The 137,047-nt window shown below is 45.3% G+C and overlaps 1 protein-coding gene across 1 annotated transcript; it reads right to left on the bottom strand.

Annotated features, from left to right (window-relative positions):
• Window positions 1-43,977: 43,977 nt before the first annotated feature.
• Window positions 43,978-126,897, bottom strand: LOC120977800 (E3 ubiquitin-protein ligase RNF14-like). Its single transcript, XM_040405924.1, has 8 exons — window positions 126,732-126,897; window positions 98,343-98,504; window positions 95,022-95,173; window positions 92,950-93,435; window positions 84,354-84,582; window positions 75,614-75,780; window positions 52,048-52,172; window positions 43,978-44,106 (listed from the first exon to the last, which is right to left on the bottom strand). The coding sequence occupies exons 2-7, from the start codon at window positions 98,494-98,496 to the stop codon at window positions 52,050-52,052; spliced, it is 1,311 nt and encodes a 436-aa protein (XP_040261858.1). The 5' UTR covers window positions 98,497-98,504; window positions 126,732-126,897; the 3' UTR covers window positions 43,978-44,106; window positions 52,048-52,049.
• Window positions 126,898-137,047: the final 10,150 nt, after the last annotated feature.

Below are 137,047 nucleotides of genomic sequence, written 5' to 3'. Positions count from 1 at the left end.
CGTTGGACTTTCGGCCCCTTTACGCACCTAGGCTGCAAAAAAGTGTCACATATGTGGTATCGCCGTATTCAGAAGTAGGGCAATGTGTTTTGGGGGTGTATTTTTACATATACCCATGCTGGGTGAGAGAATTATCTCTGTAAATTGACAAATTTGTATTAAAAAATTTAAAAAGTTGTCATTTACAGAGATATTTCTCACACACAGTATGGGTATATGTAAAAATACACCCCAAAACACATTGCCCTACTTCTCCTGAGTACGGCGATACCACATGTGTGACACTTTTTTGCAGCCTAGGTGCGCAAAGAGGCCCAAATTCCAATGAGAATCTTTACGATTTCACAGGGCATTTTTTACGCATTTGGATTCCAAACTACTTCTCATGCTTTAGGTCCCCTAAAATGCCAGGGCAGTATAAATACTCCACAAGTGACCCCATTTTGGAAAGAAGACACCCCAAGGTATTCTGTGAGGGGCATGGCGAGTTCCTCGAATTTTTTTTTGGCACAAGTTAGCGGAAAATGAATTATTATTTTTTTTTTTTTTTTCTCTTACAAAGTCTCATATTCCACTAACTTGTGACCAAAAATAAAATTTTACATGAACTCGCCATGCCCCTCACGAAATACTCTTCTTTCCAAAATGGGGTCACATGTGGGGTGAGAAGAAGTCTCGAATATAAATGTCTTAAAAATTTTACGCATTTGGATTCCGTGAGGGGTATGGTGAGTTCATGTGAGATTCTATTTTTTGTCACAAGTTAGTGGAATATGAGACTTTGTAAGAAAAAATAAATAAATAAATAAATAAAATCAATTTCCGCTAATTTGTGACAAAAAAATAAAATCTTCTATGAACTCGCCATGCCCCTCAAAAGTGATCTTTATAGCGCCGCAGCGATTTCACAGTGTTTTTGCAGTGATAAAAAAAATATATAATTCTGTCACTGTGGTGGGGCGGACTGAACGCAAGTGTGCGCACAAGATCAGGCCTGATCGGGCGAACACTGCGTTTTTTGTAGAGCCTATAGAACATGTCCTATTCTTGTCCGCAATTGCACCCCCCTGTAAGGCTCCATTCAGACGTCCGTATGTGTTTTGCGGATCCGTGAATCCGCGGATCCGCAAAACACATACGGACGTCTGAATGGAGTCTTACAGGGGGGTGATCAATGACAGGGGGCTGATCAGGGAGTCTATATGGGGTGATCACCCCCCTGTAAGGCTCCATTCAGACATCCGTATGTGTTTTGCGGATCCGTGGATCCGCAAAACACATACAGACGTCTGAATGGAGCCTTACAGGGGGGTGATCAATGACAGGGGGGTGATCAGGGAGTCTATATGGGGTGATCACCCCCTGTCATTGATCACCCCCATGTAAGGCTCTATTCAGACGTCCGTATGTGTTTTGCGGATCCGCGGATCTGCAAAACACATACGGACGTCTGAATGGAGCCTTACAGGGGGGTGATCAATGACAGGGAGGTGATCAGGGAGTCTATATGGGGTGATCAGGGGTTAATAAGGGGTTAATAAGTGACAGGGGGGGTGTAGTGTAGTGGTGTTTGGTGCTACTTTACAGAGCTGCCAGTGTCCTCTGGTGGTCGATCCAAGCAAAAGGGACCACCAGAGGACCAGGTAGCAGGTATATTAGATGCTGTTATCAAAACAGCGTCTAATATACCTTTTTGATGTTAAAAAAAATCGCATCTACAGCCTGCCAGCGAATGATCGCTGCTGGCAGGCTGTAGATGTACTCGTTTACCTCCGGTTCCTGTGTGCGCGCGTTTACAGGAAATCTCGCCTCTCGCGAGAGGACGCGCCGGCGCATCCAGGAGGAATAACAGGGCCGCCGCCAGGACGCAATCCTGCGTACGGCGGTCCTGAGGTGGTGTCATGCCCCACTCTGACGATGTGCGGAGGTCGGCCAGGATTGCAGCACGAGTTTAGTGTTTGTTTTGGAGCCGTGCTGGATCCGCCTCTCATCAGGTGCACTGGGTGGGGTCATTAGTTTAAAGGGCTCACCAGCCCAGTGCTCTGAGCGGATTATACAAATCATTGTGGTCTTGGAAGCTAGGAAGGAAGGTTCTCTGTCTGTTCCTGCTCAGAGAGATAAGTGTGATTTCTGGTTTAGTTATTTTGTGTCATCTTTTCCATCCTGGTTCTGTGCGAGCAGGCTGCTCCTATTTCCCCTCTTCACCATCTCAGGGAAGTTAGGGTTTTGTCAGCCCAGGCACGGGGACACCTCATACCTACCTTAAAGGTCTGTAGGTGGGCTGAGCAGTGCAGGGAAAGAGGTCACGGATTTGCTAGGAGGTGACCCTTCCCCTGTCTCTCGCCCAGAGCCTGGATGGTAGGTTTTCTGTTATTCTGAGTGCACGCCCGCCGTGACATTATAATCCGCCATACTGAGACTTCCCGAGAAATTTACAGGGGGTACGGATGATTTTTTCCGTTTTAAAGAGTCATGTAAATTGTATTTTCGACTGCGTCCATTTTCGTCAGTTAATGAAGATCAGAGGGTTGGTATCATCATGTCTCTGCTTAAAGGGGACGCGCAATCCTGGGCTTTTTCTCTGCCGCCCGGTTCTCTGGCCCTCCGGTCGGTGGAGGAATTTTTCAAAGCCCTGGGATTGATTTACGATGATCCGGATCGGGTCTCGATGGCAGAATCGATATTGCGTAACTTACTACAGGGTAAACGTACTGCAGAGGTTTACTGTATAGAGTTTAGCAGATGGGCTACTGAGTCGGGGTGGAACGACCCCACATTACGTAGTCAGTTTTGTCAGGGGTTGTCTGAAAGGTTGAAAGATGCCCTGGCTTTTCATGAGTACCTGGATACTCTGGAGAATGCTATGTCTTTGGCTATACGGTTCGATAGACGTATCAGAGAGAGGCGTAAGGGTCCCTCCGTGCAGGGGATCCCTCCTGCGTGTGGTTTTGTCTTACCTGCTGCCCAGGGGGATATTACTTATAACTCTGGGAAAGGGGAGGAACCCATGCAGTTAGGTCAGATATCTTGCCATTCTGATAGTAGAGACTTTAGGAAAGTGCACAATCTATGTTACTACTGTGGAAAGAGGGGTCATTTTATTTTTTCTTGTCCTTATGTTAAACCACAGGTGGAAGAGAAAAAGAAAAAAGAAAAAAAAACTTCCCTCACACTTGGTAGTATGAATAGGGTGGTGGAGCAGACAGGTATGCAAGCTCCCTGCGGTTCCCGTTTTCTCCTTCCAGCTATGGTGGCGCTAGAGTCAAAAGATGTGTTTGTTGATGTATTCCTTGATTGTGGTGGGGTAAACTTAATTGACTTTCTTTTCCTTCAAAACCTAGGACTAAGTACTTGCACTTGGGAGAATGAGATTCGTGTTTTTGCAATTGATTCTTTCCCTCTTTCTCAAAGGAGCCTTACTCACATTGTTCATGGTATTCATTTAAGGATGGGTGATTCACATGCTGAAATTATTTCTTGTTTTGTCATGAAGGATTTTCCAGCTCCTTTAGTTTTGGGGTTGCCATGGTTGACTAGACATAACCCAATTATAGACTGGCAAGCGAGACAAATCATTGGTTGGAGTGAGTTTTGTTCGGATAATTGTCTTGGCACATCTATCTCTGGTGTGTCCATTACGGCTTTACCTCAGTATCTCTCGGATTTTGCGGATGTCTTTTCAGAGGGTGGGGCTCAGGAATTGCCCCCTCATCGAGACTATGATTGTCCAGTTAATCTCATTCCAGGGGCTAAGTTGCCAAAGTCTCGGCTTTACAATCTCTCTCAACCCGAAAGAGAGGTCATGCAAAAGTATGTCGCCGAGAGTTTGGCAAAGGGTCATATTAGAACATCTAAGTCTCCAGTGGCAGTAGGTTTGTTCTTTGTAAAGAAAAAGGATGGATCACTAAGACCGTGTTTGGATTTCCGGGAATTGAACCGTATTACAGTCCGGGATCCATATCCCCTTCCTTTGATCTCTGATCTTTTTGATCAGATTGTTGGAGCCAAGGTGTTCTCCAAGTTGGATTTGAGGGGGGCCTACAATCTGATCAGAATCAAGGAAGGGGATGAGTGGAAAACGGCCTTCAATACGCACGAGGGTCATTTTGAGAACCTGGTGATGCATTTTGGGTTGACGAACGCGCCAGCAGTGTTTCAGCGATTCGTCAATGACATTTTTCATCACTTGGTGGGGAGGTTCGTGGTGGTTTACCTGGATGACATTTTGATTTATTCTCCTGATTTGAAGACCCATCAGGATCATGTGAGACAGGTTTTGACGATCCTTCGGGAGAATAAGTTGTATGCCAAATTAGAGAAATGTTTGTTTGCGGTGCAAGAGCTTCCGTTCTTCGGATACATGCTTTCTGATTCCGGTTTTCGTATGGACCCCGAAAAGGTCCGGGCGGTTCTGGAGTGGGACCGACCTGAGAATCAGAAAGCTTTGATGCGGTTCTTGGGGTTTACGAATTATTATAGAAAATTTATTTTGAATTATTCTACCATAGTAAAACCTCTTACTGATATGACCAAGAAGGGTGCCGACGTCTCTGTCTGGTCGGATGAGGCATTGCAGGCCTTTTCGGCTATTAAGGAGGGTTTTGCGTCTGCTCCCATTCTGGTGCAGCCGGATGTGTCTCAACTAGGGATGAGCGAACCCGAACATTTTCGGAAAAGTCCGGGTTCGGTGTTCGGCGCTTTCTTGGCGCTTTTTGAAAGGCTGCAAAGCAGCCAATCAACAAGCGTCATACTACTTGCCCCAAGAGGCCATCACAGCCATGCCTACTATTGGCATGGCTGTGATTGGCCAGTGCAGCATGTGACCCAGCCTCTATATAAGCTTGGGTCACGTAGCGCTGCACGTCACTCTGCTGTTACAAGTGTAGGGAGAGGTTGCAGCTGCGACGTTAGGGTGAGATTAGGCAGTGATTAACTCCTCCAAAACACTTAAGTCAGTGATCGATCTACAGCTGTGGATCATTGAACTGCTGCTATTCAATTGCTCACTGTTTTTAGGCTGCCCAGAGCGTTTTTCAGTCACTTTTTTCTGCGGTGATCGGTGGCCATTTTGTGGCTTGTGGTGCGCCAGCACAAGCTGCCACCAAGTCCATTTAACCATCAATAGTGTGGTTATTTTTTTGCTATATCCTACATCAGGGGCAAGCTGTCACCAAGTCCATTTAACCATCAATAGTGTGGTTATTTTTTGGCTATATCCTACATCTGGGGCAAGCTGCCACCAAGTCCATTTAACCATCAATAGTGTGGTTATTTTTTTGGCTATATCCTACATCAGGGGCAAGCTGCCACCAAGTCCATTTAACCAACAATAGTGTGGTTATTTTTTTGCTATATCCTACATCAGGGGCAAGCTGCCACCAAGTCCATTTAACCATCAATAGTGTGGTTATTTTTTGGCTATATCCTACATCAGGGGCAAGCTGCCACCAAGTCCATTTAACCATCAATAGTGTGGTTATTTTTTGGCTATATCCTACATCAGGGGCAAGCTGCCACCAAGTCCATTTAACCATCAATAGTGTGGTTATTTTTTTGCTATATCCTACATCAGGAGCAAGCTGCCACCAAGTCCATTTAACCATCAATAGTGTGGTTATTTTTTTGCTATATCCTACATCAGGGGAAAGCTGTCACCAAGTCCATTTAACCATCAATAGTATGGTTATTTTTTGGCTATATCCTACATCAGGGGCAAGATGGCCACCAAGTCCATTTAACCATCAATAGTGTGGTTATTTTTTCGCTATATCCTACATCAGGGGCTTGGCTGTGCTTGCTATTTTATTGAGGGGTGAAATACAATTGCCAAAATAGCAGTACCCTAAATCTGGTGTTTCAGCTGTGGCCAGCCAATTGTAATACTGTCTGCTGTCTGGCAAAGGATAAATTTTTGTTCTGGGTTGAAATACAATTCCCAACTTAGCAATTTCCTAAATTAGTGGTTTCTGCTGTATCAGGGCTACTTTAAATCTATTCATTAAAAGGGTATATTAGATTCAAGGTGCTGATAGGGTCATTCTCAATAACTTCACACACACGCTACTGTGCATATCCAAGTCTAATTCTGTCCGTAAACGTATACCTGTCACCCAGCGCCTAAATAATAGGCCTCAAATTTATATTCAGCTAAATCTGTGGTTATTGCTGTAGCTGGTCAAGTTATATTGTGTCCGTCAAAGCACAGTTTTTGTTCTGGGTTGAAATACAATTCCCAACCTAGCAATTTCCTAAATTAGTGGTTTCTGCTGTATCAGGCTTACTTTAAATCTATCCATAAAAGGGTATATTAGATTCAAGGTGCTGATAGGGTCATTCTCAATAACTTCACACACACGCTACTGTGCATATCCAAGTCTAATTCTGTCCGTAAACGTATACCTGTCACCCAGCGCCTAAATAATAGGCCTCAAATATATATTCAGCTAAATCTGTGGTTATTGCTGTAGCTGGTCAAGTTATTTTGTGTCCGTCAAAGCACAGTTTTTGTTCTGGGTTAAAATACAATTCCCAACCTAGCAATTTCCTAAATTAATGGTTTCTGCTGTATCAGGCCTACTTTAAATCTATCCCTAAAAGGGTATATTAGATTCAAGGTGCTGATAGGGTCATTCTCAATAACTTCACACACACGCTACTGTGCATATCCAAGTCTAATTCTGTCCGTAAACGTATACCTGTCACCCAGCGCCTAAATAATAGGCCTCAAATTTAGCTAAATCTGTCATTACTGCTGTGCCTGTATTAGTGTAATACGGTACCTAAATAGATAGCCAGATAGTGTTAGGTGTCTGTAAAAAAAGGCCTCAATTTAAATTCAATACATTGGGCCAAATAATATTTTTCTTATTGTGGTGAACGGTAACAATGAGGAAAACATCTAGTAAGGGACGCGGACATGGTCGTCGTGGTGTTAGTGGACCCTCTGGTGCTGGGAGAGGACGTGGCCGTTCTGCCACAGCCACAGCCACACGTCCTAGTGTACCAACTACCTCAGGTCCCAGTAGCCGCCATAATTTACAGGGATATTTGGTGGGGCCCAATGCCGTTCTAAGGATGGTAAGGCCTGAGCAGGTACAGGCATTAGTCAATTGGGTGGCCGACAGTGGATCCAGCACGTTCACATTATCTCCCACCCAGTCTTCTGCAGAAAGCGCACAGATGGCGCATGAAAACCAAGCCCATCAGTCTGTCACATCACCCCCATGCATACCAGGGAAACTGTCTGAGCCTCAAGTTATGCAGCAGTCTCTTATGCCAGCAGTCTCTTCTGGCAGGGTTTCCCAAGGGCATCCACCTAACCCTTCCCCAGCGGTGGAAGACATAGAATGCACTAACGCACAACCACTTATGTTTCCTGATGATGAGGACATGGGAATACCACCTCAGCACGTCTCTGATGATGACGAAACACAGGTGCCAACTGCTGCGTCTTTCTGCAGTGTGCAGACTGAACAGGAGGTCATGGATGAAGACGATGCAGGGGACGATGAGGTCCTAGACCCCACATGGAATGAAGGTCGTGCCACTGACTTTCACAGTTCGGAGGAAGAGGCAGTGGTGAGACCGAGCCAACAGCGTAGCAAAAGAGGGAGCAGTGGGCAAGAGCAGAACACCCGCCGCCAAGAGACTCCCCCAGCTACTGACCGCCGCCATCTGGGACCGAGCACCCCAAAGGCAGCTTCAAGGAGTTCCCTGGCATGGCACTTCTTCAAACAATGTGCTGACGACAAGACCCGAGTGGTTTGCACGCTGTGCCATCAGAGCCTAAAGCGAGGCATTAACGTTCTGAACCTTAGCACAACCTGCATGACCAGGCACCTGCATGCAAAGCATGAACTGCAGTGGAGTAAACACCTTAAAAACAAGGAAGTCACTCAGGCTCCCCCTGCTACCTCTTCTGCTGCTGCCGCCTCGGCCTCTTCCTCCGCCTCTGGAGGAACGTTGGCACCTGCCGCCCAGCAAACATGGGATGTACCACCAACACCACCACCTGCGTCACCAAGCATCTCAACCATGTCACACGGCAGTGTTCAGCTCTCCATCTCACAAACATTTGAGAGAAAGCGTAAATTCCCACCTAGCCACCCTCGATCCCTGGCCCTGAATGCCAGCATTTCTAAACTACTGGCCTATGAAATGCTGTCATTTAGGCTGGTGGACACAGACAGCTTCAAACAGCTCATGTCGCTTGCTGTATGTTGTTCCCAGCCGGCACTACTTCTCCAAGAGAGCCGTGCCTTCCCTGCACAACCAAGTATCCGATAAAATCAAGTGTGCACTGCGCAACGCCATCTGTGGCAAGGTCCACCTAACCACAGATACGTGGACCAGTAAGCACGGCCAGGGACGCTATATCTCCCTAACTGCACACTGGGTAAATGTAGTGGCGGCTGGGCCCCAGGCGGAGAGCTGTCTGGCGCACGTCCTTCCGCCGACAAGGATCGCAGGGCAACATTCTTTGCCTCCTGTCTCCTCCTCCTCCTACTCAGCTTCCTCCTCCTCTTCTTCCACCTGCTCATCCAGTCAGCCACACACCTTCACCACCAACTTCAGCACAGCCCGGGGTAAACGTCAGCAGGCCATTCTGAAACTTATATTGTTATGGACTATTAATACAAAATGGATACTTGCTTGTTGAGGACTATGTTTAGCTAAGATGGCGGCCAGGCATTCAGCCAACACCTATAAACTAGAATCTTACTTTGTGTTTTATCATGTGTTTCTTTGTGGTTTCCGTTCAGCTCAAGCAAGCAGTTACAAAGAGGTTTCCGTTCAGCTCAAGCAAGCAGTTACAAAGAATAAGAAGTAACGGTATCTCCCACGAGCAAGGGGGGAGGGTGGAGGAATTTCTTCTTCTGGCCGTCAAGGTTACAGAAAAGCATAGAGTGTTCGTAGCCAATAGAAAAGATATACTTTATCTTTCACCCCCCCTCCCTGTCGTAAAACCTATGTATTGTGTGTTGTTTTCAGAAAATAAAGCAGAGATCCTGTTTAACTCCTTGCTGTGGGTTGTCTCAGTCTGATCTCTCCGTGCACGTACATTAATTAATTTGGAGCAGTACATCAACCGAACTGGCAGCTTGGCCAGAACCAGAACAATTTTGGTGCCCAAACGTGGGGCTCGAGGATTGGACCCTCTGTTCCCGTACCCCCGGAGACCAGACGAGGAGAGGCGCACTAACGGACACCGGGATCGCAACCCGTGATATGAGGTGAGAAAATTGAGTCATCTTGCCCATAAAGTGTCCCCTGGTGTAGCCTCTTGGAGTTCGTCTGAGGGAGGGGAGCGGAAGCAGTCTGGGACGTCCTCGAGGGCATGAAAGTAAGAACCCCATATGTTTTTTAAAGTCTTGATGTACTGTGTTGTGCCTATAAGTTGTGAAGACCCTGTTGACAAGTATCACTGACTGAGACACGGAGTTCTCCTGTGTGCCTGTATCGGAGTTCAGCCCGGCGTCTGACTCAAATCTCCATAAAGGGGACGATCACAGATGGGTGGAGAGCGGTTCGGGGTAGCCCAGAGTGTGCTGCCGGGACTCAAAGGTCTTCACGTCCAGTGATTACTTTATACAGAGGTCTTTAGGCGGCTCCAGTAGGTGCGAGAGACGATTAGACAGTACGCAAGGGTTCTTCCTTGATGTATTGTGGTTTATTGTTTTTAATGTGCGACCCTTTGTAACGGAAACACAGACTGATAGAAACCCAAAGGTCTCCTAAAGTGCCTGTGTCAATCGGTCACCCTGGTGTTGTGACCGAGAGGCGACAGAAGGGAGGAGACCGGCCAGTGTCTACCCAGAGTGTGTGGGACATTAGGCTCAACGTGTTATATCGGGTTTCTGTGTTGTCAAGAACAAGGTGAAGGATCCAGAAGATGGGAAATGAGGAAAGTGTCCCGAAGGGCTACTGTTCACCCGAACAGTACGTGGCGGATCGGAGAAGCAAACACCTTAAATTGCTTTTCAATGGCTTTTGTTTCAAGATAACATGATGATTTAAGAAATTTGAGTTAAGAGTTTAAGTGCTAACCCTGCTACATCTATATAACATACCAAAAGGTGGCACACTGCACTGTTATGCGGCAGACGTTGTTGAATGAGAAAAGAGAGAAGTTAGAGGATGATAAATTGACAGACATGGTCCGTGTGTGGTTGGACTGTAGTAAAGAATTTGAACAGACAGGGGGGAGAACAACATTTTGATGAGAAAAGACAGAGATATTTCTGTAAACCTGGTGTTGCATTGATACATGACTTGCCAACACCCTATAATGGTGCCGGGAAGAAGGCAGGTGGGTGGACCTGCAAAACATGTGGTCAACAGAATCCCTCCTCCCGTGATACGTGCCTTGCCTGTGGGGCTCCCCACCCACAAAACCACACCTTGGTAACTACTCCCCGGCACGTCCCATCACTTCCCGTGTTAGCTACAGCGCCATCTTGTCCCCAGGCAACGCCCATGAACGGACCTTTAATATCATTCGGTCCGGACCCCCCCGTCACTCCTATGTCACCCTTGCCCCTTCCTACTACCTTGTACCCCATGGTTAACCCGGACGGTACATTCATGCTACCACACTCACCTGCCACCCTTACTCCTATAATGGTAGGAGGGCAACCTGATGAAGCAGAACAGGGGGATGCAGACGGTGCTGCAGAATCCACAATGGGCATACAAAATGCACCGTGTAATATGCAGACTCCTTCGCGGGGTACCCCGACAGACTACGGTGATCCGCCAACTTTATCCCTGGCACCACAGTGGACTGTGCCCATGGTCGTGCGCCCATCACGACGCTCACAAGATCAAATACTGCAGGGTCAGATTACAGAGTTACAAAAGAACTTACAGAAAATTGAGCAGGGAAACCTTGAGACACTGAAAGAAGCCCTAGCACTTAACCGGCCACAGGGACCACCAAAATATGTGTCTTTCACCCCACAACAGTTATTCACCATAGTGAATTTACTGCCTGACCCTGAGACCCATCCCATGCCCTTTTTCAGGAAACTGTCCCAAGTGCATCAAACCTATGGGTGCACATGGTCGGACCTGCAAAGTATAGTGGAAAACAAGACAGGTGAATACTCCACACTGATAATGGATCAAATCCACATCCCTGAACTTAAAGGTGCTGACTTTGACCCCCGGGATCATGAGTCTGGAGAATTCTTTATAGAACAATTACAGACAAATGGACAAAAGCTAAATTAGCAGATCATTCCACCACATTGCAGGACAGCTACGGGGGATCAGTTGACACCCACCTTTTTTCTTTTCACAGAACTGTTAGTTTCTGCTGTGTTAGTTTAAGATCCTCTTTCTGATAAGAAACTGTCTTGCTTCTTGGTCTTTGTGGTTTTCACTCAAATTATGTGACACCCACGGCTGCTGGATGTCTGACAATAAAATTCTGCACTGATTCATATGAACAAGGGGATTCGCTGCAAACCATTTTGCACCTCATCCCCGATACTCTCTGGACCAAAGGACCCCAGGATATCGGACGCCTCAATGTCCCACCGGTCACTGTGACCCTGAAGGATCCCAAGGTTCTGCCATACAAAGCGCAATATCCGCTTTCTATCTCACAACAGGATGCTATTACCCTCCAGGTGCAGGCCCTCCTGCAGAATGGGGCAATCAAGATCACTACTTCTCCCTGTAACTCACCCCTTTACCCAGTACGGAAGAAAAGGGAGAAAGGACAGCCTCCAACGTACCGCATGGTGCAGGACCTCCGAGCTGTCAATGAGGCTACTGTTCTTGAGACACCTATTGTCCCCAATCCGCACACACTCCTTGCTGGCATTCCACCCACTGCCACTACTTTCACTGTCATTGATCTGGCCAATGCATTCTTTTCTGTTCCCTTACATGAGAAATGTCAGTTTCTTTTTGCTTTCACACATGCAGGCAAACAGTACACCTGGACTGTTATGCCTCAAGGGGCTCAAAACAGCCCTTCCTGCTTCAGCAAGGCTATGTCCTCTGTTCTGCAACCCTGGCAAGCAGATCACCCGGATGTGAAACGCCTCCAGTATGTGGATGACCTTCTCCTCTGTGCGGTCTCTCCCCAAATCTGCATGACAAAATCTGTCTCACTTCTCCAGTTTTTAGCCTCTGCTGGATGTCGAGTCTCACAAGCCAAACTACAACTGTGTCTCCCCAAAGTTGTCTTCCTAGGTCATTGCATCTCTCAAGGTCACAAGCACCTAACTGAGGCAAGGAAGAAGGCTATCTCTGACATCCAACTCCCGGACACTCCCCATCAGCTGCAAACCTTTCTGGGACTCATCTCCTACTGCAGGCCTTGGATATCTGATGCTTCTGTCCTCATGCAGCCCTTATATGACTGTATACCTCGCAATGCTGCTACTCCTTTCCAGATGACAATGGAGGCCGGAGAAGCTTTTCAGTCATTGAAGGCCGCCATTGCATCTGCCCCTGCTCTTGGCATCCCCAACTACAACCTTCCTTTCCGGCTGTATGTCATGGAACGCCAAGGTCACGCCACTGGAGTCCTCACTCAAACTCATGGTGGCCGCAATCGACCCTTGGGTTACTATTCTAAGCGTCTTGACCCGGTAGCCAGAGCTGCCCCTTCCTGTGTCAGAGCTATCCATGCTGCCAGCTCTCTTCTAAACGTCACATCTGACGTTGTGCTGGGTCATCCCCTCACTATTCTGGCTCCCCATGACATTTCTGCCATCCTCCAGCAGACTCAACCTAAACACCTCACTGCACAGCGCCACCTCCGGCTTCAGTGTAGTTTGCTTCTGCCAGATAATATCACCATTCAGAGGTGCCACATCCTCAATCCTGCTGCACTCCTTCCTCTTCCAAGGGGGGAGTATAATGGAGATTCTGAAGATTTTATTGATCTACATGCTGAAGAGGATCTTCAGGAAGAAGAACTATGGGCCTCAACCGACTCTCTTTACAAGGAACAAGACCATGATTGCATCACAATGATGGAAGCTGAAGTAGGGACACCACCATCAGTCCAAGACACTCCTCTGACAAACCCTCATTGGATTCTCTTTGTGGACGGCTCAAGGTACGCCGATGACAAGGGGAAGTTCCATACAGGCATGGCAGTCACAAGTGAACATGAAGTGCTGTGTGCAAGACAATTGCGCCCAGACCCGTCAGCACAAGAAGCTGAACTCATTGCCCTCACTGAAGCCTGCCTCATGGCAAAAGACTCTACCGCCAATATCTACACAGATTCTAGATATGCCTTTGGAGTGTTTCATGACTTTGGACTAATATGGAAGGCCCGGGATTACATCACAGCTGCAGGAACCCCGATTAAGAATGCTGCAGCAGTAGCAGCCCTAATGGCAGCAGTACTCCTGCCCAACCAAGTGGCAGTGATCAAAGTAAAGGCCCATACTCGAGCTGACACCCCTGAGGCCAGAGGAAACGCCCTAGCTGACCAAGCGGCCAAGGAAGCAGCAGTGAAAGAGGAAAGAGTCCAGTCAGACCAGATTATGATAACACAGGAGGACCTGGAACAAGAAGAAATCACATGGGACCTACTGAAACAAATGCAGAAACAGGCCACTCCCAGGGAAAAGGAAATCTGGCTGAAAGAATCAGCCCTCGAAGAAGAATCTGGACTCTGGACACAAGGAAAGAGAGTCTGCCTACCCAGAGCTCTTTATCCCCTAATAGCCTCAGTGGCCCATGGGCCCACCCACCAATCCAAAACCATCATGAAAGAACTAATTGACAAAATATGGGTGGCCCCAGGGATAACCCCTGTCCTGGTGAGACATACCCAAGCGTGTCTCATCTGTGCAGAGTGTAACCCCGGCAGAACCGAGCCCACTCCCAGAAAATGTCTCCCGAAAGCCTTATATCCCTTTCAGAGGATACAAATCAATCATATCCAGATGCCTATGTGCCAAGGGTTTCAATATGTGCTAGTAGTGATAGACTTGTTCTCTGGGTGGCCAGAAGCCTACCCCGTCCGAAACCAGACAGCAACCACTACTGCAAAAAAACTGATGCAGGAGCTTGTCTGTAGGTTCGGAGTACCTGAGGTCATTGAGAGTGATCAGGGCCCAGCATTCACTGCTAGTCTAACCCAAGAGGTCTGGAAGATGGTAGGGTCACACCTGGCGTATCATACCCCATACAGGCCCCAAAGCAGCGGCAAAGTCGAAAGATTGAACGGGGTGTTAAAATCTAAAATGCTGAAGATGACCAGGGAGACAGGGCTTAATTGGGTTCAGTGTTTGCCTATAACCCTCTTTTCAGTTAGGCATACACCAAGGCCCCCACACAAACTAACCCCATATGAGATCTTATTTGGAACAGGGCCAAGAATGGGACAGTATTTCCCACAACAGTTACAAATGCATTATGAATCTGTTGCAAAATATGTGATAGCCTTGAGCAAGCAATTGTCTAATATACATGCACAAGTTTTCTCTTCCATTCCAGATCCTAACTCCCTGGAGGGAAGCCACACTCTCAAACCTGGAGAGTGGGTGGTGGTCAAGAAACACGTCAGAAGCACCCTCGAACCACGATACGAGGGACCTTACCAGGTGTTGCTGACCACCCCAACCTCTGTGAAACTCGAAGGGAGACCCACCTGGATCCACGCTTCACATTGTAAAAGAGTGAAGGCTGTCCCACCGTCCCAGGAACCATAAGCCATGAGGATTCACATACTGATCATGACTTTGACAGTGGGCATATCTGCAGTATTCACGCCACTGGGTGATGAATGGGACAATTCACTGATACGGCACCATCAAATTTTAGTCCAGGGGTTGAAGTAGACTGAAACTCTGAGAGATTGTTGGATCTGTACCCACAGTCCCGTGAGTTCAACCAGTATGCCTTATTTTGCAATACCCCTGGACCTTTCTGAACTGATTGACCTGTCTAATTCTACCATCTTTCTCACTAGTATACACCAAGTTAAATCCAGTACAAACAAGGACAGGGAAGTAGCAGATGCCCCATGGCTCATGATAAACAGATCAGGACCCTCGGTAGATCATAGCTCTACTCCTTGGCAAGAGGGACACTGGGCTAATGTCACATGTTTTCCTAGCTGGACACACTGTTATTGTCTCCAAGTACAAACCAAAGGTATGACATTTAGTCCACACATACACTCAGGTTGCAATGATTCAAAAACAGACAGCCACGTGCAGTGTATTGGTGTAGATGCTGTGAACGGAAAGGATCTGCCCTGTAACAACCGTACTGTACAGGATCTCCGGACAGGTATATTAGCTAACGACACCGAAAGTCAGTCAAAAGGATATGAGTTGGCGAAAGGGACACAATTAGCCAAACTAATTACCCGATTATTCAATGGCACAGCAGTAGCAGTTCCAGACGACATATACTTAGTGTGTGGACACAAAGCATACAAATGGTTATCCGAGAATGTCACAGGACTGTGCACCATCGCCAGGCTTACTCCTGCTACCTTTATAGTACCACATTCTGAAATTGACATAAATGCAGTACCTAAACACACCTTGTACCGTAGGGCCAAAGATAACACACCCAGACCAAATGGCAAGCCACATGTAGTAGAGATGAGCATTACCAACAAAATTGTTAGTTCCATCTTCATATATCCCATGATAATGCAGATGTGGGATCATCTGGTAGTAGCAACAGACTACCTGGATGACCAAATATGGGAAGTGATGAGACTTATGAATACCTCAAACATTGTGCAAAACCAGTTAATCATTGTCACCAACCAACACACATTAGTTCTAGATTATGTTACAGCTAAAGATGGAGGTATGTGCCAGATTGTGGGACCCTCTTGTTGCCATTACATAGACCCGCAGGGTAATTTGCACGTTAAGGTGGATATAGAGAAGATGGCGGATTTAAGAGATAAAGATACATGGGGGTCTGATACCTTCTCTTCCCTTAACCAAAATAACTGGTTCAAAGGTATTGGGGGTTGGTTCATGGGAATTGTCCAAGTAATATTGCAGGTAGCCCTAATAATATTGGTGATATATGTAGTGATTAAGCTCGTTCTTATTTGTGTGACCCGCTTTTCAAAAAGAATGAAGAAAACTGATGAACGACCTATTATGCTCCTCTACGATGAGGAAGGACAGGAAACATCGTTCAACACAGCTCCCCCTCCTCACAATGATGCCTGGCTGAGATAGGGTGAGATGAATCCCAGGGTATTACCACAAGTCCGAGCAACCGGGAGCCTACCTATAAGGGGTAGGTTGTCGCCACTGCGGGTGAAGAGGATACGAATGGTATGCCCAGGGGATTCGCTAGGCGAAGGGAAAGTCTACAATCAAGTTTCCAAGGGGGGACTTTTATGGACTATTAATACAAAATGGATACTTGCTTGTTGAGGACTATGTTTAGCTAAGATGGCGGCCAGGCATTCAGCCAACACCTATAAACTAGAATCTTACTTTGTGTTTTATCATGTGTTTCTTTGTGGTTTCCGTTCAGCTCAAGCAAGCAGTTACAAAGAGGTTTCCGTTCAGCTCAAGCAAGCAGTTACAAAGAATAAGAAGTAACGGTATCTCCCACGAGCAAGGGGGGAGGGTGGAGGAATTTCTTCTTCTGGCCGTCAAGGTTACAGAAAAGCATAGAGTGTTCGTAGCCAATAGAAAAGATATACTTTATCTTTCACCCCCCCTCCCTGTCGTAAAACCTATGTATTGTGTGTTGTTTTCAGAAAATAAAGCAGAGATCCTGTTTAACTCCTTGCTGTGGGTTGTCTCAGTCTGATCTCTCCGTGCACGTACATTAATTAATTTGGAGCAGTACATCAACCGAACTGGCAGCTTGGCCAGAACCAGAACAATTTGTTTGGGGGACAGGCCCCACACCGCACAGGAGTTGTGGCGGGGTATAGAACAACAGACCGACGAGTGGTTGCTGCCGGTGAGCCTCAAGCCCGGCCTGGTGGTGTGCGATAATGGGCGAAATCTCGTTGCAGCTCTGGGACTAGCCGGTTTGACGCACATCCCTTGCCTGGCGCATGTGCTGAATTTGGTGGTGCAGAAGTTCATTCGCAACTACCCCGACATGTCAGAGCTGCTGCATAAAGTGCGAGCCGTCTGTTCGCGCTTCCGGCGTTCACATCCTGCCGCTGCTCGCCTGTCTGCGCTACAGCGTAACTTCGGCCTTCCCGCTCACCGCCTCATATGCAACGTGCCCACCAGGTGAAACTCCACCTTGCACATGCTGGACAGACTGTGCGAGCAGCAGCAGGCCATAGTGGAGTTTCAGCTGCAGCACGCACGGGTCAGTCGCACCGCGGAACAGCACCACTTCACCACCAATGACTGGGCCTCCATGCGAGACCTGTGTGCCCTGTTGCGCTGTTTCGAGTACTCCACCAACATGGCCAGTGGCGATGACGCCGTTATCAGCGTTACAATACCACTTTTATGTCTCCTTGAGAAAACACTTAGGGCGATGATGAAAGAGGAGGTGGCCCAGGAGGAGGAAGAGGGGTCATTTTTAGCACTTTCAGGCCAGTCTCTTCGAAGTGACTCAGAGGGAGGTTTTTTGCAACAGCAGAGGCCAGGTACAAATGTGGCCAGACAGGGCCCACAACTGGAGGACGAGGAGGAGGTGGAGGATGAGGATGAAGCATGTTCACAGCGGGGTGGCACCCAACGCAGCTCGGACCCATCACTGGTGCGTGGCTGGGGGGAAACGCAGGACCATGACGATACGCCTCCCACAGAGGACAGCTTGTCCTTACCTCTGGGCAGCCTGGCACACATGAGCGACTACATGCTGCAGTGCCTGCGCAACGACAGCAGAGTTGCCCATATTTTAACGTGTGCGGACTACTGGGTTGCCACCCTGCTGGATCCACGGTACAAAGACAATGTGCCCACCTTACTTCCTGCACTGGAGCGTGATAGGAAGATGCGCGAGTACAAGCGCACATTGGTAGACGCGCTACTGAGAGCATTCCTAAATGTCACAGGGGAACAAGTGGAAGCCCAAGGCGAAGGCAGAGGAGGAGCAAGAGGTCGCCAACGCAGCTGTGTCACGGCCAGCTCCTCTGAGGGCAGGGTTAGCATGGCAGAGATGTGGAAAAGTTTTGTCACCACGCCACAGCTAACTGCACCACCACCTGATACGGAACGTGTTAGCAGGAGGCAACATTTCACTAACATGGTGGAACAGTACCTGTGCACACCCCTCCACGTACTGACTGATGGTTCGGCCCCATTCAACTTCTGGGTCTCCAAATTGTCCACGTGGCCAGAGCTAGCCTTTTATGCCTTGGAGGTGCTGGCCTGCCCGGCAGCCAACGTTTTGTCTGAACGTGTATTCAGCACGGCAGGGGGGGTCATTACAGACAAACGCAGCCGCCTGTCTACAGCCAATGTGGACAAGCTGACGTTCATAAAAATTAACCAGGCATGAATCCCACAGGACCTGTCCATCCCTTGTGCAGATTAGACATTAACTACCTCCCCTTAACCATATATTAAACCATATATTATTGTACTCCAGGGCACTTCCTCATTCAATCCTATTTTTATTTTCATTTTACCATTATATTGCGGGGCAACCCAAAGTTGAATGAACCTCTCCTCTGTCTGGGTGCCGGGGCCTAAAAATATCTGACAGTGGCCTGTTCCAGTGTTGGGTGACATGAAGCATGATTCTCTGCTATGACATGAAGACTGATTCTCTGCTGAGTCGCTGACAAGAAGCCTGAATCTCTGTTATGGGACCTCTCTCCTCTGTCTGGGTGCCGGAACCTAAATATCTGACAATGGACTGTTACAGTGGTGGGTGACGTGAAGGCTGATTCTCTGCTATGACATGAAGACTGATTCTCTGCTGACATGAAGCCAGATTCTCTGCTATGGGACCTCTCTCCTCTGCCTGGGTGCCTGGGCCTAAATATCTGACAATGGACTGTTACAGTGGTGGGTGACATGAAGCCTGATTCTCTGCTATGACATGAAGACTGATTCTCTGCTGACATGAAGCCAGATTCTCTGCTATGGGACCTCTCTCCTCTGCCTGGACCTAAATATCTGACAATGGACTGTTCCAGTGGTGGGTGACGTGAAGCATGATTCTCTGCTATGACATGAAGACTGATTCTCTGCTGACATGAAGCCAGATTCTATGTTATGGGACCTCTCTCCTCTGCCTGGGTGCCGGGGCCTAAATATCTCACAATGGACTGTTACAGTGGTGGGTGACGTGAAGCCTGATTCTCTGCTATGACATGAAGACTGATTCTCTGCTATGGGACCTCTCATCAATTGATATTGGTTAATTTTTATTTATTTTATTTTTATTTTAATTCATTTCCCTATCCACATTTGTTTGCAGGGGATTTAACTACATTTTGCTGCCTTTTGCAGCCCTCTAGCCCTTTCCTGGGCTGTTTTACAGCCTTTTTAGTGCCGGAAAGTTCGGGTCCCCATTGACTTCAATGGGATTCGGGTTCGGGACGAAGTTCGGGTCGGGTTCGGATCCCGAACCCGAACATTTCCGGGAAGTTCGGCCAAACTTCTCGAACCCGAACATCCAGGTGTTCGCTCAACTCTAGTCTCAACCATTCGTAGTGGAGGTTGATGCATCAGAGGTGGGGGTCAGGGCGGTGCTGTCTCAGGGTTCATCTCCTGGCAAGTGGGTCCCGTGTGCCTTCTTCTCCAAGAAGCTCTCGGTCGCCGAGAGGAATTATGATGTTGGAGATAGAGAGTTGTTGGCTATCAAGTTGGCCTTTGAGGAATGGCGTCACTGGTTAGAGGGGGCGTCTCACCCCGTTATGGTGTATACTGACCATAAGAATTTGGCTTACCTGCAATTTGCCAAGCGTCTGAACCCTAGGCAGGCCAGATGGTCACTGTTTTTTACCAGGTTCAATTTTGTGGTTACCTTTCGCCCAGGGGTCAAGAATGTCAAGGCAGATGCCTTGTCTCGCAGCTTTCCTGGGGGAGGTGATTCAGAAGATCCTGCTTTGATTTTGGCGGATGGGGTGGTGATCTCTGCTCTGTACCCTGAATTGGAGATGGAGGTGTTGGGAGCCCAGGAGGGGGCTCCTGTTTCTTGTCCTCCAGGGAGGTTGTTTGTTCCTGAGGGCCTACGATACAAGGTGTTCAAGGAACATCACGATACTGTTCTCGCTGGACATCCTGGTGGTAAGTCCACCTGTGATCTAGTATCCCGGAGGTTCTGGTGGCCAGGGTTACGTAAGAGAATTGAGAATTACGTGACAGCTTGTGAAACCTGCGCTCGGTCAAAGGTTGCTCATACTCGACCGCCTGGTTCGCTTCTTCCATTGTCTATTCCGTCTCGTCCTTGGACGCATTTGTCTATGGACTTTTTTACGGATCTGCCGAGTTCCTCCGGGAGAACAGTGATTTTGGTGGTAGTTGACCGTTTCAGTAAAATGGTGTCACGACTGTGACTGATCCAGACAGGTCTGGGAGGAGAAGGTCGCAGCGACTTGCTACTCGCGATAGCTTGTGAGTTTGCTCCGTGGTTCAGGGTATGTCATCTGGGTTTTGCCTTGTGAACCTTTTTGTCCTGACTGGGAGTTTGTAGGCATCCTTCTCAGGTGAGTCCTGTCTGCCACTCCCAGCTACTATATTAGTTTCACTTTCACTTGCAGTCATTGCCAGATATAGTCCTTACTTCCAGTGCTACTCTGACCTTGGAAGGAGATCGTTTGATGGTGTTGCTGTGGAGCTCTTGTCCGGCGTGGACTGTCGTGTTTGGGATCGCCTTCTCTGCTCGTGACTGGATAAGTCTATCTCTGCTGTTGTTTGTTTGTTGCTGTCTTCCCCTGTTGTTTTCCTAGACGTGAGTGATGGTGACTAGCGCTCCCATCGGCCTTTCCCCAGTCCAGTCTTGTTAGAGCGACTGAGGGTTTAGGCATCCAGCTCGCCGCACGGGTTCACACCCCGTCTAGGGTATCAGGGCAGACAGGTGCCAGCTTAGGGTTAGTCAGGGGTGGCCATTCTATTTCCCATCCGTAGATAAGGGTCCCCCTTCCCCTCCGTCTGGTGCGACACGACTGCTGCTGGGATAGCGGTCGTGACAGTATATCTGGCCTTTTTAAAAATAAAAAAATGACATTTCTTTTTTTTTTTTTTTTTCTTTTTTGCTTGCTGTTTTGCTTTGTATTTTGTCTGTTCCACTATGGATCCGGTTTCGGTTTTGGCGAAACAATTACAGAGGTTATCCCTTGAAGTGGCAGGATTAAAAGCAACAGTGCTGCAGCAGCAATCCTTGGGTTCCACCGTTGCTACGGGAAACCAAGGTACTCCTGAGCCAAAAGTGGCTTTACCTGATAGGTTCTCTGGAGGGAGAGACCAATTTGTAACCTTCAGAGAAGCTTGCAAATTGTTGTTCAGGTTACGCCCTAGATCCTCCGGCGGTGAGGAACAACGGGTGGGCATTGTAATTTCTCTCCTGCAAGGAGATCCGCAAGCTTGGGCTTTCTCCCTACCATCAGACTCTCCGGCCTTACAATCAGTGGAGGAGTTTTTTGAAGCCCAGGGTCTCGTATATGATGACCCGGACAGGGTCTCACTGGCTGAGTCTAAGCTACGTAGACTTCGGCAAGAGAACCGGTCTGCTGAACTATATTGTTCCGAATTCCGTAGGTGGGCTACTGATACGTTATGGAACGACTCGGCCCTTAGGAGTCAGTTCTGCCAGGGGTTGTCTGAAAAATTAAAAGACGTGCTGGCGGTATACGAGGTCCCTGGGTCTCTTGAGGCTGCTATGTCTCTGTCCATAAGATTCGACAGACGACTCAGGGAGAGACTATTAAATTTTACGGAGGCCTCTATAGGGCAGGGATCGGTCTGTTATGGTCCAGTCGAACCAATGCAAATAGGGGGCGCCACTAGACGGGTGAATCCTCCTAAAGTTCCGCCGTAGGTCAGAGGTTTGTTTTCGTTGTGGGGGGAGGGGTCATTTTGTAAAGGTTTGTCCCTCAGAACCCAAGAGACCACAAACAAAGGAGCCCCTGGAAAACTAGAGTCCCCAGATTGTGCAGAGGAGAACAGTCTGGCCGTATTCATTTCCTCCATACGCATGTCTCAGTTTTTGTTGTCCGCTACCGTTGAGGCGGGCAATAAAACTGAGATCTGTTCCGTCTTTTTGGACAGTGGGGCGGGGGTCAACTTGGTGGATTCACGGTTTGCTCAGGCTCTGGGTTTTACTCCGGAACCGGTATGCAGAACTATTCCTGTGTTTGCCATCGACTCCTCCCCTCTTACTCAGAGAGAGTTAACTCAGATCATCCATAATATCCATCTGCAGGTAGGGGACCTCCATAAAGAGCATATCTCTTGTTATGTCCTGGACGATCTTCTGGCTCCTATGGTATTGGGGCTTCCCTGGCTGGTGACTCACAATCCAGTGGTGGATTGGCAGGCCGGGGAGATTGTGGAGTGGAGTGAACATTGTAAGGACAACTGCTTGAGTAGTAGGTGCTCTACACTCTCTGTAACATCTTTACCTGCCTTTCTGTCAGATTTTATGGATGTGTTCTCTGAGAAGGGTTGTCAGGGGTTACCACCTCATCGTCCATATGATTGCCCGATTAATCTATTACCTGGGGCAAAACTACCTAAAACCCGGTTATACAATCTTTCCGGCCTGGAGAGGAAGGCTATGAAAGATTATATTTCGGAGAGTTTGGCTAAGGGACACATCAGACCCTCTTCTTCACCTGTGGCTGCAGGGTTCTTTTTCGTTAAAAAGAAAGATGGGGGCCTACGTCCTTGCCTGGATTTCCGGGAATTAAACCGGATAACTATCCGAGATCCCTATCCTCTTCCTCTCATTCCCGACCTCTTTAATCAGATTGCTGGTGCTAAATGGTTCTCCAAAATGGATCTCAGAGGAGCCTATAACCTGGTTCGCATCAAAGAGGGGGATGAGTGGAAGACGGCTTTTAATACTCCAGAAGGGCATTATGAAAATCTGGTCATGCCATTTGGTCTTACTAATGCGCCTGCGGTATTCCAACATTTTGTCAACGATATTTTTAGTCACCTTATCGGGAGATTTGTTGTGATATATCTTGATGACATCCTGGTCTATTCCCCGGATCTGGATACACATAAGATCCATGTGAGACAAGTGCTGCAGATATTAAGGGCCAACAAATTGTTTGCTAAGTTAGAAAAATGTGTGTTCGCCGTAAAAGAACTGCCATTTCTGGGGTATGTGTTGTCAGATTCAGGTTTCCGCATGGATCCAGAGAAAGTCCGTGCGATTATAGACTGGGATCTGCCTGAGAACCTGAAGGCATTGCAACGCTTCCTGGGGTTTGCCAATTTTTATAGAAAGTTTATAAAGAACTATTCCTTGGTGGTCAAACCACTGACGGACATGACCCGAAAGGGATCCGATTTTTCCAAATGGTCACATGCAGCCAAAACTGCCTTTGCATCTCTGAAGGAGAGATTCACCTCGGCCCCTATTCTCGTACAGCCAGATGTCTCGCTTCCTTTTATTGTAGAGGTTGACGCATCAGAGGTGGGGGTGGGAGCGGTACTATCTCAGGGCCCGTCCCCTGGTGAATGGCGTCCGTGTGCTTTCTTTTCGAAGAAATTGTCTACTGCAGAAAGGAACTATGATATTGGCAACAGGGAACTTTTGGCTATTAAGTTGGCTTGTGAGGAGTGGCGTCATTTTTTGGAGGGGGCGGTTCATCCCGTCACAGTGATTACTAATCACAAAAACTTATTATATCTGGAGTCTGCTAAACGTCTCACCCCTAGACAGGCTCGGTGGTCGTTATTTTTTACTAGGTTTAATTTTGTAATAACCTATCGCCCGGGGGCAAAAAATACTAAAGCGGATGCATTGTCTCGAAGTTTTCCTGAATGGGGTGATGTTGAGGTACCAGAGCCCATTTTGCAAAAGGGGGTGGTGGTCTCTGCATTACACTCAGGTTTGAAGGGGAGGGTGTTGGAAGCTCAGGGGGACGCCCCGGCCTCCTGCCCCTCGGGTAAACTGTTTGTGCCAGAAAATTTACGACTGGAGATACTAAAAGAACACCATAACTCCACACTGGCAGGACACCCAGGTAGTAGGGCAACCTCTGAGTTAGTGTCTCGTCGGTTCTGGTGGCCTAAATGGCGCCAGGAGGTGTTGAATTTTGTGTCTGCATGTGCTACCTGTGCTCATTCTAAGGTAGATCATACTCGTCCGGCAGGGCGTCTTTTACCTCTGGCCATCCCCAACAGGCCTTGGACGCACCTGTCAATGGATTTCATTACGGATCTACCAGTATCAGCGGGGAAGACTGTTATTCTTGTAGTTGTTGACAGATTCAGTAAAATGGTGCACTTTATTGCTCTTGCCGCATTGCCTAATGCTAACACACTGGCTCAGGTTTTTATTGACCACATCGTGAAGCTTCATGGGGTCCCTTCCGATATTGTTTCGGATCGTGGTACCCAATTCGTTTCTAAATTTTGGAAAGCTTTTTGTTCTCGTTTAGGGGTTCATCTGTCGTTTTCTTCATCTTTCCATCCACAGTCCAACGGTCAGACTGAACGTACCAATCAAAACCTAGAGACATATTTGAGATGCTTTGTTTCCGAAAATCAGGAGGAATGGTCATCTTATTTACCATTAGCCGAGTTTGCCATTAATAATCGTCGTCAAGAATCCACCGATAAGTCAACATTTTTTGGTGCGTATGGTTTCCATCCTCAGTTTTGTACGTTTAGTGAGGGGGGGCCGTCTGGGATTCCCGAGGAGGAACGATTTGCGTCTTCACTTTCTTCAGTGTGGCAGAGTGTGCAAGAAAGTTTGAAGAGAATTGGTGGTAGATACAAACGTGCGGCTGATAGGAAGCGCTCTGAAGGTCCGGACCTTGGGGTGAATGACTTGGTGTGGTTGTCTACCAGAAATATCAAGTTGAAGGTTCCCTCGTGGAAATTAGGTCCGAGATTTATTGGTCCTTATAGGGTAATTAAGATCATTAACCCGGTGGCTTTTCGTCTGGAGCTACCTCAGACTCTAAGGATCCATAATGTCTTCCACAGATCTCTGCTTAAAAGATATGTAGAACCTCCTGAACCATTGCCACTACCGCCTCCACCGGTGGTTGTTGATGGCAGTCTTGAGTTTCAGGTAGAAAAGATTGTTGATTCACGATATGTTCGCCGCTCTCTTCAGTACCTGGTGCACTGGAAAGGTTATGGTTCCGAAGAGAGAATGTGGGTTCCAGCATCAGAGATAAAAGCGGACAGACTCATTCAGGCTTTTCATAGCTCCCATCCGGAGAGGCCTGGTCTTGAGGGTCCAGGGGCCCCTCGTAGAAAGGGGTGTACTGTCACGACTGTGACTGATCCAGACAGGTCTGGGAGGAGAAGGTCGCAGCGACTTGCTACTCGCGATAGCTTGTGAGTTTGCTCCGTGGTTCAGGGTATGTCATCTGGGTTTTGCCTTGTGAACCTTTTTGTCCTGACTGGGAGTTTGTAGGCATCCTTCTCAGGTGAGTCCTGTCTGCCACTCCCAGCTACTATATTAGTTTCACTTTCACTTGCAGTCATTGCCAGATATAGTCCTTACTTCCAGTGCTACTCTGACCTTGGAAGGAGATCGTTTGATGGTGTTGCTGTGGAGCTCTTGTCCGGCGTGGACTGTCGTGTTTGGGATCGCCTTCTCTGCTCGTGACTGGATAAGTCTATCTCTGCTGTTGTTTGTTTGTTGCTGTCTTCCCCTGTTGTTTTCCTAGACGTGAGTGATGGTGACTAGCGCTCCCATCGGCCTTTCCCCAGTCCAGTCTTGTTAGGGCGACTGAGGGTTTAGGCATCCTGTATTGGGGGTTGGTTCATGGGAATTGTCCAAGTAATATTGCAGGTAGCCCTAATAATATTGGTGATATATGTAGTGATTAAGCTCGTTCTTATTTGTGTGACCCGCTTTTCAAAAAGAATGAAGAAAACTGATGAACGACCTATTATGCTCCTCTACGATGAGGAAGGACAGGAAACATCGTTCAACACAGCTCCCCCTCCTCACAATGATGCCTGGCTGAGATAGGGTGAGATGAATCCCAGGGTATTACCACAAGTCCGAGCAACCGGGAGCCTACCTATAAGGGGTAGGTTGTCGCCACTGCGGGTGAAGAGGATACGAATGGTATGCCCAGGGGATTCGCTAGGCGAAGGGAAAGTCTACAATCAAGTTTCCAAGGGGGGACTTTTATGGACTATTAATACAAAATGGATACTTGCTTGTTGAGGACTATGTTTAGCTAAGATGGCGGCCAGGCATTCAGCCAACACCTATAAACTAGAATCTTACTTTGTGTTTTATCATGTGTTTCTTTGTGGTTTCCGTTCAGCTCAAGCAAGCAGTTACAAAGAGGTTTCCGTTCAGCTCAAGCAAGCAGTTACAAAGAATAAGAAGTAACGGTATCTCCCACGAGCAAGGGGGGAGGGTGGAGGAATTTCTTCTTCTGGCCGTCAAGGTTACAGAAAAGCATAGTGTTCGTAGCCAATAGAAAAGATATACTTTATCTTTCACCCCCCCCTCCCTGTCGTAAAACCTATGTATTGTGTGTTGTTTTCAGAAAATAAAGCAGAGATCCTGTTTAACTCCTTGCTGTGGGTTGTCTCAGTCTGATCTCTCCGTGCACGTACATTAATTAATTTGGAGCAGTACATCAACCGAACTGGCAGCTTGGCCAGAACCAGAACAATTTGTTTGGGGGACAGGCCCCACACCGCACAGGAGTTGTGGCGGGGTATAGAACAACAGACCGACGAGTGGTTGCTGCCGGTGAGCCTCAAGCCCGGCCTGGTGGTGTGCGATAATGGGCGAAATCTCGTTGCAGCTCTGGGACTAGCCGGTTTGACGCACATCCCTTGCCTGGCGCATGTGCTGAATTTGGTGGTGCAGAAGTTCATTCGCAACTACCCCGACATGTCAGAGCTGCTGCATAAAGTGCGGGCCGTCTGTTCGCGCTTCCGGCGTTCACATCCTGCCGCTGCTCGCCTGTCTGCGCTACAGCGTAACTTCGGCCTTCCCGCTCACCGCCTCATATGCAACGTGCCCACCAGGTGAAACTCCACCTTGCACATGCTGGACAGACTGTGCGAGCAGCAGCAGGCCATAGTGGAGTTTCAGCTGCAGCACGCACGGGTCAGTCGCACTGCGGAACAGCACCACTTCACCACCAATGACTGGGCCTCCATGCGAGACCTGTGTGCCCTGTTGCGCTGTTTCGAGTACTCCACCAACATGGCCAGTGGCGATGACGCCGTTATCAGCGTTACAATACCACTTTTATGTCTCCTTGAGAAAACACTTAGGGCGATGATTAAAGAGGAGGTGGCCCAGGAGGAGGAAGAGGGGTCCTTTTTAGCACTTTCAGGCCAGTCTCTTCGAAGTGACTCAGAGGGAGGTTTTTTGCAACAGCAGAGGCCAGGTACAAATGTGGCCAGACAGGGCCCACAACTGGAGGACGAGGAGGAGGTGGAGGATGAGGATGAAGCATGTTCACAGCGGGGTGGCACCCAACGCAGCTCGGACCCATCACTGGTGCGTGGCTGGGGGGAAACGCAGGACCATGACGATACGCCTCCCACAGAGGACAGCTTGTCCTTACCTCTGGGCAGCCTGGCACACATGAGCGACTACATGCTGCAGTGCCTGCGCAACGACAGCAGAGTTGCCCATATTTTAACGTGTGCGGACTACTGGGTTGCCACCCTGCTGGATCCACGGTACAAAGACAATGTGCCCACCTTACTTCCTGCACTGGAGCGTGATAGGAAGATGTGCGAGTACAAGCGCACATTGGTAGACGCGCTACTGAGAGCATTCCTAAATGTCACAGGGGAACAAGTGGAAGCCCAAGGCGAAGGCAGAGGAGGAGCAAGAGGTCGCCAACGCAGCTGTGTCACGGCCAGCTCCTCTGAGGGCAGGGTTAGCATGGCAGAGATGTGGAAAAGTTTTGTCACCACGCCACAGCTAACTGCACCACCACCTGATACGGAACGTGTTAGCAGGAGGCAACATTTCACTAACATGGTGGAACAGTACCTGTGCACACCCCTCCACGTACTGACTGATGGTTCGGCCCCATTCAACTTCTGGGTCTCCAAATTGTCCACGTGGCCAGAGCTAGCCTTTTATGCCTTGGAGGTGCTGGCCTGCCCGGCAGCCAACGTTTTGTCTGAACGTGTATTCAGCACGGCAGGGGGGGTCATTACAGACAAACGCAGCCGCCTGTCTACAGCCAATGTGGACAAGCTGACGTTCATAAAAATGAACCAGGCATGAATCCCACAGGACCTGTCCATCCCTTGTGCAGATTAGACATTAACTACCTCCCCTTAACCATATATTAAACCATATATTATTGTACTCCAGGGCACTTCCTCATTCAATCCTATTTTTATTTTCATTTTACCATTATATTGCGGGGCAACCCAAAGTTGAATGAACCTCTCCTCTGTCTGGGTGCCGGGGCCTAAAAATATCTGACAGTGGCCTGTTCCAGTGTTGGGTGACATGAAGCATGATTCTCTGCTATGACATGAAGACTGATTCTCTGCTGAGTCGCTGACAAGAAGCCTGAATCTCTGTTATGGGACCTCTCTCCTCTGTCTGGGTGCCGGAACCTAAATATCTGACAATGGACTGTTACAGTGGTGGGTGACGTGAAGGCTGATTCTCTGCTATGACATGAAGACTGATTCTCTGCTGACATGAAGCCAGATTCTCTGCTATGGGACCTCTCTCCTCTGCCTGGGTGCCTGGGCCTAAATATTTGACAATGGACTGTTACAGTGGTGGGTGACGTGAAGCCTGATTCTCTGCTATGACATGAAGACTGATTCTCTGCTGACATGAAGCCAGATTCTCTGCTATGGGACCTCTCTCCTCTGCCTGGACCTAAATATCTGACAATGGACTGTTCCAGTGGTGGGTGACGTGAAGCATGATTCTCTGCTATGGCATGAAGACTGATTCTCTGCTGACATGAAGCCAGATTCTATGTTATGGGACCTCTCTCCTCTGCCTGGGTGCCGGGGCCTAAATATCTCACAATGGACTGTTACAGTGGTGGGTGACGTGAAGCCTGATTCTCTGCTATGACATGAAGACTGATTCTCTGCTATGGGACCTCTCTCCAATTGATATTGGTTAATTTTTATTTATTTTATTTTTATTTTAATTCATTTCCTTATCCACATTTGTTTGCAGGGGATTTAACTACATTTTGCTGCCTTTTGCAGCCCTCTAGCCCTTTCCTGGGCTGTTTTACAGCCTTTTTAGTGCCGGAAAGTTCGGGTCCCCATTGACTTCAATGGGATTCGGGTTCGGGACGAAGTTCGGGTCGGGTTCGGATCCCGAACCCGAACATTTCCGGGAAGTTCGGCCAAACTTCTCGAACCCGAACATCCAGGTGTTCGCTCAACTCTAGTCTCAACCATTCGTAGTGGAGGTTGATGCATCAGAGGTGGGGGTCAGGGCGGTGCTGTCTCAGGGTTCATCTCCTGGCAAGTGGGTCCCGTGTGCCTTCTTCTCCAAGAAGCTCTCGGTCACCGAGAGGAATTATGATGTTGGAGATAGAGAGTTGTTGGCTATCAAGTTGGCCTTTGAGGAATGGCGTCACTGGTTAGAGGGGGCGTCTCACCCCGTTATGGTGTATACTGACCATAAGAATTTGGCTTACCTGCAATTTGCCAAGCGTCTGAACCCTAGGCAGGCCAGATGGTCACTGTTTTTTACCAGGTTCAATTTTGTGGTTACCTTTCGCCCAGGGGTCAAGAATGTCAAGGCAGATGCCTTGTCTCGCAGCTTTCCTGGGGGAGGTGATTCAGAAGATCCTGCTTTGATTTTGGCGGATGGGGTGGTGATCTCTGCTCTGTACCCTGAATTGGAGATGGAGGTGTTGGGAGCCCAGGAGGGGGCTCCTGTTTCTTGTCCTCCAGGGAGGTTGTTTGTTCCTGAGGGCCTACGATACAAGGTGTTCAAGGAACATCACGATACTGTTCTCGCTGGACATCCTGGTGGTAAGTCCACCTGTGATCTAGTATCCCGGAGGTTCTGGTGGCCAGGGTTACGTAAGAGAATTGAGAATTACGTGACAGCTTGTGAAACCTGCGCTCGGTCAAAGGTTGCTCATACTCGACCGCCTGGTTCGCTTCTTCCATTGTCTATTCCGTCTCGTCCTTGGACGCATTTGTCTATGGACTTTTTTACGGATCTGCCGAGTTCCTCCGGGAGAACAGTGATTTTGGTGGTAGTTGACCGTTTCAGTAAAATGGTGTCACGACTGTGACTGATCCAGACAGGTCTGGGAGGAGAAGGTCGCAGCGACTTGCTACTCGCGATAGCTTGTGAGTTTGCTCCGTGGTTCAGGGTATGTCATCTGGGTTTTGCCTTGTGAACCTTTTTGTCCTGACTGGGAGTTTGTAGGCATCCTTCTCAGGTGAGTCCTGTCTGCCACTCCCAGCTACTATATTAGTTTCACTTTCACTTGCAGTCATTGCCAGATATAGTCCTTACTTCCAGTGCTACTCTGACCTTGGAAGGAGATCGTTTGATGGTGTTGCTGTGGAGCTCTTGTCCGGCGTGGACTGTCGTGTTTGGGATCGCCTTCTCTGCTCGTGACTGGATAAGTCTATCTCTGCTGTTGTTTGTTTGTTGCTGTCTTCCCCTGTTGTTTTCCTAGACGTGAGTGATGGTGACTAGCGCTCCCATCGGCCTTTCCCCAGTCCAGTCTTGTTAGGGCGACTGAGGGTTTAGGCATCCAGCTTGCCGCACGGGTTCACACCCCGTCTAGGGTATCAGGGCAGACAGGTGCCAGCTTAGGGTTAGTCAGGGGTGGCCATTCTATTTCCCATCCGTAGATAAGGGTCCCCCTTCCCCTCCGTCTGGTGCGACACGACTGCTGCTGGGATAGCGGTCGTGACAGTATATCTGGCCTTTTTAAAAATAAAAAAATGACATTTCTTTTTTTTTTTTTTTTCTTTTTTGCTTGCTGTTTTGCTTTGTATTTTGTCTGTTCCACTATGGATCCGGTTTCGGTTTTGGCGAAACAATTACAGAGGTTATCCCTTGAAGTGGCAGGATTAAAAGCAACAGTGCTGCAGCAGCAATCCTTGGGTTCCACCGTTGCTACGGGAAACCAAGGTACTCCTGAGCCAAAAGTGGCTTTACCTGATAGGTTCTCTGGAGGGAGAGACCAATTTGTAACCTTCAGAGAAGCTTGCAAATTGTTGTTCAGGTTACGCCCTAGATCCTCCGGCGGTGAGGAACAACGGGTGGGCATTGTAATTTCTCTCCTGCAAGGAGATCCGCAAGCTTGGGCTTTCTCCCTACCATCAGACTCTCCGGCCTTACAATCAGTGGAGGAGTTTTTTGAAGCCCAGGGTCTCATATATGATGACCCGGACAGGGTCTCACTGGCTGAGTCTAAGCTACGTAGACTTCGGCAAGAGAACCGGTCTGCTGAACTATATTGTTCCGAATTCCGTAGGTGGGCTACTGATACTTTATGGAACGACTCGGCCCTTAGGAGTCAGTTCTGCCAGGGGTTGTCTGAAAAATTAAAAGACGTGCTGGCGGTATACGAGGTCCCTGGGTCTCTTGAGGCTGCTATGTCTCTGTCCATAAGATTCGACAGACGACTCAGGGAGAGACTATTAAATTTTACGGAGGCCTCTATAGGGCAGGGATCGGTCTGTTATGGTCCAGTCGAACCAATGCAAATAGGGGGCGCCACTAGACGGGTGAATCCTCCTAAAGTTCCGCCGTAGGTCAGAGGTTTGTTTTCGTTGTGGGGGGAGGGGTCATTTTGTAAAGGTTTGTCCCTCAGAACCCAAGAGACCACAAACAAAGGAGCCCCTGGAAAACTAGAGTCCCCAGATTGTGCAGAGGAGAACAGTCTGGCCGTATTCATTTCCTCCATACGCATGTCTCAGTTTTTGTTGTCCGCTACCGTTGAGGCGGGCAATAAAACTGAGATCTGTTCCGTCTTTTTGGACAGTGGGGCGGGGGTCAACTTGGTGGATTCACGGTTTGCTCAGGCTCTGGGTTTTACTCCGGAACCGGTATGCAGAACTATTCCTGTGTTTGCCATCGACTCCTCCCCTCTTACTCAGAGAGAGTTAACTCAGATCATCCATAATATCCATCTGCAGGTAGGGGACCTCCATAAAGAGCATATCTCTTGTTATGTCCTGGACGATCTTCTGGCTCCTATGGTATTGGGGCTTCCCTGGCTGGTGACTCACAATCCAGTGGTGGATTGGCAGGCCGGGGAGATTGTGGAGTGGAGTGAACATTGTAAGGACAACTGCTTGAGTAGTAGGTGCTCTACACTCTCTGTAACATCTTTACCTGCCTTTCTGTCAGATTTTATGGATGTGTTCTCTGAGAAGGGTTGTCAGGGGTTACCACCTCATCGTCCATATGATTGCCCGATTAATCTATTACCTGGGGCAAAACTACCTAAAACCCGGTTATACAATCTTTCCGGCCCGGAGAGGAAGGCTATGAAAGATTATATTTCGGAGAGTTTGGCTAAGGGACACATCAGACCCTCTTCTTCACCTGTGGCTGCAGGGTTCTTTTTCGTTAAAAAGAAAGATGGGGGCCTACGTCCTTGCCTGGATTTCCGGGAATTAAACCGGATAACTATCCGAGATCCCTATCCTCTTCCTCTCATTCCCGACCTCTTTAATCAGATTGCTGGTGCTAAATGGTTCTCCAAAATGGATCTCAGAGGAGCCTATAACCTGGTTCGCATCAAAGAGGGGGATGAGTGGAAGACGGCTTTTAATACTCCAGAAGGGCATTATGAAAATCTGGTCATGCCATTTGGTCTTACTAATGCGCCTGCGGTATTCCAACATTTTGTCAACGATATTTTTAGTCACCTTATCGGGAGATTTGTTGTGATATATCTTGATGACATCCTGGTCTATTCCCCGGATCTGGATACACATAAGATCCATGTGAGACAAGTGCTGCAGATATTAAGGGCCAACAAATTGTTTGCTAAGTTAGAAAAATGTGTGTTCGCCGTAAAAGAACTGCCATTTCTGGGGTATGTGTTGTCAGATTCAGGTTTCCGCATGGATCCAGAGAAAGTCCGTGCGATTATAGACTGGGATCTGCCTGAGAACCTGAAGGCATTGCAACGCTTCCTGGGGTTTGCCAATTTTTATAGAAAGTTTATAAAGAACTATTCCTTGGTGGTCAAACCACTGACGGACATGACCCGAAAGGGATCCGATTTTTCCAAATGGTCACATGCAGCCAAAACTGCCTTTGCATCTCTGAAGGAGAGATTCACCTCGGCCCCTATTCTCGTACAGCCAGATGTCTCGCTTCCTTTTATTGTAGAGGTTGACGCATCAGAGGTGGGGGTGGGAGCGGTACTATCTCAGGGCCCGTCCCCTGGTGAATGGCGTCCGTGTGCTTTCTTTTCGAAGAAATTGTCTACTGCAGAAAGGAACTATGATATTGGCAACAGGGAACTTTTGGCTATTAAGTTGGCTTGTGAGGAGTGGCGTCATTTTTTGGAGGGGGCGGTTCATCCCGTCACAGTGATTACTAATCACAAAAACTTATTATATCTGGAGTCTGCTAAACGTCTCACCCCTAGACAGGCTCGGTGGTCGTTATTTTTTACTAGGTTTAATTTTGTAATAACCTATCGCCCGGGGGCAAAAAATACTAAAGCGGATGCATTGTCTCGAAGTTTTCCTGGATGGGGTGATGTTGAGGTACCAGAGCCCATTTTGCAAAAGGGGGTGGTGGTCTCTGCATTACACTCAGGTTTGAAGGGGAGGGTGTTGGAAGCTCAGGGGGACGCCCCGGCCTCCTGCCCCTCGGGTAAACTGTTTGTGCCAGAAAATTTACGACTGGAGATACTAAAAGAACACCATAACTCCACACTGGCAGGACACCCAGGTAGTAGGGCAACCTCTGAGTTAGTGTCTCGTCGGTTCTGGTGGCCTAAATGGCGCCAGGAGGTGTTGAATTTTGTGTCTGCATGTGCTACCTGTGCTCATTCTAAGGTAGATCATACTCGTCCGGCAGGGCGTCTTTTACCTCTGGCCATCCCCAACAGGCCTTGGACGCACCTGTCAATGGATTTCATTACGGATCTACCAGTATCAGCGGGGAAGACTGTTATTCTTGTAGTTGTTGACAGATTCAGTAAAATGGTGCACTTTATTGCTCTTGCCGCATTGCCTAATGCTAACACACTGGCTCAGGTTTTTATTGACCACATCGTGAAGCTTCATGGGGTCCCTTCCGATATTGTTTCGGATCGTGGTACCCAATTCGTTTCTAAATTTTGGAAAGCTTTTTGTTCTCGTTTAGGGGTTCATCTGTCGTTTTCTTCATCTTTCCATCCACAGTCCAACGGTCAGACTGAACGTACCAATCAAAACCTAGAGACATATTTGAGATGCTTTGTTTCCGAAAATCAGGAGGAATGGTCATCTTATTTACCATTAGCCGAGTTTGCCATTAATAATCGTCGTCAAGAATCCACCGATAAGTCAACATTTTTTGGTGCGTATGGTTTCCATCCTCAGTTTTGTACGTTTAGTGAGGGGGGGGCCGTCTGGGATTCCCGAGGAGGAACGATTTGCGTCTTCACTTTCTTCAGTGTGGCAGAGTGTGCAAGAAAGTTTGAAGAGAATTGGTGGTAGATACAAACGTGCGGCTGATAGGAAGCGCTCTGAAGGTCCGGACCTTGGGGTGAATGACTTGGTGTGGTTGTCTACCAGAAATATCAAGTTGAAGGTTCCCTCGTGGAAATTAGGTCCGAGATTTATTGGTCCTTATAGGGTAATTAAGATCATTAACCCGGTGGCTTTTCGTCTGGAGCTACCTCAGACTCTAAGGATCCATAATGTCTTCCACAGATCTCTGCTTAAAAGATATGTAGAACCTCCTGAACCATTGCCACTACCGCCTCCACCGGTGGTTGTTGATGGCAGTCTTGAGTTTCAGGTAGAAAAGATTGTTGATTCACGATATGTTCGCCGCTCTCTTCAGTACCTGGTGCACTGGAAAGGTTATGGTTCCGAAGAGAGAATGTGGGTTCCAGCATCAGAGATAAAAGCGGACAGACTCATTCAGGCTTTTCATAGCTCCCATCCGGAGAGGCCTGGTCTTGAGGGTCCAGGGGCCCCTCGTAGAAAGGGGTGTACTGTCACGACTGTGACTGATCCAGACAGGTCTGGGAGGAGAAGGTCGCAGCGACTTGCTACTCGCGATAGCTTGTGAGTTTGCTCCGTGGTTCAGGGTATGTCATCTGGGTTTTGCCTTGTGAACCTTTTTGTCCTGACTGGGAGTTTGTAGGCATCCTTCTCAGGTGAGTCCTGTCTGCCACTCCCAGCTACTATATTAGTTTCACTTTCACTTGCAGTCATTGCCAGATATAGTCCTTACTTCCAGTGCTACTCTGACCTTGGAAGGAGATCGTTTGATGGTGTTGCTGTGGAGCTCTTGTCCGGCGTGGACTGTCGTGTTTGGGATCGCCTTCTCTGCTCGTGACTGGATAAGTCTATCTCTGCTGTTGTTTGTTTGTTGCTGTCTTCCCCTGTTGTTTTCCTAGACGTGAGTGATGGTGACTAGCGCTCCCATCGGCCTTTCCCCAGTCCAGTCTTGTTAGGGCGACTGAGGGTTTAGGCATCCTGCTCGCCGCACGGGTTCACACCCCGTCTAGGGTATCAGGGCAGACAGGTGCCAGCTTAGGGTTAGTCAGGGGTGGCCATTCTATTTCCCATCCGTAGATAAGGGTCCCCCTTCCCCTCCGTCTGGTGTGACACGACTGCTGCTGGGATAGCGGTCGTGACAAATGGCTCACTTTATACCACTAACGAATCTGCCTAACGCTAAGATTCTTGCGCAGATTTTTGTGGATAATATTGTGAATTTGCATGGTATTCCTTCAGACGTGGTCTCTGATAGAGGCACGCAGTTTGTCTCCAGGTTTTGAAAGGCGTTCTGCTCTCGGCTTGGCATTCAACTTTCATTCTCTTCGGCTTTTCATCCGCAGTCGAATGGTCAGACGGAGCGTACTAATCAAAACCTGGAGACCTACTTGAGGTGCTTTGTGGCTGAGAATCAGGAGGACTGGTCCTCATTCTTGTCCTTAGCAGAATTTGCGTTGAATAACCGTTGGCAGGAGTCCACGGGTAAGTCGCCATTTTTTGGCGCATACGGTTTCCATCCTCCGTTTGGTACCTTTTCTGGGTCTGGTTCCTCTGGGATGCCAGAGGAGGAGAGATTCTCTTCTGCCTTATCCTCCATCTGGCGGAGGATTCAAGGGAATTTGGAGAGGATGGGTGAAAGGTATAAACGAATGGCTGACAGGAGACGTGTGACTGGTCCGGACCTGTGTGTGGGTGTTCTGGTGTGGTTGTCCACTAAGAATATCAAATTGCGAGTGCCATCTTGGAAACTGGGTCCTAGATTTATTGGTCCGTATAAAATTTCTGCGGTAATCAATCCTGTGGCGTTTCGGCTGGATCTTCCGCAGACTTGGAGGATCCATGATGTGTTCCACAGGTCTTTACTAAAAAAATACGTGAGACCGGTGGAACCATCGCCATTGCCTCCTCCTCCTGTTCTGGTCGAGGGAAACTTGGTGTTTGAGATCTCCAGGATTCTCGACTCGAGAGTTCTTCGTACCTGATGCACTGGAGGGGATACGGTCCTGAGGAGAGGATGTGGGTTTCGGCGGTGGATGTCAACGCCAGCCGCCTGGTGAGGGCTTTTCATAGGTCCCATCCGGATAAGGTTGGTCCGGGGTGTACGGAGGTCACCCGTAGAAGGGGGGGTACTGTCATGCCCCACTCTGACGATGTGCGGAGGTCGGCCAGGATTGCAGCACGAGTTTAGTGTTTGTTTTGGAGCCGTGCTGGATCCGCCTCTCATCAGGTGCACTGGGTGGGGTCATTAGTTTAAAGGGCTCACCAGCCCAGTGCTCTGAGCAGATTATACAAATCATTGTGGTCTTGGAAGCTAGGAAGGAAGGTTCTCTGTCTGTTCCTGCTCAGAGAGATAAGTGTGATTTCTGGTTTAGTTATTTTGTGTCTTCTTTTCCATCCTGGTTCTGTGCGAGCAGGCTGCTCCTATTTCCCCTCTTCACCATCTCAGGGAAGTTAGGGTTTTGTCAGCCCAGGCACGGGGACACCTCATACCTACCTTAAAGGTCTGTAGGTGGGCTGAGCAGTGCAGGGAAAGAGGTCAGGGATTTGCTAGGAGGTGACCCTTCCCCTATCTCTCGCCCAGAGCCTGGTTGGTAGGTTTTCTGTTATTCTGAGTGCACACCCGCCGTGACAGGTGGTTAATATCACCTTGGTGGTCCTATTTCAACTTTTCACTGTGTATTTAATTACCCCTTAATTCCACATTTTTGTCCCCTGTACTGCCTACTTTTACCTGTGCTTAAAATAGGGTTGCTAGGCATGGTCCGTCTATTTGTTGAAGGACAGAGCGCGCAGAAGCAGGCTGCGTGCAAGGTCACATTACTGACAGCCAGGGGCTGTAAGTAAATGATTAAAGCCAGGTCCTCCCCAGCAGCTGATAACAGTGCCTGGGCTGTGTGCACTTCTCCCTGTCCCTGCGCTTGGCAGACGCTCCCTCACTCAGCAGAGCTGGAGAATGCAGAGTTGAATCAGCGCAGACCAGGGAAGGGAGATCTGCCATCTGCTCAGTGTATAAATGAAAGCAACATGTGGTAAGAGGACCCCTTTGTGCTGCAGGAGATTAACCCTTTAGGGGGGAAGGCTCTAGTTACTGATACTTTGGGGGGCTATTGTTACTGGCTAGTGAGGGCAAGTGGGATTAGTCTCAGGGTGAGGGCAGTGGCGGCCATCTTAACTGAATAGTGAAATTGCAATTTTATGCAGACTGGTTGCTAAGGGCTGAATCTTATTAAATATGGGGTAAGTCAGTCTAATAGTAACTGATTCTGGAATATCATGTTATTAGTAACTACAGTCGTGGCCAAAACTTTTGAGAATTACATAAATATTGGAAATTGGAAAAGTTGCTGCTTAAGTTTTTATAATAGCAATTTGCATATACTCCAGAATGTTATGAAGAGTGATCAGATGAATTGCATAGTCCTTCTTTGCCATGAAAATTAACTTAATCCCCAAAAAACCTTTCCACTGCATTTCATTGCTGTCATTAAAGGACCTGCTGAGATAATTTCAGTAATCGTCTTGTTAACTCAGGTGAGAATGTTGACGAGCACAAGGCTGGAGAGATCATTATGTCAGGCTGATTGGGTTAAAATGGCAGACTCGACATGTTAAAAGGAGGGTAACGCTTGAAATCATTGTTCTTCCATTGTTAACCATGGTGACCTGCAAAGAAACGCGTGCAGCCATCATTGCGTTGCATAAAAATGGCTTCACAGGCAAGGATATTGTGGCTACTAAGATTGCACCTCAATCAACAATATATAGGATCATCAAGAACTTCAAGGAAAGAGGTTAAATTCTTGTTAAAGGGGTTATCCGAGTTAATAAAAAAAAAAAAAAAACTCTTAAAACCCATCAGAATATACATATAATTTGGTTAAGCTAGATTTCATGAAGTTAAAACCCATATTTACACCTTTTCATGGTTCTGTCATTGCTTTGTTTACATGCTGAGGAGGTGGCGTATAACAACAAAGCCTGAGCTCTGCCTCATGAATATTTGTGGGCGTGAACAATCTGACCTTCCCCTCACCCTGCTCTGCACATCCTAACTTTGCATAAACCAGTCACATGATCATCTCCTAGCTCACACAGACAGATCATCCTGTCACATTGCAGAAACACAGGCTCTATGTATCTAAGCTCTATGGCAGCTCTGTGTATCTAAGCTCTATGGCAGCTCTGTGTATCTAAGCTCTATGGCAACTCTGTGTACCTAAGCTCTATGGCATCTCTGTGTATCTAAGCTCTGAGGCAGCTCTGTGTATCTAAGCTCTGAGGCAGCTCTGTGTATGTATCTAATATAGCTTAGATAGATATAGGGGTCATATATGACACCTATATCTATCTAAGCTATATTACAGCCATATCTATGTTGACTATATACTATGTAGTCACTGTCCCCCCCCCCCCCCCATACACAATGCAGTGTCCCCCACCCCTCCATACACACAATATACACAATGCAGTGTCCCCCACCCCTCCATACACACAATATACACAATGCAGTGTCCCCCACCCCTCCATACACACACAATATACACAATGCAGTGTCCCCCACCCCTCCATACACACTATACACCCAATGCAGTGTCCCCCTCCCCCACCCCATACACCCAATGCAGTATCCCACACCCCTCCATATACACAATGCAGTGTCCCCCACCCCTCCATATACACAATGCAGTGTCCCCCACCCCTCCATACACACAATGCAGTGTCCTCCACCCCTCCATACACACAATACACACAATGCAGTGTCCCCTCCCCCACCCCTCCATACACACAATGCAGTGTCCCCCACCCCTCCATACACACAATGCAGTGTCCCCCACCCCTCCATACACACAATGCAGTGTCCCCCATCCCTCTATACACACAATGCAGTGTTCCCCATCCCTCCATACACACAATGCAGTGTCCCCCATCCCTCCATACACACAATGCAGTGTCCCCCACCTTCCTCTCCCCGGGAAATCTAAGAGCCCAGGCAGAAACACATGTCTACTCTCCAGTGTAAACAGCAGGGAGGGCGGGTCTTTCATCTGATTGGCTGTCCTGACTTGCCTTCTCCCTTTTATTGGCTGAGCTGCTTGTCCTTTATTCCTGCTCCTGGATCACAGCAATACAGCGACTGGCAGCACCTGGGTAACCCTTTCCTTATCAGAGCTCTCCTTTACACTCTTTCAGTGCAACACAGGAGCTTCTGTTTTGCACAGTAATGACAGCCCTGCTGCTCTATTGATATGCTAATGAGATCGCGGCAGAGAGGGGGCGCGCACCAAAAGCTCTGACGTTTCGTTTACAGAGCTGGGCCACTCCCTCAAGCAGGGAGAAGCTTGTAAACGAGACGTCAGCACCAGAGAAGGGTTGATGACGTCGGGGGTCACATGACCCAAATCAGCAGTGTGGAAACAGTGCAAAATCAATAAAGTGAGTACATTAGAAATGTATCTTCAATGATGTATTTAATAAGGCTTCAGGGCGTCCAAGAAAGTCCTGCATGCGCCAGGATCATCTCCTAAAGAGGATTCAGCTGCGGGATCGGAGTGCCACCAGTGCAGAGCTTGCTCAGGAATGGCAGCAGGCAGGTGTGAGCGCATCTGCACGCACAGTGAGGCGAAGACTTTTGGAAGATGGCCTGGTGTCAAGAAGGGCAGCAAAGAAGCCACTTCTCTCCAAAAAAAAACATCAGGGACAGATTGATCTTCTGCAGAGAGTATGGTGAATGGACTGCTGAGGACTGGGGCAAAGTCATATTCTCCGATGAAGCCTCTTTCCGATTGTTTGGGGCATCTGGAAAAAGGCTTGTCCGGAGAAGAAAAGGTGAGCGCTACCATCAGTCCTGTGTCATGCCAACAGTAAAGCATCCTGACACCATTCATGTGTGGGGTTGCTTCTCATCCAAGGGAGTGGGCTCACTCACAATTTTGCCCAAAAACACAGCCATGAATAAAGAATGGTACCAAAACACCCTCCAACAGCAACTTCTTCCAACAATCCAACAACAGTTTGGTGAAGAACAATGCATCTTCCAGCACGATGGAGCACCGTGCCATAAGTCAAAAGTGGTAACTAAGTGGCTCGGGGACCAAAACGTTGACATTTTGGGTCCATGGCCTGGAAACTCCCCAGATCTTAATCCCATTGAGAACTTGTGGTCAATCCTCAAGAGGCGGGTGGACAAACAAAAACCCACTAATTCTGACAAACTCCAAGAATTGATTATGAAAGAATGGGTTGCTATCAGTCAGGAATTGGCCCAGAAGTTGATTGAGAGCATGCTCAGTCGAATTGCAGAGTTCCTGAAAAAGAAGGGCCAACACTGCAAATACTGACTCTTTGCATAAATGTCATGTAATTGTCGATAAAAGCCTTTGAAACGTATGAAGTGCGTGTAATTATATTTCACTACATCACAGAAACAACTGAAACAAAGATCTAAAAGCAGTTTAGCAGCAAACTTTGTGAAAACTAATATTTGTGTCATTCTCAAAACTTTTGGCCACGACTGTACATATATGAAAATTTAAATTAGGATTGGATACTGGGTGTGTGCATTCCACATTATGCGGAACAGAACAGCAGGCCTCTAATAGAACAGTCCTATCCTTGTCTGTAATACCGACAATAATAGGACATGTTCTATCATTTTGCGTAACGGCCATGCGGACGTACAGACACGGAATGCACATGGAGTCATTTCCGTTTTTTGCAGCCCCATTGACGTAAATGGTTTCACATACAGGCCAAAAAATATATAATGGTACGGACACAGAAAAAAAATACGTTTGTGTGCAGGAGCCCTAAGGTGGGCCCCCAGAATCAGTTACACTGGTGGGCCCTAGGTACCCCAGTCTGGCATTGATTCTGGTCCAGGTTTTCCTGCTTAGGTTTGCAATCCTTTTTGTCCCATTTGGGAATCGGTAGCTTTTCCTTTTAGCTGTTCTCTGTCAGCCACTCCCAACTACTATATATTCTCCCTTTCTGCTTCCCTTGTTGCCAGATATAGACCTTCCTTCCAGATCTTCTAGTCTGACCTCTGGTGGAGTTGTTGGAACTGGAGCTGTTGGATCTCCGGTTCACTTCTGTTGTTTTCTCCTGTTTGTTGTCTCTCTTTGGAGATTGTTTGTCCTTTCCCTGTTGTTACCCTAGGAGTCAGTGGTGAGGACTAGTGCTCCATCGCCCTACTCACTACCTAGGGCTTATTTCAGGGTAAGCCAGGACGAGGCACATGATCGACGTACGGGTTAGCAGCCCGTCTAGGAACGTGAGGGCAGCCAGGTTCCAGTGCTAGGTGAGTTAGGAGTCACCACTCCTCCCTCTCCCTAGTGAAGGGTACTCCTCTTCCCTCCCCTCTGCGCCTCTCGTCTGTTACCTGCCATCTCAGACGTGATACCCCTATAAGCTGTCAGTCTCCTGGGACGGCTATGTACTTACAAGTGCAATAGCAGGGACAGAAGCATACATTCATAATATGATCTACTTTACCTGAAAGAGTGTGACAGCTGGGTGAGAAGCACAAAAGTGCTATGTATTTTTACTACTACATTCACTGTTATTTACCCACAAGAGTAATGCATGTTGGGAAAGTCAAGGACCATATGTTAAACTTCCAGCACACCATTGTTTTTCTGTATTTTTTCCAGTGGTAAAAAGTACCACACATTTTTACCAATTTGTTATGCCACAAACAAATGTGGAAACCACAAAAAAAAATAAAAAAATGGCACCTACTAAAAAAAACTTGTGTCCTGCGTTTCATATACTTTCATAGACTTTCAGCTAGCATCTGCAGCTAGCATTTTTACAGCAAACAACAACCACAACCAACATCAATGTATGTATTGTATACATGCAGCACCAATTGTGCAATATCTATTATAATATCTGGATAAGGGCTCATTCAGATGGCCATAAGTTTTTAGCGGTTTGCTAAAATTTGGATCTGTGTTTTTGTCTGCAAGAAAGTGGATTGCATTCCACATTTTTCTGGACCCATAGACTTCAATGGTGCCACGTCCTGATTTTGACTGGCAAGTTTAGGACATTTTTTATTTGTTTTGCGGGGCCGTGGAACAGAAGAAAAAAAACGGACAGCATAAAAGTGAATGGGACCTCATCTAATCCGCAAAATTGCGGATCAGATGTTGAAAGCAACATACGGACGTCTGAATTAACACTAACATTTATTGTGCAGTAATTTGTGTCCAAACATTTCTTTATGGGATAAAGTTTGAAATGCACTAGCATCTCATTAAAGTTTCTAAGTGGATTGACTAGTATTACCACAAGGGTCATGCGGGTACCAGAGACATTTTCTGGACTGGATGTTGACAATTTCTAAGATAATTAATTGCAGAGATGCAGTAGCAGTGTTTTTTATTTTTTTATTTATTTTACTTTTCATTGTTGTTTTTATTAAATCAGGTTAACTATAATAAGAATAGGTGGAATAATTGTGTCTACTTGATAAGATTTAGTAAGGCCTCTTTCACACTTGCGTTGTCCGGATCCGGCGTGTACTCCCCTTCCGTAATTACACGCCGGATCCGGAAAAACGCAAGTGTACTGAAAGCATTTGAAGACGGAACCGTCTTCCAAATGCTTTCAGTGTTACTATGGCACCCAGGACGCTATTAAAGTCCTGGCTGCCATAGTAGGAGCGGGGAGCGGGGGAGCAGCATACTTACCGTCCGTGCGGCTCCCCGGGCGCTCCAGAGTGACGTCAGAGCGCCCCATGCGCATGGATGACGTGATCCATGTGATCACATGATCCATGCGCTTGGGGCGCCCTGACGTCACTCTGGAGCGCCCGGGGAGCCGCACGGACGGTAAGTACACTGCTCCCCCGCTCCCCGCTACACTTTACCATGGCTGCCAGGACTTTAGCGTCCCGGCAGCCATGGTAACCACTCTGAAAAAGCTAAATGTCGGCTCCGGCAATGCGCCGAAACGACGTTTAGCTTAAGGCCGGATCCGGATCAATGCCTTTCAATGGGCATTAATTCCGGATCCGGCCTTGCGGCAAGTGTTCCGGATTTTTGGCCGGAGCAAAAAGCGCAGCATGCTGCGGTATTTTCTCCGGCCAAAAAACGTTCCGTTCCGGAACTGAAGACATCCTGATGCATCCTGAACGGATTTCTCTCCATTCAGAATGCATTAGGATAATCCTGATCAGGATTCTTCCGGCATAGAGCCCCGACGACGGAACTCTATGCCGGAAGACAAGAACGCAAGTGTGAAAGAGCCCTTAGCCAATTCTTCTTCATCTTCTGTTAGGTAACACTCTTGTGATGGTAAGAAATATTAGTGCAAGAACCCCAGGCGCAAAACTACAAATGAATCTTCTTCTTTAAAAAGATGTCGACCATTATTACAAACTCATCTGTGAATAAATAAACAAAGAAAATTATATTCATATTACAGTTTCAAGTGGAGCACCCCTTTGGCAGAGGGCATCATTGCTTACAAATATATAGTCCATTATATGGCACCATATCTATAACAGAAAGCACACTAGAAGGATAATGAGAGAGGGTGAGTAGGATATCAGAACATATAGGGTCATTTATCAAACTGGTGTAAAGTAGAACTGGCTTAGTTGCCCACAGCAACCAATCAGATTCCACCTTTCATTTAGGACAGCTCCTTTGAACTTGACTTATGTCTTTTTTCAACTGTATTAACTATGTAACTACGTGACCCTTCTAGTATTGACAAGGGAAATTGAATCGATGAAGGAGATTAATCAAAAATGATGCAAAAGAAAAGTGAAGTAATTAACCCTCTACTTAATTGATGGGCAACCACGTTTCCTTTGCATGAGTACTGATAAATCTCCCCCAATGAACCGCATGAATATGCAGAATTTACCTTACCCACAAATCAAATACAATCCAAGAGTAGTGCCTATGATTAAAAGAAAATCTCTCATATAAGCTCCTATAAGGGGATGGAGGGACAGCTGACATATTTCTACTTCATGAGAACAAGAAAGAGTATTAAGAGCCAAGGTTCTCCTGGCACTGTGTATGAGAGCACTCTATGGCCGCTGCACTGTGTATGGGAGCTATCTGACAGCTGTACTTTATAATAGGGCACTCTTTGAGGGCTACATGGCATATAGAGATGCACTCTGGCTGCACTGTATATAGGACCATACAGAAGGGCACCATTTACAGGGGCACTGTCGGGTGGTGACACTGTATAAGGGCTCATTCACACGACCGTATTTATGTGTCCGCTTCCGTTCTGCAATTTTGCGCATGGATGCGGACCAATTCATTTCAATGGGGCCGCAAAAGATGCAGACAACACACGTGTGCTGTCCGCATCCGTACTTCCGTTCCGCAGCCCAGCAAAAAAGATAGAGCATGTCCTATTCTCGCCCGCAAATTGTGGACAAGAATAGCCATTTCTATGATAGGGCTGTCCGTGTGCATTCCACAAATGCAGGACGCACATGGCCGGTATCTGTGTTTTGCGTAACCGCAATTTGCGGACCGCAAAAAACATACGGTCATCTGAATGAGCCCTGAAAACACTATTTATTGCTGCACTGTCTTGACACTCTGGAAGGCACTATGTACTGTATGGAAAAACATCTTTAACCACTTCCCGCCACGCTAACGCCGAAAGGCGTCATTTCTGCGGCGCTCCCAGGTCACACTAACGCCAATAGGCGTCATCTCGCGTGAGCCGAGATTTCCTGTGAACGCGCGCACACAGGCGCGCGCGCTCACAGGAACGGAAGGTAAGAGAGTTGATCTCCAGCCTGCCAGCGGCGATCGTTCGCTGGCAGGCTGGAGATGTGTTTTTTTTAACCCCTAACAGGTATATTAGACGCTGTTTTGATAACAGCGTCTAATATACCTGCTACCTGGTCCTCTGGTGGTCCCCTTTGTTTGGATCGACCACCAGAGGACACAGGTAGCTCAGTAAAGTAGCACCAAGCACCACTACACTACACTACACCCCCCCCCCCCGTCACTTATTAACCCCTTATTAGCCCCTGATCACCCCATATAGACTCCCTGATTACCCCCCTGTCATTGATTACCCCCCTGTCATTGATTACCCCCCTGTAAAGCTCCATTCAGACGTCCGCATGATTTTTACGGATCCACTGATAGATGGATCGGATCCGCAAAACGCATCCGGACGTCTGAATGAAGCCTTACAGGGGCGTGATCAATGACTGTGGTGATCACCCCATATAGACTCCCTGATCACCCCCCTGTCATTGATTACACCCCTGTCATTGATCACCCCCCTGTAAAGCTCCATTCAGACGTCCGCATGATTTTTACGGATGCACTGATAGATGGATCCGATCCGCAAAACGCATCCGGACGTCTGAATGAAGCCTTACAGGGGCATGATCAATGACTGTGGTGATCACCCCATATAGACTCCCTGATCACCCCCCTGTAAAGCTCCATTCAGATGTCCGCATGATTTTTACGGATGCACTGATAGATGGATCCGATCCGCAAAACGCATCCGGACGTCTGAATGAAGCCTTACAGGGGCATGATCAATGACTGTGGTGATCACCCCATATAGACTCCCTGATCACCCCCCTGTAAAGCTCCATTCAGATGTCCGCATGATTTTTACGGATGCACTGATAGATGGATCGGATCCGCAAAACGCATCCGGACGTCTGAATGAAGCCTTACAGGGGCATGATCAATGACTGTGGTGATTACCCCCCTGTAAAGCTCCATTCAGATGTCCGCATGATTTTTACGGATGCACTGATAGATGGATCGGATCCGCAAAACGCATCCGGACGTCTGAATGAAGCCTTACAGGGGCGTGATCAATGACTGTGGTGATCACCCCATATAGACTCCCTGATCACCCCCCCTGTCATTGATTACCCCCCTGTCATTGATTACCCCCCTGTAAAGCTCCATTCAGACGTCCGCATGATTTGTACGGATGCACTGATAGATGGATCGGATCCGCAAAACGCATCCGGACGTCTGAATGAAGCCTTACAGGGGCGTGATCAATGACTGTGGTGATCACCCCATATAGACTCCCTGATCACCCCCCTGTAAAGCTCCATTCAGATGTCCGCATGATTTTTACGGATGCACTGATAGATGGATCCGATCCGCAAAACGCATCCGGACGTCTGAATGAAGCCTTACAGGGGCATGATCAATGACTGTGGTGATCACCCCATATAGACTCCCTGATCACCCCCCTGTAAAGCTCCATTCAGATGTCCGCATGATTTTTACGGATGCACTGATAGATGGATCGGATCCGCAAAACGCATCCGGACGTCTGAATGAAGCCTTACAGGGGCATGATCAATGACTGTGGTGATTACCCCCCTGTAAAGCTCCATTCAGATGTCCGCATGATTTTTACGGATGCACTGATAGATGGATCGGATCCGCAAAACGCATCCGGACGTCTGAATGAAGCCTTACAGGGGCGTGATCAATGACTGTGGTGATCACCCCATATAGACTCCCTGATCACCCCCCCTGTCATTGATTACCCCCCTGTCATTGATTACCCCCCTGTAAAGCTCCATTCAGACGTCCGCATGATTTTTACGGATGCACTGATAGATGGATCGGATCCGCAAAACGCATCCGGACGTCTGAATGAAGCCTTACAGGGGCGTGATCAATGACTGTGGTGATCACCCCATATAGACTCCCTGATCACCCCCCTGTCATTGATCACCCCCCCTGTCATTGATCACCCCCCTGTCATTGATCACCCCCCTGTCATTGATCACCCCCCTGTAAGGCTCCATTCAGACATTTTTTTGGCCCAAGTTAGCGGAATTATTATTATTTTTTTCTTACAAAGTCTCATATTCCACTAACTTGTGTCAAAAAATAAAATCTCACATGAACTCACCATACCCCTCACGGAAACCAAATGCGTAAAATTTTTTAGACATTTATATTCCAGACTTCTTCTCACGCTTTAGGGCCCCTAGAATGCCAGGGCAGTATAAATACCCCACATGTGACCCCATTTCGGAAAGAAGACACCCCCAGGTATTCCGTGAGGGGCATATTGAGTCCATGAAAGATTGAAATTTTTGTCCCAAGTTAGCGGAACGGGAGACTTTGTGAGAAAAAAATTAAAAATATCAATTTCCGCTAACTTGTGCCAAAAAAAAAAAATTTCTATGAACTCGCCATGCCCCTCATTGAATACCTTGGGGTGTCTTCTTTCCAAAATGGGGTCACATGTGGGGTATTTATACTGCCCTGGCATTCTAGGGGCCCCAAAGCGTGAGAAGAAGTCTGGTATCCAAATGTCTAAAAATGCCCTCCTAAAAGGAATTTGGGCACCTTTGCGCATCTAGGCTGCAAAAAAGTGTCACACATCTGGTATCGCCGTACTCAGGAGAAGTTGGGGAATGTGTTTTGGGGTGTCATTTTACATATACCCATGCTGGGTGAGAGAAATATCTTGGTCAAATGCCAACTTTGTATAAAAAAATGGGAAAAGTTGTCTTTTGCCAAGATATTTCTCTCACCCAGCATGGGTATATGTAAAATGACACCCCAAAACACATTCCCCAACTTCTCCTGAATACGGCGATACCACATGTGTGACACTTTTTTGCAGCCTAGGTGGGCAAAGGGGCCCACATTCCAAAGAGCACCTTTAGGATTTCACAGGTCATTTACCTACTTACCACACATTAGTGCCCCTGGAAAATGCCAGGGCAGTATAACTACCCAACAAGTGACCCCATTTTGGAAAGAAGACACCCCAAGGTATTCCGTGAGGGGCATGGCGAGTTCCTAGAATTTTTTATTTTTTGTCACAAGTTAGTGGAAAATGATGATTTTTTTTTTTTTTTTTTTTTTCATACAAAGTCTCATATTCCACTAACTTGTGACAAAAAATAAAAACTTCCATGAACTCACTATGCCCATCAGCGAATACCTTGGGGTCTCTTCTTTCCAAAATGGGGTCACTTGTGGGGTAGTTATACTGCCCTGGCATTCTAGGGGCCCAAATGTGTGGTAAGGAGTTTGAAATCAAATTCTGTAAAAAATGACCTGTGAAATCCGAAAGGTGCTCTTTGGAATATGGGCCCCTTTGCCCACCTAGGCTGCAAAAACGTGTCACACATCTGGTATCCCCGTACTCAGGAGAAGGTGGGGAATGTGTTTTGGGGTGTCATTTTACATATACCCATGCTGGGTGAGAGAAATATCTTGGCAAAAGACAACTTTTCCCATTTTTTTTATACAAAGTTGGCATTTGACCAAGATATTTATCTCACCCAGCATGGGTATATGTAAAAAGACACCCCAAAACACATTCCTCAACTTCTCCTGAATACAGAGATACCAGATGTGTGACACGTTTTTGCAGCCTAGGTGGGCAAAGGGGCCCATATTCCAAAGAGCACCTTTCGGATTTCACTGGTCATTTTTTGCAGAATTTGATTTCAAACTCCTTACCACACATTCGGGCCCCTAGAATGCCAGGGCAGTATAACTACCCCACAAGTGACCCCATTTTGGAAAGAAGAGACCCCAAGGTATTCGCTGATGGGCATAGTGAGTTCATGGAAGTTTTTATTTTTTGTCACAAGTTAGTGGAATATGAGACTTTGTATGAAAAAAAAAAAAAAAAAAAAAATCATCATTTTCCACTAACTTGTGACAAAAAATAAAAAATTCTAGGAACTTGCCATGCCCCTCACGGAATACCTTGGGGTGTCTTCTTTCCAAAATGGGGTCACTTGTGGGGTAGTTATACTGCCCTGGCATTCTAGGGACCCGAATGTGTGGTAAGGAGTTTGAAATCAAATTCTGTAACAAATGACCTGTGAAATCCGAAAGGTGCTCTTTGGAATATGGGCCCCTTTGCCCACCTAGGCTGCAAAAAAGTGTCACACATCTGGTATTGCCGTACTCAGGAGAAGGTGGGGAATGTGTTTTGGGGTGTCATTTTACATATACCCATGCTGGGTGAGAGAAATATCTTGGCAAAAGACAACTTTTCCCATTTTTTTATACAAAGTTGGCATTTGACCAAGATATTTATCCCACCCAGCATGGGTATATGTAAAAAGACACCCCAAAACACATTCCTCAACTTCTCCTGAATACAGAGATACCAGATGTGTGACACTTTTTTGCAGCCTAGGTGGGCAAAGGGGCCCATATTCCAAAGAGCACCTTTCGGATTTCACAGGTCATTTTTTACAGAATTTGATTTCAAACTCCTTACCACACATTTGGGCCCCTAGAATGCCAGGGCAGTATAACTACCCCACAAGTGACCCCATTTTGGAAAGAAGAGACCCCAAGGTATTTCGTGATGGGCATAGTGAGTTCATAGAAGTTTTTATTTTTTGTCACAAGTTAGTGGAATATGAGACTTTGTAAGAAAAAAAAAAAAAAAAAAAAAATCATCATTTTCCGCTAACTTGTGACAAAAAATAAAAAGTTCTATGAACTCACTATGCCCATCAGCGAATACCTTAGGGTGTGTACTTTCCGAAATGGGGTCATTTGTGGGGTGTTTGTACTGTCTGGCCATTGTAGAACCTCAGGAAACATGACAGGTGCTCAGAAAGTCAGAGCTGCTTCAAAAAGCGGAAATTCACATTTTTGTACCATAGTTTGTAAACGCTATAACTTTTACCCAAACCATTTTTTTTTTACCCAAACATTTTTTTTTTATCAAAGACATGTAGAACTATAAATTTAGAGCAAAATTTCTATATGGATCTCGTTTTTTTTGCAAAATTTTACAACTGAAAGTGAAAAATGTCATTTTTTTGCAAAAAAATCGTTAAATTTCGATTAATAACAAAAAAAGTAAAAATGTCAGCAGCAATGAAATACCACCAAATGAAAGCTCTATTAGTGAGAAGAAAAGGAGGTAAAATTCATTTGGGTGGTAAGTTGCATGACCGAGCAATAAACGGTGAAAGTAGTGTAGTGCCGATTTGTAAAAAAGGGCCTGGTCTTTAGGGGGGTATAAACCTGTGGTCCTTAAGTGGTTAAAGGTGGCTGTGTCATGAAGCACATTCTACATTTTTCAAACCAGCCCCTGGATCTGAATAATTTTTTAGTTGCATGTAATTAAAAATTTAGTTTAGCCAGCGAGCTGTTTGTTCTTTTCCTTATTGTTTGTCTATCTCACTGAGTTGGTTGAAGATGCTCAGTTTAAATCTTCAACTGCCAGCAGCTATATGTTCTGTTCGAAGCTGTGGCAGTTAGAGAGCTACAGTAGAAAGGACACACTCCCTGAGCTACCAGGCTAAAGATAATCTAGCAGAGCAATTGGAGCAGTGAATGTGTGGGCCAGATGGAGAATTACAAACATACAAACCACAATCATAGAATATGTCAACTTGCTTATTGTATCAGACTGAACCTAGTAAATTCAGTATTTTTTCTTGAGCAATTACAGTGAACATACTGGTGTTCAGACTATGCCCTAAAACCCTCTTTTTCCAACACTATCAAAATGTCTGAAAAACTAGATGTCGCACTGCCACTTTTCCTGCCATAGTCCAGTAGCTCCACATAGTCAGTAACCAAACAGCACTGTTCTGGCGAATATGGTACACGATAAGACAAGAGGGTTTTTATTTTTTTGGATTGCCTTTGTTTGCTGCAAGAACACCCTGTACTTATGAATAGTGCAAGACAGAGCAACCTATATTGGACTTTGTCATGCGGTGTCTTATCGCTTTGCATTACTGACTGCTTTGTTCCCAACTATTTGCTCACAATTATTTCATGATAACTGCAAATGCAGTGGTTTCGGAACATTTGCTTATACTGTATAGTTATGGAAGAAACGGAAGCCAGAAAGATTTGCAAGCATCGCAGTGACCTGAGCTGATTTTATTACAGGAATTTTCCACACCAGTTTTTGACATGGAAAATGACTTAAATCTACGCCAGCAAGAGAGCTGGTGTAGATTTTAGTATGTCGCACGGCCTGCTGGAGGAAGCCCCAAAGTTATGTAGAGGCCTGCACCACCAAATGTCCCCCTGTATGTATATTTGGGACCCATAGCATGCAGATTCTGAATATGATGTCATTGCATTTTGATAAGAATATGTATATCTACCACTACTGTGGTGGTGAAGTGGTGAGTGATTTTACTTATATATTACATACGGTATATAGTTTGTGTGCTATAGAAGCAAAAAAATAAATAATAAAAATTGAGTTCAACAAAGAATAACTGACAATAGATTGAAAATGTGCAAAAAAACAACATATGATGGCAGATGACCCCATTTGCTCAGAAGAAATTGACAATGACAAATTCTTTAAAACCATGCTGAGTACATACCTTTACATTCTGCATCCATTCCTAAAATGATCATATGGGTTTTCTTGGGGTAATACCTTCAAGCAGAGCCAGCAGAAGTTCTGTTTACACTCAATGCAGTTGATTTTGTTGCAGCCAGCTAATTTCTGTAAACAAATATATATATATTTAAAAGGCGCAATACATGCAAAATTGATCTTCTGACATATCATGCAGTGGTGCTTGAAAGTTTTTGAACTCAATATTTCAAGATAGATAAAACAATATTAGACTTGGTCATTTATTTTTTGAGAAAAATGATCTAATATCACGTCTGCAAGTGGCAAATCTATGTGAACCTTTGCTTTTAGTATCTTGTGTGACCCCCTTGTGCAACCAAACTTTTTTGGTAATTATTGGTTAGACATTTCTATGAGATTACCACCTTAGTGACCAGCCTGTTTTGGGCCTTACTAACCAAGCATTTTTCTTCCTTTTTTCATCATTGCTTCCAAGAGCTATAACTTTTTTCTTTTTCTGTTTATGTAGCTGTATGAGGGCTTGTTTTTGCAGGACAAGTTACAGTTTTTAATGGTGCCATTTTGGGGTACACATAAATTTCTGTTTAAAGAGGACCTTTCATCGGATTTCATTAATTGAGATAAGTAACTGTACTTGCAGGGTACACCCTACTGATGCTGCCACCCTGCCTGTTTTGTTAAAATAGCGCTTCTACGACGCGCTGTGCCCCCGCTCAGTATGCAAATACTGAGTATCGGAACAATGAGGAGGAGACTGAGTCTTTCTCTGTGGATGTCTCCTTCTCCCTGGCTGTGACGCTCTCCTCTATGATTGGACAGCGCTGCAGCAAGGGAGAAGGAGACGCCCATTGAGAAACCCTGGCGTCTCCTTCTCATTGTTCCGGTACTCAGTATTTGCATACTAACCATTTCAGCCGCCCATCGCGTCCCTCCAGCCCGCCCCGCTCCTGTTGATTGACGTGAAACTTCTCAGTATCTCGTACCAATTCCCGCGCCTGGGCCGTGCGCTTCTGTATTCGGCGCAGGCGCAGTGAGTGAATGCTGCGCTCCTGGTGCCGGCTTCCTCATTGTAACGTAGTTGGCGCAGGCGCAGTGAGGAAGCCGGCGCCGGGAAAATACAGAAGTGCACGGCGCAGGCGCGGGAATTGGTAAGAGATACTGAGAAGTTTCACGTCAATCAACAGGAGCGGGGCGGGCTGGAGGGACGCGATGGGAGGCTGAAATGGTTAGTGGACGGAGCCCTCTAGGTGCTAATGATGCCCGCATAGCACCTAGAGGCTCATTAGCATATCTATAAAAGTACGTTTTTAAGGTGAACGGCAGCAGACAGATGATAAGTAAGAACACTGTTATGGACTGCTGACACTAGCACATCGCTAGTGTCAGTCAGCTAAATAGGACCAAATCTGGTGCTAGAAGCCCTTTAAGAACCAGGGAGTGCATGCGCCCTATGGGCACAGTGGAGTGGCCAGCCAGAGAAGCGTAGGCTGTGGCATGCAGAGGAAAAAGGAAGATGGGATCCCAGGGGCCAGATCCAGTGAAAGCAGACCGAGGAGGTGCAGTGGATCCAGGCCGCCGGACAAATAGGCACAGACCTCCAGCATGACAAGATCTCTGTCACCCAATCACACCTGATTGTCATCCTATTCACACCTCACTCTTATTTCACCTTCTAATTATCTGCTAATCCTAAAGGTTCAAATACTTTTACCACTCACAGACATGTGATATTAGATGATTTTCCTCAAGAAATAAATGACCAAGTCTGATATTTGTGACTCATTTCCTTCATTTGTTTATCGTCATCTACTTTTCGTCAACTACTGTACTTATGTGCCAGAAAATAACACTAACATAGTCAAAAAACTTGATTCACCATAGATTTCCAAAATAAATTCTCATACCTTTAACCCATCAAAAATAGTCAACACTACACAGAAATTTCAGTTACTAGAAATCTCTGACAAAAATGATTTAACTTTGTATGACCGCCCACTGTAGTTTGCTACTCTGTTTTGGAGGGAACTAAGTACTTCTATGAGCACTTACTGTACGAATTAACTATTATTAACACCTCCAGATCTCAGACCAGCCTGTTGCCCTACAGCCAGGATCGGAGGTAGCTCCAAGCCAAATTGTTGACCCTTTGAATGCCACAGTCTGTGACCACAGCATAATCAAAAGGGATTTATCCCTCTGATTGGGTCCCAGTGATCTGATCAGAGGCTGGATAAGCCATCTGCAGTAAGCCCTGGGGATTTAGAAAGGACCCCAGGACTGTAAGTTCAGTAATCCCCCTGCTATTAGGACACACTAGTTTTGCCCTAACTGAAACCTGTACCATAGGAACACAGAACATAATGTATTAGCATATGTAATGCCCCAGAGGGGCCTTACCACCTTTTATACCCCTCCACTATCTTCTATGGTTAATGTAATGTCATCAATGCACTTATTTCCAGATCCTGCAAAATGTGTATATTTATTTCTATGCAACTGTTATGTTTATGTATAAAGTGTCTGGGTCACCAGGAGATGGCGGCAACAATGGCAAAGCTACAGGGACAGAGGATGGAACCTTCTATCCATTCTCTTCACTCCCTCGGGGAGGAGTTTAGTTAGTGAAAATCAGTGTAGCCTACCCCTTCTAGGGGAAAGGTGGTGTCTAGCTTATCCCCCTGCTGGGGGAAAGACTGTTTTCCGGCCAGCAGAGCACCTTCAGCTCTGCTGGACTTAAAGGTCCAACCTACAAGCCTCAGAAGCCAGGAGTAAAGGTTCCCTGGATAAAGATAAAAGATACAGATAAGCATAACTGAGTCGGACTACAGAAAGCTAGGTAGAGCAGAAAGGAAAAGTTTCTATATAATTCTATCAGCACAGCAGAGCCAGAGAGCAGCTAATGTAGCAGAGCTAAGATTGTTATTGCCTGCCAATTTATGCTAAAGCCTGCTGGAATCGAAGACAAAGCTTGTAAATCGTGTTGGAAGAAGTTTGGTCAAGTAAAGTTGTTCAATTTCATCAAAGGTCTGGACTCAACTTATGTTCATCATCCCCTTAACCAACTACCCCTTGATTTTGCAATGCACGACCGCGCCTGGGATTCCAGTGTATCCAGGTAGGAGCACTGTGACAAGTGCAACACCTCTAAGGGACATTAGGCTACCCTACTCCACTCTGGCATTCCTACCCTGGGTACCCATCACCAATACCATCTACTTAGGGGGACTCTGCCCCTTGTTGCTGAAATGCAACTGGCATCACGACAAACACTTATAACATCTTAAAGGAATACTATGGATGTTTAACTCCCTTGCGCTGCATAAAAAGTGGCATCAGGATCCGAACCCGGTAAATCTGTGTGCCTATGGACTATCTAGCCTACTGGATTTACAAAAAAACTCTTAAAAATAACTTTGGTGCACGCACTGCTGAGCGACTGGCACAAAACGCTGCTCGCCGGCACTCGAAGGGTTAAATCGCCATTTTTATGTGTGATGGCACAGCTCCTTCATGCCCAAACAGAGCAGGAAAATCCAGGACCGCCCTTCTCTAAAGCGGGAAGTTTTAGCCCTGCCTACAGGGAGCGACACTACAGTGTGCACAGAGGAAATGGAAGCTCCTCCCTTCAAGCCCCACCTTCTTCTCCCGTGATTCCAGAGAGAAACAAGATGGCAAACAAGCAGTAAGGCCCTCCCGAAACCCAACTGGGGAGCCATGATCTGTGGCAGTGACCTCCTGGAACGGAAGCAGTGGAGGAAATTAGAGTTTCACAGCTCGTCTAAAGAAGCCCGCCTTCCCCGTGCCGGTTGGCGCAGCGGGGGCGGACGGAGATTCCACTCCGCCGCCCAGAAGAAGCGAGCCACCCAGAAAGAACCAGAATGGCGACGCTCTCAACCCGGTGGTCCCCTTGGAAGTGACGGCCCATACCACAAGTGCCTGGGATTACAGGAAGGCTGTTGAGGATTGGATCCTCCAAATACTTGATTGTCCTCTGCCCCAGTGCTAGAGAGGCGGACTGTAACCGTACTTTGGTTCAGCGTGGAATGAGGTATGGGGTTTACCCAGGATGACCGGTCGGGGACGGAACTTTTTGTGAATCGGTGGTCAGTGAAATGGCCGTACCTGCCGCAGGCCCGACATAGCCTGTACAAGGGAGAGCAGGTGGAGTTTACCCCCATGCGGTCCTCTAAAGGCCCCTTTTCTACCGGCGTAAGTCTCCTACAAAGGCCGCTGGTCCCAGTGTCCACACTGGAGCACTGGCAGGAGGACCCAGCTGCCCGGGGACGCATTGGCTGCTTGCGGGAGACCTAGGAGGGAGTACTGAGTTATAAGGAACAGTCGAAACCGATACCTCCATCTATTGAGCAGTGGATGATAAGTGTGGCCCAGACAGCCCTGGTCTATGGCCCGACTATAGTCATGTACCAGCTGCCCTGAAAAACCCAGCCACAGGTGTTCCAGAGGGAGCCTCCAGAGTTATCCCTCAGTCCATGTCAAGAGGAGACCTGTCTACAGGTCCCACTGCAGCCAGAGGTTCTGGACCATCTCAGCATGGCAGGAGCATCCGCTCCAATCAAGAAAAAGGTCATGGCAGCTATGAAAAGCACCACTACTAGGACCTTACCCAGAAACGACAATAGGTGTTGCCAAAGCACCACTGTTGAGGCAAGGATTAGATACCAGAGGCAGGACAAACCTCTCATCCAGTCTAGCAGCAGCTCCAACAGTGAGGAGGATTTGAAGTCCCTCCTCTAAAGAGCTGCTCTTCTTTAGCTGTCCTTTAAAATGAAAACCACTTACTTTTGGGAGCCACCCCATGGACTGCGTCTGAAGGGTGAGGGCCTATTGGCATGATGTTCTGTGTTTTATTGTTTGCAGGTTGCCCTGTTTCAGCACTCATCCGGATGGCCATGTGAGTTAGGACTCCCCCCACTATCAGCATCGAGTCCCATTTGCCAATTTTTCCCTTTTTTCCCCCTTTTCAGGTTATTTGCGAGCCCCTTTCCAAAAAGGTTCCCATGAACTGTGCTGCTATACCTTTATTACCCATGTGGATTACAAATGACATTATTGCTTTATGTGGATTACAAATTTCTTTGCTATCTCATGTGGATTACAAATGACATTGTTACCTCATTTGGATTACAAATGACTGTTATTCCCTATGGATTACAAAAGACTCTTTGGCATTTAAAAAGACTTTGTTGCACTTATATTTCCTGTTCGGTGCACTCTATCTACCAGCATTGAAGAAATGGACTCAAATGTCAATTTATTGCCTTATTGCACTATTTCATTGCACTAAATATGTGCTTTATATGTGCACTGTTTTATCGTCTAAGATATTTGCACTGTTTTTGCACTAATCTTTTGCATTTTCAGAAACGTTTAAAATCAACTGTGCCCATTGTGTGTATTCCTTTTCATGTACAACAATGTGGTACTATGCATTTTTGTATGGACTATGGACTTTGCACTTTATACCGTTAACCAGATAGTCAGCACCTTACTTCTTGCTTATAATGGACTGCCTCTGAGGACGTTAACATACATCACAAGCAGATCTAACATCGCTGTTGCTCATTATGGACTGCCTCTGTGGACGTTAACATACGTCACAAGCAGGTCTAACATCGTGAAGGGTAATCCCGCTTCTATTATGTGTATAGAGAGAGAACCGGCTCCTCCTCCTTGTTTAGTGTGTCCTATGGCCTTGGTGGCCCAGCCGTATGGATGTGTGTTTAGCTACCAGTTTAGTCATCAAGGTGACCGTGCGAAAGCTATTTTAAGACCTTGTGTAACGCACCTAGTTGATCAGTTAGGATCTCAACTGCGGAAGCAATGGACATGCACTATTATCCCACTGCCCTTGTTCTTGGCTGTGGGATTCGCGGTTACTCAGTATGTACCCCAGGCGTCTCTCTCAGTCTTGGGCGGAGAGTTTGGAGTAACAAAATCATTTACCGCTATCCATCTATTTAGTATTACTGCTGGAGAGGAAGGTCTCCCAGTATTACAGGAGTCACAAGTTAGTATAAGCTTGTGCACAGTTCAGAGTTAGTATCTAGTATGCAATAGGTTCAGGGTTAGTATATAGCATGTCCTCAGTTTAGTATATTGTATGCCATAGGTTCAGAGCATGTCCACAGTTTAGTATATAGTATGCAGTAGGTTCAGAACATGTCCACAGTTTAGTATATAGTATGCAGTAGGTTCAGAGTTAGTATAGCATGTCCACAGTTTAGTATATAGTATGCAGTAGGTTCAGAGTTAGTATAGCATGTCCACAGTTTAGTATATAGTATGCAGTAGGTTCAGAGTTAGTATAGCATGTCCACAGTTTAGTATATAGTATGCAGTAGGTTCAGAGCATGTCCACAGTTTAGTATATAGTATGCAGTAGGTTCAGAGTTAGTATAGCATGTCCACAGTTTAGTATATAGTATGCAGTAGGTTCAGAGCATGTCCACAGTTTAGTATATAGTATGCAGTAGGTTCAGAGTTGGTTTGGGAGTATCGTCTCACACCAGTCAGGAACCACCCCACTCAGAGTTCCAGGACATTAATCAGAGCAGGTAACAGGCATATACTTGCGGTTAGTTGGTCCTGGCTAGGAAGCCAGCAGTGGGGAAGCCAGTGGCAAGAAGGTAGACAGTCCTTCACGCTGTTGTTAGAGATCCAGGTCTGGATATGTGGACAGAGTCCTCAGATGCAGTGGAGCTAGCAGGGTGCGCACTCCAATAGTGGAACACCCTGCTTAGCACCTGTCTTCTATTTAAGGGCCGGACGGTAAGTGGGCGGAGTCACAGGAGGGCCCAGCAGCCACTGCGTTCCACGCTGGAGCGCAAGCCAGCGTAACAACACAGGCGGTCGCTGCGTTCCACGCTGGAACGCAAGCCAGCGTATCATCGCAGACGGCCGGTGCGTTCCACGCTGGAGCGCAAGTCATCGTATCGTCACAGGGAGCCGCTGTGATCCAGGCTGTACTGTTACAGTACCCCTCCCTTAAGGGACCCCTCTGGGGTACCCCACTAGGAGAGGGTCGGTTGGGAAATCTTCTATGGAACAATCTTTGGAGTCTGGGAGCATGAACGTTTTGCACATCTTCCCAAGAGTCATCCTGGGGACCATACCCCTTCCATCTAATGAGATACTGGATCTTCCCCCGTCTTCTTCTGGAATCAATGAGCTGCTCAACTTCAAATTCTTCTTCTCCTTGGATCTCTATCGGAGGCAAGGGTCGAGGATCACTTGATGGGAACGGCCTAGATCTAAACGGCTTCAGTAGTGACACGTGGAATGTGGGATGTACCTGTAATGGCGGAGGAAGGGTGAGTCTCACCGTGTTGGGGTTAATAATCCTTTCTATCGGAAAAGGACCCAGGAATTGTCTTCCCAATTTCTTGGAAGGTACCCCCAACCGAAGGTTTTTTGTTGATAACCAAACCGAGTCCCCGACCTGGTAGGGAGGACTTTCTCTCCTACGATGGTCGTAGTAACACTTCTGTCTTTCTTTTGCCCGTTGAAGGTTGTCTTTTAGCGTCTTAAGGGTAGTTTGCAAAGTGGTCAGATAATCGTCTGTGGCTGGAACGTTTGTGGGAAGGCTGGTTTGAGGAAGAGACCTAGGGTGAAATCCGTAATTAGCAAAGAATGGAGTATGTAGTGTGGAGGAATTCGTAGAATTATTATAGGCGAATTCAGCGAGAGGAAGTAGGCCCTCCCAGTCATCCTGGAGAAATGAGCAGTGACATCTGAGATACTGTTCCAGACACTGATTCACCCTTTCAGTCTGCCCATTAGTTTGGGGGTGATAGGCGGTAGACATTCTGTGGTCGATTTGAAGTCTGGAACAAAGTGCTCTCCAGAATTTGGATACGAATTGCGAACCCCTGTCTGATATGACCTGGCTAGGAATTCCATGTAACTTAATAATATTAGACAGGAATACCACGGCCGTTTCCTTGGAGGAGGGTAACTTCTTGAGGGGCACGAAGTGTGCCATCTTAGTCAGCAAATCCACTACCACCATGATGGTGTTGTTTCCTCTGGAAAGGGGAAGTTCAACTATGAAATCCATCGAGACCCATTCCCAGGGTCTGTTGGCGATGGGAAGACTCATTAGGAGACCATAAGGTCAGTTTCTGTCAGTTTTACATGAGGCACAGGTCTCGCACGTGGAAACGTATTCCTCAATTTGTTTGGTCATCTTTGGCCACCAGAAGTTCCTGCGTATCAGGGTTGTGGTTTTAGCAATGCCGGGATGTCCCGCGAGGGGTAAATCATGGCAAAGTTTGATCACCTGATTGGTGAGGGAGGGTGGTATGTACAGTTGGCTGTCCGTGTAAAGGAGACCCTGTTGGTTCTGCGAAAGACCAGAGGGGGTATGAACATGGTCATTAATTAGAGCATCCTTGAGCTGGGTTTCCAACGTTATGGTGGCAAGGACGAGTTTCTTCGGTGGAATGATCCATGTGGGGGCCGTGTCTGAGGTGCGAATTTCAGCCAGTCGTGACAAGGCGTCGGCCTTCCCATTTTTTGAGCCTGGTCGGTATGTAATTTGGAAGTTAAACCTGTCAAAAAAAAAACTCCACCGTACTTGACGGCCTGATAATGTTTTATTGGTTTTCAGGTATTGTAGATTACGGTGATCCGTATAAATTGTGATGGGGTGTATTGATCCTTCAAGTAAATGCCTCCAATTTTCCAGGGAGCACTTTATGGCGAGGAGTTCCTTTTCGCCTATGGGGTAATTGAATTCGGCGGTATTTAGCATCCGGGAGTATAACCCGATAGGATGTAACGGAGTTGAAAAAGAGCTTCGCTGGGACAGAACAGCTCCTATGGCTGCCTGGGATGCGTCTACTTCCAGCACGTAGTGATGGTTCGGATTTGGGAGAGTCAGTATCGGTGCCGTAGTGAACCTGTTCTTTAATAACTCAAACGCTGATTGGGCGTCCTTGGACCAAACGAACTTCGTGTTGACACTAGTTAAGCGGGTTAGTGGTTTAGTGGTAGCGGAGAAATCTTTAATGAATTTCCTATAGAAGTTTGAGAACCCCAGGAACCGTTGAAGAGCTTTCCTGGAATCCGGAATCGGCCAATTTTGGATGCAAGTGATTTTTGAGGGATCCATCTGGATACCTTTGGGTGAAATTATTTATCCGAGGAAGGGAAGAGAGGTAGTCTCGAATACACATTTTTCCTGTTTGACGTATAAGCGATGAACACTTAACCGTGCGAGAACCCAACGGACATGTTTCCTGTGATCGTGTAAGTTATCGGAATACACTAGTATATCATCAAGATAGATGATTACACATACGTCCAGTAGATCCCTAAAGATGTTGTTAATAAAATTTTGGAATGTGGCAGGGGCGTTGCACAACCCGAAGGGCATCACTGTATACTCAAAGAGACCATACCGAGTGCGGAAAGCTGTCTTCCATTCATCACCTTTTCTGATCCTAATTAAGTTGTATGCGCCTCTCAAATCCAGCTTGGTGTAGATTGTTGCTGTTTGTAATCTTTCTATGAGTTCGGATATTAGTGGCAAGGGGTACCGATTTTTGATTGTTACTTTGTTCAAGGCTCTGTAATCTATAATGGGCCTTAGGCTTGAGTCTTTGTTTCTCACAAAGAACATCCCTGCTGCTGCCGGGGAGGTTGAAGGCTGAATAAAACCTTTTCGTAAGTTCTCTTCTAGGTACTGTTTGAGGTGAACAAGTTCTGGTTGTGCCAATGGATAAATTCTACCCGTGGGTATCTCACTACCCGGCAGCAAGTCTATGGGGCAATCGTAAGATCTATGGGGCGGAAGAGATTCCGCCTTCTTTGCGCTGAATACCTCAGCAAAGTCTGCGTATTGGCTGGGGACCTGGTTCACTCCCACGTGCATGAGAGATTTGAGAGGAAAGCAGGTCTCCATACAATAAGGTGACGTAAACTGAACTTTCCCCTGTTTCCATAGGAGGGTTGGCTGGTGTATTTGCAACCATGGCAACCCAAGAATCACGGGAAACAATGGAGAGTGTATGATATCAAAGGATAAGAATTCTGTGTGGTTATTTTCACATGTCACCATGAGGGGTTGAGTCTGACTGTGGATAGGACTAGAAGTGGTACCGTCAATGAAACTCACGGATATCGGAACGTTTTTTCTCATGTGGGGAATTTTATTTCGCTCAACCAGATGCATATCGATAAAATTCCCCGAAGCTCCCGTGTCCACCATGGCTTCAACGATAATCCGGTTTTGGTCCCACTGTAAGGTGAGAGACGTGTATATGTAACCACCAGTACTATTTTTTGTACTGCCTAAGGTACAAGACATGCCGCTCTTACCTTCGCACTTCTTACGTATCGCGGGGCATCCGTCAACGGTATGGTCAGCAGACGCACAATATAAACAGAGGTTGAGGTTACGTCTCCTGGCTTTCTCTCTCTCGGTCAGAGGACCTCGGATCGCCCCAATCTCCATCATCTCTACAGCAGGACCCTGGCTGGACGGTCTTGGGTTGGGTGTGAAGCCTGAGACTCTCTCGGCTCTGCGTTCCCTCAGCCGTCTGTCAATGGTGGTGGCCTTCTGCATCAAGGCATTAAGTGTAAGTGGTAATTCTCCTCGGGCTAATTCGTCCTTCAGGGCCTCGGAAAGACCTAGGCGAAACTGATTCCTAAGGGTGAGGTCATTCCATTCAGTCTCCCGGGCCCAGCGAGTGTATTCCGCAATAAAGTCCTCTACAGGTCGTCTCCCTTGTTTAAGGCTGCGTATAGCGGTCTCAGCGGTCAGCTGTTTACTATGGTCCTCGTAGAGAAGGGACATTTTTTCAAGGAACAGAGGGAAGGATTCCAGGACTGGGTCTTCTTTTTCTAAATAAGTATTGGCCCATGCTCTGGGCTCCCCCCTGAGGTATGAGATCATGGTAAGTACTTTTGTTCTGTCAGTTGGGTAAGTCCGGTGCTGCAGCTCAAACATTAGTTTGCACGCGTTCAGGAAATCCCTGAACTGCCTTCGATCACCCGCGAATATCTCAGGTGGGCTGACCTTGGGTTCTGGTCCATCACGGGGGTGTCCTGGCCCCTGAGTGACAAGTTGCCGTATTGCCTGGTTTTCTAGCTGGAGATGTTGTATAGTCACATTGAGGGTCTCCACCCTCTTAGTGAGGGTGACGAGGTGACCTGCAACCTCCGCTGGATCCATGTAGGTTCCACTAATATGTAACGCACCTAGTTGATCAGTTAGGATCTCAACTGCGGAAGCAATGGACATGCACTATTATCCCACTGCCCTTGTTCTTGGCTGTGGGATTCGCGGTTACTCAGTATGTACCCCAGGCGTCTCTCTCAGTCTTGGGCGGAGAGTTTGGGGTAACAAAATCATTTACCGCTATCCATCTATTTAGTATTACTGCTGGAGAGGAAGGTCTCCCAGTATTACAGGAGTCACAAGTTAGTATAAGCTTGTGCACAGTTCAGAGTTAGTATCTAGTATGCAATAGGTTCAGGGTTAGTATATAGCATGTCCTCAGTTTAGTATATTGTATGCCATAGGTTCAGAGCATGTCCACAGTTTAGTATATAGTATGCAGTAGGTTCAGAACATGTCCACAGTTTAGTATATAGTATGCAGTAGGTTCAGAGTTAGTATAGCATGTCCACAGTTTAGTATATAGTATGCAGTAAGTTCAGAGTTAGTATAGCATGTCCACAGTTTAGTATATAGTATGCAGTAGGTTCAGAGTTAGTATAGCATGTCCACAGTTTAGTATATAGTATGCAGTAGGTTCAGAGCATGTCCACAGTTTAGTATATAGTATGCAGTAGGTTCAGAGTTAGTATAGCATGTCCACAGTTTAGTATATAGTATGCAGTAGGTTCAGAGCATGTCCACAGTTTAGTATATAGTATGCAGTAGGTTCAGAGTTGGTTTGGGAGTATCGTCTCACACCAGTCAGGAACCACCCCACTCAGAGTTCCAGGACATTAATCAGAGCAGGTAACAGGCATATACTTGCGGTTAGTTGGTCCTGGCTAGGAAGCCAGCAGTGGGGAAGCCAGTGGCAAGAAGGTAGACAGTCCTTCACGCTGTTGTTAGAGATCCAGGTCTGGATATGTGGACAGAGTCCTCAGATGCAGTGGAGCTAGCAGGGTGCGCACTCCAATAGTGGAACACCCTGCTTAGCACCTGTCTTCTATTTAAGGGCCGGACGGTAAGTGGGCGGAGTCACAGGAGGGCCCAGCAGCCACTGCGTTCCACGCTGGAGCCCAAGCCAGCGTAACAACACAGGCGGTCGCTGCGTTCCACGCTGGAACGCAAGCCAGCGTATCATCGCAGACGGCCAGTGCGTTCCACGCTGGAGCGCAAGTCAGCGTATCGTCACAGGGAGCCGCTGTGATCCAGGCTGTACTGTTACAGTACCCCTCCCTTAAGGGACCCCTCTGGGGTACCCCACTAGGAGAGGGTCGGTTGGGAAATCTTCTATGGAACAATCTTTGGAGCATGAACGTTTTGCACATCTTCCCAAGAGTCATCCTGGGGACCATACCCCTTCCATCTAATGAGATACTGGATCTTCCCCCGTCTTCTTCTGGAATCAATGAGCTGCTCAACTTCAAATTCTTCTTCTCCTTGGACCTCTATCGGAGGCAAGGGTCGAGGATCACTTGATGGGAACGGCCTAGATCTAAACGGCTTCAGTAGTGACACGTGGAATGTGGGATGTACCTGTAATCGCAGAGGAAGGGTGAGTCTCACCGTGTTGGGGTTAATAATCCTTTCTATCGGAAAAGGACCCAGGAATTGTCTTCCCAATTTCTTGGAAGGTACCCCCAACCGAAGGTTTTTTGTTGATAACCAAACCGAGTCCCCGACCTGGTAGGGAGGACTTTCTCTCCTACGATGGTCGTAGTAACACTTCTGTCTTTCTTTTGCCCGTTGAAGGTTGTCTTTTAGCGTCTTAAGGGTAGTTTGCAAAGTGGTCAGATAATCGTCTGTGGCTGGAACGTTTGTGGGAAGGCTGGTTTGAGGAAGAGACCTAGGGTGAAATCCGTAATTAGCAAAGAATGGAGTATGTAATGTGGGGGAATTCGTAGAATTATTATAGGCGAATTCAGCGAGAGGAAGTAGGCCCTCCCAGTCATCCTGGAGAAATGAGCAGTGACATCTGAGATACTGTTCCAGACACTGATTCACCCTTTCAGTCTGCCCATTAGTTTGGGGGTGATAGGCGGTAGACATTCTGTGGTCTATTTGAAGTCTGGAACAAAGTGCTCTCCAGAATTTGGATACGAATTGCGAACCCCTGTCTGATATGACCTGGCTAGGAATTCCATGTAACTTAATAATATTAGACAGGAATACCACGGCCGTTTCCTTGGAGGAGGGTAACTTCTTGAGGGGCACGAAGTGTGCCATCTTAGTCAGCAAATCCACTACCACCATGATGGTGTTGTTTCCTCTGGAAAGGGGAAGTTCAACTATGAAATCCATCGAGACCCATTCCCAGGGTCTGTTGGCGATGGGAAGACTCATTAGGAGACCATAAGGTCAGTTTCTGTCAGTTTTACATGAGGCACAGGTCTCGCACGTGGAAACGTATTCCTCAATTTGTTTGGTCATCTTTGGCCACCAGAAGTTCCTGCGTATCAGGGTTGTGGTTTTAGCAATGCCGGGATGTCCCGCGAGGGGTAAATCATGGCAAAGTTTGATCACCTGATTGGTGAGGGAGGGTGGTATGTACAGTTGGCTGTCCTTGTAAAGGAGACCCTGTTGGTTCTGCGAAAGACCAGGGGGTGTATTAGCATGGTCATTAATTAGAGCATCCTTGAGCTGGGTTTCCAACGTTATGGTGGCAAGGACGAGTTTCTTCGGTGGAATGATCCATGTGGGGGCCGTGTCTGAGGTGCGAATTTCAGCCAGTCGTGACAAGGCGTCGGCCTTCCCATTTTTTGAGCCTGGTCGGTATGTAATTTGGAAGTTAAACCTGTCAAAAAAAAAACTCCACCGTACTTGACGGCCTGATAATGTTTTATTGGTTTTCAGGTATTGTAGATTACGGTGATCCGTATAAATTGTGATGGGGTGTATTGATCCTTCAAGTAAATGCCTCCAATTTTCCGGGGAGCACTTTATGGCGAGGAGTTCCTTTTCGCCTATGGGGTAATTGAATTCGGCGGTATTTAGCGTCGGGAGTAGAACCCGATAGGATGTAACGGAGTTGAAAAAGAGCTTCGCTGGGACAGAACAGCTCCTATGGCTGCCTGGGATGCGTCTACTTCCAGCACGTAGTGATGGTTCGGATTTGGGAGAGTCAGTATCGGTGCCGTAGTGAACCTGTTCTTTAATAACTCAAACGCTGATTGGGCGTCCTTGGACCAAACGAACTTCGTGTTGACACTAGTTAAGCGGGTTAGTGGTTTAGTGGTAGCGGAGAAATCTTTAATGAATTTCCTATAGAAGTTTGAGAACCCCAGGAACCGTTGAAGAGCTTTCCTGGAATCCGGAATCGGCCAATTTTGGATGCAAGTGATTTTTGAGGGATCCATCTGGATACCTTTGGGTGAAATTATGTATCCGAGGAAGGGAAGAGAGGTAGTCTCGAATACACATTTTTCCTGTTTGACGTATAAGCGATGAACACTTAACCGTGCGAGAACCCAACGGACATGTTTCCTGTGATCGTGTAAGTTATCGGAATACACTAGTATATCATCAAGATAGATGATTACACATACGTCCAGTAGATCCCTAAAGATGTCGTTAATAAAATTTTGGAATGTGGCAGGGGCGTTGCACAACCCGAAGGGCATCACTGTATACTCAAAGAGACCATACCGAGTGCGGAAAGCTGTCTTCCATTCATCACCTTTTCTGATCCTAATTAAGTTGTATGCGCCTCTCAAATCCAGCTTGGTGTAGATTGTTGCTGTTTGTAATCTTTCTATGAGTTCGGATATTAGTGGCAAGGGGTACCGATTTTTGATTGTTACTTTGTTCAAGGCTCTGTAATCTATAATGGGCCTTAGGCTTGAGTCTTTGTTTCTCACAAAGAACATCCCTGCTGCTGCCGGGGAGGTTGAAGGCTGAATAAAACCTTTTCGTAAGTTCTCTTCTAGGTACTGTTTGAGGTGAACAAGTTCTGGTTGTGCCAATGGATAAATTCTACCCGTAGGTATCTCACTACCCGGCAGCAAGTCTATGGGGCAATCGTAAGATCTATGGGGCGGAAGAGATTCCGCCTTCTTTGCGCTGAATACCTCAGCAAAGTCTGCGTATTGGCTGGGGACCTGGTTCACTCCCACGTGCATGGGAGATTTGAGAGGAAAGCAGGTCTCCATACAATAAGGTGACGTAAACTGAACTCTCCCCTGTTTCCATAGGAGGGTTGGCTGGTGTATTTGCAACCATGGCAACCCAAGAGTCACGGGAAACAATGGGGAGTGTATGATATCAAAGGATAAGAATTCTGTGTGGTTATTTTCACATGTCACCATGAGGGGTTGAGTCTGACTGTGGATAGGACTAGAAGTGGTACCGTCAATGAAACTCACGGATATCGGAACGTTTTTTCTCATGTGGGGAATTTTATTTCGCTCAACCAGATGCATATCGATAAAATTCCCCGAAGCTCCCGTGTCCACCATGGCTTCAACGATAATCCGGTTTTGGTCCCACTGTAAGGTGAGAGACGTGTATATGTAACCACCAGTACTATTTTTTGTACTGCCTAAGGTACAAGACGTGCCGCTCTTACCTTCGCACTTCTTACGTATCGCGGGGCATCCGTCAACGGTATGGTCAGCAGACGCACAATATAAACAGAAGTTGAGGTTACGTCTCCTGGCTTTCTCTCTCTCGGTCAGAGGACCTCGGATCGCCCCAATCTCCATCATCTCTACAGCAGGACCCTGGCTGGACGGTCTTGGGTTGGGTGTGAAGCCTGAGACTCTCTCGGCTCTGCGTTCCCTCAGCCGTCTGTCAATGGTGGTGGCCTTCTGCATCAAGGCATTAAGTGTAAGTGGTAATTCTCCTCGGGCTAATTCGTCCTTCAGGGCCTCGGAAAGACCTAGGCGAAACTGATTCCTAAGGGTGAGGTCATTCCATTCAGTCTGCCGGGCCCAGCGAGTGTATTCCGCAATAAAGTCCTCTACAGGTCGTCTCCCTTGTTTAAGGCTGCGTATAGCGGTCTCAGCGGTCAGCTGTTTACTATGGTCCTCGTAGAGAAGGGCCATTTTTTCAAGGAACAGAGGGAAGGATTCCAGGACTGGGTCTTCTTTTTCTAAATAAGTATTGGCCCATGCTCTGGGCTCCCCCCTGAGGTATGAGATCATGGTAAGTACTTTTGTTCTGTCAGTTGGGTAAGTCCGGTGCTGCAGCTCAAACATTAGTTTGCACGCGTTCAGGAAATCCCTGAACTGCCTTCGGTCACCCGCGAATATCTCAGGTGGGCTGACCTTGGGTTCTGGTCCATCACGGGGGTGTCCTGGCCCCTGAGTGACAAGTTGCCGTATTGCCTGGTTTTCTAGCTGGAGATGTTGTATAGTCACATTGAGGGTCTCCACCCTCTTAGTGAGGGTGACGAGGTGACCTGCAACCTCCGCTGGATCCATGTAGGTTCCACTAATATGTAACGCACCTGGACATGCACTATTATCCCACTGCCCTTGTTCTTGGCTGTGGGATTCGCGGTTACTCAGTATGTACCCCAGGCGTCTCTCTCAGTCTTGGGCGGAGAGTTTGGGGTAACAAAATCATTTACCGCTATCCATCTATTTAGTATTACTGCTGGAGAGGAAGGTCTCCCAGTATTACAGGAGTCACAAGTTAGTATAAGCTTGTGCACAGTTCAGAGTTAGTATCTAGTATGCAATAGGTTCAGGGTTAGTATATAGCATGTCCTCAGTTTAGTATATTGTATGCCATAGGTTCAGAGCATGTCCACAGTTTAGTATATAGTATGCAGTAGGTTCAGAACATGTCCACAGTTTAGTATATAGTATGCAGTAGGTTCAGAGTTAGTATAGCATGTCCACAGTTTAGTATATAGTATGCAGTAGGTTCAGAGTTAGTATAGCATGTCCACAGTTTAGTATATAGTATGCAGTAGGTTCAGAGTTAGTATAGCATGTCCACAGTTTAGTATATAGTATGCAGTAGGTTCCGAGCATGTCCACAGTTTAGTATATAGTATGCAGTAGGTTCAGAGTTAGTATAGCATGTCCACAGTTTAGTATATAGTATGCAGTAGGTTCAGAGCATGTCCACAGTTTAGTATATAGTATGCAGTAGGTTCAGAGTTGGTTTGGGAGTATCGTCTCACACCAGTCAGGAACCACCCCACTCAGAGTTCCAGGACATTAATCAGAGCAGGTAACAGGCATATACTTGCGGTTAGTTGGTCCTGGCTAGGAAGCCAGCAGTGGGGAAGCCAGTGGCAAGAAGGTAGACAGTCCTTCACGCTGTTGTTAGAGATCCAGGTCTGGATATGTGGACAGAGTCCTCAGATGCAGTGGAGCTAGCAGGGTGCGCACTCCAATAGTGGAACACCCTGCTTAGCACCTGTCTTCTATTTAAGGGCCGGACGGTAAGTGGGCGGAGTCACAGGAGGGCCCAGCAGCCACTGCGTTCCACGCTGGAGCGCAAGCCAGCGTAACAACACAGGCGGTCGCTGCGTTCCACGCTGGAACGCAAGCCAGCGTATCATCGCAGACGGCCGGTGCGTTCCACGCTGGAGCGCAAGTCAGCGTATCGTCACAGGGAGCCGCTGTGATCCAGGCTGTACTGTTACACCTTGGTGCTTTGAAGGGATTACAGGATGAAGCCACCCTTCTGTTTGCGGGCATATCAAAGAATGTGGAGGGATCATAGTACATAACATCCCCCGTTCCTTATATGACTATGGCCAAGTCGCGGAGTATTGAGCGCTTAGTGGAGTGTGAGTACTTAAAGGGAAGTACATTTATTTGGTTTGGTTTGCTGTGAAAGGGAGAACCGTTGAAAGACACCCTACTCAGTCACGAACCTAGTGGTAGTCGTCTTCTATGTTAGTCTATGTCAGTGTATTTTCACGCAACAATTTGTATTTTTCTAGGTACCCGGAGAGCATATACTTATATATTTACCCTAAGCACAAGCCGAAGGCGGCTTGGTTCTTAAGTGTCGGGGAATGTAACGCCCCAGAGTGGCCTTACCCCCTTTTATACACCTCCACTATCTTCTATGGTTAATGTAATGTCATCAATGCACTTATGTCCAGATCCTGCAAAATGTGTATATTTATTTCTATACAACTGTTATGTTTATGTGTAATGTGCCTGGGTCACCAGCAGATGGCGGCAACAATCGCAGAGCTACAGGCACAGAGGATGGAACCTTCTATCCATTCTCTTCACTCCCTCGGGGAGGAGTTTAGTTAGTGAAAGTCAGTCTAGCCTACCCCTTCTAGGGGAAAGGTGGTGTCTAGCTTATCCCCATGCTGGGGGAAAGGCTGAGTTCCGGCCAGCAGAGCACGTTCAGCTCTGCTGGACTTAAAGGTCCAACCTACAAGCCTCAGAAGCCAGGAGTAAAGGTTCCCTGGATAAAGATAAAAGATACAGATAAGGATAAAGACTGAGTTAGACTACAGAAAGCTCAGTAGAGTAGAAAGGAAAAGTCTCTATTTAATCCTATCAGCACAGCAGAGCCAGAGAGCAGCTGATGTAGTAGAGCCGAGATTGTTATTGCCTACCAGTTTATGCCAAAGCCTGCTGGAAACCGCCACTCTGGCATTCCTACCGTGGGTACCAATCACCAATACCATCTACTTAGGTGGACTCCGTCCCTCGTTGCTGAAATGCAACTGGCGTCACGATAAACACATAACATCTTACAGGGATCCCATGGACGTTTAACCCCCGTGTGCTGCACATACTGGAGTAAAAAAATAAATACAATTTTCATAAAATACATTATGCATGCAGGACTTTTGTCTCTGCTTCAAAAATCTTCTGAGTGGAAACCTAACGAACCCTATTATAGTCTATGGGGCCCGTGGACTCTGTTCGGCTCAGTTAGGTACCGAATCCGTTCTTTCCGTATTCCTGCCCCTAAACGGGGCAGGAGAACGGAAAGGCTGAACGGTGATGTGAACGAAGCCTAAACAATAAAGTAAAGTAAAATTGCAATGTAAAAATTAGCTTTTGCTATATTTGCAACGCAAAAAAGTATATAAATTGTGATGTAATTTATATGTAACAGTGCCAAAAATGATCCAATTTCTATCATATAAAACTAGGCCTTATACAGCCAAGTCAATGAAAAAACAAAAAAGTTATGGCTACTTAAACATGGAGAGGCAAAAAGTGCTAAAATAGCTTATTAAAAGGGGTTCTGCAGTTTTTTTAAACTGATGATCTATCCTCTGGATAAATCATCAGCATCTGATCGGCGGGGTCCCGACACCCGGGACCCCGGCGATCAGCTGTTTGAGAAGGCAGCGGCGATGGCAGTAGCCATCACTGGGCCTGCAGTAAACAGTGAGAAGCACTGCAGGAACCCTTTAAGGAGTTAATAAAGGGCCATTCAAATGTCACTTTAAATGTTGTGATAAGTTTATTATTGCTAGTGGTGCCAAAATGGTTTTGGGTGTTTAGTGGTATTGGAAATTATTAGATGCACCAGTTTACAAACCACACAATGTGAGGTACTGACATGTCTATAGTATATAACAATATTTAGCCAGTGTAAACAAATAAAATAAGATTCAGCACAAAAAATAGTGACCATCAAGCAATAATATGGATTATATATAAAAAATTTTAACTCACCTTAATCCACTTGTTAGCGCAGCCGGCATCTCTTCTGTCTTTAACTGTGAGCAATAGGACCTTTGATGACGTCACTACGCTCATCACATGATCCATCACCATGGTGATGATCATGTGATGGACCATGTGATGAACACAGTGACGTCATCAAAGGTCCTATTGCTAACAGTTAAAGACAGAAGAGATGCCGGCTGTGCGGACAAGTGGTTTAAGGTGAGTAAAAAAAATTTTCATTTTTTTTTAACCCCTCCAGGCCTATTTTACTATGCATTCTGTATTCAGAATGCTATTATTTTCCCTTATAACCATGTTATAAGGAGAAATAATACAATCTACAGAACACCAATCCCAAGCCCGAACTTCTGTGAAGAAGTTCGGGTGTGTGTACCAAACATGCGCGATTTTTTTCTCACGCGAGTGCAAAACGCATTACAATGTTTTGCACTCGCGCGGAAAAATCGCACATGTTCCCGCAACGCACCCGCACCTTGTCCCGCAATGCCCGTGTGAAACCAGCCTAAGTCATATGGGACTTTCAACTGCATCTGTGTCCTGATGCAGGTACATTTAAAGCCTGCCCTACCATTTTCCATCAAGATGCAGGGACATCACTGTCTCAATGCAGAAGGTATGATGATGTCACTACATTGTGCCACCTGTGCCAGGCCGCTGACTTCACAGGTCAGAAGAGAAGACACCTCAGCGACTCTGCTCATTGAAGGATCGGGTTGGGTGAGTATAAGTTTTATTTTTCTTTTTTTCTTTCTGGGAAGCACAGTCTGTTACCTATCATGGGGGATGGGGGTGGAATGTGAGTGTTAAATGGTACCGTATATCACCATTTTGAGAGTCTTGTTGCCTTGGGCAGGATGCACTGGACATTGTAGGTGAGCCACACCCGGGACAGCAGGAATTGCAGTCAGTATGGTACTGCACTTTGATATAAATGTGTTGCACTGCCTTTGTGTATGTTGTGTATGTATAGAGGTTATACTCCTACCTAGTGCAAAATTATTTTCTTGCTGTTGGATAATACTGCATTAGGGACAGAGGACCTTTTTTTGTTCATATGATATAATTATGCAGGTCCTTACAGTGAGAGCACGTCTGTGAGATTATAAGCCTCAGTGTCCTGCTGTCCTAGAGTGAGTAGCAGGCTGAAAGGACAGAGAAAGGACTAGAAGACTTCTGAGCTTGAGAGAGAGAGAAAACCCGGTTAAACCTGTGTGCAGGTAGCTAGCAAGTGGAGTTGAGTGTTGCTTGTTAATTGGCACATTACCTCAGGGCACAGATAGGTCCACAGAGTAGTTGAACTTTGCAGTGGAGAAGGGTTGCCTGGAGCAGGGGTGGTTGACTTGAACTTTCAAGCTCCTGCACCCTGAAGCAGCTAGAGACCTATGGAGAATCTAGGTCAGGACAACAAAGACAAGCCTCCCTGCCTGTCACAAACTTACATTCTGCCAGGTGCCACCATCTTTGTGATGCTGGTGGAGGATAGGTAATTAGTATCAGGAGCATGGAAAACACCTTTAAAGGGGTTTTCAGGGGTTTGAATATTGATGACCTATCCTAATATCAATATCAGTATGGTGGGGTTCCGAATCCCGGCACCCCCGCCAATCAGCTGGTTGAAGAGAATGCCACACTTCATCCAAGTGCAACTTTCCCTTTATTATTTACCTGTTTGCTGTCAACATCTCAGTGGTGAGCAGATGTAATTACAAGAAGTTGTCCCATTCACTTTTATGGTACAGCTTCTTCCTATTCAAGTGTATAGGAACGAGCCATCCCATAGAAGGGAAAGGGACGGCTTGTAATTACACTTGATCACCGCTACGATGTCGACGAGAGGCAGGTAAACAATGGAAGGAAGGCTGCGCTGGCACGAGTGCAGCCTTCTCTTTAACCAGCTGATTGGCTGATCATGAGGATCAGTCATCAATATTAAAATCCTGGAAAACTCATTTGAGTATTCTTGATAAAGCCTGGCTATATAACCCATCTTTCCCATGATTCTTTACCAGTTATTGAGTTTGTATATGATTTGTGTAGTGCTATGCCTTTGTGTACATCCTGATATTATGACATCGGTTTTGTTTTGTCCAAGTTTTCAGTTTTTTTCCCTGAAGTTACTGGTGAGTCCTGGAACCTGATTTTTGGACAGTTCTTCGATTTTCCTCTTTATTACCCTTTTGTACTTGTTGTGCTTCTGTGGTTCTGTTAATCATTCTTCCTCCGTTTAACCCCTCTGCTGTTCTGCCAGTCAGTAGCTACTCTGCAGACCTTACTGGCCCTTTAGAGCATCAGAGTCAATTCTGCTTCACAGTGGGCTTTAATGAGGACTTTTGGAAGCCCTAAGATTCTACTAACCAGAATTGCTATCACAAAGTCTGACTACAAAAGTATTTTTAGTGGACAGGTATGTTGAAGTACACACTGTAGTGTAAGTCACAATTATGTGCCTCGAGGTAAGAGTGAAAAAAATAATAGGAATAACAGCTTTATAAGCAGACTAAACATTGAGTTTGCGAGCATGCGAGTGTTTTCATCTAAAGTGTGCGTAGTTAATAAGGAGTAAGGGAATTTATTAAATATTTTTTACACTGTATTGGCTGAGGAAAATGAAATGTCAGATGCCATGCAGAGTGTCAAAATAAACTCCACATTAAATGTGGCCTGTCTGATCCAGGAAGAAGTGTAGTAGCGTCTTGAAAAGATTAAAATAGACAAATCACCAAGTCCAGATGACACACACCATAATTCATCACAAGAGAAGTAATGTAATAGAAAAACCCTTATTTCTGATATTTAAGGACTCTATAATGACAGGGTCTGTTCCACAAGATTGGCACTTAGCAAATGTGGTTCCAATATTCAAAAAGGAGTCAAAAACAGAACCCAGAAACTATAGGTTGGTAAGTCTAACATCTGTTGTGGTTAAACTGTTGCCTGTGCCAAATTCTTGACCTAACTCCTTTCCTCCAGCCAGAGGTATAACTTGACCAACATGTTCTTTCTATAATACTGGTGTCTTCTTATGTGGCACAAAGGTCTTTGGGCCCCCTCAGGCTCCTGGGCCCGGTAGCAACTGCTACCTCTGCACCCCCTATAGCTACCCTCCTGAATGTTTACAATGTAATGGGAAGCTGAAAAGTATGTAAGTTTTTTATGCTAAGCCATGCCTGTAACTCCTTCCAATGTCTATTTATACATGCTCAATCCTACCCAGTCCCCTTAATAGTTATGTCCCTTTATTGCCCCCACACAGTAGATGTGCCCCTTTAGTGGCCCCATACAGTAATGAAGCCTGTACTGTTAATAAAATAAAGAAATAACACTTATCTAGCACTGTTCCCCTGGCGATTGGACAACATCTTCTCCCTAGCAGCAGGCGCAAAGAGATGAGAACAAGAACGCACAGGCTGGCAGGATGATCATTATTCCGCAGCCTGTGATCTCTTATTCAACACTGAAGATATGATGAGGTCACCACATCACCTCTGGCCGGGAGGGCATCGGCTGTGTGAATTGTGAAGCAGGGAGCTGATGGCTCCATATAGATTGTGAAGCAGGGAGCTGCCTCAGTCATTACGGGACAGGTACCAAAATCTGTGACTGTCCCCCTGGATCTGGGACAGTTGAGAGGTATGCATCTGTTCTCTCAGATTTTGAGTAGTGGAACCAGCCCATTAAAACAAACATATCTATGCAATAAAGAAATGCCATAAGAGGTAGAAGGTTCTCTACTGCTTTCATTGATATTTTACCTCAATCGGAGCTTTACAACTAGGACAGGGCTTAGAGTTCTCCCCTAGCCACTCCTTACTCTTTATCTCCTCAATTGGGTTTTTGAGCTGCCCATATATCTTCCTGAGTTCCGTCTTTTTTTTCCAGTCAGCAGCCAGATACTCTTTAACCAATTCAGCAAGTCTTGCTGGGAGACAAAAAACAAGGCATATGTTTAAACCGGTTGTCACAGTGTTTAATACTAATGACCTATATTTTAGTATGTTTACTATTGATATTTACTACCTCTGCTACCATAACATCAACGGATTGATCTAATGACACACTTCTCTTCACCAATATAGGCCTGTAACAATACTATTGTTTGATTACTTATTTCGTCAGTTTCAGTATACTCCTTGTTTTTTATATATATATATATATATATATATATATAAAAAAATGGAAGATGAAGACGCAGCACACTTATCGGTTGGGTGCAAAATCAGGCCAATATGAACCAGCACCAAGGTCCCATTCAATAGGAAGGAAGAAGCCAGCAGCACACCATTAAGATAAAAAAAGTAGCAGCTACATGACACTGGGTGAATAAACCACACGTGTTTTTTTGATCTTATTGGTGTCCTGCTGGCTTCTTCCTTCCTATATATACACTCACCTAAAGAATTATTAGGAACACCATACTAATACAGTGTTGGACCCCCTTTTGCCTTCAGAACTGCCTTAATTCTACGTGGCATTGATTCAACAAGGTGCTGATAGCATTCTTTAGAAATGTTGGCCCATATTGATAGGATAGCATCTTGCAGTTGATGGAGATTTGAGGGATGCACATCCAGGGCACGAAGCTAACATTCCACCACATCCCAAAGATGCTCTATTGGGTTGAGATCTGGTGACTGTGGGGGCCATTTTAGTACAGTGAACTCATTGTCATGTTCAAGAAACCAATTTGAAATGATTCGAGCTTTGTGACATGGTGCATTATCCTGCTGGAAGTAGCCATCAGAGGATGGATACATGTTCTCATTCTGTTTACGCCAAATTCGGACTCTACCATTTAAAAGTCTCAACAGAAATCGAGACTCATCAGACCAGGCAACATTTTTCCAGTCTTCAACAGTCCAATTTTGGTGAGCTCGTGCAAATTGTAGCCTCTTTTTCCTATTTGTAGTGGAGATGAGTGGTACCCGGTGGGGTCTTCTGCTGTTGTAGCCCATCCGCCTCAAGGTTGTGCGTGTTGTGGCTTCACAAATGCTTTGCTGCATACCTCGGTTGTAACGAGTGCCTATTTCAGTCAATGTTGCTCTTCTATCAGCTTGAATCAGTCGGCCCATTCTCCTCTGACCTCTAGCATCCACAAGGCATTTTTGCCCACAGGACTGCCGCATACTGGATGTTTTTCCCTTTTCACACCATTCTTTGTAAACCCTAGAAATGGTTGTGCGTGAAAATCCCAGTAACTGAGCAGATTGTGAAATACTCAGACCTGCCCGTCTGGCACCGACAACCATGCCACGTTCAAAATTGCTTAAATCACCTTTCTTTCCCATTCTGACATTCAGTTTGGAGTTCAGGAGATTGCCTAAATGCATTGAAGCAACTGCCATGTGATTGGTTGACTAGATAATTGCATTAATGAGAAATAGAACAGGTGTTCCTAATAATTCTTTAGGTGAGTGTATACGTATATATATTTTTCATTTATTTGAATGCTATCTTGATTTGCACAAGTGATAGATTTTTTTTTCATTTGTACTTTTATATAGACTAATATGGCTGATAAAGGTCTTTATTGACTGAAACATCCTTGATACCGCATAATTATTCCATTTGGACTTGACTGACTTTATATGCATCAATAAAATAACCTTCTAAGCATATGACATTGAGTTCCATGGTACTACCTTTCTATCCTGAGGATAGGCCATCAATATTAAAATCTGTGGAGAGCTTTGTGTTTGTTGATGAGTGCGAGAAGTTTAAATGGAATCCTATACTGTATGGGCAACCACTCCAGGCTGTTTTAACCACTAGGCACTGGAAGTCCATTGCCTAGGAAGGCTCCTTGGAGGGGAAGACTCAACATGATGCATGTAGTAAAAATTATAAGGCCAGGGCTACACGGTGACACTGGTCGAGGCCAGGATTGCTGAGCAGCGGTGATCCTATAGAAATTATTGAGATTGCCGCAGCAGTCGCAAGAAATCCAGCCATTTTGGATTTCTTGCGACTGCCGTGGCGATCCCATTCATTTCTAAGGGATAACAGCTGCTCAGCGATCCTGGCCTGGACCAGTGTCGCAGTGTAGCCCTCTAGTATTCAAGGATGAGTCCACAATCGAGCTACAGTGCGTCCAAAAATGGGCGCGCTTTATCGACGATGTTTTTGTCATTTGGAAGGGAAGTATGGAGTCTTTTTCGGGTTGGGTTCAACAACTAAACCAAAACGAAATAGGTCTCCATTTCACATCTGAATGTGATCCATCTAAACTTCCCTTCCTTGACATCAGAGTGAGCATAAACCACACAGGTCGCTTGGAGACATCCATATATCGCAAGCCTACCTCGACAAATTCCCTCCTGAGATGGGAAAGTAGCCATCCGTACCCACTCAGGAAGGGAATACCGAGAGGCCAATACTTGCGACTGAGGAGGAATTGCTCCAGGCGATCAGAGTTCATCAAACAAGCGAGAGAATTAAAAACTCAATTTCTAGAACGTGGATATCCACCAGGTGTACTCACACCAGCATATCAAATGGCCTTGAATAAAGATAGAGTGTCTCTACTGACCCCACAGGTGGATACCCCTGGGCCGAGTGGCTCCAGTGAGAATAGGGAGATCCGCCTGATCAGCACATATAACGGATGTTCCTCTGCTATCAGAGACATCATATCTACACATTGGCATGTGCTCCTGATGGACCCTGACATTTGTAGGGTCATAAAGGGGCGCCCCAGCATTACATACAGACGGGGCAGAAGCATCCGTGATATGATGGTACATAGCCACTATACATCAATACCCCAGAAAAAGACATGGCTAGAGAGAGGCATCAGTGGCAATTTCAAATGCGGTCATTGTGTGGTGTGCCCCTTTATGACCAAAGCTGGGTCATTCAGGAGCAACAATACCGGCAAAACCTACACAGTGAAGGATTTCATTAACTGTAGGAGTGTCGGATTAGTTTACAAAATCACATGTGAATGCGGAAAGGAATACATTGGGAAGACCAGTAGAGAATTGAGGAGAAGAATAGGAGAGCATCTGAGTGATATAAGAAATGGGAGAGACACATCGGTGGCACGGCATGTGAACACCGAACATGACGGCAGAATGAACTGCCTTTCCTTTATGGGAATTGAACAAATAAAGCCAGGCACTAGACGGGGAGACTTTGATAAGAGGATCCTGCAATGCGAGGCGAAATGGATCTTCTATCTTAGAACGGTCCACCCATCCGGCTTAAATGAACAACAAAACTATTGTTGCTTTATTTGATTTAAGCTGTAATGCCAGGAGGGTGTCTGGGGGATTCTTTCCCTTGGATCTCATGTGCTCCCGTTTCTTATGCGAGCATGTGGGACCTGATGGTGGAACCTGACCAGTCTAGAGATGGGGGCGCTTGTAGCCAATATGATGTTGGTCCAGGCCACCTCAGATTTCATTTACTGTGACGTGTAAATAATTGCTGCATTAGATGATCTGAGGTGCAAGAAAAGGACGGTGACTGCTGGAGTCTCTCCCTTGGGTCTCATGTGCTCTCATCTAAAATGTGGGCGTATGGGACCCGATGGTTGACTCTGGTTAAATGACATATGGGGGTGACTCTATTTAATATAACTTAGGCCCCCTCGGATCCCATGTGCTGATGCCCGTGGGACCCTCTGATGGAAGTATAATGCTAATGAAGGCAAGTGTATTAAATGTACCATACTATCATACTTATGCATACATATACTTGTGCCCTTGGTTCTCTTACTAACTGGCACTTTTAGTGTCATGGCAGGTGCTTGGCTGTCCTGTCAATTTTAAATCCGTAATGCGATTGTGCATATTCAAAGAGGAGGCAAGTCATCATTTGCCCTGTGATCTGGCTGTGCGTCATGAGCTTGGAGGTTGCTATGCAACTGGCAACGCTCCGACGCAGGCCATGACCTCACTTCCGGTTAGCCCGCACCATGTGACTTGAACTTCCGGTCCAGTGGAACGCACGCGAGCAGCGTGCGTTCCATATGGAGTAACATGCATTCGGATGGATCCGGACAGGTGAGACAAGTTATCAAGGGGGGCGTACACTCACCGGGAGGAGAGGTATATGAGGAGGCGGTTGACAAGTATGCAGTGCTCACCCAAATCATTGTTATTTGTGGTGAGACACAGACTGACATGGGACACTTCCCATGATACAGTGAGGATAAGACCACCTTGATCTCTAGTAAGTACATTGAGTCTGCTTAAAAGTTTGTGCGTTTGTGGTACTTTGTACCATTTGTGACCTATATTGAGTGTATGTCTGTAACTTTTTTTGTAGTTTGTCCTTGAATACATATGTGAAGCCCCTAATGATGTCAAGAAAGACAGAAACATGGCATGTAGGGCATTGTAATTAGGGCTTTATAGAACACTAGACCCATACCCCAGGGAAAGGTTCGGTGTGGGGTCGCCGCTGTCGGGGCGGGTGCTCCATATGTGGTAGGCAGGTCCACTTTACAGCCCCCTACCCCTAGACAGGCAGGAAAGCCAAAATAGGGTGGCGTAGGAGTGGATGTAATGCCAATACAACACAAGCACCCTGGTCACACCGGTCATAGGCACCATTATCTGCCAGGACCTACCTCCACGGTTGTGGATCCTGCTCAGACGAGGTGAGATCTACCCTTTTTTCATTTTTTCTATAACCATATATAATGTGATATAGTGGAGGTAATTTACCGTTATTGCTGTCTCCCACCAAATGTGAATTAATATTTTAAATGACCTAGTAAAGGTTACGTTTTAATGAGTCCCAGTTTACAAAAGTTATCTGTTAGATTTGGGTGTAATCAGATACCACTGCATATACACTATTAGTGGTGGTATAATTAATTTTATTATTCGCAGTGTAGCCCTAGCCTAAATGTTTATTTCTAAACCCTGCTCCTCTGCCTTAGGGTTCATGCACTCAGCCGCTGTGCGCCCGTGGCCGTATTGCGGCAAGCATACGGCGTGTCCGCAATACATGGGGCACTGGCCGCGTGCACCCCACATCACGGATGCGGACCCATTCACTTGAATGGATCCGCAATCACAGAGATGCAGTGCGGAAGCATGGATCGGAAACACTACGGAGTGCATTCCGTTGCCGGATCCGTTTTGCCGGAACACTTAATGACGGATCCGGAACTAATACACTTCAATGTAAATTAATGCCGGATCCGTCGTTCCAGCAGGTGTTTAGTCTTTTTGGCCGGAGATAAAACCGTAGCACGCTGCGGTATTTTTTCCGTCCTGAAATGGCAAAAAGACTGAACTGAAGACATCCTGGTGCATACTGAACGGATTTCTCTCTATTCAGAATGCATTAGAATAAAACTGATCAGTTCTTTACCGGTATTGAGCCCCTAGGACGGAACTCAATGCCGGAAAAGAATAACGCTAGTGTGAAAGTACCCTAAGTGTTTTCTTTATATCCCAATGTAAATGAGCCTACACTCAAACTGCCTCCCCACCAAGCCCCTACTTGTAGTACAGAAGAAACTTTCAATGCAGCAGTGCTCTGCCTCCTCCACAGTTAGTGCTGTGTCCTGTCTTCTGAGCAGAGAAAGAGAGCTGCTGCAGCTGCTTCATGATGTAAGTCACTCTAATACTTCCCTACAGCTTTTGCCATGGCAGTGCTTTCTCTCTTTTTCCTGCTTAGTTTGATTGTACTGCTGACATTTCAGCAAATCTTACTGTCTCTGCACTAGCAAAACAATTCCCATTAGCCCTGATGAAGACGTAGGTGTAGGAGAGTCTTTGTAAACTGAGAAGAATGTTGTGAATCTTTTGGAGTGCTTTTAAATAGGTGTGAAGGTGTAATGTACTGTATGTGAAGGTCCGGACTGGTTTCTGACAGGTTAAGGTGGGATGATGTGTAATAAATAGGAGGCCTAGAGGTGTCATTCACAGTGGGTATGAACGCAGGTGGTCCTGGAATATGAGTAGAGATGAGCGAATTTCATATTTTGAAATTCGTTTCCAATTCGTTTGGTGGTAAAAACAGAATTGCGTTATGGATTCCATTACCATGGACCATAACGCAATTCTATGACGGAATGCATAACAGAATGCCTTTAGAGGCATTCCATTATTCATTCCGTCATAATAGAAGTCTATGGGCTGCATAACGGATCCTTCTCATTTCCGTTATGCAGGAGAGAATTCCCCTGCACAACGGAAATGGAACGGATCCGTTATGCAGCCCATAGACTGCTATTATGACGGAATGAATAATGGAATGCCTCTAAAGGCATTATGGTCCGTGGTAACGGAATCCACAATGCAATTCACCTTTTACCAGTAAATGAATCGCAAATGAATTTCATAACTGGAAATTTTGTCATCTCTAGATATGAACTCTTGTGGTCTTGGGTTGCAATTTTGAGCAATGACGGATACAGAGTTGCGTTTATGATGCTGCTAGTACTTGTGGATGTGAGAGCTTGCAGCCTTGGGTTATATATGTGAGTGCTGGAAAGAGAGGTGTCGTCTATATCAGTTCTTATTGTTTTATGTCTGAATTGGTCTTCTGTCAGCAGTAGTCATCCCTGAGGACTGGAAGGCACAATGTTGCCCTCATGCCCCTGCTGCGGTACAGCACAGTGGAATATTAGTGATCAGATGTCTGCTTCTTACTTAACCTGACATTTTTTGAGACTTAGAAATCCAAACACTGATAACAGCATAACGTACACAGGAATTTTGTTACACTTGGGTTGTACATGTGACCAATCATTGTGCACACACCATATATATTTATGGTATCTAATACACTATTACACTGTATTTTCCCCTGGTAGCAATGCTTCTAAGAGAATAAATCCAAAATATTTTTTCTGTATGAATACATGTGAGAAAAACTTTGTGTGCCTCTGAGCAAAATCAAATGATAAGGATTCTTATTGTGAGTGTATATATGATGTGTAGTGTTGTAGAAATATTAATAGTTGTAATCCGCTCTCCAATGTCTTTGTGTAAGGAAAGGTAAAAATCTCAACCGCAGTCAGCCAAAGGTGTTCTCATGTTAAGTTCTGCTGAGCAACTGCCCCGCTCTGCTCAGTCTGTTCACTTTTATTTACTCACAAAAGGTGTAAAAGGGGCTGGCCCAAGACAAGGGAACAGGAAGTGATGACATACAGGAAGTGATGACATAGGAAGACAAGACACCATCATTTAGAATAACCTAGCCAGCTAACAAACACATGTATACTATAATCTACCATTACCACTAGAGTTAATTTTATCCAGCCTTGCTCAGTGATCAATGCCAGATAAAGTTACTATGATCCTCATGCATGTTTATTTACAGGACAACATCATTATCTCCAGTGGCTGAACAGGCGCACTAGAGACAACAAACGCACGTTCCTTTCATATATTGTACTCTTAACAAATGCATCCACGCCAAGCCAATAAATCAGCGTCTTGCGCGGGGGCCCTAGCCGGCGTCCATACATCAGTCAACAAAACACTGCTCTGCTGAACACATCAGTCTCCCCCGGCCCACAGCCCAGTGCTTAGCACATGGACCATTCGCGGACGGAGATCTCTGCGCCCAGCAGCTGTGACAGGACATACACGGGAAGATATCTACTTTAGTGGTTTACCCTGACACTGAGAGACATGATGACAATACACAATATATTAAATACACATCCTAATAAAATTTCCACAACAGTAGGTATTCACTAATGCAATGTAAACTTTCACACATGGGCTTTTTTTAAATAACAACTCCACTGCAGTTTTTGATGCAGAAGTAGATCCAGCAGGAGGTCTTTCCATTATACTGTATATCTCATTCCTTTCCAACCCATTTCTGGCTTTGGCTCAAAAGACTGCATGAAAAACTGCAAAACTTTTGGGAGATCATTTTGTTTTCAATTTTATCTTTGAAGTAAGTTGTCAGATCTTCAGCACAGAGGTCATTTAAGAATGATGAGAGAATGAAAAGTGTCAGATATTGTATAGTAATGAGATGAGGGGTGAAATAGGTCTGTTTAGTAAGGTGTATGGCAGAGTTATAGGTAAAATTCAGTTTTGATATATAATACAGCAGTGAATATATTTATATATTGTAACTATTAGCATAGAACTACAAGGAAATGTATAATTTACAGAAATAACTATACTGTTCAGTTAAATAGATTTTTCCAGTGTGTTAATATTGGATGGCCTATCCTCGGGATAGGACATCAATATCTGATGAGCAGGGTTCCAACAACCCACATCCCCATTGATTATCTGTTCTACCGTACCTCAGCAAGAAGTAAGGAGCTAAACTATACTACACATTTCTCTAGCGGACAGAACCAGTTTACTACAGAACTGCTCAGATCCTCCAATTCACTTCAATTGGAGCAGTACTGCAGTAACCAGTTCAATCTACTACAGAAATGGACAGATTTATGAAGTTTCAGCGTCGGGTTGTGGTGTTGGAGCTACTGCAGAACAGCTGAAACAAGACTATAGAATTTACCATTATGATTGTACTACACAAACAAGCTATTGAACATACCTGCATTTACTATGCAAGGGGAGACTCCATGGAAAGCCTTTTTGCAATAGACACAAAATGCATATTGGCAGACTGAGCAAATGCCCATTTTACCATCTGGCTCCTGCATGACTGGTGTCTGACAGCTTGGACGTGGACAGTAAACGACATCAACCATTAAATCCAAGCTTGACTTTAAAAGGAGTCGATCATAGCGACTGAAAAGCTGCTCCCCTACAAGATCCTTTACCTGCAAGTAAACATGGACATGAACAATGCACAATCTGTACTCAAACAGAGCTGGAGCTGTTCAGTACAAGATTTTACCAAACTTCTGAGTCAATTAAAGAAAGTGACCCAGGCAGCAAAAACTGGTGACAGATTCCTTTTAAAGCAGTTGGCCGACCCCTCATAAATTTAGAGCAGGCCAGGAAACTTTGAAAGCTGAGCCTCTGTGGCCACGTGCTGCACAGGAACACATCACTGCTGAGGTCAATGAATGGCTGCAACAGTCCATAGATGAGTCATCACACTTTTGGTCTGCCAGGGACCAGAACGAGCAGGGATGGGAGCCTTGGCATTGGAATCAAGTGGCATTCAATAGTTGAGTGAGTTGTTTTCTTTTAAACAGGCACTCTTAATTTTATTGGGGGGGGGGGGGGGGGGAGCTGGGTAGGTCAGACAACCTCTTTAAAGAGAGGCCTGATATTTGTGATCTGCAGATGCCTCCCACAGATTATTTGCAACTCTCTTTCTAAGCTTTCTATAGAAAGAAATCATCAATAATTGGCAGGGGAAGGGAGAAGGTACTCGAGAGTTCATGAGCTTGAGGGCTCTGAGCTTGGCAATAGCGTTGAGTGAACTCCAATGCTTGGCTTTTGTTGCTCAATAGGAATTTCAAGAAAATGACTGCACAAGAAAAAGTAAGTGACACAGTAATCTTAAAAAGGATCTCTGTCACTAGTTTATTCTGCTCTCAGAAAGGACAGCATAAAAAGCTGGTGACAGATTCCCTTTACACGCACAATAAATGCATACTCGCTAACTCTCCTGAATTATCCAAGAGACTCCTGAAAGAAGGGGAGATCTCCCAGGGGGTCGGAGGACACAGCTCTGTGTAGGAAATAAGGCAGTGCTTATTGCAGTTTTACTGTTTTCTTCTTTTTTTTTTTTTTACATGTATTAGTAACTCACCAGCAATATTCTAGCAGTGTAATTTATGACACCCCAACTCAGTTGCATCCATACATGTTGAATCTTTTTATTATGGGAACCTGGTCATGTGATCAAGTCTGACTCCTTGCTCTAATGTGTAAACAGGAACTCAGTCTCTCCTTGTGGCTGACTTCCTGTGAACTACAGGATGACATCATCACCCATCAGACCCCTCCTGGCAGCTCTCAGGCCCCTCCCCTCACTCCTCTGTATATCTCTGTATTCTGTTGGAGAAATCATGTCTACCCTTATAAAGGACCAGGAGTGTTGCTATATAGTAGGGGAGTGTATACAATGACTAGCTGCCGTTATATAACCCTCCTGTAATATCTGTGTGTGCTGACTCTCCTGTGCAGTTCTATGGGATGTAGCTTTACACTGCTGGCCATCCCCCTGCATGTAAAAGCTAACAGGGGAGAGAGAGATGAAAGGCAGAGAGAGGAGACAGGCTCAAGTTGCATCACAAAGGAATACATAGAGATTCCACAGTCTAAGGGGACAGCAGCTGTGTCACTAATCTGTCATGGCTGTCCTCAGAGGACAAACAGCAGTGCAGTGAACTGAGACTCCATCCCATCTGTCTCTGCAAAGTCAGGCATGATGGGAAATGTAGGATTCACTAGGAAAACCATATCTGAAGGAAGAAGGAACCAAGATTACACATGAAATAAAACAGGTGTACGCAATGTATACACACGAGCCTCCAACGTATTCTTTATAAATGGCCTATCCTGCACTATACAGGCAAAGGAAGAAATCTGTCTTCTTTAAGTCCTACAGTGGTAGAGATGCAAAGGAGATGCATATACTGTATCTGGTATTGATTTACAAGTTCTGTAAAGCATATATAAATATTTTATGTATAAATCATGCTAAATATGTCATAGATGTACTGTAGACTATGTGTGTATAATCAGAGGTCTGTATACAGACTTGTCTGGGGTCTCTGTGGGGGGACTGGTCTGAGCAGAGGCGGACTGGGAATTTAAGGTAGCCCTAAAAGTGGCCCTATTTTGTATGCGTGTCCAAATTGAGGTAAGGCATGGCCCACACAAGTACGCGGGACAACACAACTAAGTGGTGCCCCTAATACCATAGTGCGGCCCCAGCAGAACCAAATACTACAGTGCATCACAAATGAATACTCCAGCAGCACAAAATACGTCCCGAGAAGCGGCTTCTCTGTGGTGGCTAGAGCCAGCTACCACATTCTGTCCTTTTACTCAAGTTGCTTCAGAATGACAATAAAGTTAAAATCAGGACTTAGAAGGGCACCTGCGGCTGCCAACCAGGTACATAAGTAGTTGACGCATTACTTACCCGGCTGGCAGCTGTGAGAAGGACTGAAGTGGCCCCCTGGGCATTGGCCCACAGGAAAGTTACCCTGTAGGGTCTATGGCCAGTCTGCCCTTGGGTCTGAGCTTTGTATAAGAAAGAGTCTGGTCTGGGGCCTGCATACAGGTAGGAGATGCGTTTGGGGTCTATATACAGGGTAGACTGGTTTGGCGTACAGTACAGACCAAAAGTTTGGACACACCTTCTCATTCAAAGAGTTTTCTTTATTTTCATGACTATGAAGGCATCAAAACTATGAATTAACACATGTTGAATTATATACATAACAAACAAGTGTGAAACAACTGAAAATATGTCATGTTCTAGGTTCTTCAAAGTAGCCACCTTTTGCTTTGATTACTGCTTTGCACACTCTTGGCATTCTCTTGATGAGCTTCAAGAGGTAGTCACCTGAAATTGTCTTCCAACAGTCTTGAAGGAGTTCCCAGAGATGCTTAGCACTTGTTGGCCCTTTTGCCTTCACTCTGCGGTCCAGCTCACCCCAAACCATCTCGATTGGGTTCAGGTCCGGTGACTGTGGAGGCCAGGTCATCTGGCGCAGCACCCCATCACTCTCCTTCATGGTCAAATAGCCCTTACTTTCAAAGTTTTCCCAATTTTTTGGCTGACTGACTGACCTTCATTTCTTAAAGTAATGATGGCCACTCATTTTTCTTTACTTAGCTGCTTTTTTCTTGCCATAATACAAATTCTAACAGTCTATTCAGTAGGACTATCAGCTGTGTATCCACCTGACTTCTCCTCAACGCAACTGATGGTCCCAACCCCATTTATAAGGCAAGAAATCCCACTTATTAAACCTGACAGGGCACACCTGTGAAGTGAAAACCATTTCAGGTGACTACCTCTTGAAGCTCATCAAGAGAATGCCAAGAGTGTGCAAAGCAGTAATCAAAGCAAAAGGTGGCTACTTTGAAGAACCTAGAATATGACATATTTTCAGTTGTTTCACACTTGTTTGTTATGTATATAATTCCACATGTGTTAATTCATAGTGGAAATGGTTTGGGAGTCTGCATGCAGGTAGGGAAATGGTCTAATGTCTGTACATGTCTGTACATGAGGAGAGCTGGTCTGAGATCTGTTTATGGGGGGAGTGGGCTGGGTCTGTATAGAGGAAGTAAACTTGTATGGGGTCTTTATAGAGTGAAAGGATTTTACTGAGGTCTGTATACATGTGGGATTGGTTTGGGATCTTAATATTAATAGAACTGGTCTAGGTTTTGTACTATATACAGGGGGAAATGGTCAGTGGCTTTTATAGACAGTACAGGGAGTGCAGAATTATTAGGCAAGTTGTATTTTTGAGGATTAATTTTATTATTGAACAACAACCATGTTCTCAATGAACCCAAAAAACTCATTAATATCAAAGCTGAATATTTTTGGAAGTAGTTTTTAGTTTGTTTTTAGTTTTAGCTATTTTAGGGGGATATCTGTGTGTGCAGGTGACTATTACTGTGCATAATTATTAGGCAACTTAACAAAAAACAAATATATACCCATTTCAATTATTTATTTTTACCAGTGAAACCAATATAACATCTCAACATTCACAAATATACATTTCTGACATTCAAAAACAAAACAAAAACAAATCAGTGACCAATATAGCCACTTTTCTTTGCAAGGACACTCAAAAGCCTGCCATCCATGGATTCTGTCAGTGTTTTGATCTGTTCACCATCAACATTGCATGCAGCAGCAACCACAGCCTCCCAGACACTGTTCAGAGAGGTGTACTGTTTTCCCTCCTTGTAAATCTCACATTTGATGATGGACCACAGGTTCTCAATGGGGTTCAGATCAGGTGAACAAGGAGGCCATGTCATTAGATTTTCTTCTTTTATACCCTTTCTTGCCAGCCACGCTGTGGAGTATTTGGACGCGTGTGATGGAGCATTGTCCTGCATAAAAATCATGTTTTTCTTGAAGGATGCAGACTTCTTCCAGTACCACTGCTTGAAGAAGGTGTCTTCCAGAAACTGGCAGTAGGACTGGGAGTTGAGCTTGACTCCATCCTCAACACGAAAAGGCCCTACAAGCTCATCTTTGATGATACCAGCCCAAACCAGTACTCCACCTCCACCTTGCTGGCGTCTAAGTCGGACTGGAGCTCTCTGCCCTTTACCAATCCAGCCACGGGCCCATCCATCTGGCCCATCAAGACTCACTCTCATTTCATCAGTCCATAAAACCTTAGAAAAATCAGTCTTGAGATATTTCTTGGCCCAGTCTTGACGTTTCAGCTTGTGTGTCTTGTTCAGTGGTGGTCGTCTTTCAGCCTTTCTTACCTTGCCCATGTCTCTGAGTATTGCACACCTTGTGCTTTTGGGCACTCCAGTGATGTTGCAGCTCTGAAATATGGCCAAACTGGTGGCAAGTGACATCTTGGCAGCTGCACGCTTGACTTTTCTCAGTTCATGGGCAGTTATTTTGCGCCTTGGTTTTTCCACACGCTTCTTGCGACCCTGTTGACTATTTTGAATGAAACGCTTGATTGTTCGATGATCACGCTTCAGAAGCTTTGCAATTTTAAGAGTGCTGCATCCCTCTGCAAGACATCTCACTATTTTTGACTTTTCTGAGCCTGTCAAGTCCTTCTTTTGACCCATTTTGCCAAAGGAAAGGAAGTTGCCTAATAATTATGCACACCTAATATAGGGTGTTGATGTCATTAGACCACACCGCTTCTCATTACAGAGATGCACATCACCTAATATGCTTAATTGGTAGTAGGCTTTCGAGCCTATACAGCTTGGAGTAAGACAACATGCATAAAGAGGATGATGTGGTCAAAATACTCATTTGCCCAATAATTCTGCACGCAGTGTATACAGGGAAGGGCTGATTTTGGGTTTGTATATGGGGGAATGGTCTAGGGTCAATATACAGGGAAGGGACTGTTCTATGGTCTCTGTATGGGGCGGGGGACTGGTCTGGGGGGTCTATCTATTCCCAGGAGACGACAAGTAATATTAGCTAGTGTAGTGTGTGTTCAGAAAACTGCTTCATACTGAAAACCCTGGTTCACTGCTTCACGTAAAAAGTGGTTTGCATTGTTTTTACTAAATAAAAGGGGCATGGCATTTAAAAAAGGGTATATCTTATTTCCCAAAAATTTCCATGACACACAATCCATGCCACGTTCCTAAATCACCCAGATGATTATTTCCAAATTTGGCCAAGATAAGCAGCCTATTTAGTAACTCAAAAACACAATACATGCCAAATTGTAGATCAAGATACTTACAAAACATAAATAAATTAAGTAGGCCCCAACAAATATAGATAACTAGTAGACAAATAAGTCTTGTATATGAAGATGTAGTCATAGACATAATACAAAACACATTATCATACTTGCATAGAAATAAGTGACTAGACTAGAGATAGAAGAAGAAAGATGGAAGAGATTACAGGATTAATGAGGAAGAGTTAGAAGTTTTCCCACCTCATAAGGTGATGGCACTTTACTAGGATATGTCTTCACTTTATTATCACTCGGGGTCCAACCTCTGTGACCCCATTAATCCTAAGAAGGGGGCACGGTGCTGATGTAGTACACTGAGGGACATTCAGTGTTTTTCCCTGCATAGTAGTGTTCCCATGCACAGTGGGTCGCTGGAACGCTGTTGTGCAGGGAAGGACTGCGCTGCCTCTTTTTTCTCAGGATTACTGGTAGTCCCAGAGTTAGAACTTCCATGATCATAAAGTGATGTTATATACCAGCCATCAGTTTATGGGATGTGAATACCTCTAAAAGCATTCACTAGTCCTGAGAAACATTAGAAATAAATTAGAAGATGCGCTTAGGAAAAAGATAGGAAATGTGGGAGAGGGAATTGATAGCTTGCTCTTATGCCTAATTCTGCAGCTAAGTCTCATCAAGGGTTTGAGCCCTATCAATCAAACATTGCTATCCTATCCCGTAATTTTATTTTTATTTTTTTTGTAAATCTACAATGTAAGAATTGTGTCTAGCATCACGTGATGGTTTACTGCTGGACCTCTGGAGCCCATTATTGTGTAGCCTACACTCACCAGAAAATCCTGTGGTACTCTGTTAGGCCATCAAGCTAAAATGCTAGAGTCCAGGCCTAAAAAAATGACTAAGCCTTAAATGAAAGGAAACCTTTCATCCTGATAATACTAATTAATCTGCAGGCAGCATGTTATAGAGCTGAAGATATATAGTTGATGTATATGATATATACTAGTATATGATATAAAGTTTTGTGGGAAATGATTCAGTAAAACTTGTAATTTTTCCATGTATAACCATGCTCATTCTGGTATTTGAAGTCAATGAGGCAGATCTATCATTGATTGACAGGCTTACCTCTATGATTCTGCATGCAGTTATAGCTGTCAATCACTGATAGGACAGTCTCCTTAACGTCAAAGCCCAGAATGAGCATGTACAGTCGTGGCCAAAAGTTTTGAGAATTACATAAATATTGGAAATTGGAAAAGTTGCTGCTTAAGTTTTTATAATAGCAATTTGCATATACTCCAGAATGTTATGAAAAGTGATCTGATGAATTGCATAGTCCTTCTTTGCCATGAAAATTAACTTAATCCCAAAAAACCCTTTCCACTGCATTTCATTGCTGTCATTAAAGGACCTGCTGAGATCATTTCAGTAATCGTCTTGTTAACTCAGGTGACAATGTTGACAAGCACAAGGCTGGAGATCATTATGTCAGGCTGATTGGGTTAAAATGGCAGACTTTACATGTTAAAAGGAGGGTGATGCCTGAAATCATTGTTCTTCCATTGTTAACCATGGTGACCTGCAAAGAAACGTGTGCAGCCATCATTGCGTTGCATAAAAATGGCTTCACAGGCAAGGATATTGTGGCTACTAAGATTGCACCTCAATCAACAATTTATAGGATCATCAAGAACTTCAAGGAAAGAGGTTCAATTCTTGTTAAGAAGGCTTCAGGGCGTCCAAGAAAGTCCAGCAAGCGCCAGGATCATCTCCTAAAGAGGATTCAGTTGCGGGATCGGAGTGCCACCAGTGCAGAGCTTGCTCAGGAATGGCAGCAGGCAGGTGTGAGCGCATCTGCACGCACAGTGAGGTGAAGACTTTTGGAAGATGGCCTGGTGTCAAGAAGGGCAGCAAAGAAGCCACTTCTCTCCAAAAAAAACATCAGGGACAGATTGATCTTCTGCAGAAAGTATGGTGAATGGACTGCTGAGGACTGGGGCAAAGTCATATTCTCAGATGAAGCCTCTTTCCGATTGTTTGGGGCATCTGGAAAAAGGCTTGTCCGGAGAAGAAAAGGTGAGCACTACCATCAGTCCTGTGTCATGCCAACAGTAAAGCATCCTGAGACCATTCATGTGTGGGGTTGCTTCTCATCCAAGGGAGTGGGCTCACTCAAAATTTTGCCCAAAAACACAGCCATGAATAAAGAATGGTACCAAAACACCCTCCAACAGCAACTTCTTCCAGCAATCCAACAACAGTTTGGTGAAGAACAATTCATTTTCCAGCACGATGGAGCACCGTGCCATAAGGCAAAAAGTGATAACTAAGTGGCTCGGGGACCAAAACGTTGACATTTTGGGTCCATGGCCTGGAAACTCCCCAGATCTTAATCCCATTGAGAACTTGTGGTCAATCCTCAAGAGGCTGGTGGACAAACAAAAACCCATTAATTCTGATAAACTCCAAGAAGTGATTATGAAAGAATGGGTTGCTATCAGTCAGGAATTGGCCCAGAAGTTGATTGAGAGCAGGCCCAGTCGAATTGCAGAGGTCACGAAAAAGAAGGGCCAACACTGCAAATACTGACTCTTTGCATAAATGTCATGTAATTGTCGATAAAAGCCTTTGAAACGTATGAAGTGCGTGTAATTAGATTTCACTACATCACAGAAACAACTGAAACAAAGATCTAAAAGCAGTTTAGCAGCAAACTTTGTGAAAACTAATATTTGTGTCATTCTGAAAACTTTTGTCCACGACTGTATATGCATGGAAAACTTAAAAGGCAAATCCTTTCCTCATAATCTCCATTGAGTTTTCACTTACCTGAGCAGGTGTTGCAACAGATGTGCACTTTAGTTCAGGACAGTTTAGTGCATGAACTTGTCCGTCCTTAATCTGGATTTCAAAGTAGTCCTTGAGACAACTGTTACAGTACACATGCTGGCAATCCTTAAAGTGGGTGCACTCACTGCCCAATTTCTCCATAAAACAGATATTGCACAAGTATGGTTTGCTATCAAAAGCCTTCTTCTGTTGAATTTCATTGAAGTCCAAGATGTATTTCACCAGGGCAGGCACTGACTGCACGTCTTGTATGGCACGCTTGTCCAGTAAGACCCCATCAGCGCAGGTCTTTTCAGATTGAATACAACTCTGTAGACCATCACTACACAGATTAATCTCAAATGGGGATTTTATATTCAAGTAATCGAGTGTCTCCTCCTTCAGAAACTGAATCCATGGAAACAAGACAACACATCCCCAGTTCTCCTCCCAGAGGTCATCTAAATGCTGGCATAACAGAGTCAGCTGAAATCATAAAAAATAAAAATTCTGATAAAAAAAATGTATTTGTGCAAGCAAGTATACTGTTACGGTAAGTATGCTTGGGTATATACACTTATGTATTCCAAATTTTCAACTAGGTATAATGAGGCATTGAAAAGAATAGTCCTCACACTGAGCACCATATTTATCAAGCCTCGCATCACCACCACCACTTTTTCCAGTAGGTGTACCTGGCAAGTCACACCCTTCGTGACTTATTTACAAAGAAAGGTCACCACTATTCCACATGACAAAAAAAGCATAGCTCTGTAGCTGTGATGTTTCCTACATCCTACTGCAGTGTGTTGATTAATATGGTGCACCCTACACAATTGTAGAATTAGTAAATTTGACCCACTGGTACTGAGAGATTAGTGTGATATTAATTGTAAAACTATACATCTAATGTCTTATATATAATATAGTGCCAACTGCTACACCTGTACAGCTAACATGTCTCTCCTTGTCTCAAAACCATTGCGCCGCAATCTGCGCAAGAAATACGCCTAATATAGGCGTATTTCTGGTTAGTAAATGACCCCTGAAAGTCTTTAAAAGGGTTCTCCGGCAATTTAGAAAATGAAAATACAGAAATTTTACTTTATTATAAATATATTCCCAATTACCTTTCATTACTTATAATGGCTCGTATTGTCTAGGGACCAATCCTTAGGAGAAATAAAATGGCTGCCATCCTATTATTATAGACAAAACCTGTCCTCATCACACAGGAGGACAAGTTAGAGAGGAAGGATGTGACTAATGAGCAGCAGCACTTGTATGCAGTCTCCATTACCACAGCCCCACATTATCACAGTCTGTCCTGTCCATCCTCTCTGTACTTCATGTCTCCTCATGAACTCCATTTCTACAGAGATTCAGCTGAAAATCTTATCATCTGTATTCAGGATCATAATCTCTGACAAGTAGAGCAGAGAGGAGGATGAGGCAGCTCTTTACCTCAGTGCTGTGAAGTACCTTGTCCTGCTGTGTCTTTAGGACAGGTTTTGTATGTAGTAATAGGACGACAGTTATTTTATTTCTCCTAATGACTGTTCCCCAGACAAAACGAGCCTATCTAATGAAAGGTATTTGGGAATGTATTTATAATAAAGTAATAGTTAAGTATTTTCATTTTCTTAATTCCCGGAGAACCCCATAAAACAAAGGTCTACAAAAAGTTATATTTAACATTATTACTTTTCCCATATTTTCTCTCCTTTTTTAGATTTTTTTGTTTTGTTTTCCTCTGATTATCCACTTTCCAGTGTCACAAGATTATTCATTCAGTTGATGTTTCTCTGCTTCCCCATTGACTTCCATGAAACCCACAGTCAAATCTGTTTCCAAGAAGTATAAAGGCACTTCTCAAGCATTTGTTACAAGGTGGAGTTTTGAGTTGATGAGTTTTGAATGTGGATTTAGAAGCAAAAACACCAGTTTTTGGCAGATTTTAGCCATGTGAACATACTCTGAGATGGATGAGCCTGTGAGACAATGAACAAACCTAACTTATCTATAAAGAGCTTGTGTAAGGAATCCAGTCAGTATATCAAATGAAAACTAACCTGTGCCGGTGAAAGCCATTTGCAGCTTAGTGTGAAATTCGGGGGTGTAGTGGATGGGTAACCTGGAGGAAGTTCAAAGTTCAGCACAATTGGTGGCAGAAAGGACACAGTATCCTCAAAGTTGTCTGCAGAGGAGTTTGTTGCGCTATTACCTTTAGAAGAAAATACAAAGAAAGCTATTTTTAACATATACACCATATTACAATATATAGTATCATATGTTCCTAAATATTATATATGGTCTATGGACATGTACTGTATTTATTTATACACGCTGCTCCTCATGTAAGTTATACGGTAAAGGCATTTGCTTGTGCATTTCAAATAATTACATGTTTTGTTACTTACTTTTATGTTATTTAAGGAAATGATATGTGTCATAAGTGTCAACTGAAAACTAGCAGGAAAAGCAGCTGCCACCATTAGGTTGATTGTAAGTAACTAATACATGAAAATAAGGCTATTTTCGCATATGAGTTTTTTGCTGTCTGGTTTCGATATCCGGCATATCTAATCCAATATCTAATACAACTGGCTGCATCTGTACAGATCTGGTTGTATTATATTGAAAAAGAACATGCTGGAAACCATTGTAAGTCAATGGGGGCCGGATCAGATTTTTTAATCTCTGAAAAAAAAGGGATCTGGCACCGTTGACTTACATTGGCATATTCAGTCTCCCATGCCGCACACAAAAGCGCTGCTTGCATCGGTTTTGAGTCCGGCATGGGAATGCAACAAACCGGAACGGAATACATTCTAGTGCACTCCGTTCTGGTTTGATCAGTTTTGTCCCCATTGAAAAAAGAGCCCTGGCACTAGTTAAACATTGCTTAAAGAGTAACTAAACTTTTGAATAAAATTTTATTAAGATGTTCCTAATGCCATATTAAATCTTTTTCAAATTTAAGACTTTTTGAATCTTATTACAGTTCTACCCCCTTAAAGCGCACCATTCCCTGTGCGCTTGAAATTCACTTCTCTGTACACCGCTGACAGCTCAGTGGTGTACAGAGTACGGACATGACATTTTATGAATGGGGCAGCAGCAGTACGGGCAGGAGTGCACATTGCTGCTTCTGCCGGTGCCCAACGGAGGTTTACTAACTCCTGGCATAGCACATGGGTACAGCGTGCTATGCCAGGTTTAGCTGAACGGAGCGGCTCCTGCTTCTGCCTGATTCGCTAAGCTAAGAGCTGACATGCAGGACCCTTAGTTTAGTGGAGCAAGCAGAAGCAGGAGCCCGCTCCGCTCAGCTAATCCTTACATTGTACATGGGTACAGGGTACCCATGTGCTATGCCAGGAGTTAGTAAACCTCTGTAGAACACAGGCAAGAGCAGCAATATGCGCTCCTGCCAGTACTCACAGCGCTGCTGCCCCATTCATAAAATTTCATGTCCATACTCCGTACACCACAGGGAATGGTGCGCTTTAGGCCTCATGCAAAATGGGGTTCCGTTGTTCCGTGATCCGTGTCCGTTTTTGTTTCCGTGTGTCTTCCTTTATTTTTGGAGGACCACCAGACATAAAGGAATGTAAAAAAAAGTCTAAGACAGGTTTGCCATGCAAATGATAGGAATAAAACGGACGCGGACGACAATCTTGTGTGCCTCCGTGTTTTTTAGCGGTCCCATTGACTTGAGTGGGTCCGCGAACCGTGTTCCGCAGAAATAATTGGATAGGTTATAATTTTTTTGACGGACTGGAACCACGGATCACGGACGCGGATGCATTAGCCGAGTTTTCCACGGACCCATTGAAAACCAATGAGTCCGCAGAAAATCACGAAAAACAGCGCAATGGACACGGAATCAAACAACGGTCATGTGCATGAGGCCTTAAGGGGGGAAAACTGTAATAAAAAATAAAAAGCCTTAAAATATATTAGAAAAAGTTTTACTATGGCATTAGGAACATCTTAATAAAATTTTATTCAAAAGCTTAGTTACTCTTTAAAAAAATGCTGGTTTTTAAATGACATGTCAAAACTGCCTATGTAAGAGATGGTGTAATGGGTCAAACTTTTCCCGTTTATTTATTTATGTAATATAAGGGGGTCACTTGAGTACCTTATGGTGGTATTAGTTTTGTGTACAGTGCAGCAGCATAACCTACATACACTGTTTGGCGACACTATTTATTCACTGACTTGGTCTAATTAAGTGTGTGCAGCTATTTAAAATGTTGTATATACATTTAGTCGTAGACTACTGGTTGCCTGCTCTTGACAGGTGCATTTGTATTTTTATTGGTTTAAAATTTAGCTTTTATTTAGTTTGTTAATAATAAATAATGAACAGTTTTTATCTAACCTACTATATTAAAACTATCTCTGGACATCCGTATGTGTGCTTCTGTTATTTTTTATTCCTTTTTGACACTATTGATGCAGCGGTAGTGAATAGGTAGCAGTCACTATTGTATGGTTAGCCATTATTGGTTCATGCTGTTAGCTGTGTGGATACTTTATTTGCGCCCTTTTTCTGTGAAGTATGGGCAGTTAAGGCTGGTGTTTATTTGCTCAAGCAGTTGGCTACTTAAGAAATCAACTGCTTGCTACTATTTGTCTTGGGCTGGTAACTGTGGCCATATATTGCAACATTCACTGCCTTTGGCTTGTTGGTCTCACAGAGAATCTGAGTTGATTTCTTAAGTAGCCAACTGCTTGAGCAAATAAACACCAGCCTAAACTGCCCATACTTCACAGAAAAAGGGCACAAATAAAGTATCCACACAGCTAACAGCATGAACCAATAATGGCTAACCATACAATAGTGACTGCTACCTATTCACTACCGCTGCATCAATAGTGTCAAAAAGGAATAAAAAATAACAGAAGCACACATACGGATGTCCAGAGATAGTTTTAATATAGTAGGTTAGATAAAAACTGTTCATTATTTATTATTAACAAACTAAATAAAAGCTAAATTTTAAACCAATAAAAATACAAATGCACCTGTCAAGAGCAGGCAACCAGTAGTCTACGACTAAATGTATATACAATAAAAGTGCCTCTACACGTGCAGGGTATATATGAATGCTATTTAAAATGTTCTCACTGCATTTGAATAACATCCATGTATGCGTTTAGATTTGCCATCACATAAATTACTAATGGCCAACAGATTTACCAGATATTTTATCAAAATCATCAAATGCAAAACTCAGCCCTGCTGATTATATTCACTGCTGCACTTTAAATGCTGGCGAACTAGAAACTGATAAAAAAAAAATCTTATTTCTAAATGCTGAAATGTCAACTCCCCCATTTCATAAATCTATATTGCTTTTAACCATTGTCAATTTATTACTCACTTTTGATAGATATTACAAACTCTGAAGGTAATTCCAGACACAATTGAATCTCTCCTCCTGGAGCAGCATCTGTCCTCTTAAATTCGTCTTCAGAGTAAATACTGGTAAGGGCTAATAGTTCGTCCTCTTGTCCCTCTTGGTTTTCTGTTGACATTGACTTATCTGTGGCAGCCCAAAAATAATTTAGATTTCATTTATCAAACTGGTGTAAAGTAAAACTGGCTTAGTTGCCCAGAGCAACCAATCAGATTCCTCCTTTCATTTTCCAAAGGAGATGTCAAAAATGAAAGGTGGAATCTGATTGGTTGCTATGTCATTTGATAAATGACCCCATTTATATCTACATACTGTATTCCTTTAACCTATCTTTAATGGGACCAGGTGGGTACAATATTATAAAATATAAAATTATATAATATGCCTAGATTTTTATACTGTCAGGGAAATGTATATAAAACACACTTCTAAGGGCAGAGAGTCTTTATTATGCCATATTCATATACATGTTTAACCAGATTTTATTAGTGAAATATGAAAAACATCTACGGTAAGTTTTCAGCTAGCTGTTTTTGAGGTTAGTTGCTGAAAGTTTTAAATATAACGTTTGACAAGGCTACTTAAGGACGTCATTATAAAAAAAAAGCTTAAAATTGCTGCCAGTTTATATATGCATCATACATTTTTTTTTAAATGAACTCGCACCACTTTGCAAGCAAGTCCAGCCAGTTTGGTCTGCGATTGCTTTCAGCTGTTCAGTTTTTTCCACACGGGTGCAATGTGTTTTGATGTGTTTTTCACGCGCGTGATAAAAAACGGAAGGTTTACAAACAACATCTCTTAGCAACCATCAGTGAAAAACGCATTGCATCCGCACTTGCTTGCGGATGCAATGCGTTTTTCACGACGCCCCATTCAGAACTGATCTGTGAAAAAAAAAAACGCTCATGTACACAGACTTATTGAAATGAATGGGCCAGAATTCAGTGCGGGTGCTATGCGTTCACGTCATGCATCGCACCCGCGCAGAAAACTCACTCGTCTGATACTGGCCTTGGAGGCTCTGCTCTCTCTGCAATTGCCACGCCCTCTCCACTTTGATTGACAGGCCAGGTAAGAAAATCTTCATCACACCTGACCCTGTCAATTAAAGTGTTATGGCAACGCCCCTATTGCTCACAGATGCTCATTTGCACACATTAAAACTTTATTTTTCGCAGCAATGTGGGCACATATGAACATGGGACCAACACAGATTTTTTCAGCTGCCAAGCACACATGTAACAGTCAGCCACATTTCAAAATTTGCGAACAGATGCCCTTTAAAATAAAAGCATGTATGTATTAATATTAAAATTCAGGAGGAATAACAGAGGAGCAGCACAGTACAGAGTTGTCAGAAAAGACTCCCTAGAATTCACTTACTTAGACATGTCAGGGTCAGGAGAGCTGACAGGTAATCCACCATTTATCCCCACCTCCATGCTGGACCTTTTGGGGGGGAGCATACTTACCTGCTGCTCTCCGCCACTCAGTTTTGGTGAATTGGTGAATGAGCAGCCGTTTAGGGTTTAGGGGGCAGGGAAGTATGCTTCCCACTACAGGTCTGGTTGGATACCAAAAAATGTGTTAAGAAGGTGGAATAACCCTTAAAGTCCTAAGGTATTTTAACCCTTTCCCGAAATGTTGAGTCTTTAAAGATGGTGCCCGCTCCACTCACATAGCAACCTGGTGCCTGCTGTTTCATACCTGACTACAGCATCTGAGCACCCTAAATACTGAAAGCGTGCACTTCTAGTAATGCCCCAGATCCCCCATGCAGCGATCGGAGGAGCCGGAGCTTGTGTGTGACAGCCCCTGTCATAGTGAATGACGGGAGGCTGCTGCACAGTTTTTCCTAGTAAAATCATCATAAATCTATGACAATAGCAATCTAAGTATTGCTTGTTTTACTTCCCTATAGGAACTATAAAAAAAAGTTAAAAAAATATATTAAAAAAATATAAAAATTCAAATCACCCCCTTTCCCTAAAATGAGAATTAAAAAATGTAAAAAATACACATCATGGGTATCATCGCATGCGAAAACGCCCATACTATCAAAATATAAAAGTATTAATCCCATACGGAAAAAGGTGAAATGGAAAAATAAAAGGGTCAAAATGGCCAATTTGCCATTTTCTGGTCGCCTCTGCTCCCACAAAAAAATTTAAAAGTAATCAAAATGTTGCACACCCCAGAATGGTATCAATAAAAAGTAAAAATCGGCCTGCAAAAATCGGCCTGCAAAAAATGAGCCCTCTTACAACTCAGCACACAAAACTACAAATAAAGTTATAGGGGTCAGAAAATGACAGGAAAAAAAAAACAAAAAAAAAAAAAAACATTTTCAGTATCAAAACGCAAGGAAAATGATGATTACTCACCAGTAATTGGATTTTCCAGAGCCCACGACAGCACCACGAGAGAGGATCTGTCCCCATAGACAGGAAACCTGCAGAATAAAAGGGCAGGCACTCTCCTCCCAATTCAGTGAGATATCCAAGCATCGGAGGTAGTCCGCCCACATAATGTTTAGATAACAGACAATAATACTCAACTTAATATACAGTACATATGATTCTTTAATTTTAATTTTTTTTGCTACACCTGCGTGAGACTAAGAGAACCAGAAATAACCCAGAAGGGATGGACATTAAGGGTGCTTTTGTGGGCTCTGGAAAATCCAATTACCGATGAGTAATCATCATTTTTCCCTTCACCCACGACAGCACCACGAGTGATTTACCAGAGGAAAAACTTTAGGGTGGGAGAGCTGTAAAAAGCACCTTTTCCCTAAAGGAAAAAACAGAAGATAAGTTCAAATCAAGCCGACAATGCTTAAAAAGAGTTGAAGGAGAAGACCAGGTAGGCGCCCTGCAAATATCCTCTATGGAACCCGAGGATCTTTCTGCCCAGGAGGTAGCAACTGCCATGTTAGAATGTGCTTTTAGACCCACCGGTGGAGATAAACCAGATGAAGAATAGGCCAAAGAAATGGCAGAAACAATCCATCTAGCAATGGAACCTTTGGTGGCAGCTTTTCCCTTATTCACTCCTTGGAAGAGGATAAAGAGTGAAGAAGATTTTCGCCAGCTTTCAGTGCGAGACAGATAAATAATCAAGGCTCTTCTTACATCCAAGCAATGAAGTGACCTTTCTTCTTCCGACCTCGGGTTCTTAAAACACCTTGTCTTCCAAAATAGTGGTGTATGGAGGGTTAATGGATATGGCTTGGATTTAACTAACCCTTCGAAGTGAAGTTACTGCTATTAAAAGACATAATTTCAAGGTATTCAAGACCAAGAAAAATCCAGCTTCCAAGATGCAAAAGGTGGAATCTTTATTGTGCGTTTAAAATCCAATGCAAGACATCACAGGTTACAGTAACGCGTTTCAGACCGCAAGTAAATCAGGGTCCTTCATCATGACAAAAAACTTGTGTACAAAGCTCAGTTTAACCTCCTCAGGACCGCCGCACGCAGGACTTCGTCCTGGCGGTGGCCCTGTTATTCCTCCTGGACGCGACGGCGCGTCATCTCGCAAGAGGCGAGATTTCCTGTGAACGCGCGCACACAGGAGCGCGCGTTCACAGGAACCGGAGGTAAATGAGTGGATCTGCAGCCTGCCAGCGGCGATCATTCGCTGCCAGGCTGTAGATGCGATTTTTTTTAACCCCAAAAATGTATATTAGACGCTGTTTTGATAACAGCGTCTAATATACCTGCTACCTGGTCCTCTGGTGATCCCTTTTGCTTGGATCGACCACCAGAGGACACAGGCAGCTCTGTTAAGTAGCACCAAACACCACTACACTACACCCCCCCGTCACTTATTAACCCCTGATCACCCCATATAGACTCCCTGATCACCCCCCTGTCATTGATCACCCCCCTGTAAGGCTCCATTCAGACGTCCGTATGTGTTTTGCGGATCCGCCGATCCGCAAAACACATACAGATGTCTGAATGGAGCCTTACAGGGGGGTCATCACCCCATATAGAATCCCTGATCACCCCCCTGTAAGACTCCTTTCACGACCGCTACCCCAGCAGCAGTCGTGTCGCACCAGATGGAGGGGAAGGGGGACCCTTATCTACGGATGGGAAATAGAATGGCCACCCCTGACTAACCCTAAGCTGGCACCTGTCTGCCCTGATACCCTAGAAGGGGTGTGAACCCGTGCGGCGAGCAGGATGCCTAAACCCTCAGTCACCCTAAAGCCTAGAGTGGGGAAAGGCCGATGGGAGCACTAGTCACCATCACTCATGTCTAGGAGAACAGCAGGGGAAGACAGCAACAAACAAACTATAACAGAGATAGACTTATCCAGTCACGAGCAGAGAAGGCGATCCCAATCACGACAGTCCACGCCGGACAAGAGCTCCACAGCAACACCATCAAACGATCTCCTTCAAAGGTCAGAATAGAACTGGAAGTAAGGACTATATCTGGCAATGACTGCAAGTGAAAGTGAAACTAATATAGTAGCTGGGAGTGGCAGACAGGACTCACCTGAGAAGGATGCCTACAAACTCCCAGTCAGGACAAAAAGGTTCACAAGGCAAAACCCAGATGACATACCCTGAACCACGGAGCAAACTCACAAGCTATCGCGAGTAGCAAGTCGCTGCGACCTTCTCCTCCCAGACCTGTCTGGATCAGTCACAGTCGTGACAGTACCCCGCTTTCTACGAGGGGCCCCTGGACCCTCAAGACCAGGCCTCTCCGGATGGGAGCTATGAAAAGCCCGAATGAGTCTGTCCGCTTTTATCTCTGATGCTGGAACTCACATTCTCTCTTCGGAACCATAACCTTTCCAGTGCACCAGGTACTGAAGAGAGCGGCGAACATATCGTGAATCAACAATCTTTTCTACCTGAAACTCAAGACTGCCATACTGAAGAAAGTGAAGACGCAAATCGTTCCTCCTCGGGAATCCCAGACAGCCCCCCCTCACTAAACGAACAAAACGGAGGATGGAAACCATACGCACCAAAAAATGGTGACTTATCGGTGGATTCTTGACGACGATTATTAATGGCAAACTCGGCTAACGGTAAATAAGATGACCATTCCTCCTGATTTTCGGAAACAAAGCATCTCAAATATGTCTCTAGGTTTTGATTGGTACGTTCAGTCTGACCGTTGGACTGTGGATGGAAAGATGAAGAAAACGACAGATGAACCCCTAAACGAGAACAAAAAGCTTTCCAAAATTTAGAAACGAATTGGGTACCACGATCTGAAACAATATCGGAAGGGACCCCGTGAAGCTTCACGATGTGGTCAATAAAAACCTGAGCCAGTGTGTTAGCATTAGGCAATGCGGCAAGAGCAATAAAGTGCACCATTTTACTGAATCTGTCAACAACTACAAGGATAACAGTCTTCCCCGCTGATACTGGTAGATCCGTAATGAAATCCATTGACAGGTGCGTCCAAGGCCTGTTGGGGATGGCCAGAGGTAAAAGACGAGTATGATCTACTGTACCTTAGAACGAGCACAGGTAGCACATGCAGACACAAAATTCAACACCTCCTGGCGCCATTTAGCACCAGCAACCTGATTAAAGAGGTCGGGAATGAGAGGAAGAGGATAGGGATCTCGGATAGTTATCCGGTTTAATTCCCGGAAATCCAGGCATGGACGTAGGCCCCCATCTTTCTTTTTAACGAAAAAGAACCCTGCAGCCACAGGTGAAGAAACATAGAAACATAGAAACATAGAATGTGTCGGCAGATAAGAACCATTTGGCCCATCTAGTCTGCCCAATATACTGAATACTATGGATAGCCCCCGGCCCTATCTTATATGAAGGATGGCCTTATGCCTATCCCATGCATGCTTAAACCCCTTCACTGTATTTGCAGCTACCACTTCTGCAGGAAGGCTATTCCATGCATCCACTACTCTCTCAGTAAAGTAATACTTCCTTATATTACTTTTAAACCTTTGCCCCTCTAATTTAAAACTGTGTCCTCTTGTGGTAGTTTTTCTTCTTTTAAATATGCTCTCTTCCTTTACCGAGTTGATTCCCTTTATGTATTTAAAAGTTTCTATCATATCCCCTCTGTCTCTTCTTTCTTCCAAGCTATACATATTAAGGTCCTTTAACCTTTCCTGGTAAGTTTTATCCTGCAATCCATGTACTAGTTTAGTAGCTCTTCTCTGAACTCTCTCTAGAGTATCTATATCCTTCTGGAGATATGGCCTCCAGTACTGCGCACAATACTCCAAGTGAGGTCTCACCAGTGTTCTGTACAGCGGCATAAGCACTTCACTCTTTCTACTGCTTATACCTCTCCCTATACATCCAAGCATTCTGCTGGCATTTCGTGCTGCTCTATTACATTGTCTTCCCACCTTTAAGTCTTCTGAAATAATTACTCCTAAATCCCTTTCCTCAGATACTGAGGTCAGGACTGTGTCAAATATTCTATATTCTGCCCTTGGGTTTTTACGCCCCAGGTGCATTATCTTGCACTTATCCACATTAAATTTCAGTTTCCAGAGTTCTGACCATTCTTCTAGTTTTCCTAAATCCTTTTCCATTTGGCGTTTCCCTCCAGGAACATCAACCCTGTTACATATCTTTGTGTCATCAGCAAAAAGACAAACCTTACCAGCGAGGCCTTTTGCAATATCACTTATGAAGATATTAAACAAAATCGGTCCCAGTACAGATCCCTGTGGAACCCCACTGGTAACATTACCTTGTTTTGAATGTTCTCCATTGACTACAACCCTCTGTTGTCTGTCACTCAGCCACTGCCTAATCCACTCAACAATATAGGAGTCCATGCTCAATGACTGCAGTTTATTGATAAGTCTTCTATGTGGGACAGTGTCAAAAGCCTTACTAAAATCTAGATATGCGATGTCTACTGCACCTCCACCGTCTATTATTTTATTCACCCAGTCAAAAAAATCTATAAGATTTGTTTGACATGATCTCCCTGAAGTAAACCCATGTTGTTTTTCATCTTGCAATCCATGGGATTTTAGATGTTCCACAATCCTATCCTTTAATAGGGTTTCCATTAATTTGCCTACTATTGATGTCAGACTCACTGGTCTATAGTTGCTCGATTCCTCCCTACTACCTTTCTTGTGAATGGGCACGACATTTGCCAATTTCCAATCTTCCGGGACGACTCCTGTTACTAATGATTGGTTAAATAAATCTGTTAACGGTTTTGCCAGCTCACCACTAAGCTCTTTTAATAATTTTGGGTGTATCTCATCAGGCCCCTGTGACTTATTTGTCTTCACCTTAGACAGCAAACTTAGAACATCTTCCTCTGTAAAGGTACATGCATCAAACGATTTAATCGTCATTCTTTCTAGTGGAGGTCCTTCTCCTTTTTCTTTTGTAAAAACTGAACAGAAGTATTCATTAAGGCAGTCGGCTAGCCCTTTATTCTCTTCTACATACCTTCCGTCCTTTGTTTTTAATTTAGTTATTCCTTGTTTTAATTTCCTTTTTTCATTTATATATCTGAAGAATGTCTTATCCCCTTTTTTCATAGACTGAGCTAGTTTTTCTTCTGCCTGCGCTTTAGAAGTTCTTATAACTTGCTTGGCCTCTCTCTGCCTAATCTTGTAGATTTCCTTATCTTCATTGCTCTGGGTTTTTTTATAATTACAAAATGCTAGCTTTTTATTTTTAATGATTTGGGCCACTTCTGCTGAGTACCACATTGGTCTCCTCCTTTTTTTGCTTTTACTGACGAGTCTAATGCAATTTTCTGTTGCCTTCAATAATGCACCTTTTAAGTAGTCCCATTTCTCCTGGACTCCATGTAATCCGTTCCAGTCTGATAAGGACTCATTTATGACTAATTTCATTTTTGAAAAGTCTGTTTTTCTAAAATCTAAAACTTTTGTTTTTGTGTGGTGGGACTCTTTCACAGTTCTTATATTAAACCACACTGACTGGTGATCACTAGATCCCAAGGTTTCGCCTACAATGACATCATATACCGAATCCCCGTTTGTGAATACCAAATCCAAAATGGCCTCCCTCCGGGTTGGCTCCTCAACCACTTGTTGTAGAGATAACCCCAGTAGGGAATTTAGAATATCTGTACTCCTGGTAGAACTTGCTATTTTGGTTTTCCAGTTTATATCTGGAAGATTGAAATCTCCCATAATGATAACTTCTCCTTTCATTGTCATTTTAGCTATTTCTTCAACTAGTAGATCATCTAGTTCTTTAACTTGACCAGGTGGTCTATATATCACACCTACACGAGTTACTGCATGGTTAGCAAACTGCAACGTAACCCAAACTGACTCTATGTTGGCCTCACCAACTTGTATTAGGTTAGATTTAATGCTATCTTTCACATACAGGGCCACTCCTCCTCCTTTCTTGCCTTCTCTGTCTCTTCTGTATAAAGAGTACCCTGGTATGGTTATGTCCCAGTCATTTCTTTCATTAAACCATGTCTCCGTAACAGCCACTAAATCTACATTCTCAGATGCCATTATTGACCCAAGTTCATTGATTTTTTTACCTAAACTGCGAGCATTTGTAGACAGGACTCTGAGCTTATCATTTCTTAACCTCTGTGCTTCTGACCTGTTCTGGCATTGTTTGTCCCTTAGCCAAACTCTCCGAAATATAATCTTTCATAGCCTTCCTCTCCGGGCCGGAAAGATTGTATAACCGGGTTTTAGGTAGTTTGGGCCCAGGTAGTAGATTAATCGGGCAATCATATGGACGATGAGGTGGTAACCCCTGACAACCCTTCTCAGAGAACACATCCATAAAATCTGACAGAAAGGCAGGTAAAGATGTTACAGAGAGTGTAGAGCACCTACTACTCAAGCAGTTGTCCTTACAATGTTCACTCCACTCCACAATCTCCCCGACCTGCCAATCCACCACTGGATTGTGAGTCACCAGCCAGGGAAGCCCCAATACCATAGGAGCCGGAAGACCGTCCAGGACATAACACGAGATATGCTCTTTATGGAGGTCCCCTACCTGCAGATGGATATTATGAATGATCTGAGTTAACTCTTTCTGAGTAAGAGGGGAGGAGTCGATGGCAAAAACAGGAATAGTTCTGCGTATCGGTTCTGGAGTAAAACCCAGAGCCTGAGCAAACCGTGAATCCACCAAGTTGACCCCCGCCCCACTGTCCAAAAAGACGGAACAGATCTCAGTCTTATTGCCCGCCTTAACGGTAGCGGACAACAAAAACTGAGACATGCGTATGGAGGAAACGAATACGCCCAGACTGTTATCCTCCGCACAATCTGGGGACTCTAGTTTTCCCGGCGGCTCCTTTATTTGTGGTCTCTTGGGTTCTGAGGGACAAACCTTACAAAATGACCCCTCCCCCCACAACGAAAACAAACCTCTGACCTACAGCGGAACTTAGGAGGATTCACCCGTCTAGTGGCGCCCCCTATTTGCATTGGTTCGACAGGATCATAACAAACCGATCCCTGCCCTATAGAGGCCTCCGTAAATTTAATAGTCTCTCCCTGAGTCGTCTGTCGATTCTTATGGACAGAGACATAGCAGCCTCCAGAGACCCAGGGACCTCGTATACCGCCAGCGCGTCTTTTAATTTTTCAGACAACCCCTGGCAGAACTGACTCCTAAGGGCCGAGTCGTTCCATAACGTATCAGTAGCCCACCTACGGAATTCGGAACAATATAGTTCGGCAGACCGGTTCTCCTGCCGAAGTCCACGTAGCTTAGACTTAGCCAGTGAGACCCTGTCCGGGTCATCATATACGAGACCCAGGGCTTCAAAAAACTCCTCCACTGATCGTAAGGCCGGAGAGTCTGATGGTAGGGAGAAAGCCCAAGCCTGCGGATCTCCTTGCAGGAGAGAAATTACAATGCCCACCCGTTGTTCCTCACCGCCGGAGGATCTAGGGCGTAACCTGAAGAACAATTTGCAAGCTTCTCTGAAGGTTACAAATTGGTCTCTCCCTCCTGAGAACCTATCAGGTAAAGCCACTTTTGGCTCAGGAGTACCTTGGTTTCCCGTAGCAACGGTGGAACCCAAGGATGGCTGCTGCTGCTGCAGCACTGTTGCTTTTAATCCTTCCACTTCAAGGGATAATCCCTGTAATTGTTTCGCCAAAACCGTAACTGGATCCATAGTGGAACAGAAAAATACAAAGCAAAACAGCAAGCAAAAAAAAAAAAAGAAATGTCACTTTTTTTTTTTTTTTTTTTAAAAGGCCGATGGGAGCACTAGTCACCATCACTCATGTCTAGGAGAACAGCAGGGGAAGACAGCAACAAACAAACTATAACAGAGATAGACTTATCCAGTCACGAGCAGAAAAGGCGATCCCAATCACGACAGTCCACGCCGGACAAGAGCTCCACAGCAACACCATCAAACGATCTCCTTCAAAGGTCAGAATAGAACTGGAAGTAAGGACTATATCTGGCAATGACTGCAAGTGAAAGTGAAACTAATATAGTAGCTGGGAGTGGCAGACAGGACTCACCTGAGAAGGATGCCTACAAACTCCCAGTCAGGACAAAAAGGTTCACAAGGCAAAACCCAGATGACATACCCTGAACCACGGAGCAAACTCACAAGCTATCGCGAGTAGCAAGTCGCTGTGACCTTCTCCTCCCAGACCTGTCTGGATCAGTCACAGTCGTGACAGCTCCATTAAGACGTCCGTATGTGTTTTTCGGATCCGCGGATCCGCAAAACACATACAGATGTCTGAATGGAGCCTTACAGGGGGGTGATCACCCCATATAGACTCCCTGATCACCCCCATGTCATTGATCACCCCCCTGTAAGGCTCCATTCAGACGTCCGTATGTGTTTTGCGGATCCGCGGATCCACGGATCCGCAAAACACATACAGATGTCTGAATGGAGCCTTACAGGGGGGTGATCACCCCATATAGACTCCCTGATCATCCTTCTGTCATTGATCACCCCCCTGTAAGGCTCCATTCAGACGTCCGTGTGTTTTTTGCAGATCCGCGGATCCACGGATCCGCAAAACACGGACACCGAGGATCCGCAAAACACGGACACCGGCAATGTGTTTTCCGCATTTTGCGGATCCGCACATTGCCAGAACTATATAGAAAATGCCTTTTCTTGTTCGCAATTGCGGACAAGAATAGGACATGTTCTATAGGCTCTACAAAAAACGCAGTGTTCGCCCGATCAGGCCTGATCTTGTGCGCACACTTGCGTTCAGTCCGCCCCACCGCAGTGACAGAATATTTTTTTTTCTGATCACTACAAAAACACCGTAAAATCGCTGCGGCGCTATAAAAAGATCACTTTTGAGGGGCATGTCGAGTTCATATAAGATTTTTTTTTTTTTACACAAGTTAGCGGAATTTTTTTTTTTGGGGGTTTTTTTGTTTTTTCTTACAAAGTCTCATATTCCACTAACTTGTGACAAAAAATTAAATCTCACATGAACTCACCATACCCCTCACGGAATCCAAATGTGTAAAAACAAATTGACATTTATATTCCAGACTTCTTCTCACGCTTTAGGGCCCCTAAAATGCCAGGGCAGTATAAATACCCCACATGTGACCTCATTTTGGAAAGAAGACACCCCAAGGTATTTCGTGAGGGGCATGGTGAGTTCATGTAAAATTTTATTTTTTGTCACAAGTTAGTGGAATATGAGACTTTGTAAGAAAAAATAATAAATAAAAAAAATCATTTTCCGCTAACTTGTGCCAAAAAAAAATATTCTAGGAACTCGCCATGCCCCTCACGGAATATCTTGGGGTGTCTTCTTTCCAAAATGGGGTCACTTGTGGGGTATTTATACTGCCCTGGCACTTTAGGGGACCTAAAGCGGGAGAAGTAGTTTAGAATCCAAATGCGTAAAAAATGCCCTGTGAAATCGTAAAGATTCTCATTGGAATTTGGGCTCCAAAAAAGTGTCACACATGTGGTATCGCCGTACTCAGGATAAGTAGGGCAATGTGTTTTGGGGTGTATTTTTACATATACCCATGCTGAGTGAGAGAAATATCTCTCTAAAATGACAACTTTGTATAAAAAAATGGGAAAAGTTGACTTTTAGAGAGATATTTCTCTCACCCAGCATGGGTATATGTAAAAATACACCCCAAAACACATTGCTCTACTTCTTCTGAGTACGGCGATACCACATGTGTGACACTTTTTTGCAGCCTAGGTGCCCAAAGGGGCCCAAATTCAAAAGAGCACCTTTAGGATTTCACAGGGCATTTTTTAAGCATTTGGATTCCAGACTTCTTCTCACGCTTTAGGTCCCCTAAAATGCCAGGGCAGTATAAATACCCCACAAGTGACCCCATTTTGGAAAGAAGACACCCCAAGGTATTTCGTGATGGGCATAGTGAGTTCATGGAAGTTTTTTTTTTGTCACAAGTTAGTGGAATATGAGACTTTGTAAGAAAAAAAAAAAATCATCATTTTCTGCTAACTTGTGACAAAAAATAAAAACTTCTATGAACTCACTATGCCCGTCAGCGAATACCTTAGGGCAGTGATGGCGAACCTATGGCACGGGTGCCAGAGGCGGCACTCAGAACCCTCTCTGTGGGCACCCGCACCATGTAAAAAGTATATGGTGTATCAATATGTCTTAGATGTTTTCTGCCATTCATCAGCGCAGGGCGCACTATGAACAGCACAGGCAGCACACTGAATGTAGGCAGACTATTATAATTCCGTGCTGGCACTTTGCGATATAAAAGGGGGTTTCCGGTTGCAGTTTCGGCACTCGGACTGTAAAGGGTTCACCATCACTGCCTTAGGGTGTCTACTTTCCGAAATGGGGTCATTTGTGGGGTGTTTTTACTGTCTGGGCATTGTAGAACCTCAGGAAACATGACAGGTGCTCAGAAAGTCAGAGCTGCTTCAAAATGCGGAAATTCACATTTTTGTACAATAGTTTGTAAACGCTATAACTTTTGCGCAAACCAATAAATATACACTTATTGCATTTTTTTTTTATCAAAGACATGTAGAACAATAAATTTAGAGAAAAATTTATATAGAAATGTCGTTTTATTTGAAAAATGTAACAACTGAAAGTGAAAAATTTCATTTTTCGATTAATAACAAAAAAAGTAAAAATGTCAGCAGCAATGAAATACCACCAAATGAAGGCTCTATTAGTGAGAAGAAAAGGAGGTAAAATTCATTTGGGTGGTAAGTTGTATGACCGAGCAATAAACCGTGAAAATAGTGTAGTGCAGAATTGTAAAAAGTGGTCTGGTCATTAAGGGTGTTTAAGCTAGGGGGGCTGAGGTGGTTAAAAAGGCTAATCCACACCTGACACCCCCAATCATTAAGTCACATGTCCTGATTAGACTGACTCAGAACATGTGTCAACCATGAAGGGAGGGGAGGGAGGAAAAGATACACATGAAATATATAGATAATAATAATGTTTAAAAATGACAATGTGTAAAAAATATTAGATGTGCTGCAAAGAAAGCTCCCACATTAGGCAGTCTCATCAGTCCTAGTTTATACAAAAAGAAAAGTAATGTGACACCGACCTGGCTTTCAACGAAGGGGAGCTATAAGTGCGGGCATAATAGATACATTTGTTGTGATTATTTTCAAGTAAGCCAGTTCTTCCATTCCATGGCTAATGGCAAAAAATTTAGTATTAATAGCTACTTGAATTGCAACACAAAAAATGCCACCTACTTAGTGACTTGCCAAATGTGCAGGTTGCAATATGTAGGTTGCACTTCCAACCAAATAAAATCGCGAATCCGTAAACACATATCGGATATTCCCCATTACAGAAATCGCAACATATCTGCAGTTAGTGAACATTTTGCAGTTATACAAGGTGGTGAAGTGACCCATTTGAGACCCCAAGGCATTGAAAGGGTCTTTATTCCAGCCAGAGGTGGCGACCTGAGGAGAAAGCTGCTTAATAGAGAGACTTATTGGATGTTTTTACTAGCCACGCGATATCCTGAAGGTCTGAACAAGAGACATGATCTCATATTACAATATTAATTTCATGTTTGCCTGCCATTGATGTTTTTTACACATTGTCATTTTTAAACATTGTTATTATGTTTTTTCTATATATTTCATGTGTATCTTTTCATGTGTATTTCATGTGTATCTTTTCCTCCCTCCCCTCCCTTCATGGTTGACACATGTTCTGAGTCAGTCTAATCAGGACATGTGACTTAATGATTGGGGTGTCAGGTGTGGATTAGCCTTTTTTAACTGAGCTTTGTACACAAGTTTTTTGTCATGATGAAGGACCCTGATTTACTTGCGGTCTGAAACGCGTTACTGTAACCTGTGATGTCTTGCATTGGATTTTAAACGCACAATAAAGATTCCACCTTTTGCATCTTGGAAGCTGGATTTTTCTTGGTCTTGAATATTTCACAGAAATCAAGTCTGGAGGTTGCCATCCGTGCTCAAAGCAGGTGGACGGTGGGTGAGAGCTGCTTTACTTTCCCTGTTTCATAATTTCAAGGTATTACATTTAATGGAGCTGACATCCAACTGTTCAAATAGTGGCTGTGTCAAGGCCTTTAACACTAGGTTCAAGTCCCATGGAGGGGGTCTATTGGAAGTTATCGGGGTGGATCTGCTTACTGCTCTAAAGAATCTTGAAACCCACAGGCATCCTGCAATATCCTGATTGAACAAGGCAGAAAGAGCCGAGACCTGAACTTTTAAGGTACTACCTGCAAGTGTCACGAGGGCACTCCCGTGACAGGGGCTAGGAGATCAGAGAGACTGGCAACACGTGGGTTAATCTGAATGGTTCCTTGTGGATCATTTCTGTCTGTGTTGTTTTGGTAATGACCACACCTCTGGCAGGTGTTGTTGGTTTGGTCATTTAACTTCCCCTACTTATTACTGCTTACTCCTTCTGGGGATGTGGTTTATAGCTTCAGTTTCTGGACTCTGGCCTAGCTGGCGGTTGGACCTCGGTTGAGCTCCTGGCGCTGGCTTTGCTCCACGTGAAGTTAGGTGTCGTCTTTTATATTTGTATAATGTTGTATTTCCCTATCTGTTGTATCCAGGCCTGAGGGAGACTCCTGTTCATCCTTCTGGTGTAGGAATAGGTTGTCTCTAGTCCTGTCACTATACCAGGGCCCTACAGGGTGCGTTAGGGCTCAAGGTTCCTGTGTATGAACTTTCCTACCATCAAGGTCAGTTCATACTGATAGCAAGTCACTTGAATTAGGGTTGTTCTAGCAGATGACCTTCTCCTTTACCCTAGTTTCCAGGCCTCGTTCCTATCCCCTTTCCTCCTGTGCTCGGTATGGACTTTTCCAACCACACCGCATCCGTGATAGCAAGACCTAGCTCTAATCCTGTCACAGACGTTCCCGAGACAGGTGGCAGGAGATCGGTGAGACTGGCAACATGTGGTTTGATCAGACATGTTTTAAGTTTGGATCAAATAACGTCGGTGTTGTTTCTAGTGCTTGCCACACCTTCTTTCCAAAGGTGAGGCTATTATGGTCATTTAACCGTCTCTATTTATTGTTGTTTCTCCCACTATGCTATGCGGTTTATAGCTTCTGTTTGAGTTGTGGATTGCTGGTGTGTGGATCTATGCTGAGTTCCTGGTGCTGCGATAGCCACTTGAAGTTAAGTGTTTTTTTTCCCTTTTGCATTTTGTTTGGCTTATTTTGTGTGTTGCATTTCCCTGTCATTTGTATTAAGGCCTGAGGGAGACTCCTGTTCCTCCTTCCTTTTGGAGGAACAGGTTGTCTCAGTCCTGACATTAGTACCAGGGTCCTATAGGGGGAGTTAGGAAACTAGGTATTCCTGTGTATAAACTTGCCTACATCTGGGGTCTATTCATACTGGTAGTTAGTCAGGTATTTGATTAGGGTTTTCCCTAGTTTCCAGGCCTTATTCCCTCACCCCTTTCCCTATATGTTCGATGTGGTGTTTCCCTCCACACCCGAACATGACAAATCCCTTTTGAAGAAATTCTAAAACTAGACGGATGGGAGCTGAGGAGGGAATTTCTTTAAACTGGATACCTGAAAACTCCAAAGATTTTTGCCGAACCCTAGCATAAATGGCCACAGTCACAACCCTAGCATAAATGGCCACCGTCACCTTTTTCCTACTCTTAAGAAGAGTAGAGATCAAGGCGTCAGAATCAATGGAAGTGGAGGAAAGGCATAGGCTAGGGGAAAATTCCATTTCTAGAGAAAGGCATCTATCCCTAAAGGGGATCCCACTGGATCTAGGGGAAAAAAATTCTAAACCTTTCTGTTCTTGAAAGGGGCAAAAAGATCTATTACTGGATAACCCCAGAGAACCGTTATTTTCTCAAAAATTGACTGGTTCAGACTCCATTCGCTCTGAGATAGAAAATGGCGACTCAGAAAGTCTGCCTGTCTATTTTCCACCCCCTTGATATGTACCGCTGAGATTAAAGCACACAGTTTTTCTGCTAACAAGAGGATTTTGTGAGCTTCCTGCATCAGAGTCTTGCATTTTGTACCCCCTTGTCTGTTCAGATAAGAGACCACCATTTTGTTGTCTGTCATAATTCTGAGATTCTTCCCTCTTATTCTTGGAAGGACCGACCTCATTGCCAGACCTACTGCTGCCAGTTATTTTAGGTTGGAGGAGCTCCCTTTTTGGTCATTGACCGAAAAACCTTGTAGAGAGATTTCCTTAATGTAAGCCCTCCACCCAGGGCCGGTACAAGGCAGGGGCCGAAGGAGCGGGTGCCCTGGGCGCTACCATTTGCGGACAGGAGGGGGGCGCAGGTGAAGTGCCAGCAGCAGTGGCGTCGCCAGGGGGGGGCCAGAGGGGGCCACGGCCCCCCCTACATCATGCTGTGCCCCCCCATGTGCCCCCCCAACTAAAATGACCCCCCCCCCAAGTGAGCAGCCGCCGCCAGGCACAGGGAGATGAGCGCTTCCATTGCGCTCATCTCCATTGTAAACTGTCTGTGCCAGCGGAGGTGCAGGGGAGGGAGAGGCGTGTCCCTTCCCTTTCCTCTGATAGGCTGCAGGCAGGCACCGAAGTGGAGGAGAGGCCCCGCCCCCTAATTACTCCTGTTTACCTTTCTAAAGCTAAAGGACCTTTGATGATGTCATCACAGGTCCTGTAAGGGAACTGCACAGTGTAAAGTGTAGTTCCCAGGTTAGAACAGTGCATCTGCCAGGACCTGTGATGACATCATCTTCAACATCACAGGTCCTGCAGAATCTAGCAAAGGAACTGCACCAAAAATGGTGTAGTTCCTAGGTTTCAAAGGTACATCTGCCAGGACCTGTGATGACATCATCACAGGTCCTTCAACCCCTAACAGCAAGTATTAAAAGTTCACAAGCAGCTCTGTATTGATACATACAGACTGGAATGGAGAGGTAAGAGGAGGTCCTCCACTTTTCATCATTTACCCCCCCCCTCCATGCCCTGTTTTTACTCATTGCTCACTCATGTATACTTCAGACAGTTACCACTACCTCATGTACCTCACAGTGACTATAATGCATAACTGACCACATATTTCTATAAACACTGCATCTACAGTATTATACCTTCTATGTGTCACATCAATACACTGCTCTGTGTATATATATATATATATATATATATATACACACACATACATGCACACACACTGCATATATTACACAGTATTATACATGCAATATGTACAGATATATAGTATATACCGCAGTGCACTGATATGTGAGGTATGAGGTATAATAGATGCTGTGTGTACAGATATCAGTACACTTCTGTATATACTATATATGTGAGGTACGAGGTATAATAGATGCAGTGTGTACAGATATATAGTATATACAGCAGTGTACTGATATGTGAGGTACGAGGTGTCAATACACTGCTGTATTTACTATATACCTGTACACACTGCATCTATTATACCTCGTACCTCACATATTACACTACTGTATATACTGTATACACTGCATATATTATACCCCGTACCTCACATATCAGTACACTGCTGTATATACTATATACCTGTACACACTGCATCTATTATACCCTGTACCTCACATATCAGAACACTAGGGAATATACTATATACCTGTACACACTGCATCTATTATACCGCGTACCTCACATAACTGTACACTGCTGTATATAATATACATCTGCATCTATTATACCTCTTTTGTGTGCCAGGGCTGTTTTGTAATCCCATTCCGGCCCTGATGGCATAAATTATAAAACGCAGCAGCAAGAATAGTTCATGGAACAAAGGGAGGGGCTATAAAAGGGGAATGGGGGCCCAATTTAGATTCCTGCTATGGGGCCCAGTGATTTTTATGTACGCCCCTGGCTGCAGGCACTAGGCCGGCAGCCTATCAGAGGCCGGCGCAATGACGTCATCGTGCCGCCTGAGCCTTACATTACAGCGTGGGACACAGGAAGAGGCTGCATCGCATCGCTGACACTTAGGTAAGTATAAGTGTTTTTTTTTGTTTTTTTTTTACAATAGTGTTACTGGCACATTGGGGGGGCTTATTACAAAACTGGCACATGATGATGGGGGGGACTTTATACTGGCACATGATGATGGGGGGGAACTTTATAGTGTCTGTGACTTTCAAAGTCCCACAGTCCTTTGTTCTATTGCTTTAAGTATATTCTTGTTTTGAAACAACATTGATTCTTTCTTAAAAACGGGGGGGGGGGGGGGGGCGCAGTTTGCCATCTTCGCCCTGGGCACCAAATGGCCTTGTCCCAGCCCTGCCTCCACCCCCAGGGACTTGCATCCGTGATTAGACATACCAGGTCTTCTAACCTACATGGAACTCCCTGAATTAATTTTTTTCTTTCTAACCCCCATCCTAAGCTCAGGAGTGTTTGGCTAGATTTTTATTTTTGATTCGAGGGAGTTGTTCTTTTCCCAGAAAAAAAGGATTTCCCACTGAAGAACCCTTGAGTGAAGCTGTGCCCATCTTACCGCCGGAATACATGAAGTGAGGGATCCCAAGATAGATATTCCTTTCCTCATAGAAACTACTGGGTTTCTGGTCAGATTTCTGATCCTCTCCTGAATATGTCCGAACTTTTCTTCTGGTAACATACATTTCTGGGAGGATGAGTTCAGGATCAATCCCAAAAAAGTCTGAGTTCTGGTATGAAGAGGCCTTGATTTTTCTAGGCTTAAAGGGGTTGTTCGGATTCAGAGCTGAACCCGAACATCCCTCCATTTTCACCCAGGCAGCCCCCCTGACTTGAGCATCGGAGCAGTTCATGCTCCGATGCTCTCCTTTGCCCTGCACTAAATCGCGCAGGGCAAAGGCATTTATTGGAGATCCGGTGATGTACCGTGCTCTCCATGGGGCTGCTAGGAAGCCTGGTGACGTCACTGGCACTGATGGGTGGGATTTAGCGCTGCCCTAGCCAGTAAAACGGAAAGGGCAGCGCTAAATCCCGCCCATCAGAGCCGGTGACGTCACTAAACACACTGCCGGGCGGAAGCTTCCGTCCGGCAGTGTGTTATGATAAACAAAAGATTTAGCGCAAGTCAAGGGAGCGCATCGGAGCATAAGATGCTCCGATGCTAGCCTGAGGGGGGCTGCCTGCCTGAAAATCAGGATATGTCCGGGTTCAGCTCTGAACCCGGACAACCCCTTTAAGACCCAGCCTAACCTGTCCAGAATTTCTGATACTGCTGAAACTGCTCTTCCACGGACCTCCTCTGCTTTTCCTACTATAAAAAAATCGCCCAGGTATTGTCACGGTCCCTCCTGTGGCAGATGTCAGGAGATCAAAGAGACTGGCTACACGTGACGGAATCTAACATCCTCTTTGGTTACTTGCTTCAGTTGTTGTTGTTGCTCTTCACCACACCCCTTGTTTCAGGTGTGGTTTAGTGGTAATCACACCTCCCCTATATAGTCTGACCTCACCCTTCTGGCTGTGCGGTTGATAGCTTCATTTGGGTTATGGAAGAGCTGGTGTGTTGTCCTCTCTAGAGTCCGTGCTCATCCATCTCTTCAGAAGTTAAGTGTCTTGCTCCTTTGTGTTTTGGTGTCCCTCCACTTCTCTGTTGTTACTAGGCCTCAGGAAGACACTAGTTCCTTCAACTGGGAAGGAGCCGGTCACTTCATCCCCAGCCTTTATCTGTAGGGCTCCTTAGGGTCTCAGGTTACGGTGTATAGGAATTCCTAACTTCGGGGTGTGCCCATACAGATAGGAGACAGGGCAAGGAGTAGGGTTATTTAGGAGGTGACCCTTCCCATTTTCCTTAGCGTTGAGGCCTAGTGACTTTTCTCTTCCCTCCTGTTGTCGGTGTGGTGTTCTCTCCCATACCTCACCCGTGACAGGTATGGTATAAAAAGAATATCTTTTTCTCTTATCTGACTCACCATCTCTGCTATTATTTTTGTGAATACCCTTGGAGCCATGGAAAGGTGGAACGGGAGGGCCTGGAACTGAAGATGTAGCTGCCTCTCTATTTTTACTGTGACTCCCTGAGATCGAGTACTGCCATGAAACAATGAGAAGGTTTATTACTGATCTTGTAGTTTCATTTTTGAATTTTTTTATTTGTAGGAACCGGTTTAACTTTTTAAGTTTATTATCGTTCTGAAAGAACCATCAGTTTGTTTTTTTAACTAGAAATAGGGAAGAGTAAAACCCCTCGCCTTCTTCTCCTTTTGGAACAGGAACTAAAACAGATTTTTTTTAATTAATCTTAGTACTTCTGATTTTTCTTGAGCCGAAGTCTGAGCTTTTGTCACTAGGAATCTTACCAGAGGGACTATTCGAAATTCTAGTTTTAGTCCAGTGAGAATAGTGTCTAGAATCCACGAGTTGCAAGAAATCTGAAACCAGGCAGGGGAATAGTTTTAATCTGCCTCCTACCTGACCTCTGCTGATCTTGTTTCTTTTTGTCTACAAAGGGCTGGTTGAAAAAATAATTTCTTCCCTTTATTTGGGTTCTTAATCTATCCTCCCTTGATTTTTTGTCTCCTTCTCTGTTGTTCCTAAAGGGACAAAAAGGATGGCTAAAACTATTCCTCGCTGAGAAGGAACCCTGAAACCCTTGAAATTTTCTTCTTTTTATCCGCAGCTTTGTCTAATAGGTCATCTAGAGCCGGCCCAAAAAGGTATTCCCATTCACATAGCTTGTTTTTTGTTGGGAAGTCACCAACCCAGTTTTTTAGCCAGAGAGCTCTACGGGCAGAATTTGATAAAGCGGCGGATCTAGCCGCCAATCTTACTGAGTCAGCCGAAGCATCGGCCAAGAAATCTGCCGATTTTTCTCATAGTGGGCAAGGATGCTAGTATGTCTTCTCTGGGACATTTATTTTTTAATTGATTTTCTAGCTTAGAGAGCCAGACCATAAAGGAATGAGCCGTACATGTGGAAGCGATACTTGGTCTGAATGAGGAGGTTGACGCCTCCCAGGCTCCTTTTAAAAAAAACTCCGCTTTTTTATCCAAAGGGTCCCTAAGTACCGTTTTCCATTTTCCTAGAGACTTTAGATATAGCTACATCTATTCTAGGCGCTTTATCCCAAGTAGCACAGTCTTCTTCTTTAAAGGGATATTTTCGTTTAAGGTTTTTAGAAATATAAACTTTTCTTTTAGGTCTCTTCCACTCCCCTTATATTAAGGCTGATACATTTTTATGTACCAGAAACGCGCCTATGGTGTCTGGATTCTAAACCACCAAACATGACATCCTGAATGGACTTTGGTTCTTTTATCTCTTCTATGCACATTGTGGATCTTATGGCTTTTAAAAGTCTATCCGTATCATCTATTGGAAAACATGGTTTGCCACTTATCTCGCCTTCCTCAGAAGAAGATAGGGACGAATTTTCAGAATGCCAATATAAGGTGGCATCTTTTTTAGAATCAGATGAAATAAACTCCTGTGTGGTATCTAATCGCCTCAATTTTGGATCTCTTGTACCGACCGCTCTTTTTGAAGATAGAGAGGAATTGACTCTCTTCAGATGTTGGTCAGATCAGAACTTATAAAATGACAGCGATTCCTCAGCCACTGTTCTATCAATGCAACTCTGACACATCCTCTACTCCCACTCAGGCGGTAAAACAGATTTACAAAGACCAAACTCTTTATTTTGCTTTTTAGAAACCACCTTCCTAGGCTTTGCCCCTCAGAGGTACCAGGGGCTGGGGGGGACTCCAGACTCTTCTGTGTGCTTCTCCTCCTCCATGCTTCCTACTGGCAAGCCAGAAACTCTGATTATGACGCCATTCTCCTGCTTACAGAGCGCCCTTCTCATAGGTGCTTTGTGATGATGTCACCGCGTCCTCCACTGCATGCTCCGCATGCTTTCCTCGGCCTATCTCCTTGCCGGAAGCTCCTCCTTCTCCCCCTGTGACCAGGAAGTCCGTGCCTCTAGCGCATCAGCGATGCCACCAGGCACACCACGGTCCAGCACCCAAGACGCTCCCTCCGGAGGCTTGCTGTGCCTCTGCCCGTCCCCAGCAGCGCACCAAATGATGCCGCTTTTTACCCCCGGGGACTGCAGGTATGCCCAAGGGAAAAAAGCTATGCTCCAGCCTAACAACTGGGGCCACTGGCATAGGAGCACCACCAGGGGGAAGGATCTTGAAATAAAATTACACGCTTCCCTAGAGACAGGAAATCAAACTGAATTGGGAGGAGAGTGTCTGCCCTTTTATTCAGCAGGTTTTCTGTCTATGGGGGTGGATCCTCTCTCATGGTGCTGTCGTGGGTGAAGGGAAAAACTATACATATGTGGTATCACCGGATTCATACTGATCTGGAGAATGAATATCAGTTTTACCGCATAATGAACACCGTAAAAAAAAAAAAAGTAAACCTGCGGCAAAATTGTGTTTTTTTTCCAATTCCTCCACCTTTGGATTTTTTTCCCCAATTCCCACTTCATTCAATGTAATATTAAATGGTGGTGTTGGAAAGTACAACTTGTCCCACAAAAAAATAAGCCCCTTATACGGCTATGTGAACAGAAAAATAAAAAAGTTATGGTTCCGGGATTTGTGGAACGAAAACGCAAAGTAAAAAAAAAAACTCCAGGGTAGAAGGGGTTAAGTCCTAAAAATACCTGATGTTTATAAAAAGGGAAGTAAGTGACACTTTTAAACTGTGCCCTGTTGCTTTCAGCCATTTTCAGGGTATTACATAAGCACTGCACATGTAATGACATCAGTAAAGACTAGTTTTACAGCTCAGTTGCTTAGTAACAAGGGACAGGTGGATGAGTCATATAGAAATCATACAGCTCTGTTCTCTAAGATAAACAATACAACCCCAATAAAAGCAACAGTACAGTACACAAATACCAAAGGGCAAAGCCCGTGACACAGCATTTTCTCTCACTGAGCTTGCTGAGGAATATTAATGGACCTGGAATGTGTCATGGGGTTTTCCAGTCTGATGTAACTAAAGATGAATCATTCAGTGAAGAACACCTCTGTGAAGCCCCATTTCTTATGTATCAATAGCGTTCTAGAAATGTCACTTTATAGAAAAATATGTATGCCACAGAGTATAAGGGTACTTTCACACTAGCGTTAAAGTTTTCCGGTTTTGAGTTCCGTCCTAGGGGCTCAATACCGGAAGAAATCTGATCAGTTTTGTCCCAGTGCATTCTGAATGGAAAGCAATCCGTTCAGTATGCATCAGGATGTCTTCAGTTCAGTCACTTTTAAGGTATTTGGACGGAGAAAATACCCCAGCATGCAGCAGTATTTTCTCCGGCCAAAATTCCGGAACACTTGCCAGAATGCCGGCATTAATTTCCATTGAAATGTATTAATGCCAGATCCGGTATCAAATGTTCCGGTTTCCAGGTCTGCGCATGCGCAAAAAATAATAAATACCGGATCTGTTTTTCTGGATGACACCGGACAAACGGATCCGGTATTGCAATGCATTTGTAGGACTGATCAGGATCCTGATCAGTCTGCAAATGACATGAGTTTGCATACAGTTTTCCTGATCAGGCAGGCAGTTCAGACAACTGAACTGCCTGCCGGAATCAAACAACACAAGTGTGAAAGTACCCTAAGGCCTCTTTCTCACGGGCGTTGCGGGAAAATGTGCGAGTGCGTTGCGGGAACACCCGCGATTTTTCCGCGCGTGTGCAAAACATTGTAATGCGTTTTGCACGCGCGTGAGAAAAATCGCGCATGTTTGGTACCCAAACCCGAACTTCTTCACAGAAGTTCGGGCTTGGGATCAATGTTCTGTAGATTGTATTATTTTCCCTTATAACATGGTTATAAGGGAAAATAATAGCATTCTGAATACAGAATGCATAGTAAAACAGCGCTGGATGGGTTAAAAAATAAATAAAAAAATGTTTAACTCACCTTAGTCCACTTGATAGCGCAGCCGGCATCTGCTTCTGTATTCTTTTCTTTAGGACCTGGGTAAAGGACCTTTGATGATGTCACTCCGGTCATCACATGGTACGTCACATGATCTTTTACCATGGTGAATCACCTTGGTAAAAGATCATGTGACGTACCATGTGATGACCGGAGTGACGTCATCAAAGGTCCTGTAACTGTATTTAATGCTCACCATAGGTCCTTCAACAAAGGAGACACAAGGAGATGCCGGGCTCCGCGATCAAGTGGATTAAGGTGAGTTAAATTTTTTTATATTTTTTTTTAACCCCTCCAGCGCTGTTTTACTATGCATTCTGTATTCAGAATGCTATTATTTTCCCTTATAACCATGTTATAAGGGAAAATAATAATGATCGGGTCTCCATCCGCACTTGCTTGCGGATGCTTGCGATTTTCACGCAACCCCATTCACTTCTATGGGGCCTGCGTTGCGTGAAAAATGCACAAAGAGGAGCATGCTGCGATTTTCACGCAACGCACAAGTGATGCGTGAAAATCACCGCTCGTGTGCACAGCCCCATAGAAATGAATGGGTCAGGATTCAGTGCGGGTGCAATGCGTTCAATGTATTCGCGGAATACTCGCTCGTGTGAAAGGGGCCTAAGAGTACTTTCACACTAGCGTTAAAGTTTTCCATTACTGAATTCCGTCCTAGGGGCTCATTTCCGGAAAAAAACGCTTCAGTTTAATCCTAATGCATTCTGAATGGAAAGCATTCCGTTCAGTATGCATCAGGATGCATCAATTCAGTCCCTCTTACGGTATTTGGATGGAGAAAATACAGCAGCATGCTGCAGTATTTTGTCCAGCTAAAATTCCGGAACATTTACCAAAATGCCGGTTCCGGCATTAATTTCCATTGAAATGTATTAGTATTGCCACATTGACAGGTGACACTGGAGAGACGGATCCGGTATTTCAATGCATTTGTCAGGCGGATCCGCATCCGGAAACAAATGCTATCCGTTTGCGTATGGATTGCCGGAACCGGCAGGCAGTTCCGGTGAGGAACTGCCTGCCGGAATCCTCTAATGCAAGTGTGAAAGTACCCTAAATTATATTTCACAGCATGCCTCAAGGCTTTTATATACTGTATGTTTGCCAGTATCTTGCACAAATGAGTGGAACATCTATTGCAGTTTATTCAGTCACGCCCATTTTATACTTTTTTTTTATTTGTTGCAAAACAAGATAAATATTTTGGCAAAAAAAATAAAATTATATTAATGCAAAGATCCATTTAAATCAAATCAGGGGAGAGTAACTTACCAACATGAACCAAAAGGCAAAATTGCATAAAAAAGTTGAAAATTCGATGTGTGCCCACGTTATTGTATGTTTTAGACAATTTTAGCATCTTTCAACAGTTTTGTCTAGAAAAGAGTTGTGAATGTGACAAATTTATGTGTGCCACTTTTTAAAGATGAAGGTTTTCAAGGTGAACCAGCAATGAGGTGGGGTAAAAGAAAGGGGCACATTTATTAAGACTGCCGTTTTAGACGCCAGTCTTAATAAAGGCCCATAGCTGGCAGTGGATCCGCCAAAGTTATGAAGTGCATGACTCTCCATAACTTCGGCGCATCCAGCGCCAGTTCTAAATGTAATACAGTTTTCTAGCTGTTTTACATTTAGACCTTTTTCCCCTGTTTTACATTTAGACCCGGTGACCCGTCCCCTTCCTCGTCCGCAGTGTGCCAACAATTTTAGCACTGACGTGAGCAGGGAAAAGTCGCAGATAGCGGCGCAACAGTTACAGTGCTCCAGACAAAAAAAAATATCAAGGAGCCATTGGCTCCTAACCTGAAAATTTTTAAAAAACCTAAAAAAAAAGACGTGTCTTACCTTGTGTAGTTGCCCATTTGTCTCTCCTTTTGATTCGTTCTTCTAACCCCATTAATCTTGAGGCTCTTGAGGGGTTGTGCACAAATTTTTATGAACTCTCAGACTAGCCAGATTCACGTTGCTGATCATGCTTCCTTGATCCCTAGGTGCTGGGCCTTGGGTCATTTGTCTCCAGGCCTCCTCTGCTTGTCTTGGGTTTCTCCATGAAAACTTTTATCTTGATGCCGCTGCAGCCAATCACAGGCAACAGTGGAGATCTACTCCCCTTGCATCACATGACCATTTAACATAATGCAAGGGAAGCAGTGATCAGTTATTGGCTGTAATGGCGTCAAACAGGAAGTTTTCATGAAGGGACTCAAGACAAGCAATGCAAGCTGGGGAGCAAACGAGCCAGGACCAAGCACTGGGGATCAGGTAAGTATGATCACCAACAAAGGTCCTGCCAGTCTCAGAAATAAGTGTATACAAACCCTTTAAGGAGTTTTTCAAACCAATATTCTTCTATATGTGACACAGAATGGGTTAAAATAAACTATCCCCACTGTAATCCTTAAAAGGCCAAACACTTAAGAGAGTCGCCACTGCAACCAGTGACCACATCAGCAGGCATCAGCGCTCTCCATACATCCCCCCTTCTACACAGAGCGCTTTCCATACATCCCCCTTCTACACAGAGCGCTTTCCATACATCCCCTCTACACAGAGCGCTCTCCATACATCCCCCCTCTACACATTCCACTCTCCATACATCCCCCCTTTACACAGAGCGCTCTCCATACATCCCCCTCTACACAGCGCGCTTTTCATACATCCCCCCTCTACACAGAGCGCTCTCCATACATCCCCATCTACACAGAGCACTCTCCATACATCCCCCCTCTACACAGTCTGCTCTCCATACATCCCCCTCTACACAGAGCGCTTTACATACATCCCCCTCTACACAGAGCGCTCTCTATATATCCCGATCTACACAGAGCGCTCTCCATACATCCCCCTCTATGCAGTCCGCTCTCCATACATCCCCCTCTACACAGATTGCTTTACATACATCCCCCCTCTTCACAGAGCGCTCTGCATACATTCCCGTCTACACAGTCCGCTCTCAATACATCCCCCCTCTACACAGACCTCTCTCTATACATCCCTCTCTACACAGACCGCTCTCCCGTGCATCCCCGCTCTACACAGAGCGCTCTCCATACACCCCCCCCTACACAGACCGCTCTCTATACATCCCCCCTCTACACAGACCGCTCTCCGTGCATCCCCCTCACAATCTGCTTCTTAGGATCTTTTAATCCCTTGTCCTATTCACCCTAATAGAGCTCTATTAGGGTGAATAGGACTTTACACTGTCCCTGCTGCCCTGGGCTTTGTGAACACAGCAGCAGGGAGGCTCCGATCACAACTGCCACTACACCACCAATGAGGAGGAGAGGAGAGGACCCTGTGGCCACTGCCACCAATGAATATAACAATCGGGGGGGGTGCCTGTGGCCACTGCGCCACCAATGATTATAATAGTTATAATACTGGAGGGGGGTTGGGGGAACTCTGCACCACCAATGATTATACTTTATACAGGGGTTGGGGGGGCACACTGCGCCACCAATTAATATAATGAACATTAATTTAAGTGTAGGAAGTGGTACCACATACCCGGCACTCGTCCTCTATGACATGGCACTGTGATCCCTGGCAATTAACCGGGGTTAATTGCCGGGGATCGCAGCGCCATGTAAGAGGGCGGGTGCCGGGTATGTGATACCGCTGCCTACACTTTAATTAATGTGTTAATTATATTCATTGGTGGCGCAGTGGCCATAGTCCATCCCCTCCTCCTCCCTGCTGTCAGTCCATTGGTGGCAGCGGCAGCAGTGGCACAGGGGGGAGGGACTGCCTCCTTCTCCCCTGTGCTGCTGAGGAGAACATGGCGCACTGCTGTTTAACATATAGAGGCTAAAAACTCAAACAGGCCTCCCCGTCCAGATAGTTTGTTACAGTGTATCAGTTCAGTCATGTTACCTAATAGAAATCAAAGATCTTGAAAAAAGTTGAGGAACTGAAATGCAAAGTTCCTTAGATTCAGTATCATTTACATGAAATCAGCCCTCATTTAAACAGCAGTCGGCATCTACTTACAGTTCTTTACTGTTGCCTTGTAGATATCTGATTTTGCTTTAGCCTCTCACACTTGAATTGTAGGTGTGTGTGGATAGGGAGTAGACGTGAACCGTACTTGTAAGAAGAGACTTTACATTAGGAAGCCGGTAGGAGCAATCCACAGAATGAAGAATACAGAGCAATACACGCCCAGCCCTAGAAAAGCATGTGACCAAGTCCTGTCTCAGGTTTAAAGTGACAGTAATACATATTACTATACAGTATATTGCAGATCAACATGTCAGGAGACATCACTGCAACTTTACTTATTAAATCAGGCATTTCAGGAAAAAAACAACATACAGTGTATACAGACGACAGGGAGGTACAATATGACCTCTCATACAGGAGGACTTATGAACCTAGACTTTCACTTGTCATTTTGTATGCATATTTCATTCTGACTTTTTTTTTCCCTTTTCTTCTTTCTCTTTTGTCTTTGTTTTTTTTATTTATTTTTTTATCCCCCCCCCCTCGGTTTCAGTTATAACACACTCCTAAGTATGCAATCAATAAAGGACTATGGTAGAAAAAAACAAAAAACAAAAGCAGAAAGAAAAAAATAGTCCCAATGTGAACAATTCCCAAAAGTCTTTCCACACTAAGCGAAAAAATCAGCAACAGTTCATCCAGATCAGCTCCAACACAAGTTCAATAGCAGATCAATAGCAGGATCAGAAGTATCACAAACCGAGCGGACTGTAGGAAAATAGGGACATGAATATACCTCAAAGCTGGCAACAGAGTCAGGGAGGCAAGCATGAGGATCGTATGAAGGATGGCTTAATCCTGGAGGCAGGGGGGAGTAGGGAGAGCAAGGAGGCACAGGGAGGCAAAAGGCATGCAGTGCCAAACAACACCAAATCTTCAGGTCTTGCTGGAGGCAAAGCAGAAGGACCAGCAGAAACCCACTGCCTCATCGGTCCAAGGAACACTGGGTCCAGAAGCACAACACCTCCACTGGGCATCGGGTTGTCCAGGCCGCTGGCAGCACCTCGGGCGCTCAAAGCAGCTCCATCACATCGAGGAGTCGAAGCTCGGCAAAGCGTGGAAGAGGAGAGGGGGAAGTCGCTATGCAGCACCCTTTACATCATCGCGTCCCGGCCCGTGCATTCTGACTCTTTAAAGAAGAGTTATTTCTGACTGACAACTAACCAACTAACACTTATACATATCAATCACTGATAACACCTCCTCCATGTACAACTATCAGTGACCAACAGCTATGTATGTATACACACTTACACAGAGAATGCTGTCAATCACTGATAACACTTCTGTGTACAACTATCAGTGACTGATGGCTATCTATGTATACACGCTTACACAGAGAATGCTATTAATCACTGAGAACACCTCCCCCGTGTACAACTATGTAACACCCCCAAGTGACATTACCACTCCTACACCCTGCTTCTGTCTGTATATGCACTAATCATTTCATTTTATGCCTTTATTCCAGGTCCTCCATGTAGGGTGCATTTCTTCATATGCCTTTGTATTGTTCATGTAATAACCTGGGTCCCCAGCGGGTGGCAGTATATTTGACAGTGCTACTTTACAGAGGGTGGAACCTGGCTTTCCAGCTCTCTTAGACACTTCTCCAAGGAGAAAGTAAGATCTAGTTAGGAACTAGTTAGTTCCTGTACTCTATGCTGTGGAGGGGAGAAGCAGACGCTTGTTTCTGAGGGACTGAGCTCTCCCTCAAAGCCAGCCAGGACAAGAAGTTCCTAGGATCACAGTGAGAGACAGACTTAGACCAACAGCATCAAGCAGAAAGGAAAGCATTCCTATTTAACCTCTTGGGGACACAGGGCGTACAGGTACGCCCTGATGTCCCGGTACTTAAGGACACAGGGCGTACCTGTACGTCCTGTGTATTTCCGATCACCGCTGTGCTGCGGGCGGTGATCGGAACAGAGTGCCTGCTGAAATCATTCAGCAGGCACTCCGTGACAATGCCGAGGGGGGTCCTGTGACCCCCCATATCGGCGATCGCTGCAAACCGCAGGTCAATTCAGACCTGTGGTTTGCAGCGCTTTCGGAAGTTTCTGATCCCCTCGGTCCGTGACCACGGGGATCAGAAACTTCAAAATGACAGATCTATTGATTTTTAACCCCCCCCCCCTGCACATCTGCTTGAAACGGCTGACAGATAATCACAGATGTCAGCCGTTTAACCCCTTCCACGAAAATAACCCCTGCCGCGAAAATAAAAACTGTGCCAAAAAAGCTATTTCTTGTTACCTTGCCTCACAAAAAGTGTAATATAGAGCAACCAAAAATCATATGTACCCTAAAATAGTACTATTAAAACTGCCACCCTATCCCGTAGTTTACATAATGGGGTCACTTTTTTGGAGTTTCCACTCTAGGGGTGCATCAGGGGGCTTCAAATGGGACATGGTGTCAAAAAACCAGTCCAGCAAAATCTGCCTTCCAAAAACCGTATGGCATTCCTTTCCTTACGCGCCCTGCCGTATGCCCGTACAGCAGTTTACGACCACATATAGGGTGTTTCTGTAAACTACAGAATCAGGGCCATAAATATTGAGTTTTGTTTGGCTGTTAACTCTTGCTTTGTAACTGGAAAAAAATTATTCAAATGGAAAATCTGCCAAAAAAGTGAAATTTTGAAATGTTATCTCTATTTTCCATTAATTCTTGTGGAACACCTAAAGGGTAAACAAAGTTTGTAAAATCAGTTTTGAATATCTTGACGGGTGTAGTTTGTAAAATGGGGTAATTGTTGGGTGGTTTCTATAATGTAAGCCTCACAAAGTGACTTCAGACCTAAACTGGTCCTAAAATAGTGTGTTTTAGAAATTTTCTGAAAATATTCAAGATTTGCTTCTAAACTTCTAAGCCTTCTAACGTCCCCAAAAAATAAAATGGCATTCACAAAATGATCCATACATGAAGTAGAAATATGGGGAATGTAAAATAATAATGATTTTTGGAGGTATTACTATCTGTTATAAAAGTAGAGAAATCGAAATTTAGAAATTACAAATTTTTCAAAGTTTTGGGTAAATTTGGAATTTTTTTTATAAATTTAATTTTTTTTTTTTACTCAATTTTACCACTGTCATGAAGTACAATATGTGATTAAAAAAACTATCTCAGAATGGCCTGGATAAGTAAAAGCGTTTTAAAGTTATTCACACATAAAGTGACACTGGTCAGATTTGCAAAATATGTCCTGGTCCGTAAGGTGAAAATGAGCCCGGTCCTTAAGTGGTTAAAGGGAATCTGTCCCCTGGTTTGAGCATATTAAGGTGTTCTGCCATGTACAATAAAATACCTTATTTCTTGCTGTAGTGTCACGGATGGTGTTGCAGAAAACTGCAAGTTATAAATAAACATCCGACTGACTTGATCCCAAACTAAGGAACATATGTGTGAGCCCTATAAAACCCCTAGAGCTCTCCCTGACTGCTCTGCCCATGCAAAGATCTTTATGATAGATAATTGCATGCCCTCGTTCCTAGACTGTGTGACACCTGAAAACCCTATAATAGTGAGGGGATACGACCACCGGCTCCCTGCACGTAATACGGAGGGAGTCAGGGTCACCTAGAATCAAGCCAGCACGGAAACACAAATAAGTATTTTCCTTTATCTGAGGAACCAGCAGTTGCAGCATCTAGCAGTGAACACAATCCAGGAAGTAGTATAAACCGCAAAGTGAGGCAGTATGGGAAGGAATATAAAGGGAGGCAATCAGTGCAAATAGATGACAGCTGGGAGAAGGAAAAGAGATGACAAAGTCAAACCAAAACAAAGAACATCATGCAAGAGGTACAGAAGAACGTCTGCCAGAGTTTCTCAGAGAGCTGGCGGTGACATGTAGTCTTCATTTTTTGTTTCATGGTTTCATTAGCGATAAAATCCACTTTTTATGTTATGCAAATAAGTGTCCAAGGTGCCCAGAGGGGCGTTATTATCCTAATCTGGAGCCCAGAAACGCCCAGGGGGAGTTATTTTATTGTACATGGCAGTAGTAACACCTTAATATGCTCAAACCAGGTGACAGATTCCTTTTAATATTGCTGACATAGCAGAGCTGAGAAAGTACACTACAGATTCAGCAGAGAGAAGTTTGTTTTGCAGAAGTTGTTTGCCTGCCAAAGTCCTGCTAAAACCTGTTGGGAACCAAAACAAGTCTTGTGGATTGTTTGGATTACCGTTTATTACAAGTAAAAGCAATTGTTCAATGTTTAACCAAGTCTGGACTCAACTTTATTTCTACACTATCCAAGTTAACTACCCCTTTTGCACTGCTTCGGACCACCACATCTGGGATCCAACCGTATCCAGGTAAGGAGCACCGTGACACATGCAACACAACATCTTCAGGGATATTGTGGCCACATCTACACCACCCTGGCAATCCTACACCTGGGTACCAACAATTCTCTTAAAGGGAGCCTTGTGCTTCCGTTGCTGGAAGGCAACTGGCATCATGATTACTTACTCTAACAGAGGGACTTATAATCATAAAAACCTCTTAAAGAGAAAGGGATACCCCAAACGCTGAACCCGTCTGTTGCACTATCAGTGCCTGACAGCTATCTATGTACACATACACAGAGAATGCTGATAACACCTCCCCTGTGTACAATTATCAGTGACCGACAGCTATCTATGTCTGTAGGTCTGTATTACACTTGTTGATTTTCCGGCTAATAATCGTTAATGAGCGTTACATTTTGCAGTGTAAGCCCCTATTACACTGGCGAGTACACCCGCACTGAATCCTGACCCATTCATTTCTATGGGGCTGTGCACACGAGCAGTGATTTTCACGCATCACTTGTGTGTTGCGTGAAAATCGCAGCATGCTCCTCTTTGTGCATTTTTCACGTAAAGCAGGCCCCATAGAAATGAATGGGGTTGCGTGAAAATCGCAAGCATCCGCAAGCAAGTGCAGATGCAGTGCGATTTTCACGCTCGGTTGCTAGGTGCCGATCGGGATGGGGACCCGATCATTATTATTTTCCCTTATAACATGGTTATAAGGGAAAATAATAGCATTCTGAATACAGAATGCATAGTAAAATAGGGCTGGAGGGGTTAAAAAAAAATAAAAAATAATTAAACTCACCTTAATCCTCTTGCTCGCGCAGCCCGGCTTTTCTTCTGTCTTCTTTTTTGCTGTGTGCAGGAAAAGGACCTGTGGTGACGTCACTCCGGTCATCACATGGTCCGTCACATGATCTTTTACCATGGTGATGGATCATGTGATGACTGGAGTCACCACAGGTCCTTTTCCTGCACACAGCAAAAAAGAAGACAGAAGAGATGCCGGGCTGCGCGAGCAAGTGGATTAAGGTGAGTTAAATTATTTTTATTATTTTTTTAACCCCTCCAGCCCTATTGTACTATGCATTCTGTATTAAGAATGCTATTATTTTCCCTTATAACCATGTTATAAGGGGAAATAATGCAATCTACAGAACACCCATCCCAAGCCCGAACTTCTATGAAGTTACAATGTTTTGCACTCGCGCAGAAAAATTTAGCATGTTCCCGCAACGCACCCGCACCTTTTCCCGCAACACCCGTGTGAAAGAGGCCTAATACTGCCGCCGATTGCCTGATGAACGAGCTTGTTCAACGGGTAATTCAGATTTTTAAGCATGCTTAAAAATCAGCGCTTGCTGTCGGCAGATCATGCTATCGTATAGCCATCTGCTGCTGGGAAACCTCGACAGTATGGGGATGAGAGATGGCATAGCGATTACTCCTCCCCATGCTGCAGAGGAGATTGTTGCAGTCTCCTCTGCTAGCTACCGTAGCAAGCGATTGTCAGGAGGGAAGGCAATAGGTACTGAACAGGCCTCACAGGATGCACTGACACAGTGCTCTGGATCACTACTGGAGCCCAGCACTGACTGAAATCCAGCTCCCTCTGTAACAGCCAGCACTGGATATAGCTCTGATGTAAACCACTTACAGGGAGTGCCAATGAAGTGTCATGGCAGCTGGGGGCTTAAAGGCCACTAGGCCTGATATGGTTGTATGCTTATTAGCCTGTGACACAGCATAAGAGACAGCCTATCATTGGCACAGTTATAGGCTATAACACAGATTCCAACTTTCCCAAATTTGCCATGACTGTCCCTGATTTTCAGAGAGTGTCCTGGCAAATTTGCTCTGTCCCAGACCAAAAATGGGCTAGGCTAGCACAAACCCCACCAGCAAGCTTTCAGTGGGTATGCGGCGTACTGTATATGTCACGATTTTACCAACTCAAATGTTGGTAAGTATGCTATAATACTGGTGCAAATAGAGAAATGAGGCGGCACTGCCGGCGTCTCCGGCCAAATCAGAGGTGGGAACTGCGCAAATCAGTCAAAGAAGCGCCCTTCAGTGGTGCTCTGCTATCAGCAAGAAAGTTCACAGTGATAATATAAAAATGGAGAAGAAATGATAGCGGCACTCACCCAGGTGTAGCAAAAAGATATCTTTAATCCAGGAAAGACAGGTACAAAGTAACAGCAGGCTGGGGCGGATACAGGCGTGTATGCTGAGTGATCAGCTGGCACTCAGCATACACGCCTGTATCCGCCCCAGCCTGCTGTTACTTTGTACCTGTCTTTCCTGGATTAAAGATATCTTTTTGCTACACCCGGGTGAGTGCCGCTATCATTTCTTCTCCATTTTTATAGTATGCTATAATACACTGGTATATAAGATATACCAGTACATTATAAAAGTTCATAAATAAAGTTAATTAAAAACACACATGCACATATATATATATTATCACACCCTACTTGTCACAACTCATATAATAAAGATAACATATTAATATGACCCCATGAACAATATAAAAATGTGGCATTTTTTCCTATTAATCCCCTAACTACATCCCACCCCACAAAAAATAAGCCCTCATGTGGCTATAACAGTGTAAATGAGTTCTGGCTCTTGGAATGTGGTGACATAACGAGACATGCTATTATTGCTTAAAAGTGTTAAACACAGAAAACTAGACATGTCTGCAGGTCCTAATCAGGACAGCCAGGAATCACCATTCCCCACAGCGGTTCCATGTCTGTCCACAACTGTATCTGCGTCATCAGGACCTGTGGTGGGAATCATACTTACTAGATCCCATTTGCAGGTCTGGTGCAATGGGCGGGTTGGGGTGGCCCCAATGCTACGCTGGGTCCCCTGGACACCATTGAGGTGTTACGATGTGTTTCTGCTCTTCAAAAGGGATGGTAAGACATGGTGCACCCCAAAGGGAAATAAGTCCAGAGAGTCAGGGTTTGCAGTAAACCAGTCTGCTTCTTTACTGGAGGAATTTGGGTGTAAAACAATACAGACAAGGCATAGGGCTGGCTTTCCTGGCAGAAGAAGGGTTTGATGCTGAGGAAAGGCCTGAGCTAGCTGTCCCCTCTCTCTCTCTCTCTCTCTCTCTTTCTCAGAAGGCTGGTACCCTGGCCAAAGGCTGTTGATCCGGGATCTGTGGCAGAGTATCGTCATCTCATAGTCTTCTTTTGGTCACTCAATCAGACTGGCACAGTCCACCCCTCCAAGCACTGGTCCCTTACTGCAGAACACTCTAGCTGACTGCAGGGCTCTGGCTGCTCTCCTTACTTACCATGTCTAGCTAAACTAGAACCTTCTAGTGGGAGGGATGGAGTGGAGAAACTCAGCACAAACAGTTACAATGTTACACTTTCCTTCTGTCACACTTAGAGCTTCAATAATACTCAATGGCAATGACAGTAGTTTTTCCAGACAAGAACAAGTTTTCAGACATAACATAGCTAAAACCAGACATTCAAAAGGTCAGGGTGTCTGGTTTTGGTGGAAAACAAGTCTGGCGTTTTCTCTCCAAAACATGCTCTTCTGTGAACCCTATGGCAGCTATGGAAAATTACCAGCCTCTCATTATTAGCTAGAAAGTCTCCAAAAGTCTCTGTGTTCATTAACCCTTTCCACGGAGCCTCGCAAATACAGTGCAAATGAACAGGAGATATATTACTGTCACGAACCAGCATGTGTGAACCCACCGTGTCACACGTCCTACCTGCTCTAAGGGCATTGTCTAAATCAGTGATGCTCAACCTGCGGCCCTCCAGCTGTTGTAAAACTACAACTCCCATCATGCCCTGTTGTATGCTGATAGCTGTAGGCTGTCTGGGCATGCTGGGAGTTGTAGTTTTGCAACAGCTGGAGGGACGCAGGTTGGGCATCCCTAGTCTAAATGAACCCGTTCTTCACAGTACCCCTGATGCTGGGGATAGGCTTTGCCGAGAGGAACACCAAGTCACTACCTCTTGTGGAGGATTGGCACTTGAGACAGCTGGTCGAGGCAGACCAGGAGGTACCTGAGCAAGGTACCAGAGCTACAGATGTAGTCAGCGGGCAGAGTCATAACCAGGACCAACAGTGCATGACCAAAGGATGAGGTAGAGGCGAAGTCAAACAAGCAATAGGTCAGAGCAGGTGGCACAGGTCAGGCATCCGGGTCGGCAACAGGAGAGTCAAGGCAGGGATCACACAGGTAGCAGAGTCCAGGAACACAAGCACCGATCAGGTACACAAGCAGAGATATCAGCAACCTATGCAGGACACAAGGGCCTTGACACTCAGGCATCTGGGAAGGGTTTGAGCCATTTATATACATGCAGTAGGGCTAGAATTGGTCAGTGAGGTCACATGATCTAACCCATAAAGCACAGAAAGTGACGCGCGCCAGCCCTTAAGGAAATGCTGCAGGGAAGAAGCAGCAAGCATGCTTTCACCAGGGCTGAAAGGAAACTATGGAGCGGATCCCAGAACAAACAGTACCTGCAAGGGCAGAGCCCAGGACTGCAGCGGTGAATGGGGAAGCACAGGCAGCAGATCACCGCCGAACACAGTGGCCAGGACAGCGGCGGTAAGCAGGAGAACAGTGGCGCACAGCAACCACTCTTACAATTACAACATACTGTACATATAAAATGTAGATACACAGTATTAAACAGTTCAAGTGAACCCTTTCAAGTGAAATAAAGTAAAAGTGTCACAGCCTCTGTTGTGTGCGCCGTGACATGGTTGCCGTGCATGCTGTTGTCTGCGGCAATGTGTTGTTGCAGCATGTAGGTGGGTCCTCCTTTCCCCTGGGTCCTTCCCTGTCTGGTGCCAGAGTGGTTAATTATCTGGCTGGTGTGGATTTAGGTGTCACGGCTAAGGAAGATAGAGAGGAAGTGCACCCCTAAACTGCCACCCTCAACCCTGTCCCTGCCTACTTGCACCACCCGCCCTAGGTGACGGGGCGCAACTGGGCGACGGTCCCGGACCTACGTAAGTGTAGAGCAGAGCAAACAGAGAAAGAGAGGAACATACAGCCAAGGCAGAAGGCGGTACACAAGACTAAGGAAAACGGATAGACAGGGAGGTAGATAAGACAACAGTACCCAGTGATGACAATGGCGGGTCAACTAGCCGAGGTCGGTCCGGGAGGTCACGTCAATACAAGGGATAAGGCAGGAGACGAAATCTGAGAACGAGCCGAGGTCAAATCCGAGAGATAGCGTAGGTACCAAGGGAGCGGGCAAAGTGAGGCAAGCAAACAAACAAGGTCAATACCAGAGGTCAAGTAGGAAGCAATAATAATAGTACACACAGCGCTAGAGACGAAAATCACAGGCAACCTGTAGCCAGCAGGCCGCCTGTATTTATAGTGGGGAGTGAGGGTCATGTGACGTGGCCAGCGTCACATGACCGACAGACAGACAAGTCGAGCACCGAGTGATCAGCTCGGCGCTCAAGGCAGACCTAGGAGCAGCGAGCCTCCCAGCTAGCAAAGCCGCCCTGGGAACAAGGCCAAACACAGATCCTCACTCCCAAAGCTAAGCAGCAGGTCTGTGGCTGATGGGAGACCGAGTGCGCTTTCGGCACCCCATTACAGTACCCCCCCTTTTACGAGGGGCCACCGGACCCAAGCATTGTGGACGAGGTTTCACAGGCTGTTCCCAGTGAAACTTAGCAATTAAGCTGGAAGCATGCATCCTGGACACAGGTACCCAGGACCTCGCCTCGGGTCCAAAACCTTTCCAGTGGACCAGGTATTGAAAGGAGTTTCTAATCTTTCTAGTATCCATAATTTTAGAGATGACAAATTCTTCTTGACCTTCAACCTCCACAGGTTGGGGAGGTTTTTTAGAAGGAACCACTGGCGACACATATTTCTTGAGTAAAGACTTATGAAACACATCATGTATACGAAGGGAGTCGGGTAGTTTTACTCTAAAAGACACCGGGTTAATAACCTCAATAATATTATATGGTCC

Source organism: Bufo bufo, chromosome 1, assembly GCF_905171765.1.
Source record: "Bufo bufo chromosome 1, aBufBuf1.1, whole genome shotgun sequence".
NCBI lineage: Eukaryota > Metazoa > Chordata > Amphibia > Anura > Bufonidae > Bufo > Bufo bufo.
The sequence above is the reverse complement of the archived record's forward strand: the minus strand, read 5'-3'. Positions and strand labels throughout refer to the sequence as shown.

Bases quoted from the DNA above. Each gene is read 5' to 3' on its own strand.
- LOC120977800 (XM_040405924.1), bottom strand. From the start codon at position 98,496: ATGTCAACAGAAAACCAAGAGGGACAAGAGGACGAACTATTAGCCCTT. The intron at 93,436-95,021 runs GTTAGTTTTCAT...TTATGATTTCAG, and splicing joins AATGGCTTTCACCGGCACAG to CTGACTCTGTTATGCCAGCA. The intron at 84,583-92,949 runs GTAAGTGAAAAC...GTTTACTTGCAG, and splicing joins CTGTTGCAACACCTGCTCAG to GTAAAGGATCTTGTAGGGGA.